General features: G+C 39.2%; 3 protein-coding genes across 4 annotated transcripts; 1 reads left to right on the top strand and 2 right to left on the bottom strand.

Annotated features, from left to right (window-relative positions):
- Positions 1-1,419: 1,419 nt before the first annotated feature.
- LOC104597850 (DNA topoisomerase, type IA, core) lies at positions 1,420-84,372 on the bottom strand. The gene is made up of 23 exons (XM_088903210.1): positions 84,244-84,372; positions 84,010-84,124; positions 82,679-83,554; positions 82,114-82,586; positions 81,174-81,828; positions 78,100-78,186; positions 74,319-74,365; positions 72,036-72,145; positions 71,760-71,860; positions 69,213-69,305; positions 49,444-49,533; positions 48,508-48,591; positions 48,274-48,342; positions 35,043-35,102; positions 34,462-34,533; positions 33,791-33,898; positions 33,604-33,680; positions 13,727-13,810; positions 3,590-3,701; positions 3,390-3,479; positions 3,075-3,140; positions 2,882-2,977; positions 1,420-1,958 (listed from the first exon to the last, which is right to left on the bottom strand). Exons 2-23 carry the CDS (start codon positions 84,088-84,090, stop codon positions 1,836-1,838), a joined length of 3,654 nt encoding a protein of 1,217 aa, XP_088759336.1. The 5' UTR covers positions 84,091-84,124; positions 84,244-84,372; the 3' UTR covers positions 1,420-1,835.
- On the top strand, positions 26,476-27,465 carry LOC148792082 (uncharacterized). Its single transcript, XM_088903211.1, has 2 exons — positions 26,476-26,700; positions 26,774-27,465. Exons 1-2 carry the CDS (start codon positions 26,620-26,622, stop codon positions 27,323-27,325), a joined length of 633 nt encoding a protein of 210 aa, XP_088759337.1. The 5' UTR covers positions 26,476-26,619; the 3' UTR covers positions 27,326-27,465.
- Positions 84,373-86,021: 1,649 nt separating the features above from the next.
- LOC104597851 (heat shock protein 90-5, chloroplastic-like) lies at positions 86,022-93,895 on the bottom strand. Of its 2 annotated transcripts, XR_735261.3 has the most exons (20): positions 93,471-93,895; positions 93,006-93,079; positions 92,537-92,662; positions 92,316-92,409; positions 92,125-92,208; positions 91,721-91,864; positions 91,523-91,639; positions 91,385-91,429; positions 91,212-91,292; positions 90,218-90,322; positions 89,992-90,132; positions 89,811-89,903; positions 89,418-89,495; positions 89,067-89,321; positions 88,466-88,568; positions 88,188-88,362; positions 87,978-88,083; positions 86,907-86,996; positions 86,457-86,778; positions 86,022-86,343 (listed from the first exon to the last, which is right to left on the bottom strand). XR_735261.3 is itself a non-coding variant. In XM_010259588.3 (19 exons), exons 1-19 carry the CDS (start codon positions 93,735-93,737, stop codon positions 86,572-86,574), a joined length of 2,385 nt encoding a protein of 794 aa, XP_010257890.1. In that variant the 5' UTR covers positions 93,738-93,895; the 3' UTR covers positions 86,365-86,571. The 2 variants fall into 2 exon arrangements, 1 of the variants encoding a protein (XP_010257890.1); XM_010259588.3 differs by lacking the exon at positions 86,022-86,343 and having other exon boundaries at positions 86,365-86,778.
- Positions 93,896-110,236: the final 16,341 nt, after the last annotated feature.

Here is a 110,236-nt window from a genome sequence, read left to right as displayed (position 1 = left end):
TTTAGTTGGGTTGATTCAAGGTTCAGGATGATTAGTGGCCAAACTCGACCTGTTGGCATCCTTGGGATTTATGGATTCATTCCCTGTTTGTTTATATTATTATATTAATTATAAATTTGGTTTCATGGTTTTAAAAAATGACCCAAAAACAGAACAGTTCTGGCCACTAGTTTTCGGGTTGACGGTCCAATCGTCCAATTCGGACGGATGGCACGTTATGACAAAAAATTTAAAAAATAATAATTAAAAATAAAAAACGACAAAAAACCGTTGAATGAACTGATGGTTCGACCACCCAGGTCAACAGTTCATTAACTTTTTCAACAGTTTTTGACAAAAGACCAGATTTGGGATAAAACGAAACTGGTTGCTTGGACAATTCTCAGGCCAAATGGTCTGAGCATCCGGGTCAACAGTGGTTCGTGATTGGTTCAATGTAGTATGTTTTTGCAGTTCCCGCATACACCATTATTCTAGAGAATTTTAATACTCAAATTAATAGGACAAAGCAATATCCAAATTTATTCCAACTAAAAAATATCAACCATGTTTTCAGACCTATTTGGATCCAATTATGACTAACGGATATCCAAATCTAACTTAAAAGAATCAGATTTTTATTTGTAATGGGTTAAATCTGATACATTTGCAAACCTAGTTTCATACAAGTTATTTTCAATTCATATCATTCAAAATAGACAATATCAAAATCATTTTTTTTATCAATAACTGTGAAATGTATTAATTAAGATTAAGAAAATTATAAAGCAAGGGGGCTAAACAATCTTAACTCCCTACTAGAACAATATCAAAGTCATTTGTAATTCATTTTATTAACGATATATAATATTTTGACCATTTTTAGTTTAATCTATTAATATTGTTTAATTTTCAATCCAAATTCCATCGCATATCAATATAAATCCAATATTCAAATCAAATTGGAATTCTATGTATATCCGCAAAACTACTTAAATGATTAAACCAATTAAATTATTAATATATATTACATCAAATTAAGTTAGTTCACAACCAAAAATTATTTTGGCATTTGAAAAATAGACCAATCCTTCAGTACCATGTGCCCCTATCAAATGTATTATATGATGGCACATCCAGAATGTTGTTACATGGGACTGATGGGCTGACGGAACTACATCTGAAAGACTGAAACGACAAATTGATTCAGATACAATTGTAAGGGGTACAACTCTGAACAAGTCCTCACTCCAACAATATATAGTGTTCCACACTTCCACTATTCCACAGCACTCTATACAATACCATATCCATTTGTAAGGGACAAGAGAAAAACAATTTGTATCCATGGCAGTTCTCTTGAAAATAAATTTGTGATTTAATTTTTGAATGAAAAATAAAATCCACACCAGTTTCTATGACAAATGATCAATTGTCATGTAACTCAAATTTACCATATCTATTTCATTATTGAAATCAAATTATACATAAACTTTTCAGAATGAGCTATCACATCTTTTCTTCCTGATCCTAAGTTATGTCATTAAAAGTAAAGTACAATCATACAATTGGTTTAACATGCCCAGCATTCTATTTCCTTGCAAAAGTAACATGATACTAAAACGGGCGCAAAGTTGTATACAAAATTGGCTTGGATTTACAACAAAATCAATGATACTATATACATCTCACCCTTCCATTGATGAAAAAATATCCGATTGCCAACTTGAGAGATTGCCTATGCTCAACGCATGATTCAATGGTATAAAAAATGCATGAACCTCCGTCAAGCAATGTGGGCTTAATAAAATGCATATCATCCAAACAAACTACGTACCCACCATTGCTTATCAACTCTAAATAGCTTCCACGGCTTCTTCGACCTTTGGCTTACTCTTGGGCCGGCCACAGCGTTTTGCGTCTTTACTTAATAAAAACTTCAATGCTTTTTCCAGAGTGATGTCCTTTGGATTTGTATTCTGCAACCACAATTTAAAATAACCAAACACAAGAAAAATCAGCTCTTAAAGAGAGAAGTAATAATAGCATGAGCAACAATCATAAAGTAGACATTAAGTGCATTTAGCCCTGACAATGTCTGTAGCAATTCAGCTGCACCGTGAATTCAGATTGTAATTTGATAAGAAACAGGAATGGATGATGATAAAGATTGGATTGTGAAGAGGACATCATAAGAAAAATTGGAAATATCAAAATCATTCGGAACGTTTCTCAGGTTTTAGAGTCCATTATCTTGGACTTGGAGTTGTATGCACAATTAAGCAAGAAAGGAGGAAATATAGATGAAAATTAGTTCCAATTTTCAACCCCAGATTCATGGGACATCAACATCAACCGAGTGGCATGTCTCAGTCTGATTGTCAAGCATGGAAATTGATGCAGAAGGTCAAGGCAATATAAACTCATGATGATATATCCTTTTAACATATATTCTAGCTCATACTCAAATCAACGAGATGGGAATGAAGTCATGACTCATGAGTCAACTTTATGACTCAGAAAGTAGCTACTGTTATAACCACACGCCTCCACAAGCTCAACATGGTGAAAGCATGCAAGTCAGCAAGGTGTTTCATGCTCATCAGCATGATGATTAATTCAGTAATTGCCACATATGAAGGAATGCCGCATAGCCCTAGTTGATGACATAATACTAATTAAATTAGTCAGTTCTACAAAATACTTGTGAATTGTGATAAGCACCTACTAAAGAAAGAGAGAAGAATTAGCATATGGAATTAATTGTGTAGTAGCCCCCATGCAGTATCTTATTGAACAGGCCTTTGTACAAGTTCTGTTCAGTATAATATAATGCACGGCCTTTTCTCCAAAAAAAATAAAAAAAGAACAGAAAAAAGAAATGACAATAGAAGGATATTACCTTAGGCACCGGCGCAATTGTTCGTCGATGTTTAATTGAAAACCCAAATCTTGCAAGTCTTAAATACACTGGTTGGTCATCATCTGGATGGTTCCCCTACAGGAATTAAAATAGAGGAAAATTTTGAACTTAATCAAACTACCCATGAATTGGATATAACTTCATTAACTAATGAATTAGGAGCAAAACTTACCAATAATACAGGATAGCGCAGCAGCTCAAGAGCATGTTCTAAGGTGATGGATTCTACATCCTTTATCTGAAATATATTTTTGTTTCAGATTCCATAGGTAATAATTGTAAAAATTACTATTCTTTCTTAAATGCATTTCATCCTATAAAATGGTTGTAATTGTTTATTAGATGTTGACATGGAAATATGAAACTTTTAACAGACGAAATGTGAACTAAAGAGTTGCAGCTAGTCACATTGATGTTTGTGTCACCTGTTATATTCAATTTAAAACAGAAGGAAATTGTATTGGGCATAAAGAAAGTTGGTATATACCTGGGAAACAGAGGCTCGTTTTGGTACATAACCTTTCCTATCTTCGCCAAGCTGAACATAGAACCCATAAGGACCATTCTTCAAAAGAACCTGAGAAAATGGATTTGTTACATCAGATGACCCACAGTGGTAACAACATCAACAAAACTGTCGTTATTCTCAAAGAATAACTACTGTCAAAACCAAGATGAGACATAGACCTTTTCATTAGAACCAGGGTTAAGACCAAGCAATTTTGGCTCAGCAAACATGTCTTGCTTCTGAGGAGTAACCTCCTCTTCATCATCTCCATATATCATCTTAGCAATGTACCTGTATCACCAGTACACATAACTCAGCTACTTAAATAAAGGGGGGAAAATAAGGAACAGAACATTCATCAAGAGGGATTCTTACCCGGACAAGGCATTTATTTCAGTAACTAAACTATCAAAAAAATGATGTGGCATAATTCTCCAGCCCATCAAATTATCCTTTTTTTTTTAATTTAAGCACTAGGGACCAAAAACCCTAAAATTTTAGTTTTAAAAAACCATTCCCAACTTTACCCTTGCCCAAAATGAACTATCTGATGATGAATCCATTGGTCTTGGATTTCATTTGAACAATATGTTTATCCTGAAACATCAGGATCAATTCCAGAAACATCAGGAACAAAGGAGAAAAATGATAAGTTGCCCACTAACTTGGGAAGGGATTCAAAGGAAGGTGTCAGATTTCTACAAGGGATTCAAAGAGAGGTCGAGATTGAAGAAATCAAAGCACTAAAAAAGATAAATGGGGACAAAGCCCCAGGGCTGGATGGGTTCAACTTCAATTTTATTAAGGCTGGTTGGATCTTCTTGGAGGGAGATTTCTTTCAGATGATCCAGGAGTTTTGTACTTTAAAAAATCTCGACAAAAGAGTTAACGCAACTTTCATTACTTTGATTCAAAAGAAAAATGGAGTATTGAATATAAAAGATTTCAGACCAATAAGCCTGATCAGTAGCCCTTACAAATTACTATCTAAGGTGCTATCTAGGAGATTAAGGAGAGTTGTTCATGAGGTGATGGGAGAACCCCAAATGGCATTTGTGGAAAGTAGGCAAATATTGGATGGGGTATTGGTGGTCAGTGAATGTATTGACTCTAGACTAAGTAGTGGAAGCCTGGGTCTGGTGTTCAAAATTGACATTGAGAAAGCCTATGATCATGTAGAGTGGGTTTTCTTGGAAAAAATGCAGAGTAATGGGGTTTGGGGAGAAGTGGAGAAGTTGGATGTATGCATGTGTCTCGTCTGTCCTTTCCCTTTACTTCTCAATGGAGTTTCTTAGGAGTTTTTTCATGCTTATAGAAGACTTGGACAAGGGAATCCAGTTTCCCTGTTGTTGTTTGTATTGGTCATGGAAGTACTAATGATTTAAAAGGCGTGCCTAGGGGCACAGCAAGGCGCATTTTAGGGTACATGCCTCGCCTAGTGTTAACATGGACTTGTTTGGGCTTGCCTCGAGGGGTGTGGCACAAAAGCGGCTGGTAGAATCAGGAATGTAATATGTTTTACATCACTAGCTACTTGAAGTAATGCAATTGAGGAGAAAAAGAGATTGTGGGTTTTACATGCTTGAAAATGTTTTATATGTTTGATTTTATTTTTAAATTTTCATTTGAATACACTTTACATGTTATGTTTATGTATTTAAATTTTAGATAATAGGTTTTTTAAAACATTTATTTTAAAATTTAAGTTTATATTTTTATTAATGTTATGTTTAATATTTTTTTGATTTTTTTGGCATTTTTTTTAATTTTCTGACTTTTTTTTTGATATTTTAGCTTTTTTTCTTTTTTGTATTTTTGTGCTTGCTTTAGGTGCTGAATCTCAGGGTTATATTGGCTAACTTTGAGATGCTTACAGGTCTGAAAGTTAACCTAGCTAAGAGCAGATAATTGGGGTGGGGGATGTAAGGAGGAAGGAGGGGAGCTACCTTAGCCTTATTTGGCTCTTCAAGTAGGGTCTAAAGCTGCTGCAGCAGGAATATGGAGGCCAGTAATAGAAAGAGTGAAGAAGAGGCTGGAGAGTTGGAAAGCAAAATATCTTTCTTTGGGGGGCAGAATTACACTGGTTAGGAGTATTCTATCTAGCCTACTGATAGAATACTATCTATATCGAAGATTCCATTTGGTGAAGTGGGACAGGGTATGTAAGCCGAAAATTCCAGCAAAGGTGGTGGAAAAAATTGAGAAGCTTCAGAGGGATTTTTTTGTGGGAAGGGGTAGGGGGAGCTAAAAAGTTCCATTTGGTGAAGTGGGACAGGGTATGTAAGCCGAAAAAAGGTGGGTTGGGTATTCGAAGGATCAAAATTTTCAATAAGGCCCTGTTGGACAAGTCGTTGTGGAGATTTAGGCTGGAAAGGGAGAGGGAGACTCTTTGGAGGAGGGTTGTAGTTGGGAAGTACAGGCTGGTGAGGTTCGGGTGGGAGTCAAGAGAGGTTTCTAACTCTTATGGGGTGAGTGTCTGGAAAGGGATAATGCTGTTCAATCAAGAGTTCAAAGCTTTAGTTAGCTTCAAGGTGGGTGATGGGTCAAGGATTAGATTTTGGAAGGACGAGTGGTGTGAAGTAGGGAAGCTGTGTGAAGTGTGCCTGAAACTATACAGGTTGACCCTTGACCAATCATCATATTAAAGTTGATTAATGCTTTCAATTGGGTGGAGATTAGATTGTTTGGCCCCAAATCCAGTAGACCCCGGCTGGATCAAGAGATACATGAATGCATTCAGCTGCTGGAAAAATTACAGAAAGTTAAGGTGTCACCCTCCTCGAGGGATGGGCTGTGGTGGAAAGAGTGTAAGAACGGGGTGTTCACTGTGAAATCCTTCTACTTGGCTCTGGTAAAGGGTCAGCTGGCCTCAGATTATATGGGAGGGGTCTGGGAGAATCCCATTCCACCAAGAGTGGAAGCTTTTGCTTGGTTGGTTGCCTTGGATAGTATTCTACCAGTAAACCACTTGAAAAGTAGAGGATTCTGTTCAGCAAACATCTGTGTTATGTGCTGCTCGGATGAAGAGACTGTCTTACACTTATTCTTTTCTTGTAAGATGGCAAACATCATTTGGAAATTCTATTCCTCTTTATTCGGGCAAAGAGTATTTCAGCCAAGTTCAACAGCAGAAATTTTCTCCGCTTGGCCAGGATTTGGGGGAAGTAGGAAAGCAAGGATAACATGGAGCTGCATTCCCTTTGCTGTGTGCTGGACCATGTGGAATGAAAGAAAGAAAAGGATTTTTTAAGATAAATATAAAATACTGAAACTATGGTGGCTCTGATGGGGAAACTAGTAGCAGATTGAGTCTGAGTGCTACCAGATTTCGATCAAGTCAGCAGACCAGACTTGGGGGAGGATCTCTGGAATGTGCTTGAAATTCAATTATTGTAATTTGTTTTAGACTGTGTTTTTTATATCAGTGTTTTGTTTTGCAAGCTAGGTGCCATCTTGCCACCTACTGGACTATATCTTTCTTCTTATTTAATAAATTTTCATTTTACGAATTCTGGGTTAGACCCATTCCCCCAAAGATTGCTGTGTTTTTTGGGAAGAGTAGTCGATCAAGACTACAACCAGTCTTGAATTCAAAAGAAAAGAAAGAAGAAATTTCAGAAGAGAAGAAGAGAGGGAGAAAAGAAGAAGCACACGAAGAGATTTTAAAAAGAGAGAGAGGGTTGATCAGTTGATCTGCCAACCCACTCTTAATATTTATATATGTAGACTAATTGTAAAAGGGCTGAATTGCCCTTATTGCTTACATGGCAAATAAACTAATAAGAAAGCTGAAATAACAAGCTATAATAACAAACTGAAATAACTACCAACTAACACTGACATAACTAACAAAAAATAAGCTGCCATACTAACACAGTGGGGACCACAGCAGTGGGGTCCACATCAGTGTTCTCTACAGGAAGTTTTTTTTATGGTAAGATTAATACCTTGGAAAACCTGCAAAAGAAGAGACCAAAATGGTGCTTATCCCCAAATTGGTGTGTTCCTTGTAAAACTCAGAATGAGGACTGTCACCACTTACTGATCTCTTGCCCCTTTGCTGCAGCTTTTTGGAATTGGATTTTTATGTTGTTTGAGTGTAGGTGGAACCTGCCATCTGATACTAGCTTGCTGTTTAGTCCGTCTACCTTTGTATGGCATACAAAGAGAGGGAGAATTATGTGGAAGTGCATAAGAGCAACTTTGTTGTGGACTGTTTGGGAAGAAAGGAACACCAGAATTTTTTTGTGAAAAAGAAAGGAGTTTCTCGGAAGTTAAAGAATGTATTTTGACAAGGGCATCAGTGGCTGAAAACTCTAAATCTCTTCGATGCGTACTCTTTCGATGACCTGTGGAGAAACTGGTTAGCAGTGGCTAACACTTCTACTAGGAATGACAGATATGTGGTTGAATGGATGCCACCTGGGGAGGAGTTTATTAAGCTGAACTTTGATGGGAGTAGCCAAGATAACCCAGGACCTTCAGGTATAGGAGGAGTGCTGAGAAACAGAGACAGTAGTATTATATCTTTGTATTCAGGTCCTGCAGGTGTGGGAGACTCTATAAGGGCCGAATTCCTTGCACACTTGCTGCTGTGCAAGGAATTCAGCTCACAAACCAGCTAGGAATAGAGCATCTGATTATTGAAGAGGACTCCCAGGTGATAGTGGGTTGGTTGCAGGATCCGGACTCGTGATCTGGGGCTATAGAGGTCTTCTCAAAAAGGTTAAATGGATATGGCAATCAGAGTTCAGTGGGTAGGCAGATCAGCAAACTCAATGGCTGGTTCACTTGCAAAACAGGGGGTTTATCGGGCTACTTTATTTTGGGCTTTTGTGTAATTTCTTTTGAACTTATAATTCTGTAACTAGTTTTAAAGGAAAGGTTGCACCTCATGCCTTTCCATGGGTTGCCTGTAACTCTTATTTGCTGGTTTAATAAAATCTTACTCATTCATAAAAAAAAAGAAATTCATTTTACTCTTCAAAAAAAAGGCCAGTCTTCTGGAACCACACATAGTGATACTCCAACACAGAGCCCTGATTTTGAAGCCAAAGTAGCAAAACTTATTGAGCTTGGATTCAAGAGAGATGCAGTAATACAGGCTTTCAAATTTTTTGATGGTAATGGAGAACAAGCATCTGGGTAATTTTTTGGGGGCTAACAAACAACAATGTATTTCTAAATGCCTTTTATTCTTTTTCCTGCAGAAGTCGTGTAGTTTAACAATAAATTTGCATATGAAGTCAATTCAGTTAGGCTGGTTTTTGGTTTTTCCATGGTAGCTAAGAATGAGAACTGGAGTTCTTTTCTTTTTTCTTTCTTTTAGAAAGGGTCAATTAAAATCCCTTATCTTCCTAGAAAGTAGAAAGTCGCATTTACTATTCTCAGGATGGAAAGTTAAATCAATCTCTTGATAATTTAGTGAGTTAGGGACAGGAAGAAATTGAGAATATAAATAGGGTGGTCAATGGGTCAATTTGATATGGCACACCACTACGGATGATATAATTTGACATAGCCACACCACATTTTGCACATCAAGAAAATTCTTATTTGGGGTAGGGCTACAAACAGATCCAAAAGTAGACCCTTATTTGATTCATTTGTATTTAAAATAAAAAAAAATATGTTTATACTGAAATTTTGATTTTTTAGGCAGAAAACTATCACTGAATAAGTAATCCCTGTAAGCGCCAGATTTAGCTAGACTGTCAGCTTCTGAGTTTAGTTCCCTTGGAACCCAGCCCACGTAAGCATTCAAGGAGGAGAGGATGTCTCTCGCTTCAGCCAAGTAGTGAGCTAAGGCCCAAGGCCCACTGTCAGGATTAGTGAGCCAATTAATGGTATTGGCTGAATCTCCTTTAATGGTACGATTTAATAAACCCAGGTCTCTTGCAATCCTGATGCCGGTTAAAGCTGCCATGACTTCAGCCTTTGTTGAGGAAACTATCCCAATTGGCCCACTAAAAGCCCAACTGATAGTACCATCTCTTCTTCGAATTACGCCTCCAATACCCGCCACTGCACCTGGGTTTCCGAAAGCACTCTCCTCAAAGTACAAACTTGTCTCCCCTTCCTCGGCAAATCTGAAACTGTGGGAAGTGCTGAGGTGTATGTGATTAGAGTAAAGAAAATTTACGGCATTTCTTTGGAGGTCAGCAAATGTGACACCTCTGAAATAATTTGAGCTGGAAGTCCACAGGAAGCATCCGTAACAGATTAGAGAAATAATCTCCTCACAGTTTTTTGTTCTATTGGTAAACACCCGATTATTTCTCTCTTCCCAAATGCTCCAAAAAATAGCATGTGCATCAGATTGCCATAAAGTTCCTCTTTTGCTTACACCTCTTCCTGACCATTGTCCTAAGAATTCAACCACATGTTCTGGGAAAACCCAATTGTATTCAAATAATGTTAGGAAAAAGTTCCAAAATTTTCTAGTTTCCTCACAGTGAAGCAGGATGTGGTTGGCAGATTCCCCGGCTTTAAGGCAGAAACAACAGACATGAGGGGATAGGTAAGGCCTTCCATGGTTCTTTTTTCTGAAGGAGATCATAAGTGTTGATTTTTTTTTAAGCTGGCCTCCCACACAAAAAAAAAAAAAAAACAGACCCTGAAAGGGATACGAGCACACCAAGTTCTCTTGTAGGGGTACTGATCAGTGATTTGTTCTTCCCTAACTAAAGCCTTGAAGCAAGGTTTGATTGAAAACTTAGCAGATGGGTGAAGGGTCCACACACGAAGGTCAGGGGAATTTCGGGAGAGGTATACCTCTCTCAGGGTGTGCAAGAAGTTAGTGATTTCACTAAGTTCCAGGTCCCTTAGTGGTCTCTTAAGAGTTAGGTTCCAATTGAAGTAAAGGGGGGAGGGGGGTAAAACCTGGGATATGGAAGCTTCTTGGTTTGAGGTAAGGCTGAAAAGGCGAGGGAAGGAGTTGGCCAAGGTTGAGTTACCCCACCAAAGATCAGTCCAGAACTTAATTCTATCGCCTTTGCCCACCTTACATATGATAAAAGAGATTAAAAAAGTGTAAGTCGAGGTTATACCTTTCCAAGGGTGGGTCTCTTTGACCCGATTCAAGTGAAGCTTGTTATCCCAACCATTGGCGTGCTTCCCGTATTTGCTAGTGATTACAGCAGTCCATAGCGCACTTGGTTCTAGAGGGAATCGCCACAACCATTTATTGAGAAGAGCTGTGTTTCTTTCTTTCAAGTAACCTACTCCCAACCCACCACCCTCCTTTGGTTTGCAGACCTGAGACCACCTCACAAGGTGAGGGCCCCTTTCCTCACCTCCTTCCCAAATAAAATTTCTCTGAAGCTTTTCTAACTGAATAGCAAATAGAAAGGTAGTAGGTGGGTAGGTTTTCCAAAGAGGCTCTAATGAGAGTAAGTCTCCCCCTTTGGACAGGTAGTTCCTTTTCCATGAGGCTAACTTCTCACATTTTTCTAGTATTGGTTCCCAAAAACTTTGATTTCTCGGATTCCCTCCAAGAGGCATCTCCAGATAGGAGAAGGGGAGATTCTCTGCTTTGCATTCCAAGATCTCTGTGAAGGCATTCAAGAAATGTGCACCATCTAGATTTAGGCCAACGATACTACTCTTAGAGAAGTTGACTTGCAGTCCAGAAATCCATTCAAAGTAGGTGATGACCCTTTTCAGATTTGAAACGATTTCTTCATCAGCCTCTAGGAAAAGGACAGTGACGTCGGCGAACTAGAGATGTGAAATCTGAGTGGCTTCCCGTCCGACTTCAAAACCTATCAATAGGCCCAGAGAAATAGCCTTATTCACCAGTTAGCTAAAAATTTCTGTGACATGAGTAAAAAGCAATGGGGAGAGGGGGCAGCCTTGACTTAACCTCTGCTGGCATTAAAATATCCTTTTGGTTGCCTGTTAATTAGTAATGAGAACCAGGTAGAACTTATACATCCCTAAACCCACTTAATCCACTTTCTTCCAAACCCCATTAGCCTCATAGTTTCCATGAGACACTCCCAGTCTACTTTGTCGTATGCTTTTTCCAAGTCGAGTTCCATAATCACACCTGGTTTGCCATTCAGCTTCCTCTCTTCTACGCATCCATTTGCTATTAGGATGCTGTCAACAATTTGTCACTTTTTGACGAATGCAAATTGATTTGGGGAAATGATTTCACCTAAAACTTTCTTTAGTCTTTCAGCTAGAACCTTTGCTAAAATTTTGCACACTCCCAATCAAGCTGATAGGTCTGAAGTCTTTTACTTCTAAAGTACCCTTTCTCTTGGGAATCAAACATATGAAGTTAGAGTTATTTCCTTTGTTGACAATGGCTGAATGATAGAAATCATTGAACACCTGTATCAAATCTGAACCGATAAAACTCCAGCAAATCTGATAAAAGAAAATTGGGAATCCATCGGGGCCAGGGGCTCTATCTCCCAAAGGCTTAAAATATGTTTATACTGAAAGCCAAAGATCTTATCTTTTCAATGCAATGAAATAAAAGACATGATCCCTCTTTTATCCATGCATTTACAATCTGTGAATCCCATCCTGCCTCCACTCAATGTAGTACCAATGAAGGTCACAGTTTTAAACTGTATATTGGAATCAAGATCTCGACTTGGATTGAATCCCCTGAACTTATCTCTGAATCATTGTTTGGTTTCCAGAACTTCAAAATCTCATATCCAGTCAATAGTCAATGTTGACAAATTGAGCATAGCAGGCACACTAAAATCAGTGGTTTTCTGGTACCTTTCGGCAAGAAAGAAATGCACGAGTCTTCAAGAGCAAGATAAGTTCTGTTGTTTCTATTTATCAGAAAATTTTGGGAAACATGTTCTCTTGGTTGGCTGGTCACAGGTTGTTTAAGGGTGTAGATTTTGAATACCTTTTTGTACAGGATAATCTTTTTATATAGCAGGGTGGGGGTCAAGGTTAGATGGAACAGATTTTCTTGGTTCCTCAGTACATCATCTTGCTTTACATTCTCTTGGTTGGCTGGTCACAGGTTGTTTAAGGGTGTAGATTTTGAATCCCTTTTTGTACAGGATAATCTTTTTATATAGCAGGGTGGGGATCAAGGTTAGATGGAACAGCTTTTCTTGGTTCCTCAGTACATCATCTTGCTTTACATTTTTTTTGTTCATACTAATACAACGATACTTTACCTTTTTCAGAAAAAAAAAAATCAGGATAAAAAAGGAGTGATCTTGAAGAAGTGGTATGTTGAGTGTATTCAAAATCAATTAGGACCAAGCCCTTTAAACTTTCTTTTACTTTATTTCTGATCGTTTTTGGAACCCAAATGTAATTCCATGTGGAGGAAAGCCACCTCCAATTTTATAAAACAAAGAAATCAAATTTAAACCCAAAAGGTGCAAGGGGCTAAAACCTTCCAACCCTTAAAATAAAATGAAAGCACAAGAAAGCCTCAGGAGTCAGGGGGCATTGACCTGACTCCTAACTGGCATATAAAAGCAAAAGGATAAAATAAAATAAATAAAAGTATAATAACAGCAAACCAAATAAAAGTCTGGCCTGACACCATTATCTCACCCTTTCTTTTAGTATCTTTATCAAGATATGATGTCTTAAAGACCATCAGGTTGTGGACATTGTTTGCTTAAGATTTATGTTCCAGGGGAATGTTGAACTTAAATGTTTCAAGAATTGGAATTCTAAAACACATCCATCCCACCCTGTGGTGCACTGAGAGGGGGTGGGGTTCTAAGGGAGCTGGCCTACAGAAATTCTAGACACACTTGGCCTTTATTAGAACGTGGCAATAACCACTTTCATTGAATGGACCAGACTTTCATATATACGAGCAGAAACCTCCAAAATTACTAAACCATGTTTAGAATTACAAGGTTTCACTGCTCGTGAAAAAAAAAACATAAAACCGTCAGGATGTTCAAAAGTCTAAAATGTTAAAACAACATATGCATTAAATATGACATGGATGTTATCCATGTGGCTAATATCTCAATATCTCACATCCTGGACCTATAGCACCACTTCAGTTTGAAAGTTTGACACCAGAAAAGACAAAAAATTTATCAACTGCCAACAATGAATCAAAGAATCAAAATGTACATTATAAGTTTGCTACAGAAGGCAATATGGTGGTGCCATGTTATCCTCAAATTTTATCATTTAGTTTCTGAAACCTATAACAGATTATATCATAGGCTGTAAAACTAAAATATTCAGATCGAAGAAAGAAAAAAAAAGACAATTATCAGTAAAAGCATCAGAACATACTGAAGTGTCAGAAAATGCAAGGTTTAAATTGGATAAACGAAGTTCTGTCTTTTCAAACTTACTTGCATTTAGGGTGTTGATCACAACCAATAAAATAGCCTTCACCGAACCTACTCACCTTGAAGACCAAAGTGCCTGTCAAACAACTTCAGAGAGTTTATAGCAAAGGTTACATAAAGAATTTAAGTTTTGAAGCATAAATAGTTGGTTAGATAACTTAATACAACAGAAACATATAATAAAATTAACTATAAACTACAAATACCACCAATTCAAACCCTAAATGACTGAATTTGTAACTGCTTAAACATTAGATAAAATAAAGTATCAAACAAAAAAACTCCAGCAATAGAACAGGCAAATATACAAGAAAAAAAAAGCGAAACACTGTTCATGTTCAAAACTCTCAAGCTTGATAGCATTAACCTATAATGCAAGCCTTCCCTACTTGGTTCATGTTGTCTTTTATGAAGTGTAAATAGACTGGGCCGAATGGACCCTAACAGCTGCTTGTGTGATATCCTTTATTTTTATCTTTTATTTTATGTTGATGGGCCTCACTTAATGGGCCTATTATTTGTTCTTGTTTTATTTTCTATATGTAATTGCCAAGCTGGCCGCCCACTTAAGGGCATACTTGTCATCATTAATTTTTGGAGATTAATAAAATAGGGTTAGAGGAGAAGGGTGAATCATTCGACTTCTTCTTCTCTTACCTCTTCTCTTCGACATACACAGCTCTTGCACTACTATTCAGATCTGATTTGCACTGTTAATTACTGATTTTAAACCTGATATTAGAAGACTGATTCACATCTTGGTATCAGAGCAGGTACAGTTCTTCTTTCTTCCTTTTTCTTTGTTGCTGTACACTCTAAAATCAAGAGAGCGTATGGAGAGATAGGTTCTCTATAGTATAGAGATCACTTGCCCAGTTGGTAGAAGGTTTTAGAGATTTAAGTTCTGGCCGAATTTTGCCAAGAAGTGATGCTGTTTTGCTGCTGCCCGAAACCCTAGCCAACTAGAGATTTTCGAGGTTACCAGGAAAGGTGAAGCTTGGGTGTGGCGCTCTGTGCTTGGAAGGTGTCTTGTGACTACTAAAGGAGGGCGGTTCAAGTTAGGAAGAGTTTGGGTCAGTCTGGTTGGTGCGACACCATCTTCTCTCTTCCTCCCATCTGCTGGACGGAGCAAAACCCTAGTTTTTCAAGCACCCTATTTCTGGTTTGACTTCAAGTAAGTTTGCATAGTTAAAATTTCAGTTCTTTGATTTCCGTTTGATTAATGGAGACATACGGAAGTGAGTTCAAGCAGGTGCCGGTTTCTGGACCTACTCCAGTAGATTCCGTTTTGACTGGTGTTACCACGATTAAGCTAGATGGGACGAACTATCTTGCCTGGGCACAGTCTATAAAAATTTATGTTTGTAGTAGAGGAAAACTTGGGTATCTCATAGGCAACAAGATGAAACCCGAAGAGACAGATCCTGAATTTGAGAGATGGATGCAAGAGAACTATACCGTTATAGGATGGTTAGTTAACTCTATGCAACCTCATATAAGCCAGCACTATCTCTGGATGTCTTCTGCTAAGGAGATATGGGACAGTGTAACTGAGACTTATTCACAGAAATTGAATGTAACCCGAGCGCACAAATTGAAAAGTGATGTGAAGAACCTGAGACAGGGGGAGAAGAGTGTAGTAATCTACTACTCTATACTAAAATCCCTATGGCAGGAAATTGATGTTATCGAAACTGTGGTATGGGAGAGTAAAAAGGATGTTGAAATGTACAGAAAGTTGGTGGAGAGAAATAGGGTGTTCGAGTTTCTCACTAGACTCAACCCTGAGTTTGATATTATCAAACAGAATATTTTGGCCAGAGATGAGGTTACTCTATCACAGGCATATGCCATGATAAGTAGTGAAGAAAGTAGACGACAAGTTCAGTTGCAGAGTCCACCTACAAAACGCTTTGCACATGCAGGAATAAAATCTAAGGGGCCTACTGAAAAGGGGGAGCAGGTGTGTGAATATTGCAAGAAACCACGACATACCAAGGACACCTGCTGGAAACTTCACCCTGGACTACTCCCTGAGAGGTTTAAGAACAATCCTAAGAAGGGCAGTCAAGCGGGAAAACTCAAGACTGCTAATGCTGCTACAGTACCTGAAAGGGGAAGTAAGGAGAGTGAGAAAACATCAACCATTGGGCAGTTGGCTACAATGAAGTTAGACTTTAAGAAGTATGGGAGGCTCCTAAATCACCTGGAAGCTACAATTTCTTCAGCCCACCCTTCCAACAGTACATCCTCTTCATCGGCTTTTGCTCACTCAGGTACATATGCCTCAGCAATTCACGCTTCAGTTTCAGGTAATCATAAACTCCCTTGGATTATAGATTCCGGTGCATCAGACCATATGACCAGCCTATCTAACCTTTTTTGTTCATATCATCTCCTCTCTGGGAAAGAGAAAATGTCCCTTGCCGATGGGTCACTTGCCCCCATCTCTGGTAAAGGAGATATAAAGACCTCTGACACCCTGTTCTTATCTTTTGTTCTCCATGTTCCTAAGCTTAACACAAACCTTTTATCTATTAGTAGCTTAACAAAGTCCATGAACTGCAGCATAACCTTCTTTCCCACTCATTGTGTTTTTTAGGACCTGCAGTCTTAGAGGATGATTGGGAGTGGCCATGAGGCGAATGGAATATACCCGTTGGACACACCAGATCAAGCCTTGGGACCACCTCATGGAGTTGCTTTAGAGTGTGTCAGTCTGTTAACAAAATTTTGTTATGTCATTTTCGGTTTGGTCATTTGTCTTTTTCTACTTTAAGTCATCTGTTCCCAGATATGTTTAAAGGAGTGCCTTTATCTAGTCTTCATTGTGAGTCATGTGAGCTAGCAAAGCATTGTAGACAATCCTATTCAATCAGTAATAAAAGATCTCTTTCTCCTTTCCATATTGTTCACTCTGATGTGTGAGGGTCATATCACATGCCAACCATGGGGGGCTACAGGTATTTTATCCTTTTTATTGATGATTATTCTCGTTATACTTCGATTTATCTCATGAAATCCCGGAATGAAGTACCAATTATTGTGAAAAATTTTCATGAACTCATCCTCACCCAGTTTAATACCCGTATCAAAATATTCCGCTCTGACAATGCTAAGGAGTATTTTGAAAAAACCCTCTCCACCTATCTTGAAACTTTTGGGGTTATTCATCAAAGTTCTTGTTCCTACACTCCACAACAAAACGGGGTGGCGGAAAGAAAGAACAGACATGTGGTTGAGGTTGCCAGATCCCTTTTATTTGCATCCCATGTTCCTGTAAGGTTTTGGGGAGATGTTGTTCATACTGCTACCTACCTAATTAACCGTATGCCCTCCAGGGTCCTTGGCTTTAAAACCCCCTTTAGTCTTCTCTTCTCGGATGAGGATCTCTTTTCTCTCCCTCTCCGTGTATTTGGGAGTACTTGTTATGTGCATATTCATAGTCACCAAAGGCATAAATTTGAACCTAAGGCTTATAAGTGTGTGTTTCTGGAATATGCCTCTACACAAAAGGGTTATTGTTGTTTTGATCCAGTTCATGGCACCCGCTTTGTATCTCGGGATGTCACCTTTGCAAAGTTGACTCCTTTCTTTAGTAATCCTCCTGAGGGGGAGACATCTGATGAACCCTTTGCTATGTCTCCAGTTGTTCTTCTTCCCATCCCTTGTGAGTTTGATCATGGGGTGTCCACCTCTTCCACTGGACCCACCCCTGATCCTCCTCTTGCTTCTGATCCTACTCTCCAAAGGTGTTACCAAAGAGGGAGATTCAGACATATGCAGGTTGTTTCCACTCCTTCAGAAGAGCATCTTGCCACTCCCACAGTTCCTGAGGAAACAGGTCAGCCCTCTATCGACCCACCTTCGACCGTCCCTGACCTTGACCTTCCTATTGCTCTTCGCAAGGGCAAGCGGAAGTGTACAACCCATTGCATCTCCAAACATTTATCTTACAGCCTTCTCTCTCCTTCCTACTACTCCTTTCTTGCTTCTGTTTCTTCACATGTGATACCCAAGTCTGTACCAGAAGCATTATCTCAACCCGAATGGAGGGATGCTATGATGACTGAACTTGAAGCATTATATAAGAACCATACCTGGGATATTGTGGACTTGCCGGAAGGGAAGGAACTAGTGGAATGTAAATGGGTGTTTACCATTAAATATCACTTTGATGGCTCAGTTGAGAGGTATAAGGCTAGGTTGGTTGCCAAGGGTTACACCCAAATGTATGGCATTGACTATCTTGAGACCTTTGCTCTTGTAGCTAAGATGACTTCAGTCAGGGTCTTGCTTTCTCTAGCAGCTACCTTTGACTGGCCCCTACACTAGTTTGATGTTAAAAATGCTTTTTTGAATGGAGATCTGCATGAAGAAGTCTATATGTCTCTACCTCCAGGGGTGTATGGGAAAGAAATGAAAGGCAAGGTGTGTAAACTACACAAATCCATTTATGGTCTTAAACAATCTCCTCAGGCTTGGTTTGAGAGATTTCGGGCTACTCTTGTCTCCTTTGGCTACATTCAAACACAATCTGATCATACATTGTTCTTGAAGAGAAATAACACTCCGGTGACCTTCTTGATTGTTTATGTTGATGATATTGTGGTCACGGGTAATGACATTGAAGAGGCCAGAAAACTAAAAGGATTTCTCAATTCTGAATTTGAAATCAAAGACTTGGGAGACCTTCGGTATTTCTTGGGCATTGAAGTTGCTTGGTCTAAGGACGGTATTTTCATATCTCAACGCAAATATGTCCTTGATCTTCTTGCTGAAACTGGTAAACTTGGAGCCAAACCCATCTCCACTCCCATTGATCCTAATCATAAACTTTCTGCCACAGATGGTGAACCTTTTTGGGAAGTTGTTGTATCTTTGCATGACTCGGCCAAATATTTCCTATGCAATAAGTGCTATTAGTCAGTTTATGCATTCGCCTAGAGATACTCATCTAGCTGCTGCAGAAAGGGTTTTGTGCTACTTGAAAGGTACTCCAGGGAAAGGTATTCTATTTGCTAAGCATGGTCACATGAAGCTGGAGGCCTTTACTGATGCATATTGGGCAGGATGTATGGATGACAGAAGGTCCACCTCTGGTTATTGTGCTCTGGTTGCTAGGAATATTGTGTCTTGGAGAAGTAAGAAACAATCAGTAGTTGCTAGATCCTCAACTGAAGCAGAATACAGGGCAATGGCTCATGGTGTGTCAGAAATACTATGGCTACGATCCCTTCTAGAAGAATTGGGGGTGGACTACGAGAAACCAATGATGCTCTATTGTGACAACCAAGCTGCTATCAACCAAGCTGTTCAGCATGACAGAACTAATCACATTGAGGTTGATAGGCATTTCATAAGGGAAAGAGTCTCTTCAGAAGTTTGTTTGCCATTTATCACATCAGAAGAGCAACTGGCTGATATCTTGACCAAGGGAGTTCCCAAAGGGAAATTGACACACTATATAAGCAAGCTGGGCATGATTGACATCTATGCTCAGCTTGAGGGGGAGTGTAAAGAGACTGGGCCGAATGGGCCCTAACAGCTGCTTGTGTGATATCCTTTATTTTTATCTTTTATTTTATGTTGATGGGCCTCACTTAATGGGCCTGCTATTTGTTCTTGTTTTATTTTCTTTATGTAATTGCCAAGCTGGCCGCCCACTTAAAGACATACTTGTCATCATTAATTTTTGGAGTTTATTAAAATAGGGTTAGAGGAGAAGGGTGAATCATTCGACTTCTTCTTCTCTTACCTTTTCTCTTCGACATACACAGCTCTTGCACTATTATTCAGATCTGATTTGCACTGTTAATTACTGATTTTAAACCTGATATTAGAAGACTGAATCACATCTTGAAGAAATCCAAGCCAAGATGTCAAAGGAACTAAGGAAGCACGTAATCATGATGGGGAGAAGACGAGAAGTGAATAGAGATAGTTAAACATGTATAAAAACCAGAAACTAATAAGGCAAAGAAGACTTAGTACTTGTTGAAGGTTCTAAAGGGCCAATGATAAATCCAGAAGAAAAATCTACGTTTGGGTAGTGAGAGGAGATTCAATAGCCCTTCTTTGCATAAAGATGTCTTGCATCAAGCAGAATTGAGGAAAAGTATTCATGCTACTGATCACATCTATGTGGGATAAGAAGATCAAAACTATTATAAATAATATAAATAGATATAAGCATGTCCTTGTGCATATTATTTTGTACCGAAAGCTTGATACAAGAGAAACTGAACCAATTATATTCTGAATCAGCACTGGCTTTATGCATCAGTGTGCTCTTCTCTACGAAATAGGAACTCTTCCCCTATTTGTTCTTCAATAATACAAAAATTTAACTTATCCAAAGAAAGAACAAGTGCCAACATAAACAACAACCCAAGGATCTAGGTAACCAAGCACCTAAATGCAATACTTAGATGCATACATGCCTGCATACATACATATATGCATGTATTCACAAAAATGGGGATGTACGTATGCAGGCATGTAAGTGAATGCATGCATACATGCCTAGATGTGATCAGTAGTCAACTAATGTGATCACTAGGCATGTGATCCTTCATTACCAAAATACTTGGGTTGTTGAGCCCTTTCCATTAGCCAACTAATTTGTCAAAACATACATATATGCATGTTCAGAAAAATGGGGAAAAGTCGAGTCTATCAAAGAGTAGAATATGTAGTCTAATTAGAAAATAACAAGGCTCAAACGATACAAGATAATTCTGTTCCAAATCATTTTCTTTATTTATTCATGGTATTTGAGTCTAGATAAGAAGCATTTTTTTTCATCAGAAAGAAGTTTATTTTATTGATAGTAAATATGTATAATCAACACAGAAGGAGGAATAAAAACTCTACCATATACAGATTTACAAAACAACTCCATGACATCATTTCGGAGAACTACATTTTTTATCAGTAACAATAAAAATTTTTTATTAATGATCTAAAAAGAGAACACATAAGTTGCTTTGTAAGGTAGATAACCTTGACTAGCCACCCCTGTTGATAGAGTTACAACTTCCCCCAAAACAAATGATTTCTCGTAGCACCCTGCTTTGCCAAGCCAACTGCCAAACTATTTGCAGCTCAAGGAACCCATTCTACTCTTGTCCTCATTTGCATTTCAAATAATTAAATTTTCAAGCCCCAAATTAGTGTTAAATTAACTATTCCCACCTTGAATCAAAATTAGAGTCCATCTCTTTGAATGAGTTAATGTCCTTCAAATTCTGTGCAAGATACACAACCAACCTTCAAAATGTCTTCAAATTCTTTCTTTCCAAATGCTCCATATTACTTTAAGAGAGGGTGATCTTCCATAAAATAGCTCCCTTAGCTTCAAATAATATTCCATAAGAAGCATTCTTTTTGGCTAGTAAGCTTAAAAACAATGGAGTCATTAGGATTCTCTGTCACATGGAAGTGGCATGTCAGACCTAGACCATCCATTTGGTGAAAGACTCTGAGTCATCCACATGCATAATGACCTTGTTCCTTGTGTCCCACACCCAACCATGTATTGAACCTTTCCCCATTGAACGAATGAATGATAACCCCGACTTCATTAGATTTTTGAAATAAATGAATATTAGAAAATCCCTGCTTTTTCCACATAGAAGAGGATAAATAGGCTTAAACTTGACCCAGAACTACTTAAAATGAAAGATCAACTTTATTTTGATTGGAAACGGTAACTTCATTAATACAAAAATTAGTATACAACTATCAAACCCTATATTAGGGAGTTGAACCCACAGTCATCTTTTTACAACACTACCCAGAACAAAACTCTCCCCTATAGACCCATTTATATCAAAAGTTATTAAGAACAGATCCAAAAACATTTTCTTATTGGTAACTGATGAGGGCAGATTCGGTCCTCCATTGACATCATGACACATGGCATCTCAGAACAACTAGATGACATCCCAACATCACCTAGGCGATGACTTGCCTTGGCCAAAATGATGGAGTCCCAGTTGGCGACCTACCTGCCTCTGTCGCCGACCTGGCGACCTGCCTTTGCTGCCGACCTGGAGACCTACCTCTGCCGCTGACTTGGCGACCTACCTCTGCCATCGACCTGGCGACCTGCCTCTGCCGCCGACCTGGCAACCTGCCCCTACTGCCGACCTGTCGACCTGCCTCTACCGCCGACCTGCCTCTGCCACCAACCTGGCGACCTCGTCTACAACTCAGGCACCCTGACGTGCATGGCTAACAGCACCTTATTCAGAGCCGACCTGGTGGTACCTCGTCAATACCGATCGAAGTGACCTCGATGTGAGGAGTGACCTCCCTCGAAGGGCTTGCCAACCTGATTGAGGTTCGGGTGGCAACTTGCGAGACGTGCTCGCCAACCAACTCTGCATGCATCCCGTCACTCCCAGGTCTCTCGAAAGTTAGCTCTCACACCAAATGTTTCGGAGGAAACCGAGTAAGGCGCAAAGATTGGCCTACATGCACGACTACTTCCGAGGACTTTGGACCAGTTAGACACGTCTTCCCGGAAATCCCGGACGTGGTGCGTGATGCCCACGCCAAACAATACCTATATAAAGGCCTTACCTCCAACCTCAAAAGGTACATGTGGAATTTAGTTCTCATAGCTCTCCAGCTCTCTCATATTTAGCTATCTTAAAAATCTTTGATTCGCTGACTTAAGCATCGGAGTGCCCACCCCAGGTAAAGCAACCCGAGCACTCTGACACTGTTTCCTTGCAAGTCACACCAGTAAACTATGCAGTTTGCCACCTTTAGCTAGGGACAGTTCAGCTAGGCGTCAGAGCCACCTTCAGCTAGGGACAATTCAGCTAGGCATCAGAGCCACCTTCAGCTAGGGACAATTCAGCTAGGCGTCAGAGCCACCTTCCAAGTAGGGACAGTTCAGCTAGGTGTCAAAGCCACCTTCCAGGTAGGAACCGCTCAGCTAGGTATCCGAGCCACCTTCCAGCTAGGAACCAATCAGCTAGGCGTCCAAGCTACATTCCAGGTAGGGATTGTTCAGCTAGGCATCCGAGTTACCTGCCAGTCGGGAGCTGCCAAAACGTGCATCATCAATAACATTTATTTTATTACCATTTTTTAAAGAATATAAGGTATTCCGGTATTTAAAATAATTTATATACATTGTTGTAACATTTACTTTATTAATGGAGAAACTTGTGGTATTTACAATGATTTATATACATACTTCCTTGTCAAGGATGGTATTTACTAGCCCACACATTATTTAAGTTGTAACTATTACAGATAGCTTTCATTTGTAACCCCCAAATGTCTTTGACACTTGAAACTAGAACAACAATATTTTAGATAAAACTTTAGTAACAAGACACATCAAAAAAGCAAATGCATTTCTTGATCAAATAGATGCCCCTTAATAAATCACCACATGTGAGAGAAAACTTGTCCTCAAATCCTTTGCTAGTGTTTCTAGTACTTTGGGAGGATGGTGGATGCATCAGTCCAAGGAATTTTTAATTCCTTCTTCAAAAGGCACACCTATTCCACTTTGGCAAAAAAGAAAACACACATACTATTGTACCATCTGCAAACCAAGAATTGCAAGTTTAAAAGGTGTTTTTCCATGCACATGAAGGCTAGTTAAATTAAGCATTTTCTCAATTGTCCAATTCCTTCATTTCCATTCAATTAAAACGATATAAACAGTTTTCATAGGGCCTTCCATTAGTTTGAAGGACATCTCTTTATTCAGCTCATTTTTTTTTTAAATGAAGATGTATTGACTAATTCCAATCATTCAGTACAATTGGTGGTTTGTATCAAGGGCAATCCATCATTGCCTTAAATGTTTCTTGCTTCATTTTGCAGACAACCTGAATATTCTTTTTTTAATTTTTCCATTAAAGTCTCATCCAACTCAATTTCTTTTTTCAGCAGAAATAAATTCACTTCAATAACTAATGCTTCACCAAAATCTCCATGTATTCTCCCATCCTAATCTAGGTTATCAATATCATCATCATAGATTGGCCACCAAACACAATTAGTTATTTTTTCCTCGACACCTTAATCTTCACCTTATCTGCCTTAGGTTCTGTCATGAATTGCCAAACAACAAAGCACTCCCTTTGCAAAGGCAGAAAATCTGTTTCTTCTTCCCCCTTGCATAGATTATACAATGATACAGTGTAATCCTCTTTAATGGTACTGCTCATTGTAATAAAAGGGTAACTTTACTGACAGAAATACCCATTGATGATGCACAATCTGGCCGGTCTTAGCTGTTGATGATCTTGCCTCTGAAATGAGTAACAGGGACCTGAAACGGGAGGAGAAGAGAAGCTCCGGGGAGAACCTGGCGTAAGGGCTCCGATGCTCAAGTTAGAATCCTTCAAAGGCAAGAATAACCAGATAGCGCGAAAGTTAGCATACCTCATCCCTGGGGGGGTAGAAGCCTTTTATAACCACCTCGCGCACTCACTTCCAGGCCTCTGTCAGGTCGGGCATGATTACTTCTGAACTCCTGCCAGTTCGGGTGTCATTTCCTCTGGTCGGACAGAACCGCCACTGTTCCTTTTGTCGGAGCCGTCTCTGCGGCTAGTGACGACGGTTGCAGGTGGCGGTGGCAGGAAGCCGTTTGAAATGCGGCTGTCAGGCGTCAGATCCCAAATCAGTCAGGTACGCTGCCCTTGGATAAAGACGTCCTTGGTATCGGGTACGTCTGGCTGGCCTGGTGCTTTGGAAGTGAAGTGTTGGAGTGGCGAGCGAGGTGCCTTGAGTTCGGTTTGGAGTGTTCCGAGCTGCCACGGGTCAGCTCGGGTCAGCTTTGTGAGGCTTGGGGCCCAGTACAGTCCGTGCTCTTCGCAGGGAGCTCGGGTTCTCAGGAGGGAGCTCGCTCTTATCAGGGAGCTCGGGCTTCTAGTAGGGAGCTCGGATTTAGGGAGCTCGGGTTTTAGGGAGCTCGGACCTTTAACAGGGAGTTCGCTCTTAACAAGGAGCTCAGACTAAGTACAGCGGTCTGGAGTTCGGGCTCGGTAGTGAGTTTGGACTTGCTTCCGATGTTCGCTTTGGGTGCTCTACTGTCCCGAGCTGCTTGCCATTGCCACGTGTCGGGCGATCGCGAGGTCGGGCCAAATTTCCCTTCATCAATTGCCCCCCACTCCCTGTGACAACGGTTCCGTCTTGGCGCGGGGAGTTTGCAAGGTAGTGGGAGGGTCTTGGTCCGTGCTGAGCGCACTTGCTCTAATTTGATTTTCAAAAAAAAAAGGGCGCGCATTCGGAAGTCGTGACGGCAGTTGTTCGGGAGTTGCGCTGCAGACGCTTTTATTGCGAGGGGACGTGCGCCGTTACCCCATCAGTTTCGGGAAGACGCGTGCCGACACCTGTCCTCTGACAAGACGTGCGCGACGTTCCGTCAGTCTCTGAAAGACGTGCGCTGATTGGTCTTGGAAGACGTGCGGCTTAGCGCGGCTGTGGGCCGTTGGATTGGCTTCGATCTGGGCCGTCGCTTTCCGTACGCTGTGGATATAAATAGTGCGCGGGGGGGGGGCGTCCTTGCTATTGTTGTATATCTTGAGCTCGCGCCTTAAGTTTCAGCTCGCGTCCAGGCTCTTCAGCTAGCGTCCCAGGGCTTCTTGCTTGTTCGAGTTCTCGCGGTCTGCTTCAGTCTTCTTCCCGGGTGAGTGTTCTTTGGAATCCCGTTCCGTCCCACGATGTCTGGTTTGGAGGGTTCAGACTGTTCAAGCGGGTCTGATGTGGGTTCTACGAACCGGTTTGCGTCCCACGGTAGTTCAAGTGAGCCCGATGTAGGTCCTGAGGAAGGGGTCGGGCCTACCACCCGAGGTGCTTCGGGTAGGTCGGCATCCACCTCCCGCCGCGGCCGGGTTGTAGATCAGTTCGGCCCTTCGACTATGACGCTTGAGGAACTTCAAACCCTCGTAGACTACTATAATTTGCCCAGTGAGTACGGTTATTTTATCCCTACGGGGAGCTTTCCTTGGGAACACAGTCCTGATGAGATGGTGATTTTCCGGGAACAGCTCGCCGCGGGGCTGCGACTGCCCTTCCACCCTCTTCTTGTCAAGGTCCTAAACCACTTCGGTGTGACGGTTGGCCAGCTTCACCCGAACTCTATTAGGAACTTAGTGGGAACGATCTCTTTATTTTGCGACGAGAACTTCCCTCTGGATCTGGAGATTTTTTCTTCTATCTTAATGTTGAAAAAGCAAGTGGGTCCCCTTCCTGGGCGTAGGCGGGCATACTACCTGTCCCCTCGCCCGGGCTTCAAGCTCTTACACGGACTCCCCAATAAGGTCCCGGCGTGGAAGCGGGACTATTTCGGGGTGCGAAGTGCGATGGGGTGGCCGTTTCAGACCGGCTGGGGGGTGGCCGCTCCTGATTCCGGCATCACACTTGATGAGGAGACGGCGAAGGGCCTCTGGCAATGGGCGCGGCTTGGGCTGGATTGCCAATGGTATCTGACGGAGGCCAAGCTTATTGCTGCGGGCCTGAGTTCGGGTAGGTTCTTTCCCTAGTGATCTTGTCTTGCTCTTCGCTTACGTCTTACTGATGCCAAACTCCTTTTCGCAGGTACAATGGATTCTCGAGGGTCCCGAGATGCGCACTTGTTCGAGGGGATGAAGAGGAGAAAGCGGGTGGCCAAGCGAGCTCGCGCCGAGCCATCCCGAGCTGCGGAGCCCGAGGTGCCGGATTGTCCGGCAGAGGAGCCCGAGATGGTTCCTCCTATGCAGGGGCTGGCGGGGGCTCCTTATGCCGAAACCACACACACGGGGGCTCCCGCCTATTCCGAGTCCGCTCATACGTGAGCTGGGCCGTCAGGCTCGGAGGCCCTGGGGGACTTCAGGAGCGTGCTGTCGCCTGTGCATGCTCTTCAACGGAGTAAGGAGGCGATGTTTCCTGAGGAAGTTGCAGCGTGGACTGAGCTCCCTCTGCACCAAGTGGCTTGCCGTGCCGTTACTCATGCCATGGTGGTAAGTGATCCCTTCTTTAGAGCTCGGCTTCTATTTTTTCATTCGTTTCTCTGACCTCGTTTTCCTTTGATAGGTGAACTCCTCCATTCACGCCTTGGCGAACCAGGTGGAGAAATGCTCGCGGCAGGCGCGAGCTGCCGAGGAGGCTGCTCGGACTGCCGAGGAGAATGCTCGTGCTGCTGATGCTGCTGCTCGCCGTGCGCGGTCTAGGCAGGCGAGGTCTCAGAGGGATGCCGAGGCCATGGGGGTGGTGGTGCAGCGCATGGCGGAAATGAAGCTGGACCTGGAGCACCAGGTCGAATATCTTCAGGAGGATATCAGGGAGAGGACTCAGATCATCTCTCAAGGCATCGAAGACGCGAAGAAGAAGGCTGTCAGCGATTACATTGCTTTGCCGGATTTCGATGACCTGATGGTAGACTCCTACAGGAGGGGTTTCAAGCTAAGTTGGTGGATGATCCGGAATACGTACCCCGACCTCGATACCAGCGCCATATCCACTTCGCGCATCACTCCGGAGATGGCTAATGCCGCGGATGCCGAACCAGACTCCGAGGGGGAGGCAGGTCCTTCGGGCGTTGTCGGAGAGGCTTCTGATAACGATGAAGTAGCCCCGGGCTTGTGAAATGAAATGAAATGTACACATCTGTTTTGAAATGAAATGTCTTTTTGTTCATGTACTGGTGTCTTCGAGCAATATTTTTTGCCGAACTGACCATTTCGGTCCCTCAGTTCGTTTTATGAAATGACTTCGGCGTACTTGCTTTGGTGGCCTACAGATAGTACCTTCTCAAGTTGACAACGTTCCATGCTCGGGGTACTTGTTTCCCTTCTAGGGTTCTGAGCTCGTACGCTCCCCCACCGAGTGTTTTCATTACTCTGTAGGGTCCTTCCCAGTTCGGTCCAAGTTTCCCTACACCGGGTTCGGGCACCATGACCTTACGGAGAACCAGGTCGCCGACGCAGAAGTTCCTCTTTTTTACTCGCGCGTTGTAGTACCGAGCTACCTTTTGTTGGTAAGCCGCAGTTCGGATGTGCGCGAGGTCTCTTACTTCGTCCAGTAGGTCGAGGTTGGTGCGCAGCTCGCCCTCGTTTGTCCGTTCGTCGTACGCTTCTAGTCGTAACGTAGGCACTTCGATTTCCGCCGGGATCACTGCTTCGGTGCCATAGGTGAGGTTAAAGGGGGTCTCACCCGTGGCGGTCTTTTCCGTGGTTCGGTGTGCCCATAAAACACTTGGTAGTTCGTCTGCCCACAAACCTTTGGCTCGGTCCAATCGCGCTTTTAGTCCGCGGAGGATGGCTCTGTTCATTACTTCTGTTTGGCCATTTGCCTGCGGGTGTGCGACCGATGTGAAGTTCTGACTAATTCCCATATTTCAGCACCATTCTTGGAACTTGATGTCTTCGAACTGTTTGCCATTGTCGGAGATCAGTACCCGAGGTAGCCCGAAGTGATATACGATGTTCTTCCAAAAGAAGTTTTGTATGTTTCGGGCCGTAACTATTGCCAGGGGTTCGGCTTCTATCCACTTTGTGAAATAGTCTACTGCCACCACTAGGAATTTTCTCCCGCCTGTCGCTGGTGGGAATGGCCCCAGGAGGTCGATGCCCCATTGGGCGAAGGGCCATGGACTGGTGAGGTATTTAAGGTCGGCAGCGGGCTGGTGGTGGATGCTGCCATGCTTCTAACACTTGCTGCATTTTCTGACGAGCTCGATTGCCTCTGTCTTCATCGTTGGCCAGTAGTATCCTTGTCGAAGTGCCTTTTGGGCGAGGGCTCTGCCCCCCAGGTGTCCGCCACACAAGCCTTCGTGGATGTCGCGGAGTACCAGCTCGGCTTCGGCTGGGCGCAAGCATCGCAGATAGGGGAGCGTGTAGGATCGTCGGTACAACCGTTCGTCTATCATGACGTATTTGGCTGCCTGGCGCTGCAACCTCTTGGCTGTGTTGCGGTCCGCGGGGAGGGTTCCGTCCAACAGGAAGCTCGCGAGTGGGTCGATCCAGCTCTGCTCCGCTTCGGTGACGGGAGCGACCTCTCTTGCCCCACCGAGAATGCTGGGCCGAGGCAAGTCTTCTACGTACACGGTTCTCCTGGCGTTGTGGCTCGTGCTAGCCAGTCGGGACAGGGCGTCGGCCTTAGCGTTCTCTGACCTCGGGATTTGCTTGATGAAGTGTGATTGGAAGTTGAGCAGAGGTTCCTTTACTTTTGCTAAGTACGCAACCATAGTGAGTTCGCGTGCTTCGTACTCGCCTGTAACTTGGTTGACCACGAGCTGGGAATCACTGCAGATAACCATGTGCTTTGCCCCGACCTTGCGCGCTAGGTTTAGCCCGGCTATCAGTGCCTCGTACTCCGCCTCGTTGTTGGATGCCGCGAACTCAAAGCGTAGTGCGTATTCCAGTTTTGTTCCGCCCGGGCCGCGTAGCACTATTCCAGCCCCGCTGCCTTGTTGGTTCGAGGAGCCATCTACGTGAAGGATCCAGGGCTCCTCATCCCAGTTCGCGCTTGGTCTAACCAGGAGGGAAGCCACGCTGGTTGCTACTTCACGGGGCTCGGACTCGTTTGGCTTGAGAGCTCCGAGTTCGCCCGAACTGGGGACCTTGGGCTCGACCGGCTCAGGGGCTTCGGGGTTGAATGTGCACTCTGCGATAAAATCTGCCAAGGCTTGGGCCTTGATGGCAGTTCTTGGCTTGTACTGGAGTTCGTACTCGCTGAGCTCGATGGACCACTTCGTCAGCCGGCCGGAAACCTCGGGTTTGAGTAAAACTTGCCTCAGAGGTTTGTCGGTCAGGACGATGACGGTGTGGGCCTGGAAGTACGGGCGGAGTTTCCGTGCTGCTACCACTAGGGCATACGTTAGCTTTTCTATCTGCGGGTACCTTGTCTCTGCTCCCTGCAAGATTTTACTAACATAATATATGGGTCGTTGGACCCGATCTACCTCCTTTACTAGTACCGAACTGACCACCTCGTCGCTGGCCGAGAGGTATAGCTCTAAGACTTCGCCTTCCTCGGGCCGAGCTAAGGTTGGCACTTTGGCGAGGTAGCTTTTTAGCTCGTCAAACGCGAGCTGACAGTCTTGGGTCCATTCGAACCCTTTGCCTTTGATTGCTTTGAAGGGTAGGCAGCGGTCTACCGATTTGGACATGAAGCGGCTTAGGGCGGCAATGCGGCCGTTTAGCCTTTGGACTTCTTTTATTTTCCGAGGTGGTCTCATATCTAGGATGGCTTGTATTTTGTCTGGGTTGGCCTCGATGCCACGTCGATTGACAACGTAGCCCAGGAACTTGCCCGAGGTGACGCCAAAGACACATTTGTTGGGGTTTAATCTCATGTTATACTGACGCAGGATTTGGAAGACAAAATCTAAGTCTTGTATTAATTCTCGCGAAAACTGTGTTTTGACGACCATGTCGTCTACATAGCACTCTATCTTTGTGCCGATCAGGGGCCGAAACAGCCTATTTACAAGTCTTTGGAAGGTCGCCCCGGCGTTTTTTAACCCGAAGGGCATGACCTTGTAACAGTATATACCGAATTCGGTTATGAAGCTGGTTTTTTCCTCGTCGGACTGGTCCATCCGGATTTGGTTGTAGCCTGAGTAGGCATCCAGGAAACTTAGCAATTCGTGTCCCGAGGTCGCGTCCACTAGGCAGTCGATCCTAGGAAGGGGAAGCAGTCTTTCGGGCAAGCTCGGTTCAGGTCGGTGTAGTCGGCGCAAATGCGCCACTTGCCGTTCGCCTTTTTCACCAGCACAGGGTTGGCCACCCAGCTCGGGTAATGGACTTCCCTTATGAAGTCTGCCGCGAGGAGCTTTTCGACTTCCTCGTCGACCGCTTTCCAGCGCTCCGGGGCTAAGTTCCGTTTCTTCTGTCTAACGGGTCTAACTAAAGGGTCAGTGTTAAGTTTGTGAGTTATAAGACTAGGGTCAATACCGAGCATATCGGCCGCGGACCATGCAAAAATATCTAAATTTTGGAGTAAAAAACTTACCAGTTCGGTCCGTAGGGGTTCCTTGACAGAAGCACCAATCTGGAGTGCGCGAGATGGGTCCGTAGGTGAGGTCGGGATCGCGACTGTCTCTTCTATCGGCGAGGCTCGTTCTTCTCCTTGCTCCGTAGGCCGCTCCAGGTCGAGGTTGCCGGCCGGCTTGGACTTGCCCTTTAGGGCGGCGACGTAGCACTTGCGGAACTCGAGCTGGTCGCCCCGCACTACCCCCACACCGAAGTCCGTAGGGAACTTCATTGCCAAATAATAGGTAGAGACCACCGCCCGCAGGATATGCGTGATTGGCCGTCCTATTATGGCGTTGTATGGGGAGGGGGTCGCGGCCACCAGAAAATTGTGGTTGAGTCTGACCGCACAAGGCCACGTGCCAACTTCCACGGGCACCGTTATCTTTCCAAGGGGCCTGACTTCCTCCCCGCTGAAGCCCACCAGGGGAGTGCTTGCAGGTTTTAGTTCGCTCCTTGGCAGCTGTAGCCGATCAAATGCCGACTTGAATAGGATGTCCGCCGAGCTGCCTGAATCTACGAGCACGCGCCTAACTTCGAAGTCGCTGATCCTGAGTTTAATGACGAGTGCGTCGTCGTGAGGGTAGCGAACTCCCCGCGCGTCGTCTTCTGTGAAGAGGATCGGCTCCTCGGTCTTCGGCCTCTTCGGGGGGTTCCGCTCCTCGAGGACCGCTTCGCGAACTGAGGTCCGAGCTGCCGCTGATGTGCACCTCGCCACCGAGTTGTCTAGGGGCGGGAGCTTGAAATCTCTAGGCAAGGGGACTGCCAGGAGTTCTGAGGCGAGGGGGGAAGGAACTGAGAGAGTCGGGGCGATTCCTACCTCGTCCGAGCTCGTCTCGCCTTTGCCTCTGAGCTCGGATAAGACGCGGGTGGCGGTTCGTCGACTTCGACGGCGTCTTCGCTGCTAAGTGGGCCTTGTGCTGGCGCTGCTGGCCTCCGTGTTGCCGAGCTCGATGGGCTCGGAGTTCTGGTAGTCCGCTGCTGCCAGTGCGCCGAATCGGTTTCCCACCAGTGGGGACTCCGGTTTTGAGACCCGAGGTGCTGACCTCGCGGGCGAGGTTCCTGATCCGCCTGCGAGCCGCGAGGCGGGGATGACTTTTCTTTCTCTCCGGCCTGGGGACGAGGCCTGGCTGTTTGGGGGATTCTGGGGCCTGGAGGCCTTTCCTTGGTGAAGGCGCCCATCCTGCGGAGAGGCCATTACTGGCTTCGGGGCAGGGTGGCAAGGTGGAAGTAGTGGTTGGTTCGGTGTCAATTGGGGAAACTGCTGCTGATAGTGGTATTGGGAGAGGTTGTGCAACACTTGGTGTTGGTGAAGCTGGTGTTGCTGGAACTGCTGCATCTGGGCTTGCATTGCCCGCATGCATTGCATTAAGTCGTCCAACCGATTTTGGCTAGCTGCCAGGGGGACGGCGGTCGGTTTAGTGAAGGTAGTCTCGATGGGAAGAGGGAAGGAGATGTTTGCGGAGGGCAGGCTTACAGGTGCCACTGTTTGTGGCGTAGTCAGGTTGGGGATTCCATCCACCGTGAGGGGGATGGTGAACTGCCCAACACACACTACGGGGACTTGGAGCTGTTCCCCGGTGGTGTTTGTCTCTGTGCCGCGTCCGGCGTTGCTGGATGAGGCCATAAGTAATGAGTTTTTCAGAGAAGAAGGAAAGGGTATGAAAGTTTTGGAGGGAGGCTTTTTGAAGCGTATTTCCCACAGACGGCGCCAATTGATGATGCACAATCTGGCCGGTCTTAGTTGTTGATGATCTTGCCTCTGAAATGAGTAACAGGGACCTGAAACGGGAGAAGAGAAGCTCCGGGGAGAACCCGGCGTAAGGGCTCCGAAGCTCAAGTTAGAATCCTTCAAAGGCAAGAATAACCAGATAGCGCGAAAGTTAGCATACCTCATCCCTGGGGGGGTAGAAGCCTTTTATAACCACCTCGCGCACTCACTTCCAGGCCTTCGTCAGGTCGGGCATGATTACTTCTGAACTCCTGCCAGTTCGGGTGTCATTTCCTCTGGTCGGACAGAACCGCCACTGTTCCTTTTGTCGGAGCCGTCTCTGCGGCTAGTGACGACGGTTGCAGGTGGCGGTGGCAGGAAGCCGTTTGAAATGCGGCTGTCAGGCGTCAGATCCCAAATCAGTCAGGTACGCCGCCCTTGGATAAAGACGTCCTTGGTATCGGGTACGTCTGGCTGGCCTGGTGCTTTGGAAGTGAAGTGTTGGAGTGGCGAGCGAGGTGCCTTGAGTTCGGTTTGGAGTGTTCCGAGCTGACCCGTGGCAGCTCGGGTCAGCTTTGTGAGGCTTGGGGCCCAGTACAGTTCGTGCTCTTCGCAGGGAGCTCGGGTTCTCAGGAGGGAGGGAGCTCTTATCAGGGAGCTCGGGCTTCTAGTAGGGAGCTCGGACCTTTAACAGGGAGTTCGCTCTTAACAAGGAGCTCGGACTAAGTACAGCGGTCTGGAGTTCGGGCTCGGTAGTGAGTTTGGACTTGCTTCCGATGTTCGCTTTGGGTGCTCTACTGTCCCGAGCTGCTTTCCTTTGCCACGTGTTGGGCGATCGCGAGGTCGGGCCAAATTTCCCTTCATCACCCATGAACTCACATGACTAGTTAAATGACTTGCCTTTATCTTTTTGCCCTTAATCGGTAATATAAGTTATTTTAAACAAAATCTTACTATTCTGTGTACGGTGTAATCAATGGGGGTTAGCTGTGTCAAATGAGGTGCAAGACACTTAACCATTATAATTACTTTGTTTCAAACTAATAAAATCGTTTCACTATTACCAATCAAATAAAAAAGCGAACTATTCTTCATTAACATGCCACATAACCAATAAGCCTGGTGATTGTTGGTCATTTGACATACTAATGATTCAGAAAACATTATAGCACAAGTACCTAGGGCATTCCCTGCTTTTATCAGGAGGAGAAGAAAACAAGAAATCTCCAAACTTTTCCTCTAACATTTTCTCAACCTGCAGCCATGATATGAACAAAAAAAAAACAATGTTATGGAAATAAAAAATTGCAACTCATAAAGGAGTAGATATTTCAAGTCTGACTTCAGGAAGGAACCTATTGTTACCTGCCGTGTACTGACGTTAGCTGCACGATCACAATACATGCTAAATCGTGTCCAATAATCTTTTAGCAGCCCCTTCCATTCAGTCACCCCAACAGAGACATTATCAAGCTTGACAGGGTTTACAAGAGAAACAAGAATGTCAATTAACCAAAACAATAATGCACATAACTGCATCAAGAATTGCTTGTTGGCTTCTAATAAAATTTATCTTACCTTTCAAAAAAAATTGGAAAAAAAAAGAAAAAAGAAAAAGTAAAACTCGAGAAACCATTAGTAAAAAGAAGCAATAAAGTGAAGCAAGGGTTCCCATTGCTGAAGATTGCGAGGTCAAGACAAAAAGAAGCAAGTGGAAACACAAAAGAAATGGAAAATATAATATTTCTGTTGGATAAAGGGCAGCCCAGTGCGCGAGGCTCCCACCAATGCATGGTCTGGGGAGGGACAGATGTACGCAACCTTACCCCTGACACACAGAGAAGCTGTTTCTAAGATTTGAACCCTGGTCACTCAGTTTGCAACAAAACAACCTAACCATTGTGCCAAGGCCCACCCTCAAATATAATATTTCTGTTGGATGTGCCACTAAAATAAGTATAGCATTCACAACTACACCAACTCTTCTGATTCAATAACCAACAAATAGGAAATAATAATTAAATAAAGGGAATTACCTCAGTTTCCATATCAGCAGTGAAATTATAGTCTGTCACCTCAGAGAAATAGTGAGAAAGAAAAGCCGACACCTAGTACCACAAAAAATCCATTCAAACCTGTTCTGACCAATTTTTTATTTCATAAATTCACAAGAAACAATATGCAAGTTCCTGCACTGACAGTTTGATCAACAGTTGTGAGATGGAGATCAAGGCAAGGATATACAGAAAATTAGTTTTTTTTTATGAATAACAGTACTGAATTTTATTAATCAGTATAAAAGTGAGTACAGTAGAGAAGAGAACCCAAAAAGAGCTAGGCTTGGCTAACCACTATACAAGAATGCATTAGACCCTAGCCCACTTGGCCCCAATACAGAAAATTATTATTTCAAACATAAGGCCTTTTGCATGAGCACATATGCCGATCAAGGCAAGAATACATAGATCATATTTGAATTAGCAAATGTGTGCAAAACTACAGATAAAAGAGCAATCAAATGCTTATCCTATATTTCCTATATTGAATTAGAAGCATTTGATTGACCTATAACATAAATAAAATCTGTCAACGAAATCTCAGATCAAAGTGAACTTACCATGCGACCACGAAATTCAGGATATAATACTCGACTCTTCACTGTCACATAGCTCCTGTCCTGATGCCACAACAAAATTAGAAGTTTCTTTTATAAACAATCTAAATCCATTCCTAGAATATAAACAATATCACAGGTTTCTACAGGAAGGAGTATATGTTTTTCATAATGGTAATATTTTTTACAGGAAATAAAAAGCATTAATGAGAAGACAAAATTATTACGAGATATCAACATAAAACACCAACCGTCCAAGAAGCAAGGTACAGAATTATCAACAATTTTCAATACATCCCAAAAGGTTTACCAAATGCATCCCAGTTTAACTATTTAACATTTGAAATTCAGGGCCTGTTCGTTTCCTCTTAGCTCTTATCTCTTAAGAGGAATCTTTTAACTTTAAGAGAAAAATAGTTGTTCATTTCCTCTTACCTCTTATCTCTTAAATGCAATCATATAACCTTTTGTTTTCCAATGATACTCCAAAAAGACAAACAAAAACTATCATATATGGGGTCAAAATGGATATTTGATCATTTTCAGAATTCAGAACAACATTCCCTGAATCCAGAGTTCAGAGGAAACAAAAGTTCACCAATACCAATATACCTCTTAATGTAATTATTGCACTTTCAGATGTCAGATTTCAGAGCAAACGAACAGGCCCTCAGTCTAGGAGAAAAGAGAACATGCCCATATTGTCATGTGTGACATTTCTGTTCAAAACTTCTTCAACTACTCTCCTTCCAAAATTCCCAACAGGCTAAAAAATGATGAAAATCAATTCCTTCTTAGTCTTATGGCCACCTGAGTTCTTTTATTAATTGTAAGACGTAATTTAGTTTTTTTAATCAAGATTAGTGGGATTTCTAGTCCCTGTGCAGGTCAAGGTTAGTTTTTCTTTAATAAGAGATTTGATAAACACTTTTATTAAATAAGAGAAAAATAGAAGCATACAGAAAAATAATAACTTCATGATTGTTAGGAAAATAGAGAAACCTGGTTCACCCATCCCATGATACAAGAAGAGCCCCTTCCCCTACCTAGGGTTGGCAGGTCCCCAGTAAAATCTACCCAATTACCCCGCCCCATTCAGAAAACAGTGTAAAGTATTGCATTTAATATGATCAAAATGCACATGCTTGACTCCACACAATAAGACTGTGCAATGAGTAAGATCCAGCCTGTACACTGTGTAATTAGATACAAAAAGTATATTTTCATAAAAAAAGGGACTTATAAGGAACATCCTTGAAGCAATTCCGGGATGCCACCCAAGAGTATATTCTGCCCCATAACTTCTTTTAATAGTGTCTTCTAAACTTACTTTATCCTAGAAAAGTCCTGTGTTTCTTTCAGACCATATAGTCCACACTAGTACCAGAGTGATTACCCCCTGTATAACTTTCCCCACTTCTACTCAGTCCCTCCAACTGCCAACTCCATTATAAATCTTCCGATGTTGCCAGGAACAACTTTGTATTCATAATATACCCAGCATTTGTACCCACATCCCCCCAAAATTGCAATACACAAATAAATGATCCACCAATTCCATCACCTCCCAACAGATTATACACAAATTGTTATCCTCCACCATGTCTCTTTTGTTTAGGATGTCCATAGTTAAACACTTTCCTAGCATAGCTGTCCACAATAAAAAAGGCTACTTCTTGAAAGTCTGATGTATGTCACACTCTACCAACAGGAAATCTGACTGACTCAGAACAGGTTTGTTCATTATAGAAGAATTAATCTGTGAATTTCTCTTGTTTAGGTTGTCCACAGTGAAACACTTTCCTAGCATAGCTGTCAACAATAAAAAGGCCACTTTTGAGATTCCTCTATTTTCTTTGAAGATCCTGTGTATTAGTTAGGGCTGTTCATGAAATAAACCAAACCGACTAAACCAATCCGACTCAAACCGATTTGGTTGGTTTTCAAATGTTAATGATCAGTTTTGGTTCAAGAAAAATAAAAAACAAACAGTCGGATTGATTTTTGATTTATAAGTGTATAAACCGGCAAAAAAACCGAACCAACCCACCTATAAGATAATAAATTTAAATAATATTTAACTTACCTACTAAAAGCCAAAGTAGGAATGGAAAGCTGGAGCATTAAATGTTGTACCTTTTACTTTTTAGGCACCAGGCTCTAGCCTCTTTCCACAGATTTTAAAGTTCAAACATTGTAAACTGAATTCAGGCTAAAAAGAGAGAATGAATACAGCTGTAAGACTGTAACCATTCGAGTACATCTAAGTAGTGGGCAGAGACAGCTGCCATTATTCATTTAAATAAAATTCACAGTGCATCAGTAATCATATTAATCAACCAACAACCGAGAAGTCTATGTTTAGGTCGGTTTTCAGATTATATCAGTCAGTTTCGGTTTATGAAAGTGTAAAACCAAGGATGTCAATTCGGTTGGGTAATTTATATACAACCAAACCGAACCGACCCATTTACAGCCCTAGTAATAGTTAGGTGCTTCCCAAATATATTAAGGTCATCTTTTTTTTTATCAGCAACACAGAAAAAAATTCATTAATTAGAAAATCTGGTACAAGAAGTTGTGGTGGACAAGCATTCCACATTGTCCACTAAATACATCATAGCCTCAAACAAACCTAAAAACTATCCCTTTAATTACAACAAAGCCCAAAGGCAACCTGACAGAAACATCCTACTAACTAGAATATAGCCCAAAAAATAGATCGTCTTTGAACTCCTTGCTTAGCTAGACCATCAGCCGTGCTGTTCGCAGATCTTCTAACCCATCTTATTTGAATCACCATGTCTTTATAAGCCTGTTTGAAGCGCCTGAACTCATTCCTTAACTGCCAAATTATTCCCTCCCCTTTCTTCAGCCAGTTTACCACAGTTTTTGAGTCCCCTTCAACAATCAACCCATCAATCCCCATTTCTTTGGCTTTTACGACACCAAACACTGTTGCCTTCATTTCTGAGCTCACAACATCACCTTGCTGAATAGGACCTGAGAACATGGCTAGCATATTTCCATCCTCTCCTCTTATTACTCCACCAATGCCTGATGGCCCCGGATTTCCAAAGTAGCTGCCATCAAAATTTAGTTTCTTTCACCCAGCATCCGGAAGGGACCATGAAGCATTCACAATAGATTTAATAGATGCAGTGTTTGCTATTGTTCCCCAAGACCTGAACAAGTCCTGTCTTAAAATCAGCAAATAATTTAGTGTTTTCACCCAATGCACTAGAACAGCAGTTGTCCAAGCAACTGCTGTTCTAGTGCATCTTCCCATAATCTTGCCTCTCCTTTTAGAACACTTGAAGGAGTGAGAAGCTAAAGAGGCTTTCCAAATTAGCAGGAGGAATCCACCTCCAACTAAACAGAGAGGAAAACCACTCCCAAATGAAATTAGCAAAAGGACAGGAAATTAAAAGATGAAAGGCAGTCTCACCATTCAACTTACATACAGAGCACCAATTTGGGGACAAGCACCAATTTGGTCTTTCTCTCTGAAGCAGATCACAGGTACTGATGGAGCCATGGAACACTTCCCAACAAAAAGCACCGACTCTAGGAGGAATAGGGCAAAGCCAAATCTCCTTGACAAGGAAAGAATGAGAGGAGGATGTGGCAACAAGAGAGTTCAAGAAGGATTTGCAAGAGAAGGACCCGGATTGATTAAGTGCCCAAACTCTAGAGTCTGAGCCACTATCCCCCAAAACCACTGCGTTCGACAAGTTTACCAAAGTGGAGACACAAGACAATTCAGAATCTCTTAGATTTCTAACAAAACCCATATTCCAACTCAAGTTTGTAGGTGAAGAGGAAAAGCTAATGAAATCACTAATGGGTTTTCCTTTAAGACAGGAAAGAGCAAAAAGGGAAGGGAACACTTTGGACAGGGGGGAATCCCCAATCCAAATGTCCTACCAAAATCTGATTTTCTGACCCAAAGCCAAATCATACCTGATGTGAGGAAGGAACAAAGGAAGAATGTCATGGATGGCCTTCTAGGGAGCAGCCAAAGTAGCTCTATGCAAACAGCCCACATCCCAACCATTATTGCTTGACAGCCCATGGATACTTGAGAGATAACTCTAGCCCAATTTTTCAATTTCACATTTCCTATTCCCAAACCCCCTTCACCTTTCAATTGTCCCACCTTTTCCCACCTAACCAAATGATCTTTTTTCCCCTCCCCAAGCTCCCACAAAATGTCCCTCATGATCTTCTCGATTCTTTTTATCACGACTTGGGGCATTATAAAAACCGACATGTAATAGACTGGAAGATTAGCCAAAGTGGACTTTATTCATGTGATTCTCCCTCCCAGAGAAACATAATTTCTTTTCCAACTTGCCAACCTTCTTTCAAACCTTTCCACTACTAGATTCCAAAAGCTAACCGATCTAGGGTTTCCACCAAGAGGCAATCCCAAATAACACAAAGGCCATTCTCCTTTTTCACAACCCAACAAATCCGCCAAGGCTCTGAAGGCACGTTCTTCTAAATTGATACCAACCACTAGACTCTTAGACCAATTGATTTTCAAATTGGAAATCCTTTCAAATAGGTTCACAACTAGCTTTCAATTTTCTACACCTTCCTAGCTCTCCCCATCACAGAAGACCAAAATATCATCTGCAAATTGCAAGAGTGAGACCAAAACTCTGCCTCTCCCAACTGTCCAACCTTCGCTCAAGTGCATCAAGTTAGCCTTTATGGTTAATTTACTTAAAACCTCAGCCACCAAAGTAAACAGAAAGGGGGAGAGTGGGTCTCCTAGTCTAAGGCCTCTGATCCCTTCAATGAAATTAACTGCAATACCATTCACTAGGATAGAAAAATGACTTGTTTGCAAACAACCTTCAATCCATTTACACCACAATTCTCCAAACCCACACCTTCTCATGATGTCAATCAAGAAATCCCAGTCCACTAGATCATAGGCCTTCTCCAAATCCAATTTAATTGCAACCCCCTTCCCCTTTTGCCTTTTTTGAGCCTATACACACTCACTTATCACTAGAACTTGATCAATAATTTGTCTATCTTGAACAAAGGCTCCTTGGTATTGGAAAATGATAGAGAGAAGCACCTTTTTAAGCCTTAGAGACAGAACCTTAGCAATTACCATATAAATGCTAATAACTAAACTTATAGATATAAGATCCCCAGGATGGGTGGCATCTTGCTTCTTTGGGATCAAAGCTAAGAAAGTTGAAGTCATCCCTGGGCTAATTACTCCACTTCTATGGAATTCCCTGAAAATTTTCATCAAACCATTTTTTATTATCTCCCAACAATCTTGATAGAAAGCCATTGTGAATCCATCAGGCCCAAGAGCCTTAGATCTAGCCTTAGAGAATATGCCTTCTTTGCCCTCAAGTTCCTCAAAATTCTTCTCTAAAGATTGTACCTGATTCTCTTCCAAACACTCCCATTCTAGTCCATCCAAAGTTGACCTCTCAGTAAATGGCCTACAAAAAAACTGATCTGAAGTGATCAGCAAAGGCTTTAGCAATTTCTTCTTGATTTGTGATCTCAGCCCCTCCCACCACTAAAGAGGAAATAGAGCTCTTCCTTCTCCTGCCGTTTTCTAAAGCATGTAAGAACTTTGTGTTGCCATCACCTTCCTTAATCCATCTCTCTCTTGACTTTTGTTTCTAGTTGATCTCCTCTCTCAACAAGGTATCCTCTAACTCCTTTAAAGACCATCTTCTTTCTCTTTCATACCCTTCTAACAAACTTCTTTCCTATCCAGCTCCTCAATTTGAGAAAACAAGCTACCTTTTTTCTCTTCCAATCTTCTAAATGCCACTCTTTTATCTCCCCTTTCAGCCTTTGTAATTTTCTCAAAAACTTTTGTCCTTCCCAAACAGGTTGTGGACTTTGGGAATCCCACCATTCCTTAACCTTTTTCTTGAATTCCGGGTGGGTAAGCCACATGTTCTCAAACCTGAAAGGAATAGGTCCCCCCTTACTAGACCTCTGAAACAAACAGATTGGCCAATGGTCTGATGTGATTCTAGGTAGAGACTTCTCCCCTAAGCCCACCCAATGTTCTTCCCAATTAGGGGACATCAAGAGCCAATCCAGTCTTGAGCAAATAGGATTAGCCTAGAAATTGGACCAAGTAAAACAAGATTGACCTAGGGGGCATTACGTAGTGTGGATGAGAAATTGGTGGGTGTGGACTAGTCCACACCACACCCTATGGCACGGACCAATCCGCCACACCACAATCCACAACTGTTCTGAGTTGTGGACTAGACCAATCCACACTCCACACCGACAATGTCATTCTGTAGGCATGGTGTGGAGCAGCCACACTTTTTGATTCAATGTATCTCATATACATTTTATGAATGATCTACACAGTCGATCATAAATGTCTAATTTTTGGACTTTATATGATAAATATATTGAAAAAAAGCATTGATAAATTAATATTAACCAATAAGATTTAATTTTAATAAAAATTATAGTAAATTAATTAAAAAAGTAAAAAAAATATTTTACATATTAAAAAATATTATTTTTTTGATAAAAACATTAAAAATTAATATTTAAATAAATAAAAAGAGTGGAGAAGGAGCACCTCTAGTCTTGTGCTAGAATTAAAATTAAAAAATATATTATTTTTTTAATAAAATATTAAAAACTAAAATTAAAAAATTATTATTTAAAAATATAAAAATTAAAAAGAAAGAAAATAAGTAAGGAAGAACTTAAAATTTTATTTAATCAGTACATATTCTTCTTCCATATATTCTTCTTCTTCTTCTTCTTCTTCTACCAATACCTTTTCTTTTCTTCTTTTCCTATAACAAAAATAAAGGTTGAGCCCCGATATTTTTTGAGTTTTATTTTCCTTCTTTTTCTTCTCATGAATATGTTGATTTTCTATACTTTAATATGAACTTTATACTTTTCTTTTGAAAATAATGAATAATTATTAAGGAAATATGGTTATGGTACCTAGGGAACTACCCTAGGATCTATGTTTTTAACATAAAAAAATCCAACACCTAGGCGATGAGGCGACAAGGTGCCCCCCTGTCGCCTAGCCTCGCCTTGGCGCCTTGAAAACTATGGTTCATCCCATGGTATGGACTAAAATGGTCCATCCACGAGATGAACACATTACCAAACGCCACCCTAGTGGGAACTCTCTTAACTCAAAAGCCTCAATAAAATTGTTAAATTTCCTCATACTTGAAGTGACCCTCTGTCTTCCTCCACTTGATTCACCCGCAAAACTGATCACGACACCTCCTAAGCACCAAGGGCCATCCCACAAACCACTAATATCTACTAATTCTTCCCACATCACATTCATTTCTCTATAAGAATTTGGTCCATAAACATTGGTAAGGACCCACTCAAACCCATCCTGATTGTTTTTCAGTTTTACCGAGACAGAAAATCTTCCCACAAGCTCTTCACAACAAGTGAACAGGTCTTCCTTCCATGTTGTTATAATTCCTCCCGATGCACCCCATGCTGGTGCAAAACTCCACTACACATTCCTTTCTCCCCAGAAGCTTCCAATCCACTTCCTATCAACCTCCTGCACCTTAGATTCCTAAATCAAAACTATGTTTGGCTTTTCTTTCTTCAACAACTCCCTAATCAGCCTTCTTTTTGTAGCACTTCCTAGGCCCTTGGCATTCCAACTAACGATCTCCATTGTACTTATTGAAAAAACCCAGATGCCCCCTTTTCCTAAAGACCTCCTTTTCTTCTCCCCCCTAGCACTGAATTCGTTGTCCCCTTCAACATCATTGATTAATTTCTCCACTATATTCAAAATTTTATTCCTTTTTCCACCCCCTATTTTCTTTATCATTTTTTTGAGTTGTTACCTCCTTATATAGGTCAAGCCCCATTCTATTAGCTAGCTTCTTCACATGATCCTCTTTTGCCTATTGCTTCCCCCTAGAGACTCTCCTTCATGTTTGCAACTCTTTTCTTTTTCTCTCACCAAATCTGTGTTATCCTTCTCCAATCCCTCACATCTTCCCCCAAAGAGGCTTCTTTCCTCCCACAATTAGGCTTTGGATCTTCATTTGGAGATTCCCCCACCACAACTTCATCTTTTTTATTCAAGTCCATGGGCTTAAAATCATAGCGAGATCAGAGATTGGGCCATCTGCAATAGAACCAGAAAAGGAATCAATAGCAAAAGGAAATTCACAAAGGTTGCAGGGGTTACCATTATCGGTAGAAAGGACCACATCAATAGACTGGGGTTTCAAAACTTTTAATACCCTGACTCAGACCAATATTGCTCTCCAAAGCAACAGGCTTTCCAGTTTGAATTTGAGTCATGGCTATTGTGACCTGATCAGATCCTGTACTTGTATCCCTTAAAGATATCTCCTTCGAAGCTTTATAGATCCCAAGCACAGACACCATTTGATCACCCTGATTTTGCTGGTCACAAGAGGGGGGTTCCTCACCAAAATGGAGCATGAGGATCCTTGCTGATCCTGGACCTGATTTAGTGTCGCCCGAGAGCTGGAATTTTCTCGGCCTCAAAAATCTTCTGCAATGGTTCATTACTGGTAGATATTCCTGCGTCCTTGGTATCTGACCTTGTCTACCGCAAACAGCTCTTCAAGACTTAAGTCCTCTTCATCGTCCAAACGCACCTGGACTGTCCCGTCAATACTTCAAATGCTAGAATCATCGTCTGAGATGCTCCCCTCTTCAAAAACTTCACAATTGATCCACCACCCATCATCAAATCCATCCCCCTGTACATCCTTTGATCTCGCATACTTGGGTTATGTTAGACAGTTATGCCCTTAGCTCCAATCAGATTGATGTACTTATTGACATTTATTGTAAATGAATAAAGTGCATAATTGATTCATGTTATTTTAATGTGTTTCTGTGTAATACCCTTAAACTGGACACTAATGAGACTTGTGTTAGTTTAGAATCAGTAGAAAACCTTATGTGCTGATTTCGGCCAAGCTTCTTGTGAAAGGAAGAGTAGAAAGTTGGGGATTTCAGCAAGAGACAAAGGAAAGGGGAGAAAAGAGAAGAAGGTCGACTAGGATAGATCTACTTAACCCTAGCCGCCAGCCCCTCATTCTATTTATAATTAATTTAAGTATGAGATATTACAAAGATGCCCTAAGTAGGGCGGCAACTCAACCTAAGTAATTACAACTCTTTAAGAAATAAAGACTAATGGGCCCAAGGCCCAACAACATCTTAATTTAAAAAGAAATAAACTAAACACAAGTCAGCCCACTCAACACTCCCCCTCAAGTTGGGAGTAGATGTCATACATCCCCAACTTGCGTAGATCATGCTCCAGCTTATTCTTTGCAACGCCTTTTGTGAGGACATCAGCAAGCTGCAGATCTGAAGAAATGTATGGAAGACAAACTTCTCCAGAAGTTACCCTTTCTCTGATAAAATGTCTATCTACTTCAATGTGCTTAGTTCGGTCATGCTGGACTGGATTATGAGCAATATTAATTGCTGCCTGGTTATCGCAGTATAGCATCATAGGTTCTTCTACCTGAACACCGATTTCATCCAATAGAGAACGGATCCAGAGAAGTTCTGAAACTCCATGTGCCATGGCCCTATATTCGGCTTCTGCACTTGATCTTGCCACAACTGTTTGTTTTTTACTCTTCCATGAGACTAGGTTGCCCCCAACTAGGGTGCACACTCCTGAAATTGATCTTCTGTCATCGAGGCATCCTGCCTAGTCCGCATCTGTATAGGTCTCTAGCTTGAGCTGTCCATGATCAGTAAACAATATGCCTCTGCCTGGATGTCCCTTCAGATAAGCAAGGATCCTATCAACTGCCTTCCAGTGCTGGTCTCGTGGAGCATGCATGTATTGGCTCACTACACTTACTGCATAGGAGATGTCCGATCTTGTCATGCACAAGTATAGTAGCCGACCCACAAGTCTTTGGTACCTCCCGAGGTCCTTTACTGGTTCACCTTCTGATGCACTGATTCTGTGGTTCTGATCAATGGGGGTGCTAGCTGCCTTTGTTCCAAGTTTCCCTGTTTCTTGGAAAAGGTCCAAGACATACTTCCTTTGAAAGATAAAAATTCCATGTTTCGATCTTGCAACTTCAATGCCTAGGAAGTATCTCAGTTCTCCAAGGTCTTTAATCTCAAATTCCTTATGCAGGTTCCTCTTCAGACTATCAATCTCACTCAGATCATTCTCAGTGACAACAATATCATCCGCATAAACAATTAAGATTGACACCAAGGATCCCCTGCGTTTCACAAACAAGGTGTGATCAGATTGAGTTTGAGTGTAGCCAAAAACAATCTAGGCCTTTCTGAATCTGTCGAACCATGCTCTAAGGGATTGTTTCAAGCCATATAGTGACTTCTTCAGCTTGCATACCTTTCCCTCTTTAGCATTATCATAAAAACCAGCTGGAAGATCCATATACACCTCTTCTTGCAGTTCCCCATTTAGGAAAGCATTCTTCACATCCAGTTGAAACAAGGGCCAAGAGTACGAGGCAGCAAGAGAAAGGAGTATCCGAACAGAGGTTATCTTTGAAACTGGTGCAAAAGTCTCTAGATAATCAATGCCATAGGTCTGTGTGTATCCTTTTGCAACAAGTCTTGCCTTGTACCTCTCTATGCTTCCATCTGCCTTATACTTTACTGTGTAAACCCATCTGCATCCAACTGTCTCCTTGCCTTCTGGTAGGTCCACAATCTCCCATGTCTGATTCTTAATCAAAGCCTCTATCTCTTCTTGCATAGTTGCCTTTCACTCAGGTTTGGAGAGAGCCTCACTAACACCCTTGGGTATAGACACGGAATCAAGAGAAGAGAGAAAAGCACAGTAGGAAGGAGAAAGTCCACTGTAGGATAAGTATTGTGATATGCAATGAGCAGTGCACTTCCTCTTCCCTTTTCTAAGAGCAATAGAGAGATCAAGGTTATCTGTAACAGTGTTAGTGGGACCTATGAGAACTGAAATAGTAGAGGGATCAAGAGGAATACCTGGATCTGTATCAGCCGAATTTGGAGTCTCCAAGGGATCGACAGGAAGTGGTGTGAGTTCTGTTGTAGTGGAATCAACCTCCTTATGAAATCTCTGCCGTGAGTAATACTGTGAGACGGAACGCAAAGGGGGGGGGGGGGGGGGGCAAGGTAGGTGACATCGAATGGTTGTCAAGCACAGTAGTAGTAGGCACAGGAACTGGAACTGGGAGAGGGATAGACTGCTGACTTACTTCCCCAAAACACTCCCCCTGAGAAGGATTCCTTGAGAAGAAGTATGTAGATTCGAAAAAAGTGATGTCCATAGTAACAAACCGGTTCCCAGAGACTGGATCATATCAGCGGTACCCTTTCTGATTCTCTGCATATCCAAGGAAGACACATTTCTTTGCCTTGGGATCAAGCTTCGAACGGTAAGGACCAAGAATATGCGCAAAGCAGACACATCCAAACACCCTTAGAGGAATATGAAACATCTCCCCCTGAGGAAAAAGAAGGCTGAATGGAGTGCTGAATCCAAGTATACGAGAAGGCATCCTGTTAATCAGATATACTGTCGTGAGAACAGCATCACCCCAAAAACGAACCGGAACTGTCGCTGTGATCATCATGATTCTTGCCGTCTCAACAATGTGTCTGTTCTTTCTCTCTACAACACCATTCTGCTGTGTACTGTAGGAACAGCTACTCTGATGAACAACACCATACTCCAACAGATATGAGGCAAGATGTCTCTCAAAATATTCCCTAGCATTGTCAGATCTGAACATCTTGATTCTAGTTCCAAACTGTGTTAATACCATCTGGTGGAATTGTCTCACCAAGGATGGTACCTCATCACGTGATTTCATCAAGTAAATCCAGGAATATCGAGAGAAATCATCCACAAACAGGAGAAAATAGCGATAGCCGCCCATAGAGGGAACATGATAAGGGCCCCACACATCCGAATGAATAACATCAAAAAGAGAAGAACATCTTTTATTACTCGGTTTAAAAGAGTGTCTACAATGCTTTCCAAGTTCACAACCTTCACACTTCAACCTTAACAGACTCACAGACTCAAACAGTTTTGGAAAGGAATGCCATGGTGACTGGTGTTCAAGGATTCCCACCAGCGAAAATGAAGTTATTAGGAGGGCTTCAGTTCTTTATTTTTTTGGTTATTGTCCTCTAGCCTGTTCAAGGATGTTTCATTTAATAATTTGTATTCTAACAAGTGCTTGATAGGCTGATTGGGGCAGGCTCATTGTTTTTTAGGAGCTCTTGTATTTATGTTGTACAGTCACTGGTATACTGGGATTTTCCCAACAATACAAATACATTACCTTCTCAAAAAAAAATTCTTTTACATCCTTCTCTTCTTTAGTTTTCTTAATTATTTTTTTATTCCACATTCTTTAGTTTCCTTAAATGATTTATCCTATGTCTGATAAGTAAGATTCTTTTAAAAGCAAAAAGAAAAAAAGAAGTGAGGAAAAACATTGGGCTAACCTGAACCCAAGCCAACCTAACTCACTGTGACTCGCACCCCTACCATAAATGGGTTAAACTTGTTTATGTTTGTCTCTTGAATCTTATAAATCCCATTGTGCTTTTGTACAAAAACTCCATATTTTTTGTCACATATGTATGAAAATATACTTTACCTTTCTCAGTATATGTATATTTCTGAAAGCAATATAAATGTCATTTCATTATATAGCAAGAATACCTTCAGTCACCTGTCATTATTGCAATAGCACATGTACAAACTATGATTTATAACCAGTCATTTAAGGGTTCACTGAAGACTACAACATGTGAATCACAAGAAAACATTAATAACTATTTTGTCCAAAAGCATGGCAAGTTCCTTCACATAATAATTATTTTAACATCTTCAAATCTTGTGGAATTGAGATACTGTTTTCTTATCCTGATAGTATACCACAAAAAGACACCTATGGCATTTTTATTTCTCTTAGATTTACACTCAAATGCAACATGATGACAAAAGGGATTCAGAAAAAAGAGCATTTCAATCCTTGGAAATTCATTGCATCACTTAAAATAATTTCTCCCAGAAACAAGTGAGAGAAAACTACTTTTTTATCAACACTAAGTGGGTACAAACCCAAAGAACATTGATATCTACAAGAAGAAACATGATATCTGATATTCAGGAAACTCTTAACAACTACCTACTACGAAATCAAAGGGTACATACAAACCATGAGAATACCTGTAGAACTTTCAGAGTGGTTGCATAAGTAGAAGGTCTTCCAATACCAAGTTCCTCCAGCTTTTTAACCTTTTACATGTACTAGGGCAAAGGTCAAAAAACAAGCACCAATTGCAATGGCATAAAACAAAAGAAAACCATACATCTTCAGCAATGTCCAGTAGGTAAAGAAAAATGAGAAAAAAAAAAATATAACTGCCAGAATTAGTCATATAAAAGTTATAGGGAACGTACCAAGGAACCCTCAGAATAGCGTGGAGGAGGCTGTGTAAAGTGCTGCATAAGTCCTACCTTAACATGATGCAATGGATCTCCTGACTAACAAACAATTGAATTGACAAAGCACAGTAATCATCACTCTGCAGCATATATATGAGAAAGGACAAGAACCAAATAAATAATTCATAATGCAACAAACCTCCACAGAACTTTTTCTATCAGTAACAGGATCAAAGAGTTCAATCAATGCAAAAAATTAAAAACTTTTTTGCATTAAATCTAGATCATTAAGAAAAAAAGTATCAAAAGACAACCAACCATAATACCTGAGACCATATAGATTGAAGATTACTATAGATAACAAAACAATTTTACACTTAATAACAACTGAGGCCAGTCATCGGCAATGCTTCATCCTACCACAATGCAGTCTGCAGCGTGAATTCTTTCCACTCCAATGGCAGCATTAAGGCCATATCCAATTAATGAAGCTTTCATTTCAAGGTGAATAGATAGAAGAAACCACAATCAGGTCCCTACCTCCTTGATCTTCTTTGGTAATTTGGTTAAATAATGAAATAACAAGTTTCTTATAAGAGATCATCAAAAGAGGTAAAGAAACTTGGCACATGTAAAATAAAAGTTCAATCATGGTTTGTAGTACTGTTTCATGCATTCCAATATGGATAATGTGTATCCACAATGAGGAACTCTGTAGTATATCATGTTACATGAAGACGATGTATGCACATCATGTACATTTTTGTACAAAAATTTGTTTTCTTACATTATATAATAGCATAGCATGAAACCTAGTAATATGAGTATGTACTGACATAGCATACAAAGCAACACAGAAACAGGACCATATCAATAATGATCTCAACAAAGCCCTCCACAAACAAACTTAACCACGTTTATAATATCATAAATTATAAGAATGATTACTACCTTAAGAGAACAGAGGGCCTTAAAAGCTTCATTACGAGCATCATCACCATTACCATCCTCATTGCGGGTGATTATTGCAGTCTCCTCATCCTATAAAAGAAATTACATAATATAGAAGCTGAATGAATTTATAATAGGCTTCATGATAAAATTCAACTTAACAACATAAAATAACTGAACCAATAAACCATAAGCTTTAGGGTTTGAATTCAAAAAAAAAAAATCAAATTTATTTTAAACTCTAAGCTCAAATAACAGAACCAATAAACCATATTCAATCTCTGCATCCCCGGTCTTCATCTAAAAGTCGAGAGTGCAAAGGAAAAACCTTCTAATAAAAGCAGAAAGAAAAAGAAAAGATCAGAAGTAGAAAGATTACTCTAAGACATAGAAGGGGATTTAGAATTCAGTGGAAGAGGGGAAAGGAGGAAGGCTCCTAAGTGAGAAAGAGGGTGTCAAGAGGGTATCTTTTTACAACTGTGGTGATGAAGATCATTAGCTGGAATGTGAGAGGTTTAGGAACTGCAAAGAAAAGAAGGTTGATAAAGGATTTGCTGAGGGAAAGGCCAGATATTGTATTAATACAGGAAACCAAACTAACAGATTTAGATAGAAGGTGGTGGGTTAGAAGTGTGTGGAAAGCAAGAGGCGTGAATTGGTGCTCAACTCCCTCTAGGGGTATAGTTACTCTTTGGAGAGGATGTGGTAGAACCATTAGAGGAACAGATAGGTAGTTTTTCTGTCTCTTTGAAGTCCAAGATGGTGGAGGATGGTTTTACTTGGGTGTAAACCAATGTGTATGGGCCAAATAATTATAGAGAGAAAAATGAATTGTCGGAAGAGCTTCAAAGGATTCAAGGGTTATGGAAAGGTCCTTGGTGTTTAGGTGGGGATTTCAATGTAATAAGGTTCCTAAATGAGTCAAACAATCCCCAACAAGCTATCACAATTAGCATGAGGAAGTTCAATGATTTTATCAATAATTGTGATTTAAAGGAATTTCCTTTGATACAAGTCAACTTTACTTGGTCTAACTTTCAGGAGAACCCATCTTGCTCAAAATTAGATAGATTCCTTTTCAATGAAAGTTGGGAAGCACACTGGAGAGGTTTGGTGGCTAATGCTTTGCCTAGAGTTACCTCAGACCATTGCCCTATCGAGCTAGGCCAAGAAACTTTTGGTGATGGACCTAGACCTTTTAGGTTTGAGAACATGTGGCTAACACATTCAGACTTTGTGTCAAAGGTTGAGGAATGGTGGAGAGAAGAGATTAGGGGAGTGAAGTGGAAAGGGACGAGGTTCCATAAGAAATTAAAAAGTTTGAGATCTAAACTAAAAGATTGGAATAGGGAAGAGTTTGGTAGGGTGGAAGAGCTCAAAGCTAAATTGTCAACTCAAATTGAGGATCTAGACTCAAAGGAGTATCAAAGGATGATGAGTGGACAAGAAAGAGAGTTGAGATGGAAGTTGAAGAAAGAATTAGAAGATGTCGTTTTGAGGGAGGAAATCTCCTAGAGGCAAAAATCTAGGCATAAGTGGATCAAGGGGATGGGAATACCAAGTTTTTTCATGATATAGCCAATGAAAGGAGAAGCAAAAATTTGTGGCTAGGCTTGAGGTCGAGAGAGTGGAAATTGAGTCTCAAGAGGAGATAGCGAACTGTTTTGTAGCCCACTTTAGATCCATTTAGAGTAGACCTTTGGAGAGTCGAGAGAGAATGGAGGATCTGGATTGACCATGTTTATCTACCTTAGAGAAGGGCTGGCTGGAAAGAAACTTTGAAGAAGAGGAGATAAGGAAAGTTGTTTTCTCAATGGATAGATCCAAGGCGCCTAGACCTGATGGATTTACTATGGCCTTTTACTAAGACTGTTGGAATATTATCAAAGAAGACTTGTTTGAGGTTTTTAGGGAGTTTGAAAACAACCGTGTTATTAGTCGGGGGATAAACACTACCTTCCCAGCTCTTATCCCTAAGAGATTAGATGCAAAACATCCTAAAGATTTCAGGCCGATCGGTTTGGTGACCAACATATACAAGATTGTGGCAAAAGTGTTATCGGTGAGACTCAAAAAGGTTCTCCCCTCTCTCATTAATCAAGCTTAAGGAGCTTTCATACAGGGTAGACAAATTATAGATCAGATCCTCATAGCAAATGAATGTGTGAAGGAGATGGAGATCTGGCAATCAAGGCTTTGTTTGTAAGTTGGATATTGAGAAAGCCTATGACCTGGTGGACTGGAATTTTTTATTAGAAGTGTAAAGGAAATGTGGATTTGGAGACAAGTGATGTAGTTGGGTGAATGGTTGTATAACCTCTTGTCATTTTTCAGTTCTAGTTAATGGAAGGGTCAAGGATTTTTTTTCCCAGCTTGTAGAGGGTTAAGACAAGGTGATCCACTTTCACCTTTCTTGTTTACACTTGTGGCAGATGAGTTTAGCAGAATGACTTCTAAAGCAGGCAAGGAGGAGCTAATAAGTGGTTGGACGATAGGTAGAAATAATGTCCCAGTGACCCACCTTCAATTTGCAGATGATATTATCATTTCTTGCGAGGGGAGAGACCTAAGGAGAGTGAGGAACCTGAAATCTCTTATTAAATCCTTTTAAGTTTGCCTCCAACTTGTCAATCAACCTTGATAAAAGCTGAGTGGTGGGAATCAATTTGGAGGAGGGAGAGATAGAGGCTATTGCAGATTGCTTAGGATGTTCTTTGTCCCATTGGTCTTTGACCTATTTGGGGCTTCCTCTAGGAGCTAACCCCAAAGAAAGTCGATTTTGGTATCCAATTGTGGAAAAGTTTGAAAAGAGGTTGGTGTCCTGAAAGAAGAGTTATATTTCCATAGGGGGTAGAGTGACATTGATTGGGGCTACACTTGCTAGTCTAGCGATTTATTTTCTATAGGTATTCAGGATACCCTCAAGGGAAGCTAAGAAGTTAGAAAAACTAATGAGGGATTTTTTGTGAGAGCCAGGGGAAGTGAAGAAAGGCCATTTGATTTAGTGGGAGATAGTTAGCAGAAGCAAGGAAGAAGGGGGACTAGGACTAGGTAACTTAATTCATAAGAATGAAGCTCTGCTAGGGAAGTGGTTATGGAGATTGCCTTTGGAGAGGGAGCGACTATGGCACAAGGTGGTGACTAGTTCATGGCTGCTTGGAGAATGGATGGGATGTTGGGATATCTCGACGGGTGACCCTTACAACACCAATGGAAGGCTATACATAGGATTCTTCCCCATTTTCTTAGTCTGATCAGGTATGATGTCTACTCTGGAAATAATGTTCTTTTTTGGGAAGACCTTTGGATGGGAAACCAACCCCTTAAAGACCTTTTTCCATCTCTTTACTTTGTGTCCCGTTACAAGAAAGAGTCGATTTCCAAGTTTACCCTTCCTCGGTTTCTCCTTTTTCATTGAACTGGGATTTTGGTTTTCGAAGAGGGTTAAGTGATGATGAATACGCTTGTGTTTTGGAACTTTTGTCATCACTCGAGTCCACTTGTTTGGATTCCCCCAATTCTGATTTAAGAATTTGGACCCCTAACTCAAGAGGACGTTTTACTTGCTCCTCCTTTTTCAAATCCCTTTGCTCTTCTTCTGCACCCTTGGCTTTCCCAATTAAAGAAGTCTGGATCAGACCTATTCCCCCAAAGATTGTTGTTTTCTGTTGGGAAGTCTACTATGGTAAGATTAATACCTTTGAAAACCTACAGAGGAAAAGACCAAATTGGTGCCTATCTCCGAATTGGTGTGTCCTTTGTAAAGCTCAAAGTGAGGACTGTTACCACTTACTGATTTCTTGTTCCTTTGTTGCAGCCCTATGGGATTGGATTTTTGGGCAGTTTGAGAGTAGGTAACCTACCATCTGATATTAGTTTGTTGTTTAGTCTGTCTACTTTTGAGTGGCACAAAAAGAGTGAGAGAATTATATGAAAGGGTATTAGAGCAGCAATCATGTGAACTGTCTGGGAAGAAAAACACCAGAATTTTTTTCTGAAAAGGAAAGGATCGTGTCAGAAGTTAAGGACTGTGTTTTGACAAGGGCAATTCAGTGGTTGAAAACATTGAACCTGTTTGATAGTTATTCCTTCAATGACCTGTGGAGGAACTGGTTAGCAGTAGCCAATACTTCTACCAGGAAAAACAGACTTTTAGTACAATGGGAGCCACCTGGGAGGAGTTCGTTAAGCTGAATTTTGATGGGAGTAGCAGAGGTAACCCTGGACCCTCGGGTATAGCAGGAGTTCTGAGAAATAAAAACAGTATGATCATATCCTTATACTCAGGGCCCGTGGGTCTGGGAGACTCTATAAGGGCTGAATTGCTTGCTGCAGTACAAGGTATCCAGCTTGCAAACCAGTTAGGGATAGAGCATTTGCTTATTGAAGGGACTCTCAGGTGGTGGTGGGATGGCTGCTGAATCCGGACTCTGATTTGGGGCTATAGAGACCTCTTTAAAAAAGTCAAATGGCTAACAAGAAATATGACAGTTAGAGTCCAGTGGGTAGGCAGATCAGCAAACTCTATGGCTGATTCACTTGCTAAACAGGGGATTTCTCGGGACTCTTTATTTTGGGCTACCTTGTAATCATGTTCATCTGATCTTGTAATGCTGTAATCAATCTTAAAGGAAAGGTCGCATCTTGTGCCGTTCCTTGGGTCGCCTGTAACTCTTATTTTCTGGATTAATAAAATATTTATTCATTGATAAAAAAAAAGTCCCAACTATATGGGCTTGACTACATGAACCCTATTTTGCCATTCCATTCCGTTCAGTGCCATATCCATTATTTTTTTTTTTTTGGAAAATGGTAAAGTACTTTATTCATCTTAAAGAGGATATGGTAAATGCCATATCCATTATTAAATTATGGGTGCTAAAATCATTTCTTATTTTTGTTGGAAAACGTGGGGTTACTGGTGCAGATCTATATTTGGTAGTTGTGTAAAAATAGAATTGTATATATTCCGAGGATTGTGGAAGGATTGATTTAGAAAGTTTTTCTTTCTATTCTTGTACTTTCTATTTTCTTTTCTTTCTATTTTTCTACTTTCTATTTATTGCAGCAGCGTACTGTATAAATATGCCGATTGGCAATAGGATGAAATATATCAGTATTCTACCATTCCAAAACATGGTATCAGAGCTCTAGGTTTGTCAACCTTGAGTTTTTTTTTTGGCCTTCATTGCCAGTTTTTCGTGTTTTTCTCTTCTGGCCTTCAGTGTTGATCTATAACCAGAAGTGTTCCTTTATTCTCCTTTCCTGCTGGCCTTATTTTTCCTCCGTTAACAATGTCCGACATGACTGCAACAAGTGCTCCCGTCCAAACCGATGAAGGAGCAACAAATTCTCATCCTCACACTGGTGATTTGCAGAATATTCAGACAACATATAGACTGAATGGCCAAAACTACCTGAAGTGGTCACAACTAGTGCGTACCTATTTGAAGGGAAAAGGAAAAATTAGTCACCTTCTTGGAACAGAGCCAAAGTTGGGCGACCCAAATTTTGATGCTTGGGACGAAGAGGACTCCATGATTATGTCATGGTTGTGGAGTTCAATGACACCCGAGATCAGTGATACTTGTATGTTTCTTCCCTCTGCAAAGGCTATTTGGGATGTTGTCCGACAAACCTATTCCAAAGCCCATGACGCTGCTCGTGTCTATGAGGTCAAAGTGAAGACAGTGGCGGCCAAACAAGGGAGCAGAAGTGTTACAGAGTATGCAAATCTGCTGCAAAATTTATGGCATGAGCTTGATCATTATCGGGTTCTTGAGACAAAGTGCCATGATGATGCTGTGATCTTGAAGAATTTTTTTGAAAGAGATAGGGTGTATGATTTTTTGGTCGAACTGAATGCTGAATTTGATCAGGTCCGAATACAAGTTCTTGGCAAAGAAGAAGTGCCTCCATTGAATGAAGTCATAGCCCTTGTCAGAGCTGAGGAAAGCCGCCGTGGAATCATGCTTGAGCCTAAAGATCCCGAAGGCTCAGCCATGGTGGCAAGGGGAGGAAGTTACAGTGGTTCAAAGGGTGAGAACAATCACAACTTGGCTCGTGACACAACTACCCGTGACTCTAACGATAACCTCTGGTGCACCTATTGCAAAAAGCCCAAACACACAAAAGATCGGTGCTGAAAATTTCATGGGAAACCTCCCACATCCAGCAAGGAATGGGGAAATCGAGGAGTTTCAAAAGGAGTTCAACAGGCCCATAATGTCTCCACAACCCCGCAGCAAGAACACTCAAGTCAGGGACCATTTAATGATGAAGAAATTGAAAGACTAAGGAACTTCCTGAAATCCTTGAAACCAAGAAGTGGTTCTACCTCTCTTGCTCTCTCAGATGAGTCTTTATCCCTAGGATTACATGCCTCGGCTAGTATTTTTCCATGGATTCTTGATTCCGGAGCTACTGACCACATGACACCCTCTTCACTACATTTTCTCACCCATACACCCTATCCTAGTAATAGAAAATTTCCTGTTGTTGATGGTTCTTTCACCACAGTGGCAGAGATTGGGAATATTCAAATTACTCCACCCCTATTGCTTGAAAATGTGCTTCATGTTCCTAAGTTATCCACTAGCCTTATCTCTATACATAAACTCACCCAGGATGTGAACTGCAATGTTGTGTTCTTTCCTTCTTACTGTGTATTTCAGGACTAGGTTTCGGGGAAGAAGATTGGACTTGCTAAGGAAAGGGATGGACTCTACTACCTTGAAACAACCAACAAACCATCTCACATTGTTATGCATGTCACACACAAGTCATTCTTATCTACCTCCAATAAAGATTTAATTTGGCGTCATCACTTCCGTTTCGGTCATCCTTCATTTCCTGTTTTAAAAACAATGTTTCCTTCCTTGTTTAAAGGAATTGATGTTGAAACCTTTCATTGTGATGTTTGTGAACTTGCTAAGCACAAAAGGGTTTCTTTCCCAATCAGCAATAAAAGATCTTCAACTCCTTTTTATTTGATTCATTCGGATATATGGGGCCCTTCTCAAATTCCCAACATTACTGGTTCTAGATGGTTTGTAACCTTTATTGACGATTGCACTAGGGTCACATGGATCTTTCTTCTTAAGTCTAAATCTGATGTGGGTACCATTCTTCCCAACTTTCATAACATGGCCCAAACTCAGTTTGGTGTGAGAATTAAAAGGTTTCGATCTGATAATGCTACAGATTATTTTAATCAGAATTTGTCCCCATTTTTTCAGAAAGAAGGCATTGTACATGAATCCTCCTATGTTAACACTCCCCAACAGAATGGAATAGCTGAGAGGAAAAATGGCCATCTTTTGCAAACCACCCGAGCCTTTCTCTTTCAAAACCAGGTGCCAAAACAATATTGGGGGGAAGCTGTCCTTACTGTTGCATACACCATAAATAGACTACCATCTAAAGTTCTTCACAACCAAAGCCCAATACAAGTCCTTTCTCAATTCTACCCTGATATTCGAATCTCAAATAATCCCACACCAAGAATTTTTGGCTGCACTGCCATTGTTCATGTCCATAATAAGGGAAAATTGGATCCACGAGCAATCAGGTGTGTCTTCTTGGGATATTCCCCAACTCAGAAAGGTTATAAATGTTATCATCCAGCCACCAGAAAATTCTACACCTCCATCGATGTCACATTTGAGGAGGGACAATCCTTTTTTACTCAACCTTATCTTCAGGGGGAGCCCTCATTAATGGAAGATAAGGCCTCGGATCTACTCTCCTTAGATGTATTACCCTCCTCACAGTCATCCAACCGTCAAGAGTGACATCCCTCTGAGTCACAATCTTCTGAGCCCCACATTCTGGAGTCTCAACAAGAGTCAAACAACCCGACCATTGAACCAAATTCAGACACTGTTAACCCCACCAATGATGTGCATGATGATGTGAGATATATGCAGGTTTACTCTAGGAGAAAAAATCCAGATCCTCAACTTGTGCAAGTCCAAAATTCAACTCCTAATCCTGGAACTGAGGGATATGCAGAACCTGAACCTGCACCTTCACAGTCTGAGTATGACCTACCTATTGCACTGAGAAAAGGAACCAGAGAATGTACCAAACGCCCATTGTACCCTTTAGCCAAATCTGTGTCATTCCAAAGATTCTCTAAATCCCATAAAAGTTTTCTAGCCAGCCTTAACACCATTCCAATTCCTAATACTCTAGCCGAGGCACTTTCTAATAAGGAGTGAAGAAAAGCCATGAGAGTGGAAATGGAGGCACAAGAAAATAACAACACATGGGAAGTTGTGGATCTACCAAGAAACAAGAAGACTGTAGGTTGTAAATGGGTGTTCACAATTAAGTACAAATCTGATGGGTCGTTAGAAAGGTACAAAGCACGACTGGTAGCCAAAGGATATACACAGACTTATGGGGTAGATTATCAGGAAACTTTTTCCCCAGTAGCTAAAATGAATACAGTAAGGGTGTTGTTGTCTTTGGCTGCTAACTTAATTGGGATTTGCAACAGTTTGATGTAAAGAATGCATTTCTCCATGGTGATCTAGAAGAGGAGATATACATGGACATTCCACCGGGTTTTGGAGAAGGAATTAAGGGGAACAAAGTTTGTAGGTTGAAGATAGCACTATACGGCCTCAAACAATCTCCGAGAGCATGGTTTGGAAGGTTTACAAAGGTGATGCTTAGTACAGATTACAAGCAAAGTCAACGTGACCACACATTGTTTATCAAACACACAACCTCAGGGGGAGTTACTGCACTATTAGTCTATGTGGACGATATAATCGTTATTGGGAATGATAAAAAGGAGAAGGAAGCATTGAAAAACTGCCTTTCCAGAGAATTTGAGATAAAAGACTTGGGGAGACTAAAGTATTTTCTCGGAATTGAAGTTGCACATTCTAAACAAGGCATCTTTATCTCTCAACAAAAGTATGTTGTTGATCTTTTGAGAGAAACGAGAAATATGGCATGTAAACCAGCTTCCACACCTATAGATCCCAATCATAAACTTGGAGAAGCCAGCGAGAATGCAAGTGTAGACAAGGAGATGTTCCAAAGACGGGTTGAACTCATTTATCTTGCACATATACGGCCAGATATTGCATACGCTATAAGTGTAATAAGTCAGTTTATGCATAATCCTAAAGAAGTTCATCTACAGGCTGCTCATCGAATTCTGCACTATTTGAAAGCCAATCCAGGTAAAGGAATTTTATTCAGAAGAAATGGGGGATTGGCTCTTGAAGCATATACAGATGCCGATTATGCAAGATCTCCAGTAGATAGATGGTCCACTTCCGGTTAATGTACCTTCTTGGGAGGAAACTTAGTCACTTGGAGGAGTAAGAAGTAAAATGTAGTGGCTCAGTCAATTGCAGAGGCAGAATTCAGGGCTATGGCATAAGGAGTGTGTGAATTACTCTGGTTGAAGATAATTTTAAAAGACCTGAAGATTTCACGAGAAGAGCCTATGAAACTATATTGTGATAACAAGTCAACCATCAATATTGCTCACAATCCTGTTCAACATGATAGGACGAAGCACATCGAAATTGACCGACACTTTATAAAAGAGAAGCTGGACAGCAAGTTGATTTGCACTCCCTATGTGTCTACAAAAGGACAACTGGCCGATGTACTTACTAAAGGGCTCAATAGTACAGACTTTCGAAGAATTATAGCTATTTCAAATGCTACTACAGTAACTCGAACCAGGAAGAGAAGGAAGAAGAAGAGGAAGAAGAAGAGAAGAAGAAAGAAAATAAGGGTTTGTCGAAATCTGATGGACTACCCATACAGTCGACCCCCTTAATCTTAATTAGATTCTAATAACCTTTATAAAGACTAAATTGCCCATACTTAAGTGTGGGGCAGAGTACTCTAATAAAACTGCCACATAAGCAAACTACTTAACACACATAAGATGACTAAACTACCCCTATTCGGCTCACTTTAACACTCCCCCTCAAGCTGGAGAATATATGTCATATAATCCCAGCTTGTTACATAGGTAGTTCACCTTCCCTGAGCTTAGAGCTTTTGTAAACAAATCTGTCCACTGATCATTTGAGCCCACATGTTCTGTATTTATCTCTCCAGCAAGAACCTTCTCCCTCACAAAGTGACAATCAACCTCTATATGCTTTGTTCTCTCATGAAAGACAGGGTTGGATGAGATATGGAGTGCAGCTTGATTGTCACAGTACAATCTCAAAGGTTTATCCATGTGAAACCCAATTTCTTTTAGGAGATTCCTCAACCACACTAATTCACAGGTAGTGTGTGCCATGGCCCTATACCCGGCTTCAACACTGCTTCTGGCCACAACCATCTGCTTTTTACTGTTCCATGTCACAAGATTTCCTCCAAGAAATGTACACTAGCCTGTAGTAGATCTTCTACCATTCACTGAGCCTGCCCAGTCTGCATCTGTATACCCAACTACTTCAAGTTTTCCTCCTGATTATACAATAGCCCACGGCCTGGAACTCCTTTCAGATACCTTACAATTCTAAGAACTACATCCCAGTGAGATATACGAAGGTTCTGCATGAATTGGCTCACCACACTGACTGCAAAGGAGATGTCGGGTCTCGTAATAGTCAGATAGTTCAGCTTTCCAACTAGTCGTCTATACCTTCCAGGATCGTCAAATACTTCTCCTATATCACTGCTCAACTTAACATTTGGTTCCATAGGGGTCTCAGCCGGTTTTGCACCTAACAATCATGTTTCTTCCAATAGATCAAGAACATATTTCCTTTGGCACAGATTTACACCTTGTTTTGACCTGACAACTTCTATTCCCAAGAAATACTTTAATGTTCCAACGCCTTTTGTTTGAAAATGATTTTGCAGAAATACCTTTAGTTTGCCAATCCCCAATTTATCACTGCCAGTAATGACAATATCATCCACATAGACCACTAATAAGATCTTCCCAGCTTCTAAGTCATAGCTGAACACTGAGTGATCAACCTGGCATTGCTTCATTCCAAAACTCTTCACCACTTCGCTGAACTTCCCGAACCAAGCACGTGGTGATTGCTTCAACCCATAAATTGCCTTCTTCAGTCTGCACACCTTACCATACAACTGTGAGTAACCTTTAGCAACAAGTTTGGCCTTCAGACGCTCCACACTACCATCTGGCAAGTATTTCACAGTATACACCCATTTACAGCCCACAGCATGCTTACCAGGTGGGAGAGTAGTAAGTTCCCATGTTTGAGTATGTTGAAGAGCAAAAAGTTCCTCCTCCATTGCCCGCCGCCATCCAAGTGAACTAAGAGCATCTTGAACATTGTTAGGTATGGAAATAGAGGACAAAAGTGAAACAAACTAGCGATGTGAGGTAGAAAGACGAGAAAATGAAACAAAATTGGAAATGGGATAGAGGGTAGAACTACGCTTACCTTTCCGTAAGGCAATGGGTAGGTCAAGGTCTGAAGGTTCAGCAATAGGAGCCATGAGAGGATCCGCAGATGAGGTAGAAGATGGAAGAGGGGCCGGTGTCGTTCGACATGTATACACTTGTCAGATCGGTGGTCGTTCGGTGGTGATCTGCACTGGATGATATGATGAGTCTACTCCAACAACAGCATCTGGAACTGGATCACTGACAGGAAGAGGAAAAGGAAGTAAGGGTAGAGACAAAGGAGCTTTAGGACTTGAGAAGAAGGGTACAGACTCAAAAAAGGTGACATCAAGGCAGACATAGCACTTTCGGGTAATGGGATTATAACATTTGTACCATTTTTGAGTCCGAGAGTAGCCAAGGAAGACACATTTAATTGAGCGTGCATCTAGCTTGTCTATTCCAGGACTTAGATTGTGGATAAAGCATACACAACTAAAGACACGAGGAGTTAATGGAAAAGGAGATAAAGTGGGAAACAAGATAGAGAAGGGGGACCGACCATGAAGAATGAAGAAGGGCATCCGATTAATGAGAAAACATGCAGTGAGTACAGCATCACTCCAAAACCGTTTAGGAGCATTCATGTGGTGAAGAATAGACCGAACAGTTTCAAGAAGCTGACGGTTCTTCCGTTCAGCTACCCCATTTTGTTGAGGAGTGAATGCACATGAGATCTGATGAATAATGCCATGTTGTTCTAAATACTGTTGAAATGAAGTAAGAAAGTATTCACGACCATTATCTGAACGGAGAACTTTGATTGGAACACCAAATTGTGTGCGTATTTCAACATGGAATTTTTGAAAAATGGAAAATAATTCACTTCTTTCTTTCATTAAGTAAATCCATGTCATTCTTGAACAATCATCAATAAATGAGACAAAATACTTGTACCCATTATAAGACTCTATTTTGATTGGACCCCAAACATCTGAATGAACCAAAGAAAAATGACTCAACATACGACTCTCAACTCTTGGATTGAAGGACACACGACGATGTTTCCCAAACTGACATGACTCACATTGAAAACTGACAAATGACTCAATGACGGAACCAATATCTTGAGAGCCTTGAGAAATGGATGTCCCAGTCGGCAATGCCATTGTAGAGGAGTAAGTGAAGTCTGAAGAGAAATTGAAGATCCACCACCGTCAAGATAATACAATCCACCAGCTTCATGCCCCCCACCAATCTTCTTCCCCGTCTTGAGAACCTGAAAAACACAAGTGGAAGGAAAGAAGGTAACAGAAAAGTTAAGAGCTTTGATTATTTTACTAACAGACATAAGATTGAATGGAAACTTAGGTACATATAAAACAGATGATAAGGGCACAGAAGTCATGTCAACATTACCAACACCACAGATGAGAGATGAGGACCCATTGGCAAGTGTAACGGTTTGTGATGTGGAGGTTTCAGAAAGAGAAGAGAACACACCTGGAGTCCCGATCATATGATCTGAGGCTCCAAAGTCAATAATCCAGGGAGAGGTTTTAGATGACATGCAAGCAATACCTGAGTGGGCAAGTGTGGCAGTGGTATGCCGTGAAGTAGTTTGAAGGAACCGTTCATACTCATCACGCGGTACACTCACCATCTCCCTCCCAAAAGTAGATGTAGATGCGAGAGGAGTACAGTCTGCCTGTTTACTGTCACTGATGTCAACCTCACCTGCTACAGCATAATTAGCCCATTTGGAAGGAGGGCCATGTAGATCATAACAGAAATCCACTGTGTGTTCTTCCCTACCACAATGAGTACACTTCCTTGCAGAGTTATTCTTCCCTCTGCCACGGCCTCCCCCCGAGTCATGACCACCCCGACCAATCATGGAACTGCCATGGCCACCTCGGAAGGTATGTCCCCCTCTTGTACTGTGTCCACCTCCTCTAGCTGTCACAAGTGCTGATCTATCAGACTGTGTGGGATTCTTTGTCTGTCCCAAAGAAATTCTGCGAAGCCGTGAGAATACTTCCTCAAGTGTAGAAAGGGTGGAGCTCCCTAATATTTGGGCTCTAACTGGTTCATACTCCGATTTCAGCCTCACCAAGAATCTTGTAACATCTAGTTGTTCCCTTTGCTGTTGTTGAACTTTAATATCTGGACTGAGGGGATGATAGACATTGAGTTCATTCCTTATATTCTTCATGCTGGCATAGTACTCTTCTAGTGTTTTGTTTCCTTATTGCAAATCAAAGTACTCCTGATAAAGTTGATATACTCTTGTTGTACTATCTTGTCCAGAATACAACTTCTTAGCATGTTCCCATATATCTTTAGTCGTATCAAGAAACATGAAGTTGGCACTAATTTTTGGTTCCATATTGTTCCATAGCCAAGTCATGATTTGAGCATCTTCTTGTTCCCAATCATCAAACCCTAGGGAGTCAGCCGATGGTTTCTCATCTTTTATGTGCTTCACCTTCCTCTTTGCCATGAGGAAAACTTCCACAGATTTAGCCCATGGAACATAGTTCTCCCCATTCAGTTTAATTGAGGTCATTTGTACACCTAGGTAGTTAGGGGAAACCACCACACTAGGTTTATGATCATTACACCCATCTCCTATTGCTGCCATGGTACCTTTCACAGTTGCCTCTAACCTGAATTCTCAGCAACAAGTTGACTGTTGTTATCCAAAAATTGATGTTCCAGCACTTATAGCAACCCCTAAACACAACAGTGGATACACACACCTTGTTCTTATTCACACTACTACTGATTTCACAACACCACGAACCACTAACGAATCAATTTAAAACTCACTAATCACATATAAGCCCTCTTACAACCACTCCACAAGGATTGTGCAACACAAGCACCACAACATAGTCAAACCTGTTACACCCAGTTCAGACTAGTTTAACACTTTTAAGAGGGCACTACAATACCACAAAAGTTCGGCTAGGTCACAGCATTACACCTTACACCACTCGACCACTTACAACAGCCCTAACACCACTCAACAACTTACAGCAGCCCCTACACCATTCGGCTACTGTACACACAGCCCGTTCTAGGGCAACAATGAACCTAGTTCTCTAGGTTCTGAACAGTACTAACAGCCTCTTGAAGGGTTTCTACCCAGAAATACCAGCAACACAAGAAGAAGAGATAACCGACCTTCCTTTGAGAGTCTCAACCAACCATTCACTACTGAAGTCACTTTTCTTGATGAAGAAGAATATGCACAGCAGAGAGAGACAAGCTGTGAGATTTCAGACCTAGGGCGAACCAGTTCTCTCCATTGACTGACCAGAAACGCAAGAAGAAGAGTCACGAACACTGCTGAGGTGCTTTACCAACTGAAGTAGGTCAGGAACATGGCTCTGATACCATGTTTCGAATGCTGCTACAGTAACTCGAACCAGGAAGAGAAGGAAGAAGAAGAAGAAAGAAAATAAGGGTCTGTCAAAATCTGATGGACTACCCATACAATCAACCCCCTTAATCTTAATTAGATTCTAATAACCTTTACAAAGACTAAATTGCCCATACTTAAGTGTGGGGCAGAGTACTCTAATAAAACTGCCACATAAGCAAACTACTTAACACACATAAGATGACTAAACTACCCCTATTCGGCTCACTTTAACAATAGCCAAGCTGGGAATGGAGGATCTCTATTCACCAGCTTGAAGGGGAGTGTTGGAAAACGTGGGGTTACTGGTGCAGATCTATATTTGGTAGTTGTGTAAAAATAGAATTGTATATATTCCTAGGATTGTGGAATGATTGATTTAGAAAGTTTTTCTTTCTATTTCTTTCTTTCTATTCTTGTACTTTCTATTTTTCTACTTTCTATTTTCTTTTCTTTCTATTTTTTCTTCTTTCTATTTATTGCAGCAGCTTACTGTATAAATATGCCAATTGGCAATAGAATGAAATATATCAGTATTCTACCATTCCAAAACAATTTCTTCCACTTAAGTCCTTTTTTGGATTGGAAACAGTAACTTCATTACCACTAAGTCCTTTTCAGTTTGGCCCTAGCTCTCATAGACCCTTCAACTTCTAACAAATTACTTTTCTTAATAGGTGCCCCGCTATGCATGTGACCAAACCACCTCAATGTACTTTCTCCCATTTTATCACCTATTGGAGCTACTCCTAGGTTTATTTGTATGATTTCATTTTTTTTTAAAGGAAACGGTAACTTTCATTAGATAAAACCATAAGAAACAATTGTCACCTTCCAAAGTAAAAGGCAACCCCTGAATAACAAAAATCTTACAACACTGCACAAAACAAAAACTACCAATTCACCACTTGTTTTGCTAGGTTGTCAGATAAAGCATTTGCTGACCTCCTAAACCAATACACTTTTGCATCCAGCTCCCTTGTGAGGCTCAATAATTCCCTTACCTGTTGTCTAAGGGGCCACGTTCCCAAACTATTTGATTGCAGCCAACCTACTACTAATTTTGAATCCCCCTCCACTTCCAACTGTTGGAAACCCAATTGCTTGGCCCATCTGAGCCCCTGGAGGAGCGCCAAAACTTCAGCTCTAAGTGAGTCCCCCACACCTATTGGACCAGAATACAGAGCTAGGATTTTTCCTTCCGCATCTCTAAACACACTCCCTATTCCAGAAGGTACGGGGTTCCCAATAGAGCTGCCATCAAAGTTCAGTTTGACATGAAACTGCAAAGGAGGGGACCAAACTGCTTGTATGGTAGGTGATGAAGTAGAAGATCTTGCTAAAATATTCCAGCCTCTAATCAAATCATCTGAAGAGACATCCTTGAATAAGTTAAGAGTTTTCAGCCAATGTACTGCCTTGATGGTGATCCCTTCAATAACTTCAGGAGCTGATTTTTCTTTCCCTTGGAAAATCCTATTGTTTATCTCTTCCCATACTGCCCACAAGATAGCTGCCCTTGTTGTTCTCCACATTACCCTTCCTTCTTCTTTGGTTGTCGGAAAAAGCTAGGGTCAAATAAATCCGCTACACTTGTGGGAGGATTCCACCTACAATCAAAGAGAGAGGAGAACCAATCCCAAATTAGAGCACAAAAAGGACAAGAAATTAATAGGTGATTCACCGTCTCACCATTCCTCAAATAAAGGCTACAGACATGAGGTGACAAGCACCAATTTGGTCTCTTTCTTTGAAGCACCTCCAAGGTATTGATTTTTTAGAAAATCACTTCCCAACAAAAAGCCCTTACTTTTGGGGGGACCGGAGCGCTCCAAACTTCTTTAATAGGAAAAGAGGAAACCGGGTTAGAAGGAAGGACCAAAGCATTGAAAAACAAAGAACAAGAAAAACTACCTGTAGAAGATTCTGCCCACACTCTATTGTCCGGAGAAGAGTGGTCTAGAAAAACTGAACTTAGAAGAGAAAAAATACCAATTGCTAAATCCACTTCTAAGTCCCTCAATCCTCTCCTTAGTCCCAGATCCCAAGAATCCCCAGAAGTACGAAAAGAAGAGATAAATTGAGATTTTTTCAAAGAAATGGAATAAAGGTTCGGGAATCTATCCTTAAGAGGAGATTCCCCAATCCACAAGTCCTCCCAAAAAAGAATTTTATTACCCACACAAGCATCATACCTGATGAAAGGATAGAAGAAAGGCAAGATACCAACAATATCTTTCCACAGGGAAAAACACGAAGCCCTTGGGTCGAGTCCAACGTCCCATCCATTTGTTGCCATTCCATGAATACTTCTTATCACCTTATGCCATAGACTCACTTGCTCCTTAGGAAACCTCAATAACCATTTGCCTAACAAAGCTGCATTTCTTATTTTAATATTTCCAATCCCTAAACCCCCTTTGTCTTTCTTTCTAGACACCACTTCCCATTTTACCCTATGATCCTTTTTGGTATCTCTAGGCTCCCACAGAAAATCTCTCATTATTTTTTCAATCTAAGTTCGCAATCTTAACAGGCAATTTGAAGGTAGACAAAAATTACACTAGCAAATTTGCTAGTGTTGACTTAATTAGAGTGATTCTACCCCCAAAGAGATGTAGTTCCTTTTCCAACCCGCTAGTCTTTTTGAGAATCTTTCCAAAACTGGGTACCAAAAGCTAACAGACCTCGGATTTCCTCCCAAAGGTAAGCCTAAATACTTAAGAGGCCAATCACTTACCTCACAACCTAAAGATCTAGCCAACGGTGCCACCTGACCTTCTTGCCTATTAATTCCAGCTACACAGCTTTTATTCCAATTTACTCTCAAGTTGGAGACCTTTTCAAAATTCTCTACCAAGACCTTTAAATTTTCCAACTCCTCTGGATCTCCTTCACAAAAGAGAATTAAGTCATCGGCAAATTGAAGGTGGGTTACAACTATTTCCTCCCTCCCTACTCTCCACCCTCTAATCAAATTTCTAGCATCGGCTCTAGTAATCTAGACACTCAACACATCAACTATCAGGGTGAAAAGGAAAGGAGAAAGAGGGTCCCCTTGTCTTAATCCTCTCTTTGCCAGCAAGAAATCCTTGGCTACCCCATTTACTAGAATGGAGTAGTGACATGAAGAGATACAGCCCTTAACCCACATGCACCACATTTCTCCAAATCCTCTGATGCTCAATACTTCCAGTAAAAAGTCCTAGTCCACCAAATCATAGGCCTTCTCCAAATCCAATTTGCAAATCAGACCCTTTTCTCCTTGTCTTTTTCTGTAATCCACACATTCATTGGCAATAAGGATCTGATCAATAATTTGTCTTCCTAACACAAATGCCCCTTGGTTCGGAGAAATCAAGGAAGGTAGTACCTTTTTTATTCTTTCTGCCAAGACCTTTGATATTACCTTATGCATACTCCCAATTAGGCTTATGGGCCTAAAATCCTTTGGGTGGTTTGCATTTATCTTTTTAGGAATCAAAGCTATGAAAGTAGCATTGGAACCCGAATTTATCTTACCTCTCTCAAAGAATTCCAAGAAGACCTCCATTAAATCACCACCTATATTGCCTTTGATATTACCTTATCCACCTTTCTGGTTTCACCATTCATTCATCTAAGCATTCACATTTCTGTCACACTCATTTTATGGACATGCCAGTTCCAAGCCCGGATAAAGGAGAGGGTTGCATCAAGTTGGTAGCCGACACTAAAACATTTTTCAAATTCTCATTGGAGACACCAAGGATTAGTCCATATCAAAAGTTGAAAAATAATATTTAACATTATATTTTTATACATTAAGATTTATCTGCATTGTGAACCCTTTTTACTGATCAGTAATATGCAACTTTGGTAATAGATGTAAAATTAAAGATATTGGAAGATAAAAGATAATGACCTTGAAAGCCAAAATTAAATATGTATAAAATGTACGAAAGTAAGATATATTGTGTATAAGGATTGATATCAATCCTTTGCTCTATAAAGTGAATGTTGCTTTTCTTTTCTGCAGGTTCCTTTCCACTTCATCTTTCTTAATAACTGATAATTATTCATAAAAATAGTAATTCTCCAAAAGGCTAAAAATTGTACAAATATCAACACAAAAATTGGCTTCAAGTCCCAAAATTTCTTAACAAAGTGAACAGAATTGTTTCTTTTTTTCATTCATTTTTTGTTAGGTAACAGCTAAAGCAACTCTATTGAAGACAGACTGCCAGTACAATTCTTCCCTACTATGTGATAAGAGAATCTGCTACAAAGTCAGCAAATCTTTGTACCCAAGTTCATGGTGGATGCCAAAGATCCCATGTTCCTAATACAGTGAAGATATATCCTATTAACACCTCTAAGAAGAGAATATGCTATAGATAACAGATCTCTGTATCTATCTCGATGAGGTATTTATGGTGGATTCCCAAGATACCGCTTTCATAATACAGTGAAAATACACCTAAGGTACAAAATATTCTTCCCTCGTCCACCGAATTATAACTTTGGTGTCTTAAGGTACAAAATATTCTTCCCTCGTCCACCGAATTATAACTTTGGTGTCCCCCTTTTTTGAAGAAGGAATCCCCTTCAGTATCCAATCTAACATTTCCCAACACAGCCACCAGCTTCACTCCTTGTAAGGACCAGAATAAACAATCTCATGATCCAGGAAGAACCCTCTTATACCAAATGGTGAACAGAGATTTGTTACAGTGTTTTAACAAAATTTAACTTTTGGCAAGATAAAAAACAATAAAATAACAAAAAAAGGAGGACCATAATTAGAAGATCATTCAACATAAAAAGCCAAACCACAAAAAGAGTCCACAAAATCCAGACTAATCAATGCCAGTAACAAGGACTTAAAAGGCTTCAAAAAAGTCCACAAAAATCACAAAAGAAAGACTTGAACATTAAGCTAAATTTTAGCGACAAAAAAGGGGTTGAAGAGGTTGGACTGTAAAGGTGAAATTGGAGATTGCAAACCTTGTAAACTGCTTGATATCCAGGAAACTCAACTCTTGAACATGTCGATCGAAGAACAATAGATTCATCAGCAGTTCCAATATCAATTTGTATCTAGTATGAAAAAAGAAGAATGAGATAATGTGCAAACAGAAAAGAAAATATTTAGCTAATTCTATTATTCAACAATCAAGACCATATAGAATATAAATGTGCATAATAGAAAGGGCATACAGAGACTGTTGATGTCATAGGTAATACAGCTTATTTGTTTATTAATATATGGCCCAGTGTATTTTGCAGCAAGAAACAACTAGAGTCAGGTGAAATAAGGGCACAATCCTGCTACTGTGAACATTTAACAGGAGATTAAAAAATACAGATGCAATGTATTTTTTTATTAACACTGCTGTACAGTTACACTCGGAGGTTCTCCCTCCCATTTCAGTAATACTATTATACTGCAAGAACCAGAAGCAATGAAGAAACATAACAACTTTAATATATCCATTCTACATACTTCTTTAAAAAAAACAAAAAAAACAAAAGACAAGAGGAAAGGTCAACAATCAGCTAGGGGGGGGGGAATAATTGAACAATTAATCACATGAGGGCAATTATAGCTGGAGGGAATAAGGAGAGTCTTGGGGCATTTATAGCTATGTCAGTTATGAAAAAAAAAGAGTTTTGGGGCATTTATAACTAGGCCAGCTGAGCATTTATAGAAAGAGTCAGTTATGCTATCAGAAGAGTATAAGAAGGGGCTTTGGGGGATAGGGGGTGGTATGTTTTTCTTTGAGTAAAGAATATTGTGCGTGTTTGGGAGAGCCGGCGGTCTCTCGAAGAACCGACCAACTGTTAATGTTTTCTGCTGAATGAATACTAGCCTCTTTTGTTGATGTTCGAGTGTGTGAACGCTGCTGTAAGTCTGTGAACTGCGTGTCAAATTTCTAGGTCATAACAGTGGTATCAGAGCTCGTCTTTCCTCGGATATGGTGACAGTTAAGGAAGTGGCATCACAGGTGGAGGGTTTCGAAGAACGCTTGACTTCTCTGCATTCTGAATTTCGTGTGGAGATGGATGGCTTACACAATGAGATTCAGCGACTCGATCCAAAAAAGGTAGCAGCTGGACTTTCGAATATCTCATCTCTAGAAAGCTCGATACAATCACTGGAAGGAGGTGTTCAAGATCTGGTGAGACGATTTGATTTGTTGCTTCAGCAACAAGCCTATTCAGCTCCTTTGTCTACAACTGACATTGCTCCTCCTTTAGTCGCATCGAGTTGTGCGACTGACACAGAGAAGAGTGCAGCTTTCCTGACGTCTTCTTCAATATCAGTCCCGGAACATACTTCTAATTCACTTCCTCGAAAGTTGGAGTTACCTATCTTTGATGGGGAAAATCCAGACGGCTGGCTTTTTCGCGCGAAGCGCTATTTTGAGATTAATGGCTTGTTTCCGGCGGAGTGTCTACGAGCTGCAGTTGTCTGTTTAGAGGGCGGTGCATTGGCGTGGTATTACTGGGGAGATGGTCGGTGACCTTTTCGTGGTTGGACAGAATTCAAAGAGCTCCTCCTTGAACGTTTTCGATCGACTCAGGAGGGTAATTTACAGGAGCAGCTCTTCTCGTTACATCAGTCTTCTACTGTTAAGGAATATCGTCGCCAATTCGAGGTGCTCTCTGCTCCCCTACGAGACCTGCCGGTAATCAGTCCGAATAAGAGCAGGTGTTTTGGGCTGACAGAAAACTCCAGTTATTGGGATGAATCAGAGTCCCGATGTAGGAATTATAATGGGCACTTGGCAGCACTGACATCAGTCAAGGAACTAAGTTTTGCTGGAAAACTCTGCACTAATACAGCAAGAGGTTGCTGGGTTGGAGGAAGAGGCTTCAATTCTACAGGTAGTTTTAGTTGGAAGTGGTCTGACAATGCAACACATTGGAATGAATATTGTGAGTGTTTGGGAGAGCCGGCGGTCTCTCAAAGAACCAACCAACTATTAATGTTTTCTGCTAATGAATACTAACCTCTTTTGTTGATGTTCGAGTGTGTGAACACTGTTGTAAGTCTGTGAACTGCGTGTCAAATTTCTGGGTCATAACATATTTTCTTTTGCTTTTCTTGTTTGTAAGGGTGAGGAAAGAAAAGTTATGTATTAAAAGGGGTTGGAGGGTAATGGTGTGTTGGGTCTTCAGTTTTAATTTTTGTTTCAGTGATATCTTATCACCTCGTTGTTCTTCCTTTCTTCTTTAATAAATTTTTCTTTTTTATTTATTACCAAAAAAGTCACTTTATTGAGGATAAAGAATAATAAAAAGGATACTGGTCGATATTTATGTATTATTTACTTAGGACAAAGTACGATAATTTAGGAGAACAGATATAATGATACCAGAAGGTATTGGGAAACTGGCCCAAAGAAACCAGGATGCAATGAATTGCCTCATCCCAACTTTTGTTTAAGGATATCCAACACCAGTAAAGGGACAAGCATTGCTGTAATTTCCATCACATGGGTAAGTATGTGATTCCTTGACAACAATATTAAATGCTAAAACCCAAACCTGATCGATGACAGTGGGTTCCATTTGGCAAGCCATTGCTCGAGCCCATATAAGAGTGTATAACTTCAAGGAATCCTCATCAAGTACTCCTGCCAATTTAGCTGAAAGACAAATAAGTTAAACTACTAAGCCTAACATCCTTTAGGATTCTGATTAGAGGAAAAATGAGAATGTCCAACTTGCAAAAAAAATAGCCAAAAAGACGAAACAAATCATAGAGAGAATAAACTTCTATACTAGTATTATTTATTGCAATGAAAGGAATCTATCTATTACATGGTAACCTCCAGATATCTGTGGGCCTAATTGCTTCATGGGCCTCTTGAGCATTCTTCACCTTCTTAAAGTACACTCGAGTAATTTCTGATGCGAAACCCTGCCCATACCTACATAGCGGAAGTACTTGATGATAAAATAACAGAGAAACTAAAAAGGCAATTATAATTTTTTTTATCAATAAAAAGGCAATTATAATTTCGAAGCAAATAAGATGTAATTCATAAGTAAAGATAGAGAACACAAGAAAAAAGCACATAAACCCAACTTTAAAAAGTAAAGTGGCCAGATATTCAATCTTCCATTGTATATAGGTATGTCAAAGCTATAAAAATCAACATGTCATAACATGTCCCAAATATGTTGATTTCAAGCAAACCTAAAATGAAATGCAGCAATCACATGAAAAATTACTTGCAATCTTCTGTCTCAAAGTATATTATCAACTTATAATCCTTCAGAAGACATGTTAGAGTTACAACATTGCATTTACATCTTGATACATGTCAATCAAAGACATGCTCTTTCAGTATTTTTCAACTTCAGATTTTTAGGATGTGTTTGGACAAACTTCTGTTTTTGTACTTTTGAAAGCCCAAAAGCAGAAAGCATGGTTATGTGATTTTACTGTTTGCTTTTTGCTGTGAAAGGTGCTTGGCAAAACTTGCATTCAAAGCATGCCTTTTAAAGTAAAAGTAAAATGTGGTGTTTGTATACAGCTACATGCTGTACACATGCAGCACCATATATAGTTCTCGTGTCAGAATCTATTTATTGAAAAAATGGCACTATACATGAACCATTTGTCGTGTTACATGTCCCACGTGGCACCTACATGTCCATGAATGTCTGCATCTATACAAATGCTACATGACATGATGCCACATAAACAAACTACAGCCCTATCTTCCAAACACTTAAAGAACATGCCAAATGTCATTTCCGTGTCTACCACATGGAAAAACATGCCACGTGGACCATACATGCAACTGTCATTTTGCCATGTGGCATATCATATTTCCCTATTTTATTTAATTAATTTATTAATTATTTCTATTTTGTATTATTTATTTACTCATTTTCATATATTTGATTATTTTAATAATTTCATAAATTATTTTATTATTTTCTTATATATTTAATTAATTTCCCTTATTTATGTATTTATTATATGGCATATGTAAATGTTTTTTAAGGTCTAGTTGTTGGTGGGAGAGGGCAGTAGCTAACTAACTATCAAGTTCCTGTATACTCTCAGCTGATGCATTATCCAAACAAGGGCTACATTAAGATGAGCTATTATGGGGAGGGTTGAGAATTGAAATGTAAATTTGGGTTGGTGGCAGGATTCATGTAGCCGACCCTATATAGATAGGATGATGATGACAATGATGGCAGTAGCCATCCTAAATAGGAACTGCAAGGCAGTTCATACATTATTATTCTTTCTCTCAATCAATTAAGTTATCAGTTAACTATCAAAAAAGTCACTACATAATTGGGCATACCTTCCATTTAGTAAGGGAATATTTCAAGGTTGTGGTATCATTTATATCTTTTTATTATCAGCAACAACTAAACTTCAGAGACCATCTGGTCCCAACAACCAGCCAATTAGAACCTTCGACTTTCCTTCAACCAAGATACCTCCTTCAATGCTCATACAAAAGGAAATTATTAAGCCCTGCAAAATGGACAGAACAAGCAACTAGCAGAATCTCTCTCACCAATGGACCCAAAGGAGGTCATGATCAGAATCCATAATGGCTAAGGGTTTCCAAGGGAAAATCCACCAAAGTGAGCTTGATGACATTCCCAATGGAGGGCTCCTATCTAGGAGCACTCACAGCTTTAGCTGTCTGGCACCTTCTTTAGTGTATACAAATCCACTTTATTTTTATATATAGGAACAGTATCTTTTTTTTTTTGTGAAAAAGCTTAAGTGTAACTTTGTAATTGATCAAAATCCTTACAACTACCCATTGTACACCAAGGGACTATACATACAGTGGTAATATACAACCTTACATCTCAGGATTTACAAAAAGATTTATTTTTGTACATTTTAACTAGATTCACAACTAACAAATTCCAATTTCCAACATTACAACTTTTGGTGATTTAAAACATTTCTATAATCATTTTATAATCTAATATTCTAAATGTAACTATAAAATATAAAACCATCATTTAGAAATCAAATGTCAAATGACAAGCACAGGCAACTAAAGTAATAAACATGCAGATAATAGCCACACACATAAGGTTACATGTCAGGTTCACCTTTCTCTGACCAAGGCTTGAATGTCCTTTGCAGCTTCATTAGAAACCTTACAATAAACAGAAACAAAAAATGGTTAAGGAATCAGAAATCAAAAAGTGGTTACCATATAGAGGTTATCATGGGCCAGGCTGGGCTGAGTTGCAGGCCTATGGCCTTAATACAAATATATGATATTTTATATTTACATGACAAAAACATATCTATCACATTTATATTGTACATTATGTAATATAAAACTTATATATAATATGTATAATATGTATCATATTATAACATTTATATATACAACAAAATATAACATAAAACAACACATACAAACATATATATAAAATGAGTGGGCCAGGATATAAATGATCAACCCTATTACCATAGCAACTAGATATATAACATTGGGCAGCTAAAAAGGAAAAAGTTTTGATGAAAGCATAAAATGAGATAATACGTTCTGAACAAATATGCAACTAGTATTCCCATGAAACTGAAGGTGATTAGCCAATTAATACAAAAATAAATAAATAAAAAACTATTTCTAAGTACTAATCAAAGTTCATTTAACCTAAAATAGCCAAGTTGCATATGCAGACTAACTATTTGTAACTAGTGCAAGAAATCAATTGCCAACCACTCTATAAATTACTACCACCAAACAAATGTTGATTCAAACTACATTCCCATGTACATCCAACAACTTCTAAACAAAAATCTCAAACTTCATTAGCAACAGAATCCAGAACATTCTCTCAGTTATTTATTAGAATAACATTGCAAGAACTAGAAGACTACAACTTAGAACATAAAAATGGTTAAAAATATGGTGTTTGTGGAACCCCTAGTTATTTAAAATAGGGCCAATATTCTAGGCTTATTGTTAACTGTGCAATTTTATTAATATTTGTAGAAAGAATGTATAGTGCAACACATTGGCTAAAAGGGGCAAGTAAGGATCAATTCTTTTGGGGTCAAATCTAATGTAATGTTCAAGAATAGTGAAGGGATTTGATCGAAGAAGAAGAAGATGAGTGAAGGGATTTTGGAAGAAATACATAGGTAGGTAGTGGAGGTTGAGTTGGAATGAGGCTGCATTCTTGGATTCTTTCCTCTTGGCCAAGAGGAGGGAAGATGGCCAGAATAACCTGGAACTGTCTTTCATTTTCTACTTGTTGGATTATTTGGATGGATAAGAAGAGAAGACTTTCTGAAGACAAGGAATGGAAGCTGGACAAGCTGGTGGCAGCTGTTGGTTATTATGTCGCAGATTGGGTTTTGATCTTTTGAGTGTTTTCTCAGCTCAAGTGAGATGACTTTGGAGAAAGCTTATGGGAGGGAGTGGGATTTTCAAAGTTGTAATATGGATAATTGAAGTTAGTTTGTATTCTTGTTGCTGTTGTCAGGTGATACCTTATCACCTTCCCAGATTGTATTATTTTTTCTTTTAATGAATTTTCTTTTACTTATCAAAAAAAAAGAATAGGGTTGGGAGCAACTGTGAACCCAATTAGAGGGTGGTTTTGGCTATTTTTGTATATAACTCATTCTTTTTATTCACTTTTTTTATCAGTAAACATGTATTTTATTAAATTTCAGATTGTAAACATGTATTTTATTAAATTTCAGATTGTAAACAGTTTACTCATTCTTTTATTCACTTAATAAATAAAAAGTTTCAGCATTACAAATAAAGAAAGTGTATAATATACAAACACGAGTGTTCCCTGCACCCCAAAAAACATTAGGCAAGCAAAGTAGGAAGCAATCTATTGAAAGATCACATGTTGTGTCAATATATTGTAAAATCACAAAAAAAATTAAAAAATAGTGTGAACTTTTTAGTAGTTAGCAATAATTTAGGACATGATTAAAAGAAGCATAAATAGTCAACCACACACTTCTAAGTTACTTTGCCAGTATAAAGTCCAAACCACCAAATAAAACCAAAACTGCAAACCAAATAGATTACCAAAGCTGTCAACTGTCAAAGCATAAATAATTGTAATGTTTACACATGATATTTTGGATATCTTCTACTATCCCATTTTGTGTTATGTTTATCTAATTTGAAAAAATAGGTATGTATCATGTATCTCTTTTCTATGGTAGAAGTTTTAACTTTAACTATCAAAAACAAAAAATCGTTTATCATGGAGGAATCCACTAAATTTAACATGGCATGAAAAACATTATGCATAAATGGGATTTTCTATATTTATATATATATAGAAAAAATCACAAAAAAGTTTCATACTTCAAAAATAAGAACTCTTGGACCATATGGGTAAATTCTTATGCATCCATAGGGGCCATGACTTGGAGTAATAGGACTCTACCCAATCTACCCCTCCCAAGACCCCAAATAGCTGGGACCAACATTGGATAATAGCTTTAATAAAGTTTGGGCATAATACAATTCATAAGTTCATTAGGAATTGTGTAAAAAACATTAACTTAATGTTATGTATTGGTAATTTGGTACCCCAGAAAATGGAACCATTTCATAGAAAATACTAGAGAAAATATTTGTTCTTAAGACCATGCATCATTGGGTATCCAGCCCATCCCTCCCAGACCCCAGATATCTGGGACCAACATTGGTAATGGCATTTTTTAGAACCATGAATCATCACCATAATCATACAAGCCTTGTTCCAACTATATAGGGCATGTAGAACCTGGACAACATACATAATAGATAATACCCTCATAGTTGGTCAAGAGATCACACTTAGAGTTTGATGGCAATTAACATGCAAAACTACATTACAACAAATCAAGGAGAAAATTCAGAACTTCCTCTGGAACTTCAATAGAAACTGGCTACGAGGCTAAAACATCAATCAGTTGCTAATCAAATCTTGCATTTAACTACGTATTAATACAATTGCAGTTACTGCTCAAGAATAGAGACAGAAAGAGAGTGCGAAGAAATACATGAATTGCAATCACTTGCAGCAAAAACAGCAGAATAAATAAAAAGATGGTAACTCCACGAAAGCAGATCTGAAAGTAGTCATGTTTGGCATACAAAAAGCCGTGGAGTTAGGTTTTCAGAAGCTGGTAATTTAAGGCGATTGTAAAATAATTCTAAGCTGGCAGAGAAAAGAAGAACAGCATCCATGGAGGTTCAGAAATAAGATAAAAAATTTAGAAAATTGTCAAAAGACATGCAGTTATTAATTCATTGGGTTCCAAGGTCAGCCAACAATCTACCAATCAGTTGGTAAAACAAGGTGTGAATTTTTTGGGCACAGTTGTAACCTTGAAAAGCAAAGTCACTGGGTTTTTTTCTATTTTCTGTTGTAAGGGGTAGCCGAGGCTACTCAATGAAGAAATTTAGTTGGTTGACAAGGAATATGTTGATCACTGTACAGTGGGTGGGGAGATCAGCAAATACTTTGTCAGATGTGTTAGCTAAGCAAGGGGTAAATAGGGAAGAATTGTTTTGGGCTCAGTTGTGATTCTTGCTTTTCTTTCCTAGTTTACTTGTAAGATTCAAGGAGGGGCTGCAGCTCGCACCTCTCCTTGGGATGTTGTATGAACTCACTCTAAATCTGCTTCTGAATTAATAAATTTATTATCATTCATCAAAAAAAAAATGATGTAAAGACACCTTTCTATTATCAATAAAGCTATCCTATTGTTTCTGATCAAAAATAAATAAATAAAAAAGATGGTACATGATCCATCTAAGCTCCCAAAAAAACATTTACATATAGCTAGAAATTAAATTTGAATAATCAGTCAATGCAATGCAATGTGTTACATGCAGACAATAAGGATACCTACATTTAGACCATCTGTTCGCATATATGTTATCAATCCCGTCGCCTCGTCATTTGATAGTTTAACTCCTTCATACAGTTTCTGAGCCAGCTGCATTCACATAGAAATAAAATTGCCATGAGAAGAAGTGGAAAGCATGACAGCATACAAGTAATGTTAAACCAAGAAACATAAGCAGAAGCGCAAAAGAGAACATTTAAGTTAATATGTGCATCAATTATGTATCAATTGTTCTAATGTTTTTTGCATTGGATTAGATCAAAGAATTCAATATCCCATAATCAAGATCTTATGATAGTCCTTTAAGTATTTGGAACAAAGATTCCTTATCTTTCAGTATCACTAAACTCCATTCTTAATTTTGCATCTAGGCGTTGTAGTTGTTTGGATAGTTTTACCACATGTTGAAGATCCAAGTACATATGGGACATTTTGGGAAGAAAGAAATGCAAGAATCTTCAAGGAAAAAGAAAGGAGCAAAGAGGCAATAATTGAGTGTGTTACTACTAGGATGGCTCATTGGATAAAAATCTCTGGAGATTTTTTATCCTTTTTTTTATCATTTTTTTTATCAATTATCCTTTTCAACATATGACATCATTAGAAAGTGGAAGTGGCAAACACATCAACCAAACAGGCCATAATCTGCAGGAGTTAGATCATTCCTGATAGGGAATCCTTAAAACTTTAACTCTGATGGCAATAGTATGAGGAATCCAGGGCCATCATGAGTGGAAGGTCCTTTCAGAAATGATAAAGGTCACATTATTACATTATTCTCGGGTCACACATTGAGGGCTGAAATTATGGCAGCAATGGAGGGTGTGCAAAGCGCAAAGCAATTGAATGTGAAGAAATTGATTGTTGGAAATTCAAATTTGGTTATAAGAAAGGTGCATAATAGAGAGGTTTTTGTGGTCTTATAGAAATGAAATTAAAAAAAATAAAATAAAATAAAAAAAAAATTTAGGTAGCTGACTAGAGGTATGGAGGTGAGAGTTCAATAGGTTCAAAGGGCATATCACAGCATGGCTGATGCTCATCAAAGCAAGGGGTGGGAAGAGATCAAATGTTTTGGGCACAATTGTAAATAAAGGAAGAGCTAAGACACCTTATCTCTAAACAGGTTCATGTATATATGTATATTTCACTGTAATAAAATTGATGGTTATTGATAAAAAAGATCTGAGTACATTGCCTTGATCTGGCTCCTGCAGGAAAAAAAAAAAAAAAAAAAAAAAAAAAAAAAGAAAGGAAAAACATTCTTTCTATTCTAATCCGACTCATCTATTTCTACTGTTCATCATAATCCCTGTTTTGACCACTTTGACAGAAAGAGTAGCAGATAACAAATACAAAAAAATTAAAAAAAAAAAAAACTTTCTAGACAGTCTTTTTCAATTCAAAAAATAAACAATGATTCTCAAGTTGTGGTTAAAAGAATGAAGAAATGCCAAGACCTTCATAATCTTTGCCATAGCACCTGAAGATGTATATTTGTCAGTAAAAGACACAAAACCAGATATCTCAAAAGTCGAAAATATTCCTCGAAAATCTAGACTACATGGCTTTATCTCAAGTTTCAATTTTCAATTGACTTCCATCAAATTTACCCAGACCCAGGAAGCTTTATGTCAGGATCAAAAAATGACATCATATCAACTTCACCCGTAGACAGCATCAGATCATGGATTGCAGTGAGAAAGGAGTTTAGAGATACACATCTTGATGATCTGGGGTTAATACTAAGGAACCATTTGATAACAGCTGAACTGGCTGAACCGAATGACTTATTGCTTTGTATTTAAGTGGATAAGTAATTAAGGAGATTGTAATCTCCTTAATTGCTGAAGCTGATGGTGGATTGATTATTGTACCTTCAAATATCTTATTATTTAATACTTTTATCCACTAAAAGACAAATCAATAAGTCATTCAGTTCATCTACTTCAGCTGTTATCAAACGACCCCCCAAGTGGGTGATGATGCTACATTGCTACTATAGATGATTGTTTAGTTTTGTAAAGGTCATATAGTACAAGCACTCACTGCATAGGTGTCTTGTAAACAATATTGGGAGAGCCCTTATATTTTTTAATATAACACTTGATCTTTCTTCCAAAAAAACTATGTATGTGTTTGGTTCCGTTTACGTTTATTGAATAAACGTTTTGTACTTGTGTGGCTGCAAAACAGAGAAAAGCAATTAATGAGGATGTTTATGACACATAGGCACCATTAGGCACCACATCAACAAAGGTGCAATAAATGCCTACCCATTGGGGGAAGCTCCAAAATGAAGCTTCTTGAAACAGGAGAGGCGCACAGAAATCGATGTTGGCTATTGCAAACATCGATACGTATGGATGCAATTAATGAGGCCTTTGCTGATGGGGCACCTATGTGGCCCGTTTACTCAATAAACGTAAACGGAACCAAACACATACTATATATGTCTCATCACCAACATCCTTTTACAAAAGCTCACTCCAATCCAATGATAATAACCTACAAAATTCAGCTTAAACTTACAATCCAACCAATGCAAAGAGAGAACCATTTATATCCAACCTTGGTTCCTGAAGTCAGAACTGCATATCACGAAATTAGTAGAAGCGCACCAGAAAAGACATTTGCATACTAGTTTCAACAAGTTCCCTTGGACTTGTATGTATAATCTACCACATGCAACTTCTTCCCATCTCAAGCTGCTGAAGGATTTAATTGCTCCATAAGATGCTTGGAATGGAGCATCAGTATTACTGCTTCTGTTCGTCCATATTTATTAGAAACTTCTTGTATTTTCTTTTTTTTTTAAGTTTAACAAAATTGATATAGAAAAATGAATGGATTGTGCATCTGTTCATCATGTTCATATTCAAGGTGACCATAAAATGTTCTTTTTTAGTCCATCTTGTTATTTTGCAGCATCAAAGTGATCTTGTTTTTTCTTCTTTATAGAATATTCAAACATGAAGCTTCAAAATTTTCCATCCTTACAAAAGCACTGCAGAAAATGCAAATACAAGAAAAACAGAAGGACACATGAGAACAACAAAGGAATTTTTTATGCTCACCTTCATTGTGTATGTGGCTGTAAAGCAAAATTTATTTGCAGCATCCTGCTGAAGTGTTGATGTTATATAAGGTGGTGGGGGATTTTTCCGCATTTTGCTTCTTTTAGAGCGCAGCACCTCAAATGTGGATGATGTAATCTTCTGTTCAATTAACTTTGCCTCTGCAAAAGAGCCAATGGAGAGCTGTCCCAGTTTTTTTAGATCAAAATAGGTCAAGTGTGATGAGAAAGAAGAGACATTTTCCAAGGAACCTAGTTCCCTTTTGTTAAACTCTACTTCTACAGTCCAATATTCCTGTGGTTTAAATTCTTCTATTTCCATTTCTCTATCACATATGAGGGATAAAGCTGCAGATTGAACACGCCCAGCTGACTGGCAAGCAGGTAATTTCCTCCATAATAGTGGTGATATGCTGAACCCAATCAAATAATCAAGAGCACGTCGTGCAAGATAAGCATGAACCAAGTTTGCATCAATATCTCGTGGAGCCTGAAGAGCACTCTTGATGGACAACTCAGTTATTTCATGAAAGACAACCCTTGCTACTGTAATGTCACCATGTAATGCACCTTGTTGTTGCAACATCTCAGTAATGTGCCAAGCAATTGCCTCTCCTTCACGATCAGGATCAGAAGCAAGGATAAGATTTTCTGCTCTGAGAAGTGAGTTCAACCAAAATTAAAATGTGAAGCATCAGAATCATAATCAGATGTCAAGTTCTAGAACAATTCATAATCATTAACAACCACAAAGTAATATATAAAAGCTAAGAGTTACACCCTCAATTTAATTAAGATGGTCAATCATAAAAATTTCCATGATACATTTTAGTCTAATGGAAAGGATGTAAGGAGATGTTAGTAAAGAAAAGCCATGCAGATAAGACAATTCAAAGGATAGACGAAAAACTGGCTTGCAAGAATAAGGAGATGAATTTTACCCATTCAGTGCAACCTTAATACTCTTAAGATGAGTCCAAGCAGCAGATGGAACCTCCCACACCATGCTGAAGTCATCATCAGGCCGCACAGATCCTGACCGACCAGCTAAGTCCCTTACATGACCATAGCTAGGCAGGACTTCAAACATATGCCCAAGGTAGTCCTGAATAACCTTTGCTTTCGTAACAGACTCTACCACAACAACAGATTTGCCTGTGGGAGGATGTAATGGCCTGAAAGTCCTTGCATAAGACTTTATTTTACCCTCCATTTTTTGCGCCTGTGGCAACTCAGTACTAGAGGAAATTTTCTGTGCACTTTTGCTCTTTTCTGAGAGGGCCTTACTTGATTTCACCACTCTACCTTTTTTTTCAGGTTTATCCCTGCCAGTAGAGTTCTTTGTTGTCTTCTTGGACAGGTTGTCTGTAGAGGAAGTATTTTCTGCCAAGGGTGTCTCTCCAACTGGAAGAATCTGAAAAATAATCATCTTTAGTTAGAACAAAGATTCCAGGTAGAGTTCTAAAACCTAAGCTTCAAGGAAAAAAAGCACTTAATAACACATACTTCAGAAGCCTGAGAGGATTGGAGAGCTTTGGCATTAGACTTCTTTATTTGAGATGCACTTTTAGAACCCTTGGACTGTGCCACACCAGAAGACAAATTAGTTCCAGAAAATTGTCCATCATCTTTCTTACTTGCCAGCTGCTGTTTCTTTTTCCCTTTAGTTCTGGTTTGTGGGTTATTACTGTCACTCTTAACTGAAGTTGAAACAGATGATTCTGATGCTCCTTCCTTGATCCCATCTCCACTTAACTCCTCTTTGAGATTCACCATATCTGTAGTTTTAACAGCCAATTTCTTAGCACTAGAGGAGCGCTTTTTGACAGGCTTACTGGAAACTCCAACCTCTACACCTCCATTAGAACCACTGCTGCAAACAGCAAATGGCTTTGCCTGCTTCTGAAACCTATGAATATGTTTGAAGTAAAATTGTTTGCCTCTAAACTTTGCATCTCCCCCAGACACATTATCATTTCTATTTGTCGTCGTTCTTGAAAGGTGGGCTTTTTGCTTAGCATGAACCGAAGAAAACCTTCTAACAGCACATTGACGAGAAGATGAACTCAATCTAAAATTACCATCTAAACATCTATTGGAGAAAATGTTCCTGGCTTTCATGGTATATGGAAACCCATCTCTTAAGTAAGACTGAAAAGTAACAGGCGCCTCATGCCTGCACCCATCAGTAACACTCCCCAAAAGAAAGGAATCTCGTTTAAACTTGAAGCTTAATTCTTTTAATCGATCTGTAGCAATCCTGAGAGGCTCCCTAGCCATTCTGAATTTAATCTGAACGAGTTTTCCATATTTATAACCATCACCAAATGGTGAACATGGCATGCAAGTACTTGGGTAATTCTGAAGTCCCCTGTATTGAGACTGCAATGCAAATCCAAGGAAATACAATAATTACTAGAAATTAATATTATTGCCATGATGTTTAATGTTGAGTCCATACAATTAATAGTCAAATGGTTCACAATTAGAAAACAGAGTAGCAACTCTGAGTCATTTCCACAAGTGTTTTTATCGACCGCAGGGAAATAAGAATAGTACAGCTATGAGGGATGCCCAGAAGAACAGAACAAATTATCTACAGATAATTCTTCCCTATTCTCGCATTCACCTTGTTCCATGAATTAGAACCTCCGACTCAAAGCTAACTTGAAAAAATGAAAATTATAATTGAAAGTTGAAACATTGGTGCAATTTTGTTGTGCCAACGCATTAATTTCAGTCAAACAATCAAAACTTTAACCCTCCAAAAAGGAAAAATGAGGAATAAAAAGGCAAAAGAATATTGAGGGAAAGGAGCAAACTTGGAGAAGCGTTACCATGAAGAGAAGGCGAGATGGACTGGAAAGTTTCTCGTGTAAGTAACTTGTGGCGAACAACCTATGAAGCTGTAGCGCCATAAAGGATTTCTAAAATCGCTTCACAAGTGAAAGCCTCTAAATTCAAGTTTAAATTAAAGAACAGAAAACAAAAAAAAAAAGGAGTTAGAAGCGGAAACCGTAATGGTGGTGGTAGTAGAAATAGAAGCAATGGAAAAAAAAAATGTATGTTACCATTGATAGTTCAGGTGTTTCAGTTCAGGCGTCATTTGGAGAACATATCTATTTCAAGAAAAAGATAAGAGATGAAATGTTTCTGTATAGTATAGAGTCGATGGACTTTCAGCCCAGTACACCGGACTGAGGAAACGGAATTATATTGCTGGAGAGTACCGCGAAAAATCCCTGGTTAGGGCACTTGATTTGGCTTGAAGAGACATGTAATTACACAACAGCCCTTATGGATCCGTACTCGAACTTGATCTCGATCCGGATTAGGGTTCGAATTCGATCCGTTTGTAATCGGGACGAGTGACCCATCCTTGCCCGATTTGATCCGTTTAACATTGATTCAATGGGTGTTTGGCAGCGGAGCATTTTACAAGCGTTAGGTGTCTTGTGTCATGCGTGCCACATCAGCAATTATATCAAATTGGCAAGAAAATCGTATTTGACAATCTTATTTTTCAAAAAGAAAACGATTTTATAATGATTAGTTTTGGAATTCGAAAAAAGATGAATTTTTTAAAGAGGGTTTCTTGAAACATCAAAATGATGTTTCTTAAATTGCCTTGGTGATCCTAAATCGCCTTGGTGACATGGAACATTGAAATTTAAAAAAACCAACCACTTTTTTGAGATGTCAAATAATTGTCGTTATAAATATATTATAATATTAAGTCAAATCACTTTAAACACCTAATTAGTCTATATCCAGTTTTTTCAAAAAAGAAAGATACAAGTGAAACAAATCACTTGCAAGTCAGGGTCCACTTGTGAAATGCTTCAGTGCCAAACACCATGTTAATTTGTGCATGATATACAATATCAAAGTCATTTTCATTTATTTTTTTAATAATATATAATATTTTTTATTATCTTTAATTTAATTCATCAGTATTATTTATTAATATCTGTTTATGATCTAAATTCAATCGGATTTCAAAATCTAAATGTGAGAGAAATTTTTTATTTAAATCTAAATACAAACAAATCAAAATTGGATCAAGTGTACTCAATCCAATCTGGTCCATTTGCAGGTGCGATTTCCCTTTGATAGTTTATAAAAACTCCCACTTAGTGTCCAAGCAGTTTTGGATGATCCATGTAGCGTTTAAACCCTATCCCTGAAATGAGCTATCAAAGGGAGGCTGAGAATTGGGCCATAGACTTGTGGGCCGACCATCTGATAATGGCTAAAGTTGCTGAATTGAATCACATATTGTATTTTAGTTGTCATAAAAAATGAAAGATATAATGACCTGACCAACTTTTAGCTTTGATTCCAGCCACTAAAGAATTTACAACCTCTTTAAAAACTAAATATAAAGATAAAATAAAAACAGAACACTCTTAATGCCTTTAAAAGGTATCAAGAGATAAGAGGCATTAAGAACAAACGAACAAACCCTTAATCACTAAGACTGCCTTCGGGAAGGGTGAACTGAAAATAACTTCTAGCTTTTAAACCATTTTCGGCTTTTATCTAACAGCCACTTATATATAGATGCACAACACAAAGCCGCACAATAACTTCTAGCTTCATAAGCGAGACAATAATACACAACATAACTATAAATATGTGATTTTTCATTACAGTAATGAATATGATAATACCTTTAAGATAGAGATTTCATATGCTAAATAATGGAATTAGGAGTTCACGTGGGACGCGTGGACCTGATCCCTCCTACATAGTTGGGCTGAATTGAGAGGGGGCTACATTGCAAGGTCCGGTTACGTCTGGGCTGACATTGATCACTGACCCGACCTAGTTTGTTGGCAATGCAATTTAATTTGCACATGTTCAAAGGTATGGAATTGAAAGCTAATTCTGGTTTATTCTGGTTTTAAATGTAGCTTTATTTTGGTTATTTACTGTATACATAAAGTAGAATGAAACCTAAAACAAAGTAGAATAAAACCAGATCAGACCATGATTCAGGGACTTAAACTGACCCCTCTAACTGGTTTTGAAAATAAAAAATAAATAAAACATTAAAAAAAAAGCACCAATACACCCTAACGGCATATCGACCTGTGTTGATACTTTGAACCTTGAATAAAACTCGAAGCAAAAGCCAACCAAATTTTACAGTTCTGATGCATTTGTACCTGTAGCAAAGAAAAAAAAAGTAGAGCCTAAGTAAAACATATTTGTATTAAGATCTCATATATTATTTTCGTTAATATCCCTCACAAAGGAACATTGATTTTTAGCATTTTACCTAACCACTCTGAATTTTTAACCCATTATGCCTCCATCTAAACGTTTCTCTACATGGCCTCCAAGAATCAGAAACAATGCCAAAACAAACAACCGTCATAGCTATCAAAAGAATATTAATCCTTCCAGGGATCGCTCTCTGCCCTCACTTCCGATGGTTCAACCACTTCTGTCACCGAGGTATCAACATCACCGTCTGCATCAGATTCAAGAGGGGCATCTCCTGTCTCTCCCTCTCCCAATTCTGATCTCCCCCATTTCCCGCCAAGGGCAATCGCCATCATCTCATATATCTTGTTACCCAACTCAGCTGGACTGTCAGGCTATGCCATTTAAATGTGGAACAAAAGTTAGAAAAGAGATTGGAACAAGCAAGAAAACAAGCTACTCATGCATTAGGAAGGCAAATGAAATCATTAGACACACAGAAAATTTGTATTATAGTACTTACAGTGAATCCACTGGAAATCAAGGCTGTATCATATAGTAGGTCGACAGCTCTTCTGGCTTCTGTACTTTCTGGAGCATTCTTGCATGCAGCCTGCAAGTCACATGAACAGCAGTAGTTAGAAAACGCTAACACTATAGAAGCGTGTCAAAAGATAAAATAGTAACCAATCACTCAATTTTTCACACTGGAGGAAAAGCAAATTGGGCTAATTTGACAACTATCTCAGTTTTATAAACCGGGTACATGCCCAATTAAAAGACATCCCTCTTTATAATGACAAAAAGTACTACAATGGGATAGTTTTGTGTTTTAAAACATGTATATTTTGACTCTGAGTGTGCCCGTTTGTTAATAATGGGTTGCACCCAAATAAGACCATCAAAACAAAACATGAGGTTTTGAACCCTTCACATTGCAAAAGTAAACCTGTTTCATAGGAACTGGAACCTTCACAAGAATAGTTTACCATCTTGAGTTAATCTCCTTCTTAGTTGGGATGAGTAGGGCCACAACAATACCACCCAAAATTTGTGAAGGAAGTCCAGATAAAATTTAAAAAAAAAAATGAAGAGCAAATAACCAAATCCAAGATTATACTAAGAATGGGCAACCCCACCTCAAATACTTATGTAGCCTTTATATCTTTTTTTTTTGGTATTTGGTGCCACGCACTACTAATAACCCCCCTTTTCCCCAAATTGGTGGTTGCGGGAATCAATTCCACGTCAATGCTGGAGCAAACCAGCTAACATACCAACAAGCCACCTCTCGGTTGGTGTAGCCTTTAGATCAAGTCATGTACTAGTTGGAGTTTTCTAAAAGCACAAAGAAGCAAAATGTGTTTGTCATCTTATGTCAATAGGTGATTTTATGCTCTAGGTGTAGAGCTCAAAGGCTCTAGTGCTTTGTAAATATTTACATACACATTCTTAAATATTAATAAATTTTTTATTACTTGCAAAAAGCAAAGCATCATGTTTGTTCTGAATTAAACAACTAAATAATTGCAGATTGTTCTGAATTAGCAATATCATAGACTCAAGAACCCTAGCTGTAGGAGTATGGTCTTACATTCAGATCTTTAATGATGGGATGATCTGGATTGATCTCTAATATTCTCCGCCCCCTCATGAACTCCAAGCTTGAAGCGTCTCCAAGGGTCTGTGCTTTCATAAGCCTTGTAAAGAAAAGACCTTATTTTAGTGAAAAGTTGATGAAAACAAGAGATTCATCTGATGAATAAGATTAAACTCAAGGTGAAGAAAAGTCATGATCATCAACCTTTCCATATTAGCAGACCACCCAAACTTGCCAGAAACAAGCACACAGGGGGATGAACTAAGACGCTTTGACACTTGCACTTTAGCTATCTTATCACCAATTTGTTGCTTTATCCAGTCGCAAAGAAGATTGTACTCTTGTTTGGTTTCCCTTTCTTTAACTTCATCCTCATCACCTGATATAATATTTGATGTCATGACTACCTGGAGAGATTAACCAAAAAGAGAGATGCACTTGTGAAATATATCCAATTTAATCATATTAGCTATCATACTAACCCAACTCAAGATCTTCCTTGCTGATATCAACAAATTTCTTTTCCTTGTAGGTCTGCAGGTTCTGGATGGCAACTTCATCGATGGGCTCTATTAGATACAAAACCTACAATGCAGGAAATCATGTTAATGGTCCAGCAGAAAAAGAACTGGACCTACAGTATCCAATAAGATAAATTTGAAATCAAATAGGCATTTCGTTGTTTCTTCTCATTTTTTCATTTATTTTGCTTACTAGAAAATCATCACTAGTATTTACAATATAATCATAACTTTTCTTTTATTATCTAAAAAATAATAACAAGTAACATTCAGATTAATACTTCAAACAATTTTAACGCAAAGTCTCCTAAAGGATGTTCTCTTTAGAATTTTGGATTAAAAAATATCAATAACTTGGTTAGTTTGGAGATTAAAGTCTCTGAAGGTTCTGGATGGAAACTTCATCAATGGCTTGCTTGTTAGTTGGATATTTCTGTACTTCTATATTTTAAGGCAATGGCATTTAAAGTCTATATTTGGTGCTTAATTTAGGAAAAAGAAAATTGTATAAGCTCTCTTTGTTGTTAGTGTAGCATCGCTTAGTTTCATTTTAAATGCATACCTCAATATCCTTTTGCACCAATTTCTCCAAGAATGGAGCAGTTTTTGCACTTTTCAAACTGTCTGTTGCCAAGTAATAGATAGCCTTTTGGTTCTCACCCATATTTTCAACATAGTTATCTAAGCTAATAAGTTCTTCCTCACTTTTGGAAGAGTAAAACCGCAGCAAGGGTATCAGACGCTTGTGATTTCCCGAATCCTCAATGCATCCCAACTTAAGAAGCTTTCCAAAGTTCTCCCAGAATTTCTTATAATCCTGCAACATGTTAGACAACAAAACCATACCAATGAAACTCCCAGAATGAAAACTGCAAAGACCATATCTGGGCTTCATTCAGCATTCACTGCTTACCTCTTTGTTCTCGCTTTCAGAGATATCCTGAATCATGTCAAATGTCTTTCTAACAAGTCTCTTTCTCATAATTCTTACCTGCCAATATATATTGAAGATAAGCAAAATAAATGATGAGAAACTAAACAGTAGCTTGAGTCCTTGAATCATGAAGAGGGTGGAAACTTTTGTAAGCATAATGGAGATTATGTTTAAAGTTTTAAACATTAGAGTCCCAACCAAGTATTTTTAAAGTTTTAAATGTTTAAAAATGTATTTGTATCGGCATATCCATGCGTATCTGGATGCACCGTTACGGACATGATACACCTGATCGGTATTTTAATCCTTGATTTTAAGCAAAGGATTACCTATAATCACATCCATTAATGTGAAATAAAAGCTCTGACTTACTATTCGGCTCTCTTGAAGTATCTCTCGAGACACATTGAGAGGAAGATCATCTGAATCCACCACACCCTTTACAAAACTCAAGTACCGTGGAAACTAGATAAAGAAAAAAAAAACATATCAGTTAATACTATAGAAACTATACCTACATACATACATACTAGCGTTATAAAGAAACACTTACCAGTTCACCATCAAAATCATCTGAAATGAATACACGTTTGACATACAAGCGGATATTCTTTGTCTTAGGATTTATCATGTCCTCATTGTTAAGAGGTGCCATTCCAGGAATGTAGAGTACACTTCTAAATTCCACTTCACCCTGAACATTTGTTAAGAATGAAGTCATAAAAACTAAACCTAAACCAGAACCCAGTACAATACCCAATGAAAAGAAAATCCCATACCTCTGTGGTAAAGTGAGTGTATGCAAGTGGATCCAAGAATTCATTAAATGTCTTCTTGTAGAATTCATGGTATTCATCTTTCTCAACTTCCTTTGCATTCCGCATCTAAAACAAGCAAATTTAACAAGAAAAAACTTAGTATGTCAACCAAATAGGGCAATGAAAACTTGCTATGAATCTAGGAATGGCAATGGGTAGGGTACCCGTGCAAATTGCCCTACCCATTCCCAAACCCGCCTATGTATCCCTGATTCCAAACCCGTCTAACTTTTCCTCTCAATTTCCCAAACCCATCCCGTCCCAAACCAGTTAAACCCGTTAAACCCCTTGGCCAAATGTTTTCTACTAAAAAAAAGTTTCTTAATGCTTATAGTGTGACTTGAACCTGGATCAATTAATGATAGCGCCAAATCTCTTAACACTACTTTAAGCCACTAAGCCATCTCGCCTTTTGTGTTATTTAGTGAAATAAAATAGATTTTATTAACTTTTGTGTTCATCAAAACAATCAATACATGTATATGAATAACAATTCCAACTAAAAATTAAAAGAAATAATATTTAAAATTAGCATTTTATAACTACATGAAATAAACAATCTATCAAATCCAAATTTACATCAAATGATGATTTTAATCCCAAGAAATTTATAAAAATAAAATATTAATAATAGAATAATTATCTTAGTACTTAAAATTTATAAATTTGTGCATAATATATAATATAATAGATTAATAGGTTCATACTTATGCATCCCGGGAATCAGGTATCGGATACCCTAAAGTCAAAACCCAAACCCTATAGGGTTTTAATCTAAAATCCCAAACCCTATAGGGTTTTGATAAGCGGGTCCTATTAGGGTCGGGACGGGTCGGATACCCGAAAATTCCCACGAAATTGCCATCCCTATATGAATCCAAGGTTCAATAAGGAGATGCTGATGTCCTGCTAACAAAAGACTTAAGGCTACAATGAAGACAAATACTTGACTTACCCATATGGGTTTTGTTTCATTGGCTAATTCCCAGTCCCAGTATTTCTCAGTCACAGTTTTCTTCTTCTTTTTCTTTTCACCCTGGAAACAAGTAAAAACACATTAGCTTGAATATGTTAAATAGATGGTGCAGGATCCCCAAAATTTCCACCAACAGGATCCCCAAAATTTACCTCTGGCTCTTCTTCTTCTCCCTCCTTTTCTTCCTCCTCTTCCACCTATCATGCAGTCATCATCTAATTAAAACCATTTCTTTTATGGGGATTCAAATGCAAAAATACTTTTTCAGAAAATCAAAACAATGTACTCACCTCAACAGTCCTTGATTTTTCCTGCCATGTGTATATGGGGAAGGAAACAAATTGAGAGTAATTCTTCACCAAACCTTGTATCCTGCTTGGCTCAGAGAATTCATATTTATCATCCGGCTGCAAGAGAAAGTGGCCAAAACTTAAGGGCATCTATGGGATATCCAAGTACTAAAAAAAGAAGCAGAGGCAAAAGGATACCCTTAAATAGAGGGTGATTTGTGTTCCACGGCGTAGAAGTTTTTCAGGATCAGTCTCTTCCCTGATAACATATGAGCTACTGTCAGCCACTGCTTCCCAGACATACTGCTTATCTGACCTTGGGCTTTTTGTAGACACAACCACCTATACCAAAAAAGAGAGATTTATCAAAGAAACAAAATATCAGGTATACTCATGTATGTAATGCCAATGCATAATAAGCAGTCTTAAATGTTTCTAAGGGAACCCTATAAATCCAACCACTTAGGCTATGTTTGGTTTGAAAGAAAAGGTAGGGAAAGGTAGGGAAACCTTTACAAACCTTGTATAGATTTCCCTACCTTTTCCTTCCTTTCCCTATTTTTTCCTTAAAACCAAACACAGCCTTAAGGATCAAAATATACCTTCTCAGCAATAAGAAACGCTGAATAGAATCCAACACCAAACTGACCAATCAAGCCATTATCTGCTCCAACATCTTTATTCTCCTACATGAGCAAAAGATTCAATGAGCAATAATGAAGAGAAATATTTGTCCATTAAAGAACAGATGCAGTTATATTATGCACAAAAATGTAAAATGAAGGGGGAACACCTTCAGAGCCTTCAAGAATTTTGAGGTCCCACTCTGTGCAATAGTTCCTAGGCAGTCAATGAGCTCTTCTTTGGTCATTCCAATACCAGTATCTCTGCAATTTCAAGAAAGGCATATAAGTAAAACCTCTCATTCCAATACCAGTATCCTCTTAAGTCTTAACCAGTAGTAAAACCTCTCATTGATCAGGGAAGAAAATAAAATGGTTGAAGCTAATATACGTTATGGTGATGGTCCCATTGTCTGGATCAGGCTTGATGCGTATCTCCAATTCACCAGCATCTCCAAGAAGAGAAGGTTCGGTCACACTTAAAAATCTCAACTTATCTAGCGCATCACTTGCATTACTGAAAAGGGCAAAAACATAAAACATAAAATAGTGATGAGAGAGCAGCAGAAAAAAAAAAAAAGAAAAGAAAAAAAAAGAGCAAACAAAAAAATGTAATTACTAATTAGCGATCTTAGGAGTAAATGGAGATGCAAGTAAAGCAAAAGAAAACGTTAGTTTTAAAGGCTAAATGCTAGAGCTCTTCCAGACAGATCCCTCGAACAAAACATTTATTCGAATGTCTACCTTCTACAATATGGCAATAAATGCTTAGAGTGCTAGCTCAGAAATAAAAATAAAACAAATATATATCACCAAAGTGAGATATAGTTATATCGATAATGCACGGTTATGATACCTACCTCACCAGCTCTCGAAGAAACACTTCCTTGTGACTATATAAACTATGAACTATCAAGTCCAGTAGTCGACTAACCTGCAATTAATTCAAATTTTCAGAAGCCTTGACTTATGAGATAACTGTCCACATGCCATAGATAATGATAGCGAAAAGCCTAAAATACCAAAACATGCTAATGCCCCTTTAAAAATTACAACCACAATTGGGGACGAAGAAGAAGGAAAAGAAGGAGAAACAACCTTATCCATGATGACACTCCCAAAGTTCCAAAACATGCTTAAAAGGAATTTGCTTTTAATCTTTTATCTTTTCTCCATTAGCCAGATAGAGATATAGTCATTATCTACATAATGACAAGACCCATCAAGCTCCCCTTCTGAATCGAACCAAACACTTGGAATTCAACACCCAAGTGTCAATGGGGAAATGGAAACAATAGAGACCAAATAACAGAAGGGGAACCTACCTCCGCCTGGTACTCAAACTTCTCGCCAGAGCTGTCCTCGGCTTCTTTCTCAGCCACAGCCGCCTCACATCGGACAGCCAATCGGTTGTTTTTCCTCTCGAATTTCCATTTCAGTCCACAACCAGGAAACCCATGTCTCGAAATGTTTCGGGGTATAAAAGAAGTTCTCAAATTCAAGACTTTAATTTGGTTCTTCACTGAAAACGATGACGAAGGAAGAGAAGCTATAGAAGATGCTGCCAAGCCCCTACTTAGAACGGGCGCCATTTGAACCCTTCTAAAGTTTATAGAAATAGAAAGGTTCTAAACCAATTCTTCTCCTTCTCTTTTTGGCGGAAATGTAGATGAGGCTGGTGAGAACGAGAAAGGTAAAACCCCCTATGTACAGGGTTTAAGGGGTACGCAGAGGAGAGATGGATGATTCTAGAAGAAACCAAAAGATCGTCTCTCTGTTTGGAGCTTTCCGAATGGTTTCTAAGGCCTAGATTCTGCCACGTCATCTCTCACAATATCTGGAAAATTTTCCATCGACAATAATGGACAAAAATTGAAAATGCTGTAAAATGTACTGTAAATAAATTGCTAATCAGGATTAGGGTGCAAATGGATCGGATATGTTTGGGTGAATTCGAATCACCCCGGATTGAATTCGGATAACCCTTATCTGATTTGAAAAAGATCTGATCTAACTTATGTTATATATTTATTTATATAAATACTAGTAGAATGGCCCATGCGATGCATGGGTATTTGAACGGGACTCAATTAAATTAAGAAAATCTCAACATATGACACGATTATGAACTTAACTTTAGTTCAAAATTCAGTTTTCATGATATTTTAGTTTATACCAATTTAAAGGATACAAAAACAGTTCTAACATGTTATAATTAAAAATGCAAAATAAGAAGAAAGCTATGAACCATTACTCATGCAAAGGCAATATCTTAATGTAGAAAATTAATAAACTCTGACCAGTACAACTTTATGTGTGGACATTTTCTGTTCAGTCCAACCCAATAAATCTTAAGTCCATCCGTACAGTTGGGGTAAGTGCTAATTCGGAATTGATGCCAATACATGGGTGGGTATTAGTGTTAGAGAGTTGATGAGTTCAATGGCTATAAATCTTCTCCTTGCTATCTAAGGCAACTTTCCTAATAGACAAATTTGGAGCTCTAGAATCAGTTTTCTGCTTTGGTCTACTATTCTCTGGAAAGATCTAACTAAGGATTTCTTTATCAGAAGAGGTGCTCTAATTCAAGACCTTACCTACTCAATGTGCCCAGAAAGCTGAGTTTATATTAGTTGTTTATTGATTAATCGACGGTGTATGAGATTTGACTTCAGTGGGTAAACAAATTTAGACTCTAATTGCTGCTCTATGGTGTGAACAGTTTGGACTAAAAGAAACAAGAGAGGTTTACAAGGGATCCATTACCAGATTGATGAGTTGATTAGAGCTGTTATTGGGAAATTGAGCTCATGGGTTGTGGCCTTCAAGGAGAATTATTAATTGGAAGCCAATTCAAATGTTTTAAATCCAAATTTCATGGTTGTCTTCTGAGTAATCTTGGGATTGACTCCATCAATTAAGTTCTATGGAGTAGTTGAAGCCGCTAATCCATTGAGAGTTGAACAGTTACTTATATTGTTGGCTTCACAGAATTGGATAGAGTTTCTATAGATTAGTTGGAGTAGGTATTTCATTAAGAGTTGAACTATTGGAGGTGTTACAAGGACTTAAACTGTTGGCTTCACAGAATTGGACTGGGGTAGGTATTGAAAGTGATTGTAAAGTGATCATCTAATGGCTTAACTCTAAAATAAAATCAGTTTGGAACTTTATATTTCTAGTTAAGGAGGCCAAAAATCTAGGAAGAAACCAGAACTGTTCGTTCAAGTGGATCCCAATACCAGTTAACTCCCTAGAGCTAGGGTAAATTATCAAAGGTGTGGTAAACTGTTAGTGTCTATGGGGAATGCCTGGGCCAAGGGTCTGTATGCAATCTGACTTTTGTCTTGCTTATAGTGGTATGATCAGCTTCTTATTGCCCTTGTAGTGTCTCTATTGCCTATTCTTGATAAATGTGGGTTCTTTAAAATATAATTAATATTATGTTGTTATTTATTAAAAAAATACTTTACCTAAATTCCTAAAAAATTCCATTCCCACCTTGATTACTCATCCTTAATATTTTTTCATATATTCAAAAACATGTATCAGCCTAGAACAGGGGTAGTTAACAAACACATAAGTTAATAAAATCATCATGCATACAATGCTATAGAAGGAATTAATTGTGTAAAAGAATTAAGGTTAATTAAATGTAACCTTACCCCGCTTGACAATAGCCTTAATCCTCTACTGAAGTAGTAGAGATTCCAGATTTACAGGGATAACCCAGCTCACACAGAATTAGCACATGGGACCATACTAATGTTAGCCTTTGGTCTTATATGTTTCCTGCTTATCTTTAAATTCTGATAAAAGGCTGGTTTGTTTGAGTTACAGTTTCAAGAATAGCTATGTGGGCTGTAGACATTGCATTGGAGTGGTGAGCAACATATTTCTGATTTCTTAACTGTAATCAATAATCCTGTTTGAGATGTGGAGAGATCTCTATATCGAAGTAGGGGCTGCAATTCTCATATACCAGTTTTATAGCTCTTTTTCCTCTTTTATAAAATTTTTTATTTTGTTATTAAAAGGTTATAGCCTAAATTTGCCCATCCAGGTCCAACTCAAGCTAAAGGTACTTAAGCCATGTCTATGCTACGGAGTGATCCATCAAAAATATTTTTTACTAAACTAAAATCAATCCATAAACCATCATTCTAGCAGTTTGATCAATGATATGCAACTGATCATGCAAGATTTTAATTAAGGTTTGATTAACTGGAAGTTTGAGCTTCAATTCTCCAACTTTTTCATACTGTCCAAAACTATATCCTGGTCCAACTGATTATCCTACATTTAACCAAGAAATTAAGAAACATTTAGAATAAAATAAATTAGCTTCCCTACAGTCCTTATTCATTCAGAGATCATTAATTTCCAGTCCTTTCACTACCATCGAACTCAAACCAGAAGAACACTTTGCACTTATCTTTGCCAAGTGTCGAAAAAATGAAAAGATTTTTCTGCTGGTCCGTTCAGTTCTTCTGCTGCTGTTCAGCTATACTTGAAAGAATGATCGGGGGAAATAGCAAAGACCAGATAGGGAATGTTCAAAAGGAACCACCGCCGTGAGGGGCGTGTTAAAAAAGAACAATCCTGGAAATATAAAATCAGGATATCTTGACCATTTCAGGCATTTTAAGAGGGTAAGATTGGAAATGTGAAATCAGGGTGTGTTGGACGATTCATCCATTTTCTCATTTTTATAAATGGGTAAGATATATAATAATATATATGTTGTTCATTTATTTATAAATATATTATTTATATTGTATTTTTGTAAATTTATAATATTATTTACTTTTTTATAAAAAATATGTATGTATATGATGAAAATACTTGTATTTTTTATTCTTCTTTATTTAAATTAGTATATTTTATTTTTCTTTTAATAATTTATTAATTTTTTAAAAAACAAATCAAACCGGATCATATCCAAAGATCTAAACTTCTCGATCGGATTCAAATTCTAATCCTTACCTATCAGATTCCATCGGATCTTCGAATTGAATCAAATCCACCATGAACAATGTTGGATCAAATCCAAATATAACCAGATCCGATCCGATTCATTTGTATCCCTAATTAGGATCCATGCCCATTAAAAAAAATTAGGATTCTTTCGTAATTTATGATTTTATCCCTCAAACGTCAATCAACAGTAGATCATGTGATATCTTCCACGTAATTGATTGAAATATTCATTTAAGGTTGGTAGATCATGTGATATCTTCCCCTAATGTTTCTGACAAATGACTAATTGTACCCTTACCATCATTGTCCCTTAACAAAGGGATTAAAAAGACTATTTTGCCCATCGCTCATAAATTGGTGACGACTTTTTCGATTTCCTCGCTAACGACATCTACCGATCTACTCCGCCACTACCCCCAAATTTCCCTCACATGCAATCCATATCTCAAACCTCTACCATCCAATAGTTTGTCATCAATCTCTTTTGTACCTTTGTTCCTCGTATCAGCTCTGATTTCAAAAACCTTTAAGTTTGAAGAGGGCCACCTCTATTCCTCGTATCAGCTCCGATCTCTCTTGTACCTATGTTCCTCGTATGAGCTCCGCTTTCAAAGACCTTTGAGTTTGAAGAGGGCCAACTCTATCCCTCGTATCAATTGAGGCCTTCTTTGGCCGAGGGGAGAGGGGGTTTGAGGATGGTGGAGGGGGTGGTGTCAATGATGTCCATCAGTGGTGTCAAAGGGGGTTTGAGGACAGCCGTCTCATTCTCTTCGTATCATCTCCGATTTCAATCTCTAGCAATGGTGTCAGGGATGTCTTTGGCATAAGGGAGAGGGGGTTTAAGGAGATCTCATATCTGGGTTACTTGTAGATTTGAGAGATACTCAATAGATTTGGGCACTCAATCTTCCACCGATATTGAGAAGCGCTTCAACCTTCTACAGATATGGACACCTTTTCCGAGTGAGTGAGTGAGAGAGGAGTCATAGGTGGAGATGATGAAACAGGGGAGAGAGAACAAATGGGAAGAAGGAAAGAGAGAGATCAGAGGTGGAGGGGTCCCTGCTGCAATGAGTTGTAGTGACGGTGATGAAATAGGGGAAAGAACAAAGGGGAAGAAGAAGGAGAGGGAGAGTGAAAGTGAAGGGTGAAATTGGGTTTAAAAAAATATACATAAAGAATTGGGAAAATTTCTGGTTAGTACATTGTACTTTGGGCCTAGTGCCACTTTGGTCCCCGAACATTAAAATGCGACAATTCAATACTCGAACTTTCAAAACATCACAATCCAGTACCTACTGTTAATTAGTTGTTAAGTGACATTTGAAAAAGACACAAATACCCTTTGAGTGACAAAAAATTAACAGTCTCAGATCCTTGCCTCTTCTATTCAAGAAATTTGGGGTCACCAGAATGCCCACTCAAATGTGACCCCAATTTTCTTGAATGGAAAAGGCAAGGATTTGGGATTGTTAATTTTTTGTCAATGTTTGAATGGTTGATAAAGAAAATTAAATAACACTTGAAGAACATTTTTGTCTTTTCTCAAATGCCACTTAACGGCTAGTTAACAACAAGTATTGGATTGTCACGTTTTATAAGTTTGGGTACTGAATTATTGCATTTTAAAGTTTGGGGACCAAAGTGACACTAGGCCCAAAGTACAGGGTACTAATCAGGAATTTTTCCTCTATATACATCATGTGGTGTCATGTGTATATGGAATTTGACGGAATATTAACGGATGATAACGGTAAGGGCACAACTAGTCAATTGTTAGAAACAGTAGAGGTACTTCAAGACAATATTGAAATAGTATGGGTATAATTAGTCATTTTTTGCAAATTTCTTAAACTACCCCTAAGGTTAGGAAATTGACTAACTCTATCCCTATTGTTTTAGTATTGTCTTAAAGTACCCCTATTGTTTTTAACAATCATATAAGACATCCCCTACCGTTGACATCCATTAATATTCCGTCAAAACCTGTACACGTGACACCACGTGTCGTATAAGTTTTTTTTAAATTCCAATTTTACCCTTTTTCCTCTTGCTCTCCCTCATTATTCTTTTACTCCTTTCATTGTCTTCTTCCTTTTAGTAGCAGCAAGCTGAGCTCACTCGGTCCTTAACCAGCGATAGTGATAACCCCCTTTTATTGGCAAGTAGAAGGATAGCTTAGTCAAATTCGACGGCCATCCAATGGTTGAGAATCAGAATTTTGTTTTTTTCTTTTCTTGTTAGCTTACCAAAGAATGCTTAAATCTTAGGCGAACCCAACGCCAGAGTTCATCCTATAGCTAATTCCAACGTTGGGTTCACCTGTATGGATGTCAACGCTCTACTCTGACTTCTCTAGGGCTTCCTTTCTAAGAGATCCAATATGACTGGCATAACATTTGACTGATGTCAGATCCTTGGAAGTGCCTTTCCACCGAGAGATTTGATGCACTAGCTAAATTGCTCGGCGTCTCTTCTCTTATCTTCTATTCCCTCTCTCTCTCTCTCTCTCTCTCTCTATCTATCTATCTATCTATCTATCTATCTATCTAATGGAAAAAAGGTGAGCTACACAAGCCTGGGGGTAGCTCTTCCCCTTACATTGCTTCACAAATATAATTAAAATCATAAGACCTAAACTCATTACTACCCTCTCGATTATTAAGAGCTTTACGAGCTAACCAATCAGCCAACTGATTCGCTTCCCGATACATATGCTTGAATATGATATTAAGGTTAAAAAATCGACATTCCCTAATGATACTAACTAATCTCCACGGGGTGAAACTTGGCCATTGAGACAATCTATAACCAATTTAGAGTCTCTTCGACGGTGCTGGTCCCTGAAGTTAATTGCGATGTTGATAGCCTCCCATGCAGCCCACGCTTTTGCAAGGTTGATCGTCGTGATACCAATTCTAATTGCTTTGGTCTTGAGTACATAACCATGATGGTTCCTAGCAACACACCCAATGGCACAGTTTCCATTAATTGAACATGAAGCATCAAAGTTGATTTTGATGCAATCAGTTTTGGGCTTATACCACTTAACAAGATTTAAACTTTTACTGTCAGTGTTACCCATGCAAGAAGAAACATCTCTAATTTCATTTCAGTAAGCAAAAGCCCTACCAATGATATTCTCTGCATTACTGAAACCTCCATTAAAACATTTATTATTTCTATTCTTCCAAATGAACCAAGAAACACAAGCAATTTTTTCTCTCAGGAAATTATCCCTATAATACCCATTTGGCTTGTTAAGTAAATACCACCACTATCTGACCGACGAGAAAGAGTTCCCGGGAATTGAAAATTCCTCATCTAGACTGCTCCAGATTTGTTTAGAGTTTTCACATCTAATAAACATGTGATCACAATCCTCTACCTCCCTACAAAAGACACAAGCTGGATCAATCCCAATACCCCTACTATAAGATTATTTTTTGTGAGAAGTCTATTAATTAATAAGAGATAGAGAAAAATTTTAATTTTTGGGAGAAGCATGAGCTTCCAAAAATTAATTTGAAAGTTGGCAATATTACACTCACCACTATTAAACTGACACTCCTCTTCATAAGTTGTTTTAACCAAGAAGTTACCATATGCGGTGAATTTCCAAACTCTTTCATCTTCATAGTCCCCATGGGGAATTAATATAGGCTGGATATGCTACCAAGCTTGGTAAGTGGTAATAGACTTAATAAGATCATCTTTCCATACTCTCCTTTCAAGGTCCATTACCCCACTAATCGTCAAATCCATGTCAATCAAATCTTTCCTATTATTAAATTCATCAGAGGACCATTACCAGCCCATGAATCCATCCAGAAATATACATTTTCTCCATTGCTGATTCTCCACATAGAACCCCTTTTAATAAGCTCTCTTGAAGTCAAAATGCCTCTCCAAGCCCAAGAAGAGCTATTCTTTTTTTTTTTTTTTTTGCATCCTAGAAATTGTTGTTATTAAAGTATTTAGTAGTCACAACCATGACCCAAAGATTGTCATGGCAAATTGAAAATTTCCACCCCAATTTAGCAAGAAGGGCCTTATTCATCCATTTGAGATTACTCACACCTAATCCACCCCATTTTTTGGGTGAGCAAACCTTGTTCTATCTGACAAGATGAGTGGGGTTTTGGCTCCTTGCATTTGACCAAATAAAGTCCCTTTGGTCTTTTTCTAAAGCAGCAATCACACTACTTGGAATTTTGAAAGCTTGCATAACAAGTTGAGGAACCATTGAAGTAGAAAGTTAATCTCCCAGCTTGAGAGAGAGAATTTTTTTTCCAACCTGCTAGTTTGTTATTCATTTTTTCTTTCAAGAGTTTGAAAGTATCTTTTGTCACTCTACCCTCAATAATGGGAGCACCAAGATAGGTTGCATTCCTATTCCCATTTGGGATTTTAAGAATTTTAGGCATAATTTTTTGATGCCTATTGGGGATGTTTTTGGAAAAGGAAATGGTCAATTTAAAATAATTGGGCATTTGACCAGATGTTTTTGCAAATTTGTCCAAGATCTCCCTGATTTTAATGCAAGCGTTAATAGAGGCTTTAGCAAAAATGATACAGACATCCGCAAACTGAATAATTAGAATTTTCAGACCTCCCTTAGAGGCTTTACAACTAATATCATTCTTGCCACCCAAAGCCTCATTATGAAATTTACTTGCACGGGCTTCAACACAAAGGACAAAAATATACGGGGAGAGGAGATCGCCCTGCCGAATACCCCTACTGGCTCTAATGATCGGAGATCCATTTAAGAGAATCTGAAAAGAAACTGAAGTGATGCACTCCATCACCCAATTAGTCCATTTGATATGGAATCCAAATTTAACAAGCAGTCTCCTAATAAAGTCCTATTCCAACCTATCATATGCCTTTTCCATATCAACCTTGCATGCAAGCATCCCCTGCTTGCCTCTTTTTTTTTTCTCATAGTATGAATCATTTCATGAGCAATGAGAATAGTATCAGTAATTTGTCTATTTGGAAGGAAAGCACTCTGAAACAAGGAGATAATGTCATCCAGGAATGGCTTCTGTTAACAAGGATTTTGGAAATGATCTTATAAATAACATTACACAGGCTAATGGGCCTAAAATCATTAATCCTCTCTGGGTTATCACACTTAGGGATAAGGGTGATAAATGTTCTATTTAACTCAACATTCATTTCCCATAATGGAAAAAGGTTTTAACTATCTTAGAGACAAAATCCCCAACAATATTCCAGAACTTTTTGAAAAAATAAACATTAAGTCCATCAGGACTTGGGGCCTTCGTATCCTTCATTGATAGAAGGGTATTATGGATTTCTTCATTTGTAACTTCTTTACATAGGGTAGTATTCATAGACATTGTCATTTTTTATTTTTCTAATTTTGTTTTTATTTCTTCGAATAGTTGCAGTGGTGTGGAAAAAAATTATTATTTTTATCTCCAAATTTAATCCAATCAACTCTAGAATTTTGGGCCCAATAAACTTCCTCTATAGCAAGAGTATTGTTAAGAAGCTTTTGAAGGGAAATATCATGATTAATGAGGGTTTTGTTATTTGGGTCATCCACTAATTGCTCTTGGTTCACCTGGAGTTTTGAAAGAATTTCTTCCTTCCTCTTTTTGATATTCTCAAAATGATGCTTATTATAGAATTTGAGTTCTTTAACAAGATTATTTCTTTTCTTGCAAAATTGATAGGCCCTGAAGCCAATAATGTTGATATCCCATGCCTCTTTATAACCTCTTCAACATTATTATCAAGGCACCACGTGGCTTCGAATCTAAAAGGTCTAGGACCATACGAAATTTGAGTATTAGTATCAAGAATCATAGGGGTATGCCATAAAAGGGAGATTTATGAGCCTACAATTATTAAACTCACATCTCCAATAAGCATCCGACAGGACCCAGTCAATTCTTTCTTTGGTATTATTGTTTTTCCATGTGAATTGGCCTCCTTCCATCTCTACTTCAATAAGATCACAATAATCTATTAATTGATTAAAATTTCTGGTTTGGTAAGACCTAACTACCGAACCTCCTTATTTATTATCACTTCTTTTCATGGCATTGAAATATCCCATAATACACCACGCCCTATGAGTACAACCAGAAATGTTTCTAATCCAGTCCCAAACTTGAATTTGATCAGTCTTACAAGGAGGAGCATAAACAAAAGTATTCAACCAACTTTTATTAGAGCTAAGCTCAGTAATGCAAGCATGAATAATCCTATCATTTGAAAGAATAATATCAATAATGCAAGCAAATGAATCCCATAACAACCACATACCACCTGAAAAACCAATTGGGTCAACTAAATAGAATTTATCAAAATTTAGTGCAAGCAGAAGAATAATATCAATAGTGCAAGCAGATGAATCCCATAACAACTACAGACCACTTGAAAAACCAATTGGGTCAACTAAATGGGGCACGTATTGGTGGCAGCAGCACAACTATAGCAATATGCATTGTCCCATGGCCGAGCTGATATCAAGAGCAACAAATCCTGGCAACTATCTTCTCGCATTTGAATTCCATGGCGACTATAGAAGTTTTCTTGATAGCCAACGTCTAGAATGAGGTTGTTCTGGTGTCCAGTTTAAGAAGAGTGTGCTCTCTAATACTATTAGAGTCGACTGTGAATGAATGGTACTGACTGGTGGTTCTTATCACAACTTCATCTTTCATGTGTCAGTAGGAGGGGAGTCCATTCGAGATGAATGTTGACTGATAAACCCAAATTCGTCCTCTGAATCACATACCATATAATTCACAAACACTATTGTATGTAGAGTTAAGTGTTATGCCTTAAGTTTGCAAGGAACCTTAGCGGTTATTGATCAAGTTTGACTCCATGCCTAGAGTTATAGCCATGGGTGCAAAAAAGAGACATTCCCTCGACCTGGTCAAAGGGTTTCAAAGTGTATTTAATTGAATCTAATGGGATTAGGATGATGTGGAAGTTTTCAAGCTTGATCTTTCTGAGCTATCTTGGATTAGGATGCAAGCCTGGGCAACCACACTTTGCTCTTGGGGTTCACTTGTTGATTGTTAGTCTCTGCAAGTAAATTGAGTTGTAGAAAAATTGCATCTACTTTAACTAGTGTGGTTGCCCTGGTTGGTGGGCCTTCGATACGAAACCTTATATAGGGATGGCAATTTTGCGGGAATTTTCGGGTATCTGACCCGTTCCGACCCTAGTAGGTCTCGTTTATCAAAACCCTATAGGGTTTGGGATTTTAGATTAAAACCCTATAGGGTTTGAGACAGGTTTGGATTTTGACTTTAGGGTATCCGATACCCGATACCCGGGATGTATAAATATAGACCTATTATATTATATATCTTGCACAAATTTATAAATTTTAAGTACTAAGATAATTATTCTATTATTAATATTTTATTTGTATAAATTTCTTGGGATTAAATTCATCATTTGATATAAATTTGGATTTGATAGATTGTTTATTTCATTTAGTTATAAAATGCTAATTTTAAATAGTATTTCTTTTAATTTTTAGTTGGAATTGTTAATCATATATATGTATTGATTGTTTGGATGAACATAAAAGTTAATAAAATATATTTTATTTCATTAAGTAAAATAATAGGAAAAATGGCTTAGTGGCTTAAAGTAGTAGTAAGTGATTTTGTGCTATCATTAATTGATTAGGGTTCAAGTTACATTATAAGCATTAAGAAACTTTTTTTTTTGTAGAAAGAATTTGATCAAGGGGTTTAATGGGTGGGACGGGTCGGGATAGGTTTAATGAGTTTGGGACGGGACGAGTTTGGAAAATTGAGAGGAAAAGTTAAATGGGTTTGGAATCAGGGATATATAGGTAGGTTCAGGAACGGATAGGGCAATTTGCACGGGTACCCTACCCGTTGCCATTCCTAAACTTGTAGTATCTCTCCTGGTTGGAATTCTAATGCCGACTCCCCAGATTTTGAAAATGATTATAAGAAGTTTGATACAAGGGGAGGAATTGGAGAGAGAGGGTTCTAGTGTAATGGATTCATATTCCCTTTTTGTAGCTCAATCTGATCTATGTACATTAGGCTATGTTTGATTTGAAGGAAAAGATAAGAAAAGAAAGGGAAAGACAGGAAAATTAATACAAAGTTTATAAAGGTTTTCTTACCTTTTCCTTCCTTTCCCTATATTTTCCTTCAAACCAAACATAGTCTAATTCTCTACTTGTATATATATGTATTTTGTGTATATTTTTATCCGTCAAATAAGCAGAAATTTTAATTCTCTATTTGTATGTGTATGTATTTTGTGTATTTTTTTATCCATCAAATAAGCAGAAATTTGGAACAAGATAATCACAATAATAATTGAGAAACAAAGCATATCAATTAAACCATGGGATCCTTAAATGGTTTTGAAAGGTAGGAGATTGGAGTTAAATATCCAAATTATGAGAGGAAGATATAAACGGAGAGGAAAAGCAATGCAAACATAGTTGATCGGACTGGGTGGTGGGTTTTGGAACGATGAGCCACCACCGTACGACAACCGAGGGTCATCCCTTACCCATTATTGTGACCCAATGATCGATGGGAAGACAAATTGTGAGAGAATGACGATGAGGGTGTCTGTAAACTTCAAACTACGGAACCCAATGCGGTGACGGTGAAGTTTCCGTAATCAAGTGCGCTCAAAAACCCAGTGCGGTGACGGTGAAGTTTCTGTAGTCAAGTTTCCGTAATCAAGCATATGCCCGAGAACCCAATGCGGTGACGGTGAAGTTTCAAGTGTGCCTGACAACCCAGTGCGGTGACGGTGACGGTGAAGTTTCTGTATTCAAGCGCGCCAGAGAACCCAGTGTGGTGACGGTGAAGTTTTCGTAATTAAGCACTCACTAATAAATTTCTCTCTTTTACTTCTTATATATAGAGAGACTCGGTTAAAGAAGAATGATTGTCAAAATAGCCTTTATAATTTCATAAATCATAGGATAGTTTAAGAAATTTGCCTATAAACTATTTGATAATAACAAAATATTTATAAAGTTCTGTACTACCGGAGGGACAATTACTAATTAGACATGTAAGAATAGTCGTGGGATGAAGTTTTCGCCCTCTAGCTATCAGATGAGCAATAATATTAAAATTTTTATTTACATGGTAGATACAAAAGGAATTAGGTGTTATTTGACAAGTCTTTTTTAAAAGATATATTAATAGACATGTATATATTTTTGGAGATCTGACAGCCAACATAAGACATGTATATATTAATTTATATGATGAAAATAGTTGAAATATACTTGTAATTTTTGCTTTTCTTTATATAAATTATTATATTTTTTCTTTTAATAATTTATTAAAATTAAATCGGATCAGACTCAGATATATCTTGATTCGAATCCAATCCAATCCTATCCCTCACACTAGGATCGCGTAACCATTATTGTCCTGTTCATTACTCAAATGATAAGCTGTTCATAGTTCATACAATGTTGTTTTGTTAAGGATGCGTAAAGAGAATGGACGGTTAATATCTTAATGAAGAAGGGGTATAAATGCACTTTGATTAGTATTGAGTACTAACTCAAAGAGTCTCTTGCCATGCTTCACAACAAAATCCACCGTTTTCTAATTAACCCTTTGTGTTGTGGAAAACGTTAAAATAAAGGTTTCCTTAGTGGTTGGTTTTCACACAAATTGAGATAAACATTTATTTAATAAACTTTTTACCAAACATGTGAGAATAAAGCCCATGTAGCAATGAGTGGCATTGTTTTTCAAATAAACAACAATGGAACTAAGTGCTTGGTTTATCTGAAAAATGGTGTCAATTTAGGGTTCGTTTGGTTCATAGTTGATCAGAATCGGAATTGGAATGGTCTATTCTTATAGTCTGTTTGGTTCAGATAAGAATAAGAATGAAAATTAGAATCAACAGGAATGAAATTTCATTCCCAAGAAAGAGGTAGGGAATGGTCATTTTCCTCAAATGGGAGAATGTCATTCCAACAAGAATGATAGGATTCTGATTCCGCCCAATCAAACAATTAGAATCAGAATAGCCCATTCCGATTCTGATTCCAGACCCCTATTCCTACAAACCAAGCGGGGCCGTTTGGTTAAAGTGTTTATCAAATAAATATTTGCCTCAGTTTATGTGGGAGCCATATAGTGGAAAGATGTTTTCCCCAGTACCAATGCGTTTTTCACTTTAGTTTATTATGTGGTGCCGGCATCTAATGGTGCCTATCTGTAATTTTTTTTTTCCAACCATTTTTCTAGTTTTTCAAGATAAACGCCATATAAAATATTTATTAAATAAGCAACAATCGAACTAAACAACCCAAGTTTTACTAATACTTTATGAAAATTGTTATATTGATGATATCATGGGTTGACATGTTGACTTTGACGATTAAATTGGTAACTCATTTACTCGGTTTCAAACTTTGAGCCGGGTTTTAAGACATTGGTTCTACCAAGTTTCAAGCATGTTTTAATGATATTTTTCTATTAAATAGGCATGGAAACAAATATACATTTTTTATGTAAATGTATGTAATGATATGTATACGTACAAATATAAATTTTAAAAATAAAATGTTCCTTTCTTTTCATCCCATCATCTCTTTTAAAAGTCCACATTATTGATTGATGGGATCATGTTGGAAGCTGCGTGCTTAACATCTTGAGGGTAGCAATCTGGTATCTATTGCCAATTTGATGTTTCATAGTTATATTTACCCATTTCTACTTATACAATTTACAATTTAGCAGGGTGCAAGTCGGATGCCCAATTTTAATATTTTACACTCCATCAGAGTTTGGGCTTAAGGGTCAGGCCCATTTAATTTTTTAATAAAATTCCAATCCAACCCCGCCCATGTTGCACCCCTACAATTTGATACTTATGGGATCATACTTGAGAACTGTGGCTATATATTGATTATGTTGGAAGCTGTGTGGTAAGCATTTAATGGGAAGTGATCTGATCTTTGTCAATGATTATCGCATTTCAGTTGCTTATACAATTCACAATTTTAAGAGTTACATGTTAACGGGGATTATGAGATGTCTTAATAGCATGAGCACTTGCAACATATAATCAAATTGGATCAAGTCAAATTCCCCTCTCCATGGATCTAATTCTTAATATCCACCTTGAATTACATGCAAATCTTGGAATTTTGGTCTATTTGTTCTTTGGCAAGGCGTAAAAAGTTTTCAATTTGAAACATTTCAATTTTCAACTTTTTTTTTAATCTTTCCCTTTTATTTTGGGAAATACCAAAAGCAATCTCATTATCAATTAAATAGAAACAATCAAACAACATTGGCCTCAAAGGGAATTACACCTAGGGGTGCAAATGGACTAGGTCATTGATCTGATCCGAATTATATATATAATGATAATGATAGTAATAGTGTATCAAAAAATTATATTAATATGTAATTTTATTTTAAATAGGATGGAGATTAAAAAATCTAGATCTGATTACATAAAAAAACTCATCTAAATATCATTGGATCAAGTTGTGAAGATTCAAGTATCATTGATAGGCTTACCTACTTGGCTAGATTCTTCTTTTTGCAATGTTTTATCTTTTTTGTGTATATTTTTGTTCATTTATAAAAAATGTAAGATTTAAATAGATATAATTGAATGATGTTGTTCAATCCAAGGTGTGCCAAGCTGAATACGTAGCAGATTGTCCTACCAATTGGACAAGGTCAAGGTGAAAGGACGAGGCTGTGCATAGTAGTCTACAAGCACAGAGAAAATCAGAGGCCCAAGGAATTTACTCCTAGGTAGGCACTTTGATACTCAAGTCAATAATGTAGAGAGAGATTTGTTGGGCTGAACAGGTAGAGAGCTGGTCCAAGCCGAAGAGAGTAATGTGTGCTAGATCCCAGAGAGCTTACCTTGAGAGGGAGATGTCTTTATATAGACTAAACACCCATGTTATAGTTAGGTGAGGTATGTGGGGTTGTTGGGATGAGGTTGCCCATCGAGGTTCTAGGGAGGCCCCTCTCTCCCCGGTGGGCCACATCTCCTTGTCCGTGTGAGACTCTGCTTCCTTGTGAGGCCTCTTCATGACGCGATTGTGGTGTATGTCAACGTGGTCCGAAGTCACTGGCCACAGAGGTAGATCACGTGATAGCTTTGCCTAGCTAACGTGTTACTCGAACAGTGGAAAAGTAGTTGTAAGGGTGCCAATGGACTTGTTTTGGATTGGACCCCATCCAATCCAAAATCAATTTGGATGGATTGAACGAACCAACAAGACATATTGGATTGGACCAATCTGGTCCAAAATATTTATTAGAGTGGATTGGACCTAGTCTGTTCGTAATAAATTTATATTTGATTGGTTGAATTAAGCCAATATCTAATCCATTGATATAGGATAAGAATATAGGTGTCAATGGACCAGGTTTGGGTTGAAACCAATCTAAATTAAAACAAATTTGAACAGATTGGACGGTCTAGACATTGAATTGGACAGGTTCAAAATATTTATTGGATTGGATTGGACCTGGTCCATTTGTAATTGACTCAAGTTGGATTGGATCGAATTGGACCAAATCTAGTCCAATTGGCACCCCTAAGTAGTAGTTTAATTTACAATTTAAACTTTACAATTAAATATGAATTAAATTCAAAATTGAGTATTTTAGTTAAAAGAATGTTCTATAGTCTTATTCATAGTTTTAATAGTAGTGTAAATATAGAATTATAGATGTGTTCAAATTTTTTCTATAATTCTTTTTGTATTTCTATGTGTAAAAATAATTATGGTATACCACACTTAGTTCTTATTTAATATGCTAATTATATGATATTATACATGTGCCTAAATGTTCTTTTCCAAACTTTATTCATTTTTTTTTTCATTTTGTATTGTTATATTTTATTAATATTTATTTATGACATTAAACACTAACAAATTTAACCCAAAAGTTGAACTATTGATCTTTGCCAAATAGTAAAATAGTTCAATTTTTGCTTAATTCTAAATTATGTATTTAATTTTCATTATCAATAAAAAATATTCTTCTTTATTACACTTATTTTTTAATTTCATTAATAAACATGTCATTTTTTTCTACATTTT

This window comes from Nelumbo nucifera, chromosome 4, assembly GCF_055504915.1.
Source record: "Nelumbo nucifera cultivar China Antique chromosome 4, China Antique-T2T, whole genome shotgun sequence".
In the NCBI taxonomy this organism is placed as follows: domain Eukaryota; kingdom Viridiplantae; phylum Streptophyta; class Magnoliopsida; order Proteales; family Nelumbonaceae; genus Nelumbo; species Nelumbo nucifera.
Note: the sequence above shows the minus strand (reverse complement) of the source record. Positions and strands in the feature narration are given on the sequence as shown.

Excerpts from the sequence above, each read along its gene's own strand:
- LOC148792082 (XM_088903211.1), top strand. The coding sequence starts at position 26,620 with ATGTTTCCTGAGGAAGTTGCAGCGTGGACTGAGCTCCCTCTGCACCAA. Across the intron at positions 26,701-26,773 it reads CCGTTACTCATGCCATGGTG|GTGAACTCCTCCATTCACGC; the intron begins GTAAGTGATCCC and ends TTCCTTTGATAG.
- LOC104597850 (XM_088903210.1), bottom strand. The coding sequence starts at position 84,090 with ATGGCGCTACAGCTTCATAGGTTGTTCGCCACAAGTTACTTACACGAG. Across the intron at positions 78,187-81,173 it reads CAGCCACATACACAATGAAG|CTGGCTCAGAAACTGTATGA; the intron begins GTGAGCATAAAA and ends ATGTGAATGCAG. Across the intron at positions 48,343-48,507 it reads GCTATTCTGAGGGTTCCTTG|GTTAAAAAGCTGGAGGAACT; the intron begins GTACGTTCCCTA and ends TACATGTAAAAG.
- LOC104597851 (XM_010259588.3), bottom strand. The coding sequence starts at position 93,737 with ATGGCGCCCGTTCTAAGTAGGGGCTTGGCAGCATCTTCTATAGCTTCT. Across the intron at positions 91,865-92,124 it reads CGTTTCTTATTGCTGAGAAG|GTGGTTGTGTCTACAAAAAG; the intron begins GTATATTTTGAT and ends TTTTTGGTATAG. Across the intron at positions 90,133-90,217 it reads ACACTCACTTTACCACAGAG|GGTGAAGTGGAATTTAGAAG; the intron begins GTATGGGATTTT and ends ACAAATGTTCAG.